The 124,576-nt window shown below is 31.1% G+C and overlaps 5 protein-coding genes, 1 long non-coding RNA gene and 7 other non-coding genes across 23 annotated transcripts; 8 read left to right on the plus strand and 5 right to left on the minus strand.

Annotated features, from left to right (window-relative positions):
* Positions 1-204: 204 nt before the first annotated feature.
* On the minus strand, positions 205-2,717 carry LOC126835834 (GTP-binding protein Rheb homolog). The gene is made up of 5 exons (XM_050568675.1): positions 2,402-2,717; positions 2,209-2,280; positions 1,874-2,081; positions 1,125-1,254; positions 205-579 (listed from the first exon to the last, which is right to left on the minus strand). Exons 1-5 carry the CDS (start codon positions 2,448-2,450, stop codon positions 490-492), a joined length of 549 nt encoding a protein of 182 aa, XP_050424632.1. The 5' UTR covers positions 2,451-2,717; the 3' UTR covers positions 205-489.
* A 1,553-nt stretch (positions 2,718-4,270) lies between these two features.
* LOC126835833 (GTP-binding protein Rheb homolog) lies at positions 4,271-6,447 on the minus strand. Its single transcript, XM_050568674.1, has 5 exons — positions 6,189-6,447; positions 6,009-6,080; positions 5,727-5,934; positions 5,488-5,632; positions 4,271-4,755 (listed from the first exon to the last, which is right to left on the minus strand). Exons 1-5 carry the CDS (start codon positions 6,235-6,237, stop codon positions 4,666-4,668), a joined length of 564 nt encoding a protein of 187 aa, XP_050424631.1. The 5' UTR covers positions 6,238-6,447; the 3' UTR covers positions 4,271-4,665.
* Positions 6,448-14,412: 7,965 nt separating this feature from the next.
* On the plus strand, positions 14,413-42,022 carry LOC126835825 (protein lozenge-like). 3 transcript variants are annotated; one of them, XM_050568654.1, is made up of 5 exons: positions 14,413-14,986; positions 20,871-20,984; positions 23,336-23,497; positions 37,096-37,281; positions 40,925-42,022. In XM_050568654.1, the coding sequence occupies exons 1-5, from the start codon at positions 14,587-14,589 to the stop codon at positions 41,467-41,469; spliced, it is 1,407 nt and encodes a 468-aa protein (XP_050424611.1). In that variant the 5' UTR covers positions 14,413-14,586; the 3' UTR covers positions 41,470-42,022. The 3 variants fall into 3 exon arrangements, with proteins under 3 accessions (XP_050424611.1, XP_050424613.1, XP_050424612.1); XM_050568656.1 differs by lacking the exon at positions 37,096-37,281; XM_050568655.1 differs by lacking the exon at positions 20,871-20,984.
* Positions 42,023-47,470: 5,448 nt separating this feature from the next.
* Positions 47,471-61,272, plus strand: LOC126835829 (uncharacterized). Its single transcript, XM_050568671.1, has 3 exons — positions 47,471-47,726; positions 57,011-57,240; positions 60,534-61,272. Exons 1-3 carry the CDS (start codon positions 47,642-47,644, stop codon positions 61,092-61,094), a joined length of 876 nt encoding a protein of 291 aa, XP_050424628.1. The 5' UTR covers positions 47,471-47,641; the 3' UTR covers positions 61,095-61,272.
* Positions 49,582-49,652, plus strand: Trnag-gcc (transfer RNA glycine (anticodon GCC)). Its single transcript has one exon. It is a non-coding gene; the product is annotated as a tRNA-Gly (tRNA).
* Trnag-gcc (transfer RNA glycine (anticodon GCC)) lies at positions 50,002-50,072 on the minus strand. The gene has a single exon. It is a non-coding gene; the product is annotated as a tRNA-Gly (tRNA).
* Positions 56,927-57,422, minus strand: LOC126835838 (uncharacterized). The gene is made up of 2 exons (XR_007685252.1): positions 57,319-57,422; positions 56,927-57,261 (listed from the first exon to the last, which is right to left on the minus strand). It is a non-coding gene; the product is annotated as an uncharacterized LOC126835838 (long non-coding RNA).
* Positions 57,776-57,846, plus strand: Trnag-gcc (transfer RNA glycine (anticodon GCC)). The gene has a single exon. It is a non-coding gene; the product is annotated as a tRNA-Gly (tRNA).
* Positions 58,369-58,440, plus strand: Trnae-uuc (transfer RNA glutamic acid (anticodon UUC)). Its single transcript has one exon. It is a non-coding gene; the product is annotated as a tRNA-Glu (tRNA).
* A 5-nt stretch (positions 61,273-61,277) lies between the features above and the next one.
* On the minus strand, positions 61,278-98,628 carry LOC126835826 (NAD kinase-like). 9 transcript variants are annotated; one of them, XM_050568660.1, is made up of 9 exons: positions 98,403-98,628; positions 65,537-65,620; positions 65,340-65,469; positions 65,079-65,273; positions 64,721-65,012; positions 63,910-64,067; positions 63,337-63,419; positions 62,846-63,076; positions 61,278-61,877 (listed from the first exon to the last, which is right to left on the minus strand). In XM_050568660.1, exons 1-8 carry the CDS (start codon positions 98,531-98,533, stop codon positions 62,878-62,880), a joined length of 1,272 nt encoding a protein of 423 aa, XP_050424617.1. In that variant the 5' UTR covers positions 98,534-98,628; the 3' UTR covers positions 61,278-61,877; positions 62,846-62,877. The 9 variants fall into 9 exon arrangements, with proteins under 9 accessions (XP_050424617.1, XP_050424618.1, XP_050424620.1 ...); XM_050568661.1 differs by lacking the exon at positions 98,403-98,628 and adding an exon at positions 85,786-86,020; XM_050568663.1 differs by lacking the exon at positions 98,403-98,628 and adding an exon at positions 83,701-83,855.
* On the plus strand, positions 82,769-82,839 carry Trnag-ccc (transfer RNA glycine (anticodon CCC)). The gene has a single exon. It is a non-coding gene; the product is annotated as a tRNA-Gly (tRNA).
* On the plus strand, positions 88,154-88,225 carry Trnad-guc (transfer RNA aspartic acid (anticodon GUC)). The gene has a single exon. It is a non-coding gene; the product is annotated as a tRNA-Asp (tRNA).
* Trnay-gua (transfer RNA tyrosine (anticodon GUA)) lies at positions 88,729-88,816 on the plus strand. The gene is given in 2 exon segments: positions 88,729-88,765; positions 88,781-88,816. It is a non-coding gene; the product is annotated as a tRNA-Tyr (tRNA).
* Positions 98,629-124,576: the final 25,948 nt, after the last annotated feature.

Genomic DNA, 124,576 nt, shown 5'->3' on the forward strand with positions numbered 1-124,576 from the left:
ATACTGCTATTGTACCGAAACAAAGACAACATATAATATTCAATACACAACATAACATAAAAATATTATATTATATTATAAATTTAATGGTGTATTTTAGTATATACGTTTTTACTAAAATAATTGTTTTCATTATAATGTACCATAGTAATACTATAAATTAATTATAATCTATATTTATACATAATTATTTAAGCACGAAAAATGGAATTATTTATAAGAAAAAAAAGTATGTATAAAAAAATTCAAATTAGAAATGATAACATAATGTCATTTATAAAACAGATAGTAGAAAAAAGTAAAAAATTTAAATAAACTATAGACGATTATTTACATTATTTATAAAACGTATTGTCAAAAATTCAACATTTGACAATTTTGTATACATATAATAATTAATAAATGAATATATTACACTCATTTTTTGCACAAACAAGGTACATTTAAAAATTCAAAGTAACAGCCCAAATGATATGTACTTTAATAATCTTATGATACACAGCAACTAGATTTCTCTTGCACATTTCCATTAGCTTTTTCAATTTCCATTAACATAGTATGGAATATATCTGCTACACACTGTTAAAAGTAAATATCACACAAGTTTTATATTAAATAGTAATGATAATAATGTTATCATGTTCTTAAGAGGATGCGACTCCTCCCATTTATAAGGAGTAAAATATCGGCAATTTTTTGCAAAATTATAATTTTGAGCTTGGACTATAGATTATACTTATTAACACAAAATAAGGTCTGATTATTAATTGTAATGACTATCACAGTCATTCTTATATAATAAATTCCAATTTATGTTTCTATCAAAACTGCTTTGCAAGGGACAAAGTTTTTCACAGTAAAATTACCAAATTTTCACAATACAAAAAAGAGAACATCATTTGTGGTCTTTTTTTTTTTAATAATAACATTGACTTTTAATAAACAAAAAACAATTTTTTTTTTTTAGAAACGTGTATTGTAAGAACTTTGTAATTTTACTACGAGTACAATCCCAAAACCCTTGTCCCCTACACAACGAGTTTTGTAGCCAAAATAAAGGTAACGTGGCATCCTCTTAAAGTATGATTATTAATTCTAAAAGAACTTGTTTTTTTTTTAATTGCCTCATTCTGTTTAGCTGAAGCTTCAAGAAATACTGCTTTCCATGATTCTGCTAATCTACGACCTTCTTCTTGACTAATTACACGGTCCATATGCAAATCTTTTTTGTTTCCAACCAAAACTACAGGAACACTGTAAGCAAAAACAAAGGAAAATTACATAAGTCTATATTGAAAAATAAATGATGTGTGACGATAAGCTATACTTCAATGTTATATCATATAATAGTCTATGTTACAATGTATATTTTACGTACAGAAAACTGTATGTAACTAAATGTTTTTCTATAGTACCTTATGTATTCACAAATTAATATACTAACAGTTTTTGACAAATAGCTTATATTACTAACCCTAGCTGTTATGATCTGTTCAACACATTAAACATATAACCACACCATACATTTCTAAATCACATATAACAAAAATTAAAATGGATAACTATATTTTACTCTAAAATTAATACATTCAAGGTAAGGTTTGAGAGTAACATAACACTTGGAGGAGGTATATATATATATATAAATAAAAAAAAATAGAGACAAATTTGATGTATTACTGGCCGACAACACAGACTTTAAGTTATCTTTTAAGAACACTGTTTGATTATACCTTTTGTTATTTTCTTATTTAATAAACTTCCGCCTATTTAGGAAATTCATTATTCAATTTAATTACTTTTTGATATAGAAAAAAGAGTGAGGTTCCCATTAATACACAAGTACCTTTAGTTCTCTTAATTCAAAACTTACTGTACTTTACCAGTCATATCCAATAACTTATCATATATTATTTGAATAATTTCAAACGATTTTGCAGATGTTATGTTGTAAACCAACACATAGCCGTGAATGTCCATTGAATATTGTGTCGGAAGTATGGAATATTCATCTTGTCCAGCTGTGTCTACTAATTTCAGATCATATTCTTGGTTGTTTACTTTGGTAGTTTTAACAAATGCTATGAAAGAAAGACAGATTGTAATTTATATTATAACATAACTTATTACCATTATTGTTAAAATATTCATATGTTGTGAACTCATATATTTCTTATTTAGGTAAAATATTTAAGAGTTAATACTTACTGTTTTCAATTGTAGGATCGTAGGAATCAACAAATTGACCTTCAACAAACTGAATACTCAAAGACGACTTACCTACAAAACAAATGAATAAAATCACTTAACCCAAAAGAAAAATTAATATCTCGTTAGTCATTTCACATAAAACATGAATACACAAGTATGCGGATGACTTTAATATGTTTAGATTACATACCGACAGACCGGTAGCCCATGATGGCAATTTTTCTCTGTTTTGGTGGCATTTGAAAAAAATATAATAAATAAATAAAACAGTTCACTTTATCTTGTCATTCATTTGTGTTTATCAATGTTATCATTGTCAAGAAGGAATACGGAAGCAGGTAGTACAGAATAACCAGAAGAGAGAAATCGGTAAAATTGTTGCATACAGCATACTCAATACTGCATAGACTTATAGAGCAATGGACTGATAGTAGAGAGAGAGATCCGAGGGTCGATCACAGGTATGCCATAGAAGAAATAATATCATGAAAAAAATAGTAATATGATAATACTTGATAACGAAATTGTATTAAAACTGTTAATTGTTAAATGTTTAATTAATTTTTATTTAAATATTAAAATTCGATATTTAAATAGTTTTTTACATAAGGGTGTAACAATGCATAATTCGTTCTTGCAAAATACAAATATGCAAACATATAGGGTATAAAAACCTGGTTGCGACTCTGAAAAGGCCTAATTGTTATGAACTGTTGTGGTTCAGGGTTAGAGCTTATTTAATAAATCCACCTTGGATACAATGGCAGCTGCTTGGATAAATTGTATACCTATTGAAGGTAGGTATAAATTGTATTTCTACTACGTAGGTTTTACTCCTACAGTTTTTAGAGCAGCTGTTTTACAAAAGAGTAAAGAAGTACGACGATAGTCAACAGTGTATACCATCGAAAAGATATTATTTTTGTCAACGAAATTTCATGGAACAAAAAGTTTTGTTTTGAACACAGACGCAGCTGACAATTAGTAATAATTGTATAACTTATAGTTTATACTGCAATGTAAATTATAAACACTATAATCTGTAATTTGATTTAACCAAATTTTTCTAACAATTATTTTTTATAATATACTACTTGATTGAAAATAGCACGAATGAATGAACATTTAAAAATTAGTTTACCTATATACAGGGTGCGATTCATTAACGATAAAGCCCTATATTTTTTCTTAAAATAATTGCTAATTCTTAATTTTATTTTTTGTTGCGTATGTTATTTTACAATATTATAAAACTACTAAATATTTACCTTTTTAGTATTTCTCTCTGAGCTCAACTTTTGAAACTTCATTGGGGATGTATATTATATTTAATTCACTTTTAAAATTAGAAATTATTTGTTGAAAATGTCGACTGGTTGATAACCAGTTTTTGATTATTACTTTTAAGAGATTAAAATCGAGAGGGGTAGTGTAGTTAAGAAATACAGATAGATCAAAATAATACTTTTCACTACCCTTTCTCCCATCCTAAACTTTAAACTCTAATAACTTAAAAAATAATAATCTAAAACTAGTTATCGACCAGTCGACATGTTCTGTAAATTGAGTTTATACGTTTCCACTTAAATTTCAAAAGTTCATAAAACAAGTTCTAATAAAGGTGAATATCTTGTAATTTCATAATATTGTACAATAACATAAATACAAATGTTTTCCACAAATAAAAACTATAAAATTAATTATTTTCTGAAAAAATAGTGTTTTACATTAAATTGATGATGACCCTGTATATATTTTGGGGAATAAAATATTAACCACATTTATATTACTTAGTACTTAGTAGTATGATAAAATTTCTTCCGTTGATGCGTACAGTACAAGTTACAAACTCAACTACAAAACTAAAATTGTATCCTTTAACATTTGCAACATTTGAAAAAATCATTCTTAATTTATTTAATACATATGGCAAAATTAGCACCATTTTTAGTTTTAAACTAAAATTTTAGGTTATCTTCATTTTTTAATTTGTCAGTAATTATTACAAAATAACAATTAATGCTAATGACATCATAACAATAATAATATTAAAATTATATCAAAACATATTAATAAATTGTTTATTTTTTAAATTATTCTTCATTTTATATAAATTTGTCTTATAGACTAAAGTTACAAACTTATTGTATTTTATTTTATAATTAACGGAATTATACACCATTTTGTTCATTAGAAAAAAGAACAAATACATATACTTAGTTATATAGAAAAATGAAGTCCTATGGAGAAATTATAAGTAGAACATTTAAATTTTTTTAATTAAGTAAATAGAAATAGTATTCACAACAGTAGTATACTGTATAACTAATAACAATAACAATAGTTTCAATGATAGTTCCTATGTTCATTAAGAAAATACAAACATGTACACAATATTAAGACAAAAATAATTCAAGATAACAGTCATCAATACATCTTATTATAATAATTCTTTCATGAAACTCTACAGCTTGATTTTTCTTGAACGTTCCCATTAGCCTTTTCGATTTCCATCAACATAGTATGAAATATATCAGCCACACACTATAAAAATAAAAATAATAATAATAAACGAGTTACACAAATACTTATTTAAATAAATTAATAAATAAAACCACAGTATATTACGGAACAAATATAATTTTTATAGAATATTATTCAATTTTAAAATTAAATTGAATCTTCACATTTTAGTTGACAACATCCTACTGAAAATAATACATTTTCACCAGTTACAGAGATAAGACTGGGCAAGCCTTAACTTAGCAAACAAGTTTATAAGCAGCTAATAAAATTAAAGAAAACATTAACTTACGTTTTTTTATTGGACAACAAATGTAATAGACCCGAGTATTAGTAAAGGAAACTGATTAACAGTAAGAGAGAATCAGGGCAATCTTTTACATGTTTTTTGAAAACAAGTCTCATTATAAATGTTACCAGCACACCTACTTAGTTATTTTATTTGGTAATAGTATAACTATTACTCATCGCGGAGAGCAAATTCGTTAAGAAACTATCTCATGATATTAGTGTTAGGCCTTCATGCCCTGTTAAACTACATGATGATAATACCTTTATATTAGCCTAATAACCTAAAACACCACAGGCATAAAAAGATATAAACAAATATTAGCAGATAGTTACTTACATTGTATTATTGTAAAGGTAAGTGATATTATACTTATTGTAATAGAGAAAAATATTATATACATATTTACACAATGGTATTAGAAACTAAATAATAAAATAAATAAACAAAATTGCTGTACTAACTTTTTTGGAAGTTACCTCGTTCTGCTTAGCCGAAGCTTCTAAAAATACAGCCTTCCACGATTCTGCTAGTCTTTGTCCTTCTTCCTGAGTAACTACACGGTCCATTTGTAAGTCTTTTTTATTTCCAACCAGAACTACCGGAATACTGAAAATAATACAACAATATTATAAACACAAATATATGATACATTGAATCAGATCTATCTACAGACAACACACAAGAACTGATTAATACTTACTGAACTTTTCCTGTCATGTCTAACAATTTGTCATAAATAACTTGAATAATTTCAAACGATTTAGGTGACGTTATGCTGTACACTAAAACATATCCATGAATGTCCATTGAATATTGTGTTGGGAGTATGGAATACTCGTCTTGACCAGCAGTATCTACTAATTTAAGATCATACTCCTGGTTGTTAACTTTTGTCGTTTTAACAAAAGCTAGAAAGAAAAACATTACATTTTTACACATGAACTATTTAACTAAATATAATTGATGTAAAGGAAATATTTACTGTTTTCAATTGTTGGATCATACGAGTCGACAAACTGTCCTTCAACAAATTGAATACTCAGTGAAGACTTTCCTAAAACAAGTCATTGCAAAAAAAAGAAAGTAAAGAAGTGAATCAATTCAATATTGTGCTACTTTACTAAACAATAAAAATGAAAATTTAAATAATTTCTATACATACCGACAGAACGGTAGCCCATAATTGCGATTTTCCTTTGTTTCGGTGGCATATTTGAAAATGGATTGAGATCACTTCATTTAAATTCTAAAATTGGAAAGATCACTAGTACACATAGAGTTCAAAAAGGAATTTCCTATACTCAAATAGAAAGATTACACCAACAAAATTAGTCAGTTATAATACTGGAATTTGAAACACAATAATTACCTACTACGTTTCATTTATAAATACTACGACTTTTTGCTATTCGTTTTTATCACTATCAAGACCGTTTGACATCAGCCGTTGAGGACGGTTTGAGGTTATGTTTGTATTTGTGTATATTATTCAACCTTGAGTGCAGTGCAGTGCACTATAATATAATTATTACAAACGGCATACTTGTGTAATTTGTCAACTATAATATTTTAATTGGTACCAATACACAAATGGCAACATCGAGAATAAAATAATTTAATTTGTATATCATGCGTTTTGTTGCCGTATAAAACTTTTAACCATTGGGCATTGTCATTTGTTCATTGAGTATACATTGGATATAATATACATTATACAATATAATATAATAATATATACTCAATTTTATAACATTTTTGGTATATAATATATAACATATAAGCGGGTACCAACAGTTGTTATTTAAATAATTGTAATGAACGTCGTCTTATTACCAGACTTTTTTTTATCTAATTGTACTTGTACTCACTACATACACGAAATATTATAAAATTATATATTTTATTACAATTATAAATTCATAAGTCCGTGCTTAAGCCATTTAAGGGGATACCGATAATTGTAGCATTGAAGAATCGCGAATAATGTTTATCCATTTGACGTATTTTTATATGGCCATCAACAACTACGGTTGTGGAAGAAATAAGAATAAATATTTAATTTTTTTTTTTGTTTAATTGAAAATCCAATGAAACCAATTAAACTGTTTTTAAATTACTTCTCCTTTAAATTGAAATATGCAACTCCACAGCTATTGTATACTTTATATTTTTAAGCTACCTATAATACTTTTTAGCCGTCTGGAATGGTTAAGATAATTAAATATATCTATGTTTAAAGTTAATGAGTAATGAAGCTGTATTTAATAGTTAACCGATGTCAGATCGATTATATGGCATTACCGGCGACTGAGAGTAGCTGTTCGTCTATGTTAATTGCTTACTTAACAATTAATTATTATATTGGCATATAAATATTATAATAATATTGGGTATAATGTATCCAAATTGTCATAAATAACCAATGCTTTGAAATTTAAACCTAATATATAAATAATTGTTCAATAATTTATTTCCGCTCTTATGATGGGATATTATTATAATAGCATTTAGCAATAACATTAATCAAACCCTTATCCATCTTCCTGTGTGGGCCTTGATCAGTTGAAAATGTCTATCAGGTTTTATTTATATGACAAGTAAAATAAGATCTTGTTTTAATTGGTAGTGATAAAAAACAATTAAATTAATTAAAATTGTTTTATTTTGTTTATTCAAAGGGTCGAATGAAACAGTTAATACAATTAATAAAAGTAAAAGATTAACTTTGACTTGTTTCGATAAAAGTTATTTCAAACATTTTATTTACTAACTGGATTTATATAAGTTTTTATTTAACAGTTATTATAAACCATTTTCATGAATAAATTTAATGAAAAAAGTATTATGCTTTTACGTTTTTATTAATAGGAAATGTAACATACAACTTAATAATCATTTTACTATACTATATGCATTTAACATAAAAATAATTTAAAATATTTTGAAAATTTAAATTTCAAATGATGATACTATATCAATTTAATATATGTATAATCAAATATTCATAGTATAAATGACAGTTTATTTTTTTTAAAAAGCAGCCAAATATTTAACAACAAAATCATATCAATAACCATAATGAAAAAACATTTTTTTAAACAATTTTTTATTAATAAAAAAATGTAATTTAAACTTAACGTTTTAAATGCTGCCATCATGATAAGATGGGGTCTGGACGAATTCGCTATCCTTTACAAAACTTACTAACAAAACATTTAAATTTAATCTTACTAACAAAAAAAAAAATTTAATTTAACTTACAAAATATTTTCAAGAGTTTCATTGCCAAGGTTGTATCTATGATCATTTAAAACATATTTTAAAGATGAAAATCCCCTTTCTACAGCTACTTGAAATGCAGAGGAATTATGTACAACCAAAGCCAATTTAATTTTTTTATTTTCCCATTAAGTTAGTAAGATAGTTGAATAGTTTTTTTCGTACTGAGCAGTCAAATAATAACGATCTTGCATTATAATTGAATTTTTTGTACATATAACTTTTATTTTAGAAGGAAAAAGTAAAAGTTTAACTTAAACTTTTTTAGCTAGAACTTTTATTTAACAGTTTTAAAAAAAACTTTTTTAAGCTAGAACTTTTATTTAAAGTTTTAAAATAACTGTTTCGATTAAACTTTTATAAATAAAAGTTTTTTTCAAACAGTTATATTCGAACTCATTTTTTTAAAAAAAATATGAAAAATTTATTATAATAAAAAATACCTAACCACACTCGCCAATGTTCGACAATATGAAGTACCAGATAGATTATTTTTTTCAACAAATGATTTCGTTGGTTGAATAATGATATTGCTTATTCTCTTTCTGGTTCGAATCAGCTTACACTCTTGATTTGTAGAGGTTTTTTTCAAAATAGTACTCATTTTTATTATTTGAATTTTGTCATAAATGTTTGCCGCCGATATAGTGTTAAATCCTATAATTCGTTATACTATATACGACCAATTGTTCATGGAAGCTAAAGACAATATAGTAGTAGTATTCCCCCCCCCCCCCCCCGAGATTACCCCTTTGAGACCGTGTCCAGTTTCAAAACAAAAAATCTAAAAATATTCGTTTTCCTACTTATTGCCAACACAAATAATATTCGTTGGTAGGTAATATACGTTAGGAGAAAATTGAATATCTTTTTTAGGACTTTAAATTATTTATTCATATTTGATAAATTATTATTTATTTGTTAAATGATTATTATTTTATTTACTGTATTTTAGTTATTCAATAAGTGTGTGTGTACAGTGACACACATACATGTTGTTCCTTGAATTGTGACTATGTTATACTACCAGAAAATATGTTGATCTTTGAATATTATGTGCAATTTTGATAATGGATAATAATATGCTGATAGCCATGCTGTGTGCTCTTTTAGTCTATGGCCACGTAATTTCAGTTAATTAAAATAAAACTGCTCTTTCCATCCGTTCTGCAAAAAACTCATTAACCCCTATTCTGCCGCAATCGGGTGAAAATAAAAAGAGAATGCAATTACTAAAAAAAATGTAATACAAAGGCATTGAATACAAATTGCCATCGAAGCTTTAAAACTAATATTCAATGATTAAATAAATAATATATTTTATTTAAATGTTTAATGTTTTATTAACACGCTTATATTAGCTTCACTTGTATGTATGTTTGTATGTTTGTTTGTATGTAACTATGTAACTAAAAGAGATAGGCAACCGAACGTACATGCGTGTATTCATTGTTGTTTACCTGAAGTTTTCAAGTAATAGAGACACGTATGTACTAGAATTAAAAAAACACGATTTTAAAGCACATCGAACTAAAAAGTGGAAAATAAATATAGTTTAAAAAAACTAAAAAACACGCTTAAATAGTAAAATAAACTAAAGAGTAGAAAATAATTTTCAATATAGAAATCAATTAATAAAAAATAAATAGTATTATTGTGAAAAAAGTGTGGGGCGCTTTTCAAGAACTGATATATGTAGCACCCCACACTTTTTTGCACAATAATACTATTTATTTTTTATTAATTGATTTCTATATTGAAAATTATTTTCTACCCTTTAGTTTATTTTACTATTTAAGCGTGTTTTTTAGTTTTTTTATTGTCAAATACTCCAATTCAGTGTGATTGGTTAACTATGACTCAACCACAGTTATTTTAACTTTAATATGTGGTAACATGTTTGACACTAACAATAATTAGTAAGCGAGATCATTGTTAAAAGTACATAGATAACCGATAGAATATACATTTATGGCAACCCATTAAGTTAATAGAATGAACCCCAAAATTGTTTATATTAAAAGCGCTACCAAAAACCATATTACAACGAGGTCTATCTATCTTAACGTTTTAATGGTTTTTAAATTTTAGGCGCGTCGTATAGGCAATTTCTCAAACATTTAAGCAAATTCATACAATCAAATAAACTTGGGCGTAACTACTAATATTACACGAACCTATCATAAAATACTAACACAATTAATTTCTTATTTCTATACTTGTACATGGCCTATGGGGTGCAGACTGCGGAGGCCTCCTCAAACACACAAATTAAATTATAGTAATAAATATTAAAAAAAAAAATTATAATATATTGTTTTAGTATATACTTATTAAAAACAATAACATTGTACATTGTATACTTCAAAACAAACCTCTCGAACCATCATTTGAGCAAATTCATTTTAGGAACTCGCAGGGTTGTTTTTGGCGTCTAGTGATGCAGGTTGAACATAGATATATTATTAGTTATTACACAAAAATCACTTCAATTGTGAGCAACTCGACTTTTTAAAATATGGGATTATAAAATTTTTTTGGGGGACAGTTTTCGGACTTAAGGTCTGATATTAAACTAATAGAAAATGTAGCCCTGTCCTACTTTTCTATGTTAACTTTTTTCTATTTATTTTAATTTAAATTCAAAGCTGTGTTTTTGTTTTATTATGTTTGAAATGAAAAATTCATTTCTAACATATCAAATGAATGGCGTTATGCAAAAAGCAATCAACCCACAACAAAAAACCTCGATTTTTTTTTGTGGGTTGGTTGCTTTCTGCATAACGCCATTCAAATAACCACTAAAGTATCGCCAAAAAAAGTTTGTAACCATTACATCTATAACTTAAAATATAGACAATTTTATATACGTTGAATTCGTTAACATAATTATATGGATTAAGAATATATAATAAAACTAACTATGAACAGAAAATCTCAAGTATTTGACAGCACTGGCTCTTACAAATGTTCTGGAATAATAATTGTCTACTGTATAAAAACAAATCACTAACTATATAGCAATAGCAATAGCTATCTAGAAATACTAATAGCAATACCTTATCACTATTAAATTGGAGTCAAATCGAAGCATAGTTTTATTTGATCTGAAGGGGTCATTCCTCGTGAAATCACCTAATGTGTGTGCGACTATAGCTTAAAAATGTTTGAAATTTGTATCATACATTCTTTTAGGTTATAATTATTCTTAATGACAAAAAAATAAAAACACATTTTTTTTAACCCTCAGAATTTTTTTTGAATTTTTCAAAAAATCTTATGGTCAAAATTAAAAAATAAAATTTAAGTTCTTATGACCCATATCATCTTTGAACCAATGAAGTTTTTTTTTATTACTTATTTACGGTTTCAAACATGGGTGGTTTGCTGAAAACTACTTACTTTAATGACCTGGTTTCATTTTTTTTTTTTTAATTTTTTAATTTTTAATAAATTTTGATACCGTTATACTAAGGAATAAATCGAATAGTTGCGTAAAATGTGTATATTTCCAATAAGTTTAATCGGAAAATATGAACCCTTAGAACTGATGTTAGAATAATTTGTTTCTCCATCATCAGACTTTTATCAGATGTTCTACTCACTTATAAGTAAGTATTGTATGAATTTGGAAAATTTTCGTTTAGTCACATAAGTGATGCAGGTCATTAAAGGAAGCAGTTTTAGCTTACCACTTATGTTTGAAACCGTAAATTAATAGGAAAAAAATACTTAATTGGTTCAAACTTCAAAGATCATATGGGTCTTCAGAACATAGCTTGAGTTTTATAAAAGAAAAATACTTTTTTTGAACTGTTTATTTTTTAACCCCAAAAAAAGTTTTTGAAAAATTCAAAAAATACAAATCTCTCAGGGTTAAAAAAAAAATATGATATATTAACTAGAATTTTAACTGTGCAGTTTTCATGTCTATACCGCTATGAGCGGTTAAACTATACGAGTAGACTCGGGAACATGAGGTGTTTTTGGATAATTTTTTTTAAAACTACATAGGTCCAAGAAAAATGGTTAAAAATTGTTTTCGTCATTAATAATAATTATAACCTATAATATAAACCTATATATATAATGTATGATAAAAATGTCAAACCTTTTTGAAATAAAGTCGCACACTATTAGGTGATTTCACGTGAATAAATTACTCAAACTTTGGTACAAGTTTCGGCGTAGTGCAATTCTGTCCATTATGTATAAATTATTATTATAAGAAAAAAAGGTCTTAACTGTTTTTTTCCCTGATTGGTATTGCTTTACATTACATATTAAATTTTAGCTTAATTGCAAAACTAAAAATGTATTGGTTGTATAATTATGTATATTTTATCTGTGTTTGTATCCCAGGCTACAATTAAGTTGGAACTGCTAAACCGGTTTCTTCTAGAGTCAAGTGTCAAGTCAATCGAATAAAAATTGCATTCAGAAGGTATCTCGGGAGAGTTTTTTTACTAAGAGTTAATAGGTAAAAATTACAATGAACTTTGGTACATTTAGGGTACAGGAAATTGAATGTAGCCGTTTCGACAATACAATTGCTTGGTTTCGTTACTGGATAGCTGTAGAGACTGACGTTAGTGAGGGTAAGTCGCATCCCTGATCCCTCTACCAAATAAATGAAGATGAAAATATTTGTATATTATGTTATAATGAATCACAAATCACAATATATATAATTGATTGTTATATAGATTTCATAAAAAATAAAGTAATTTTTGTACGAGCCATAACGTAGTTTAATTTCATGTACAAAAGAATAATTCCTCATTGAGAAAAATCAGAAATATTGGTAAAAATCTCTAAAACTTTATTGACAATATATGTTGAATAAAGAATTTAAATATATTACAGAAATAAATATAAATTGCACGTTGTCTACAAAGTATGACATATGATTAATAGAGTACAGTATTAGGTTATAGTTTAAAACTAAAACAGTAAAAGACTATCACAGTACTGGAAAAAGTTAGCTTAGAGTTTATCACGAATGCAGTAAAAAGTGGGTCGAGGTAATTATTATAATTTTAAAACAGTAGTAGTATAAAAGATAGTATGTATTAATAGGTTATCCTTTATAATATAAGTAAACTATTTATATATAAGATATCTAAGTGATTATAGTCAATAGTGTAACAGTAACACCATTGATTAATAATAATACTAATATTATTAGCTGTTTGCAAAATTTCAAAAGTAATCATTTTTTCAATCCAAACCCGGAACATTGAACACAGATGTATTATACCTATGATTTTTTCTTCCTACATTTCTAATATTTTATCTAAAATAATTTCTGATTTACAACTCATTATTAATTATTTAAGTCTTAGTTATTGTTAATAACAATTAAGGTTGAATGATTTAATTTATTCTGTAGTGGTATATATGTATATATATAGTATATGCTTACATTTAATTGTATAATGTAATTTTTTATTAGATACCATACTTACCTAGTTCAGTAGTCTGTAATTGTTGAGCTGTAATGCAATTTTAAACAAAAGCCAATAAAATAAAATCGTTTCTGATTACAAGCGGTCATTATGGGCCAGGCTATATGTAAGGCAGTATAAAGTATAACCTATTAAGTATTAAATATGCCGTTTATGTAATACGCTACGTCGAGACTATAATATATGATGCGTTTGAATCCAGATCACTTGGTCATTGATGAACGACAGTAGCCGGTTGAGTGTAAAATCCGCGTAGATCCGGATCGCGTCATAATCGTCAATTTTATGGCTATTGTCTCTCGATCGATTCTTGTGGGGCAGAATAGGACGCGGAAGACGATTGAATCGTGAATTCTTGACGGCAATTTGTCGGCAAATAACCCCATCTATAACGGCTATGTGTAGCTATTTCTGTACAGAGGATGTGCGCGTCGTATCTATTAGTTTTTTCCCGTCTTTCGATGATCGCATTTTTACGCTGTAAGTGTCGACAAGTACTTTACCTGCGCGAGGCTGGAGGGCTGAGTGGGAGTGACCGATGGGAGTGTCCGCCGGCGTCCGTTGGTGGGGAGCGAAACGTGCGCTTCTCCGCGCTGACTCGCCGGTCTCAGCGCGGCGCCCGCAGTCGGCAAACTCTGCGGTTCGGGCGCGTATTCGTACCGAGTAGCCCCTTAGGTACCACCCGGCGACCAGAACGGCGTGACGGCAAAACGTTTTTGGTGGCGAAGGATCTTTCCGTGTCCGCGAGTCCAGTTTAGGGGTCCAGTTTTTTTTTTATCAATATTACTGTTACCGCGTGTCTGCCGTCCGGTAATGCGCCTGGTGCGATCAATGACGTCGGACCACAGCAAGAAGAGACGCCGGGGAGCGTCTGAACAGCAGTCGGCGTCGGCGTCTTCGTCTTCGTCCGAAGAACTGTGGTGGACCGAGGCAGCCGTCAACGAAGTGACCGCCGAACACCCCGGCGAGCTGGTCCGCACCGGTTGCCCGTACATGTTGTGCAGTGCGTTGCCCACGCACTGGCGGTCCAACAAGACGTTGCCGGGCGCGTTCAAGGTGGTCATCCTCTCCGAGGTGCCGGACGGTACGGCCGTAACGCTCAAAGCCGGCAACGATGAAAACTGTTCGGCCGAACTGCGCAATTCGTCGGCACTAATCAAGAATCAAATAGCCAAATTCAACGACCTGAGATTCGTAGGTCGCAGTGGACGGGGTAAGTGTATTTTGGCTATATTATTCCACTGCCATACTTTCACCGTTATTTATAGTTAAAATTAATCGTAAAATAATTTAAGTGTATTCGGGGTTGTTTGCGCCAACAAACCTTAAGTTTAGTTTAAAAACACTTTGCCCGTAGGTTAAACACTACTTAAAATGGAATTTTAGTTAGTACATGTAAACGGGCATGTGCATTTAAGTTATGGATATTCGATATTTAAAATATTGCGTTTTACGCTCTTCTTCAATAAAGAATTAGTGTCGTCACAGCACACAAGATAGGGGTTTTTCGAGTGTTTGGAAAAACAATTTACTTTTATTTTTAACAAACGTTAAATCGGAATTCATTCAACTTATGTGCAATTTGAAAGCACATTAAAAAAATGAATGTAATTCCGAAGTTCCTTCTTTAAATATAAATATAGAAAGTTTAGATGTTTTCTTTATTGTCATTTTAATTTAATACACGTGGGCATTTTCAAAAAGAGGAAACAAAAAAAGGAGAAGTTGCAAAAATATGTTTCATAATTTCGTATGTAAAAAGCTGACATTTTTAGTTCTCAAATCTCAACCTCAAAGTCACTCCTGAGCTGAGCTAGTAATTTTAAAACCCATAAATCTAAAACCTGATAAACCACAAACCTATTAATATTTTATTTTTTATCGCTATTAAAAATAACGTAAATAAATTATATTTTAGAATAACAAATAGTGGTTGTGAAATTAAATTAAATTTTTTTTTCACGCGATGAATAAAAATAAAAATTTATCTGAGCGCACGGCAGTGCGCCAGGCCAAGTTCTAGCTTTGCCAGTGCATCTTTGCACGAACCAATTCACCCAGTTTTTCTAACCCACATATCTCCGTTTCCTTTAAAGATAAGCTTTTGAAATTTAAAATATAGATTAAGCTCGAGTAGCTTAGGATACTGTAACAAATTGGGCCCTTAATAGTAAACTTTTTTAAAAGGGGAGAATTTTAAAGTTTTTATTTTTGTTACTGACTCACTCACTCATCGTCAAAATTATAAAACACTTTCCGTATAAATAGAAACGGGAAATTTGGCACTAAGGTAGGTCTTATAGTGAAACTAAAGGGAAAAACCTGAAAGTCGCAATGTTCTCAAAATGAATGCCGCTTTAGGGAGTGTAATTCGAAATGCATGATGTGACGCGCATGAATATTGCTTGATTAGACTAGCACGGGTTTTTATTAATTAATCACAGATTCCCACGTCGTCGAAACAAATTTTCTCTTTTAAACAGTGTTACAATATGGCAATAAGCAATTGTATGCAATTGACAGTCAATACTTATCAAACATATGTTTTCGTAATATTATTGTATTTTATTTCATTTATCGGTCATCAAATACAGAATATTTTAATAATCGTAATAATATCATTATTAAAATAAATATATATATCTAAAAATAAATAAATACTATTTAATTCAGTCTATATACATACTCTATACTTGTGTAATTCTTCATCGGAGAATTCGTTCATTCGTTCTATGTAATAGCAAGTGCCGCTTTTCTAATAAAAATTGTATTAGAGCAAAATCTTCGAGGCGGCCGCGTGAATCAAACGCGTAGCTGTCTGTTCCCAATGTTCGATATGCTCCCACCAATGCCTCGTAAAAAATAACACATCACCCACGATGCTGAAGCCAGCAAACAGGAATGATATCCCCAACAAAAACCTAACAGTGAAAAAAGGCCAAGTTCCAGACCCCTCCCAAAAAAGTCAGCCTATCAAAGTAGTGATAATAATTATATTTGTGGCCAAGTCTGCTATTTCTTTAGTTCATATCCTCACTTCATTTCTACTTTCATGAGCAACACTGCTCTTTCATTTGTATTGCTTAACACTTGCCCAGTTTCCGAATGAAGCATAAAACATTATTATCAAATGTACTCACTTAGGAGTTACGTGGATGATAGGAAGGAGATAGCCCAGAAGAAAAAATAAGGTTCAGATCCTCTCCCAAAAAAGTCAGCACAATCAAAGTAGTGGTATCTACATTGCGGCCAAGTCTGTTTTATGCCTGATGTAGATGATTGATGTTGACATCACTACTTTGATAGGCTGACTTTTTTGGGAGAGGGTCTGGAACTTGGCCCTTTTTCACTATTAGGTTTTTGTTGGAGATGTAATATCATGAAGAGATGTCAAATTACATTTTACGATAAAAAATATAAAAACTACTATTAATGTAAATAGTCGATACTAAAGTTAACGTTAAAAACGTCTGAACAGAATGGTTTTTAATCGGTAATTTAGGGAGGACGTAAATAAAACATGTATTATTTGTAGTTAACAAAGAATATATGTTTGCTTGGTACGTAAATCAATAAATTCAGAGACAAAATCAATAAGATAATAAACAGTAGTCATTGTCACAATAATATTTCTTAATATTAATTCAATTGGATTAGCGATAATTAATTAACAGCTAATGTTTTTTCGCTTAGACACAGTATACAGTTAGTTTCAAGCTGTAGTTTAAAACATATACATAAAAAGTTAACTGTTTTTAATTTAAATCTAAGTAATATTAACATAATTTCTAAAATAGTGTACTTTTAAAAATGTCAACCATTTTGTAACTTAAACATTTTTTTTTTTTTTTTTACTAACCTTAGTTAAGTTAGACCTATATTTAAATTAATAATATATTGATACGTAATTGTATTATCTACTTTGATACGTACTTTAATACAAATTGATAACATTCTTGAATATAGGTATAAAATAAATTGTATGGAAATAAAAATACGTTAAGTATAAGTGGTGCGTTTTGAATAATTGAAATCTAGCGCAAACTAATCGTTCCATTCTTAGGTTCATCCCACATCTCCTTACCCACAACTCACGACTTATTTTATAAAATCGCTGCCCTTAATAACTTGTCACACGGAGCCACTCCGTTCCACCTTAAATATGCCACTAAAAGTGATATGTTATGGGATTTTGAGACATAACACAAAATATTTTAGTTGTGCAATATGTATATGCAATATGTATATTAGATGATTTATTATTTATGTAGACTATTTTTTGATCCTTCAAACCATTTTGGCTTATGCGACCAATTGTATAGGTGTATGAAAACGAAGCAAAATCTTGTAGTATGCTATTTATAAGATACCTACTTATAACTAATAAATTTGGCAAAAATTCAAGATTTGATTTTAATATATTAAAAAAAAAACAAAAATGGGATATTTCTCAAATTTACCTACTCACAGTTTTTAAATTAATACTGAAGTATTAGTCATTTTACTGATTATTTTTTAATATGAATTTATGTAAATTAATTTATTTACAATAGTTGATTATATTATACCTAATGTCTACTATTATTAGAGTTAAAAAATGCCTACATTATTATGTTAAAAAAATTATATAATACATTTTATGTTTCTTGCTACTTAAAATGTCTTAAATTTGATTTCGACATTAGTTGTTCTAAAATGAATATTATAGAGTGTAGGTAGCCTAAATTCTCAAATATTAAATAGTAAAGGTACAAATTATTGTCATTAATGCTGTCGGGTAAAAAAAAATGTTTAATGTCTACAAAACATAGATAAGGTTCAAGGTGGCTATAGAATCACGTTTACATCATTTTATACTACCGTTTATTTTCCACCTCCATACTCATAAGTCATAACACTATACTCATCCAACAGTTATTTAAACGAAATAATATCAATCGTCAGATGGCAAACATTGTGAATCTTTTAGTAATAGAAACTAATAACCATGGCGGCTAACTGGGCTAATTATATATGTTACAGCACAGGTTATAAATGTATCATGCCTCATCCCTCCAACTTCACTTCCTATTCGTCAATATAGTTGACAATGATAATTGTCTTTATAACACATTATTGCACTATAATACACAACAATGTTTTTGAGTGTTCAATTAACAATCGTTTGACGTGTTTAATTATTATACCATTAAGACAGAAATGATGCAATTTATATATTAAATCTGTGTTTCTACTTGGATGACGTTGTTGAATTTGACGTACAAACGTAGTATAAATCATACTAAAATAACCGTATTTTTGATATGAAAGTAATAAGTGCATAGGTGTTAGGTATAATATTATGTAGTGTAAGTTATGCAGAATACATATTTTGCCCTTCTTATAATGACGGCACAGAGCACAGGCTGCTGCCGCGCCGGTGCGGTTTTCAGGATAATATTATAATCATTTCGGGTGTCTCGTATATTACATAGGTAATTAAATTGTACCCAACTCTGTCCTGACAATGTCGTCGTATCCTTTGGCCGTTGTAGAGGCCCGAACAAAGAGTCTTTGTTGTCTTGCGCTTTTCCGCCGGTACGAACATTGGACGATTTCAGTCTTTGGAGAAACACGACGGTTTTATTGTTTTTTATTTCCCGCGTAAGCGGCCTATTATCCGGACAAATGCAAAAAAAAAAAAAAGGAAAAAAATCAATTTGCAATAACTGTCGCCCTAAATCTCTTTTACTATCATTTATACAATTACTCGGTCACATTTCGACACTAATATTATTAATATACCGGCCTCTCGGTTGTGCGGTGGTACTTCAATGTAGTTTTACGCCGTGGAAGCAATTACACCGACGACAGGATAACGGCGGCGGCGGGGAAAAAAATACTCGCCCATTGATGTATTGCACGTTTGACAGGATTTTGTGGTCACCGCATTCATAGTACTTCGTACACCACGTGTACCACCTGTAGTACACAATAAACCAACCCGTGCAATGTTTTATATTGTCATTGTCGTATTCATAAAACACATAACAGAAACAACAGAAATATGCATATTAAATAAAAAAATTATTAAACAAAAAAAATTACACGTTTTAATGACTTTTACTAATATGGGACGGGCCGGCGGTACATCAACCGTATTGTCCGCGGTATTACCAATAGCATTGAGTATAGATATAGTATACACCAACGGCATAATGTTGTGCGTGTAGCACGTTCTAAAACTTTCATTGTCGTTATAATGTTTCACCGACTTGTCCGCGTTAGAAATTTGAAAATAAATGTACACTCCGGATCAAAACTGCTATCGATTTGGTCGCATGTAACTATAAGACACAAATTCGGCCGACGTAACGTGATTCATGCTCACGATTTCAGCTGTAGGTCAAGTGTAATATGACGTGTCGACTAATCTACCACCGCCTTTGGGCTCACAAAATGATGCTGCATTATGCGGATTTCTTTCCAACGGTTTTTACCGTTTCCGCGGATGATCTGTCTCAGTAGTTTTGTAAATATTGCCGAAATATTATTATATGACGCATCTATGTTGCCGTTAATAATTTATGATTATATAAGGCGAAGAGTTTGCGTTTCTTCGCAGCACAGGAACTTTCCATAACTAAAAAAAACTTCTTGTAAAATTATTGATATATTATACAATTAAAAATAATTGAATCAACCTCAAAAACTCCAAGTATCTCGATATAGCCCTTGGGGCCAACCCGTAGCATAATAAAACAATCGTCCAATGTTATTCAACAACCAATTCATTAAACAAAATTTAAAACATGAATACTATTATGTATATTTATGTATGAAATGTAAAAATGCTTTTGTAATTAATGGACATGCAGCCGAAGTTATTACAAGATTAAAAAAAACCCGTTTGCAATATTGTAATTGTATTTCCGCAAACTTTATATGAAAAAAATATACATACTAAGAAATAAAATTAAAAAATATTTGCTGAACAACTTTAAGAACCATTGCACTTATGTCGCTATAAAGTATAAGATTTTGGTTTATTAGATGATTAATAATAGTTGGTTTTGCGGATTATAATATTAATAGTTTTTACATTTTTGTTTTTCCAGGTAAAAGTTTTACAATCACCATTACAGTAGGAACTTGTCCACCTCAAGTGGCGACGTACAATAAAGCAATCAAAGTTACCGTGGATGGACCCCGGGAACCAAGATCAAAATCTCGTAAGCTTTTTGAAGTATACAAATAATAAACAGTTGAATTACATTTTTAGACAGACCCATTAAAAAAAGAATACCTCCCTAACTTCCAATGATAAACAGTTAAAAAAACACAAAAATATAAGATGTTACAATGTATAAACAAATTTTAGAATCTTAAAAAACTATTGAGATTAACGTAATTCGTTTTAATCAACCATTTTAAAACAAAAAAACCGACGTCAACGACAGTTTCTATAAAGTACCTATAGTAATCATTGATCAAATTGGGGGAAAACTTTATTAAATTGGGGTAAATATTAATTCATGTATTATTGTACAGACACAGTACACTCTACTCTACATACGAGTATTATGTTTTGTGTACATACATAAATATTTTAAATGCGTGTAGTTTGTTTGTTTTTTAAATAATTTACTTATAAAATGCTTAACTTATATTAGTATTATATGCATGTATACTTCAATAGCCCTGCGGAAATAGTATACGTATGGAAATACAACTGACGTGTTCGATTAAATAACACAATACGCATACGGTCTATTCAATTTCGAAATGTTTACTTTTCAATTTTAATCCTCTCAATTACGTTCGGTTTAATTCCGCCAAACGCAATTTTAAATATAAAATAATTTTATTAATATTGATATTTATAACAATATAATATCAAAAAGCGTGACTTTGAAATGAATAGGTTCCCCGGAAGCCCATGTGGCAGACCTCCGGGTAGTTTTGTGAATAGACATAATTATTTTTCGAAACACGCAGACCAATTTCGGTTGGCCATTTGGACGTGTTTGGCTAGCTCGTACGAAGTAATGGACGGTGGATGTCAAGTATAAAATATAACCCAACTGATCAAAACACATGTGAATATTTTTGTTTTGCCTCATGAGAACTGTTTTCTTATCTATTCTGTTGATAACGCATTTTAGGAAAATAGCAAAACGAAATGTGTTTTAATCACGTTTTATTTTAACCACTAACTTCCGTGAGAACTAGTCACAATTCGTATGCACGCTATCATTTCGAACAAATTCTATAAGATTCGTTTTGTTGATAGTATTTGTATTCGTTTACAAGTATCATCACAAGTATCATCACAATATTACACACAATTAAATACAAAATACGATCGCATAGTAATACCGTTTTCAACAGTTAACATACAAATTAAAAACTAAAATTAATTTTTTATTAAGGTTATCATATTGTTTATTTTTTTAATATTACACATAACTTATTTCATATAATTATACATAAATATTATATATTTTATCACTGTCTAAGTTCGATAATTACCGTCGGAAGCTAACAATTGCTGACAACTGATTTTTTGTTTAACTACATTTATTAACTTATTTCCCAAAAAAATATTATGAGTATACTCATAATAATTAGATAAATATAATGAAGTGAAATGTGAAACTATTTTCAAATTAAACTTACAACTATAGATAAGCATAATAAAGTTAAAATTAAAATAAATTACATGTACAATTTCTGTTTTATGATTTTTTTTTTTTCAATATAAATATATGCACTCAGAATTTACTAATATGTATAAATTTCATATTATTTAAAAAATATTTATACAACTAATTATAACAAATACAAGTGGTAAATTATAATATTATTTAATTATTTAAAAACCGTTTGATTAGTTACCTTAAGTGATACTTATTGGAACTAGCTAAGTAGGTACTATATATAAACATGTGGGTTTAGTAAAAGTATTTACCTACACCGTTAAAGAGTCCACTAAATACTATACGCAAAATATAGTATTTAGTGGACGGTATAAGACATTTTTTACAAAACCTTAATATTGAGTTTAACGTTTAAGGTACTAGGGCAGTACTAAGGACTGTATATTGGTAGTTTTTTTTTGTCTGATTATTACTGAATACTCGACAATGATTTTAAATATCTTAACATAATATTTTTTTAATTGAATGTAACCAAAAGGCAAAAATTAAGATTACGATTTACGAATATAAATATACATCAATTAATTAGAAAATACTTTTATAACCGTACATATGACATTAATACATAAAATATAAACAATTAATGTTAAATATTAATGTACTACTGCAGTAACAACTATTTGTTGACATAATTAAAGTATTTCATATTTAAAATCTTTATAAAAATAGTTTGTGTAGCCCCTTTTTAGTTATTTTAAATTTAAAAAAGGAATCGTTTAAATTGAATATTTCTTTATTTAACCCATTGTACACATATAATGTTTAACATAGTGACAGCAATTCTGAGACATATGGTATGAGATCAAATATTAAATGTGTTCAAATAAATACTTGGCATTTTGTTTTGTTTGTTGTGCACCTAGGTCAACCTCATCAGTTCAGGGCGCTAGGCCTCGGACAGAGGCCATTCATGGAAAACACCTCATTTTCCAACCATCTTCGGGAATTAGACACATACCGGCGAGTCAAGTCAGAGGACTCATCTGCCCTGGACCAGCCGTACAGATCTACCAACAATAACCAAGGTTAGATATTATGTGAATTAATGTTAGTTTCATTAGATAAAAGGGTCCCGATAAAGGTTAGTCGATATACGTACAAAGCTATCAGAATTTTCACATTACACCTATATTTTTGTGATATACTTAAGTTTAAAAAAAAAAAGACCTGGGTACGTAAAACATTTTTTATTTTTATCAAACAATAATAATTTAAAGTTTTTTTTTTTAGTCATCAACTTTTTTGAAATAGTAAATAATAATCTTTTTACTAACATAAATGTTATTGTCCATCCAACTTAATTTTTTTTAACGTTTTCATCTTCATTTTTACTAGAAATTAACGTAAAACACTAATTTTCTCTTAAAACAATTGCCATTTTGTAGTTTTTCTTTTTGGAGCTACGTTAGTTTGTGCTATTACAAAATATTAGACAATATTCAAATGTTTATCTTTTTTCTTCTCCAGAGCTCTATAAACTTTTAAAACTTTAATTTCAATACCATTTAGCAAGAATAATTTGCTGAAAATGTTGACTAGTCGATAACCAGTTTTGTATAATTACTTTTAAAGTTAATAAAGTTTAAAATTTAGGACATGGGAGGTAGGGAGGAATGTAATTCAAAATCTGCGCGCATTACTCAACCGCAATCTACCTCCCGTACTAAATTTTAAATTCTAATAACTTTAAAAGTATTGATTCAAAACTGGCTATTGCCCAGTCAAAACTTTCAGCAAATTATTCTTAATTTAAAAAACGAATTAAATATATACCTTACCATTTAAATTTCAAACGTTACCTTCCCTAATTTTGGCTTCTTGTTGGAAAAAAACGAAATCTTTAAATTATTATTGTTTGATAAAAATCAAAAATGTTTTACATAGGTAATTTTTTCCAAATTGAATTACAACATCAAAATATGAGGTGTATCGTGTAAGATAGAATTCTGATAACCCTGTATATACATACAATTCGACAATATCATAATACACATAGAATTCCTATTTGACCGCAGTTCTGAGGTATACCACATAATTTAAGGAGCTCTACACAGGAAGCTTTTTTTAGAACCCAATTACCTATGAAACTTACCGGTTTTCCGAATTCCATTTTGAACACCTCGCCGAGTTTTACTTTTGAATGAATTCCGCCTTCCGGGCCGTATCCCACGTAACTACGATATAGGCTAACTTAAATGAAATTCTCTGTCAAAACTTAGCACAAGTATGTATACAAATAAGTAAAACTTATACGTAGGCTATACGTATTACATATTACACCCAGTATTCACCGCAAATGTGGTTAAATATTGCAGAAATAACGAACTAAAAAACACGCAATCGGGGTAGTTCCCGGATTTAAGTATTTAACATTTGATTTCAATTGCCTATAATTAGTATTTTTATACACCACATAAACTATACGACAACTGATTTCGCCAATAAGATAAGTTATTATATATTATGTACCTATATTAAATTGTGTACATTCGTACAACTTCCAATAATATTATATTCTCACGCTAGAACATAATGTACATTTTGATAATTTGACACTGAAATCTCAAGTCCCCAGAGTCCAGACACCTTATAATAACTATTATTATTTGACACCGGAAAATGTGGTTTGATTGGATGGACCTCATATTATATGGATGGACCGTGTGTGCGTGTGGGTTTATTATTGATGAAAAAAGTCACAACACGAAACATTACACCGTCTGTGACCGGGTTAACGTGTCCACTGTTGTGTATATGCTTTTATAGGGTGTATACACAGTGTAAAACGATATCACATGCTCATTTATAAGATCATAGATCTGTATACAGTTAACAAGGGATAATCGAGATTAAATATGGCCTTAGACGCGTCGCAAAACATATGTTATGTGGTGATCTAACATTTCAAACGGAGGGTTAAAAAGTACCTACCATCACAATACGTGCTGTACACTAGAGAACGTAGTTCGGCAGCAATGATTCGTTTTTCTTCTTTTTTTTTTTAAGTAATGCTTATTACTTATTAGATACCCCGCTGTAATACATATGAGAAAGTACAAAAAAACAATCGTGATGACAATGTTTATTGCTACTTACCAGACCTTTTGGATATATCATAAAGTATAATATAATATATTATATATATAAAATGATTAGTATCTTAATGCAATACCAGTCGTTGAAAACCGATTGTTCGTATAAATGTATAGCAGCCGCATGTGGTCGTTAAAGTCTCTACGACGGGTAATTTGATTTTTTTTCTACTTCCTCGGTATAAAAACAAATACTTATAACGCGTCGGAGATTTGGAGAAATTCAATATAGTACCACCTATCTAATATATCCCCTGCCCCTGTAATCATATGGTAAGCCAGTAAATCTTGTGTTGAAAACGGCTATATAATCGTGGCTGACTACCGATACATGATATAATGTACGTTCTCGGATTCAAATATAATATTTTTTTAAATCCAATTTACACTTGTGATTATTTATAAAATATATTTGTTCAGCGTTTTGATTTTCAAGGAGGTTCTTGGCTAAATGAGTGCGCATTAAAATAATGCATAAACTATAAAACATACGATGTCGCGTCACCTAATAAAGCCCGTTAATAAAATACATAAAAAGCACCTATCGCTAAATATTATACATTATGTTGAAGCAATACTATACTGACAATGAAGAAGGAAATGAAATCTACAATTATTAAGTATTTCTTTTTTTTCAATCCAATCATCGATGTACTTAATATTTCCATATTGTTCTACTACAGAATGAAATAAACCGTGAAAAGTGGTTACACTACGTGTTACCGTTCTACCTGGTTAATTGTTTGTAAATTGCAGTTGTGCAACACTTAAGAACATTTTACGTTGACAATATAATATAACAATATAAACAAATACCAACATTCTAGGGAGTTTTATCTAAGGGATAAGACTCGTATACTATATTTATCTCTTTGTATAGGCATGTGTTATTATTCTAATTTTTTTCGATTACTACAATTATTAATTTGTTTGTAATTTGCTATCTGATTTATTTCAATAAATAAATAGTAAAGTTATTATTTTGATAAGTAGTATGCATTTTTTTTAAATTGCCTACTATCGGTACAACATCATTTAATAGTTGTAACTCGTCAAATAAACGTTCAAGATTCATCAAAAGAAATATTGACTTAATATCTATTGAAAATATATTCATATTCAATTAATACTACCTATTTCGCAGAGTTTGAAAATAAATATGGTTATCTTATACGTTTGATTTGCTAGCACTTTTTATTGTAAAAATGATTAAGACCCACTAGATTTTTTATGAAACTATTCGTATTTTTTCGGATTACAAATATGCACACATAACCTTTGGTTATTGCAATATATTTATATATATATATCGCAATAATTTGCGGTTACTTTTGAGTATTGAACATTCTTTATTATAATGTATATGAAACATATACATACGCAATATTTAATGTTAATAATATTATTACGGTAGCAAAAAACTGTGATTGTTCTTTTTACCTACGTGCTCGATTGTTTTATGTATAGGATACCGTAGTCCCGTTTAATGTTTTTGCCAAATTGTACAGCGGTGTATAAACCACAAGGTCACCCTTTTTTTTATATTTTGTAAAGCAAATGACAAAATAATTATTATAATATTATACGTGGACATACTATTAAATATGCATGTGCATATTAACATAGTATGTTAAGTGTAATATATATATATATATATATATAGGAGAGAGACTTATAAAAACTAATATATCCAGTATACACTCAATCAATGAACCTTCACGATTGTAGTACAGCTCATTGGTATTACCCATTGGCTTTACACAATTTCTCTCTTAGAACCAGTTGCGTAAAAATTAAATAATTCCGTTTGTTTATATTTATAGAATTTGTTTCTCATTTCACAAATAGTTACAAAGTTAATGTGTGTAGGAGTTTGAATTAACGTTACCTAACGAAGTGATTAATCACTTCTAAAGTACACTTCTCGGGTCCACTGCAAACCAGCTTGTTTTACATTATACGTATGTTAACCTATACCGGCCTGCACTATACTGTGTAGGTATGCTGTGTGTTTTATGAAATCCTAAATTGTTTTCACGTACCGTATAATTTTTCTGTAAATGTGATCGGTGCACTGTCTGTGAAGTCGTGAAGTAATCAAACGCGCGCGCGAGCGAGCCAGCGATCGAATAGACAGACAGAGAAAGAACGAGTGAGATAAAGAGAGATAGAGGAGTCATTGAGCCTTATTCTTTTTCATGCGTTGGTTGGGTGGAATAGCAATCCGCCGTATGTATTGAAATAACAGACGTGATTATGTGTAGCGATAATTTGTGATCTTGTACAAATGATTTCGGACGGGCTAAGAAATCTGTTGTGTGTGATTGCCGGTTTGGATGGTAGTCTAATAGGCGGGCACGTCTACTACTCGCATATACCTTTTTCCTCTGTCTCTCTTTGATTTTTTGTTTAATGCTCTAGGTATATTATTATACGATGATTTTTTTTTTTTCTTAACTTCCAATTTTGCTCCGTGATTTCTGGTGTCTTGCTTCTATGGATCTCGTCAGACCGTGAACGCTATGGATGTATAATATTCTTCTATACATCATTCGTTTACGGATCAACAGTTATCAAAAAACAAAACCGTTTTCCCAATCGTCAGTAGAGTTAATGTTCATCGAATCGTCATCTAAATGGCGTGTTGAAACGTAGACGTTTCCGGCCGCGTTTATACACTTCACATTATTATACACAGTAATAGGAATAATAATATGTAACTCGTAAATAACAAATAATATCGTGTTTTGACTGGAATGACGCCAGTAAATTTACCAACAAAAATACTTAATTATGCTACTTAATTATAGTCGCAGTGATAAACTTTTTTCCTACACCTACTGTATAATATCATAGCATTTCCTTTTTAGCTTTTTTAATTTTTTAGCATATTAATAATTGTTTGCACATAAAAATTAAGTACTTTTATATTGTTTTCTAAACAGATTTTTTTAGGTTACATTCAACTATTCAAGGCAGAGATAATAGGATGAATACATTGAACTGTCACTTACGTACAAACTATTAACAGTTGGGTCATATACAAACTGTCGCGGGGAAATCCTAAAAAGTAGGTAAAGACGCACGTAATCAAATGAGCCATTATAATATGGTTTATAATAATTACTCCAAGGTTAAAGACTTGACAAATATTATATTTCCATTAGTCATTGATTACGACCATAACGGGTAAGGGGGTAATATAGAAGTTAGATAACATACATGAATCGGATTATGTACTCGCCTTATACAATCCCCATTTTCTTCTAGGTACAAATATAATAATTAGTTTAATGTGTTAGAATAAATTATTTAGTTAAGCACAAAATAAAGAAATTAAATTATAGTTTATACAAGTACAATACTCTTCCATATTATAATAAGAAATATTATGTACACCCACTGATAGGTGTATACAAATCTGTGGCTTGCGTCTAAAAGGGCCAATCTCACTTTTTGCAACTTTCGGAAAATTAGTTTTGAAGTTTTTATTTTCCATAAAGCTCTATGTTCATTTTTTTACCAAACTCCTCATTAGTAATTCATTTTTTGGCCTCGGAGTGTGATTTTTACACAGTATATAAAGGATGTTTCAATTTTTGCATTTAGTAGACTGACTTGCTTATGCCCAAAATTGACATTGGCCCTTTTAGACCCAAGCCACAGAAATATACAATTAATATGACAATTTATTCATTCAAATTATAACGTGTAATCACCAAATGTTTCTAACAATTTCACTATAATACTTTGAGATACAATAAAGCAAAAGATTTGTATACATTTTTAAATGGTGTGTTGTTCATTGATATTAAAAGAATTAATTTATACATAAAACATGTACAATATTCCACATTATTCATTTTTGACAAATAAATTTGATAAAACGGTGCGGAAATCGAGAGGAAGGATGACTCCCCACTCGAGTTCCACACCTGCATCAGCCGGGGATCGAACCCGGGTCGTTTGCGTTGAGGACAAAGATTCTACCATTGAACCACTGATGCTCGCGTTTATCAAAAATACTATTTGTTCTATTTAAAGGACGTTCTAATCTCTATTTATGAATGGTTTGGTGTAGGCAATTGTTCACACAATCTTAGTTGAAAACTTAAGTTACTGTTTGTATTAATTTGTTTATTAATGGATCATTTTTTTACCAGACGACAGACTATCGTAGCGTCATTGACAGCGTTTGTAATTTGTTTAACCTAAGTATACATAGTATAGTCGGTACGTACTAGGTAACATGATGGACTTAGAACAAAAACATCTACTATATTTACAATAAACCAGTACAGTGGTGTCGGGGCATAGTGGGGGCGGCCGCGGAGCATATTGGGAAGGGGGAGATCACAGGTCTATATGATTTATCTCAACTGAAAGTGATACAATCACTTTGAAAATAAAAGCTTCGATGCGTATCTGCAATTGCATAAATAAAAATATCGATAAAAGCATTGTACCTAATAATAACGTGCTTAAAAATATATTTTGAACCCGCATGTTGTGAGAATCGTTTAAATCTTGTGTAATTTCGAGTGTATATTTAATTGTTTTGTACAATATTAAACAATAAACAATTATTTTATTTCATTAAATTCCACATTCCTGTCCACTGTCATGTATTAAAAACTGTCGTATACAAATTATAATATAAAAATATAATATAATTTGTTCTACTAAATACTACCGAAGGCCGAATAATTTTTCTGTCTTGTTATTTTCCCAATTTAATGGTACCTACCAACTACCAAGAGTTATAGGTACTGTTTACTCGACCGTGCAGCGTTTTAAAATTAATTTGATAAATATTTTATAGTTCGTAATTTATATCACTTAATAACACTTTACACTCAAATTGATCTTATTTTCTGGATGACAGAAGAAGCAACTATTAAAATTTAAACGGTATACCATTGACAAGTGCCATAGAAATGACGACATTAAAATTTACATCGATTCGTTCTATTCTCACAAACTTGCAGTGCATAATGCAATATCGTCTAATAGACGATACAGGTTGTAGATAAAAAAATATATAGTTATAGTGACATTTAGAGGTATAGGTAACGGGTATCACACCGATAATTTAAATCAGTTGACGCGAAACATGTTTACCGTTTCATACACTTAGTAATTCTTGCATTTATAATACCAGACGGCTGCGACATGTGTCAAACACCGAAAATCATGTGTAATAAAACAAATAATACATAATTTGTTGTTCATAATACAAAGGGGACAAGTTTTAGTGAAGTGTATGATACTTCTATAATATAATATTGAAAATCCTGCAGTTGTAGTTGTTCATTAAGTTTGTGTCTCCGTCGTAACTACGTGCATTCCGAGAGGTATTATATTATTTTATCCCGCAAATGTTTGGAGGGGAGACTATCTTTTTGAAAGGCAAACGCTCCCCTCGATTATTCCAGATTTCCAAACTTTTTGTCAAAGACTGTATACGTTTAGCAAGTGCGTCGAGAACTATCTGTTTACGCTTATTAGTTTAATTTATTACAATATCAAATTACTACTCGTACATGACCAAATACATCATACGTATCGTAAAATTACCAATATTGTTTCAAAACCTTTTATTAACTTCTTCATCGAAGGTAAATTTTAATAATTTGATCTGCATATACGAATTATGTGATAGGTACCTGAATACTTAGTTAGGTGAGACGATGGTAAATTAATGAAACTATTGTAAATGCGTTTTTCTATTGCAAAGAAAAATTACTCATTTTGTTTAATTGGATAATACGTTAACATTTTAAAATTGTATTATTTTATTTAAATGATCGCATTTATAATGAATAGTAGAATATACTTATTTACACTATCGGATCTACAATACTTGGTGCCTGGAGAAAATTACTCCTAATTTATCCGCCCACCCTACCATTTCGTTATAAAATCAAACAAGAAAGATTTAGAAAACTACTTTAAAATACTTTTCTTACAATGTCTCTTTAGACTCCAATAAGTGGTACGTGCAGGTAATGAATTCAATTCGATCACACACTATATACTAGAGATAACACGATAAATATCACTTGTTTGTTATTTTCTTTATGCTTTTGAGTAGTTTTTTCGCGCGAAACAACGTTTGCCGTACCTCTCACCTTACTACAAACAGTCAGTCGTCACCTCGACCGCTAATGATCGTTTTTAAGTATATTATTCCCATCACTCATAGTAGTATCGTTCGATATCAGCAAAGTATCAAGAAATCGAAGGGCTAGTTTTTTTCAATAACAGTCGATGGGGATATGAGGGGGACAAGGGGTCGGCAATAGCGGCGGGGATTTGCGATAAGGGATGTCGACGTGGGTGCGGGTGGCGGCGGTACAGCAGGAGTCGGCCGGATTAATTAATAACGTTGTCAGAGACACACATTTTCCTTTCGGACAGCCCGTACAACGTTACGAGGTGCTGGCTGGCATGATGCTGGGCGGGTAATGAGAATGATTATATACGTATGTGAATCAGAATTAGCTAGAGTGAGAATGAGCGAGAGAGTGTAGTGGCGGTGGAGGTGGTATCGGTACACCGTATCATATGGTGGCGCAACCTGTGACAATCGTCGCCCTGCGCGGCTCCTGACGTTTTGACGGCGCCCCGTAAATTAATACTGTCAACAGCCGAAACTTATTAATAACTTTTCAATTTAACTCTCCGCGTCCCGTGTCACTCGGTCCCCGTGCAACTTTGGCCAAGCTACCGTCGAGCTCGCCCTCGCTGTACAATGCAGGCGCAACACGTATAATATACACCGCGGAAAGTTATTAAAAATTGGACAGACATGATATTTTTAGTGGGTGAATCTGCTATTTTTACAGCATTCCGTCATTGTTCGAATGGGCGATGCGATAAATATGCCTACGTGTCACTTCTTCGAGATCTGATTTTCTGCACTAACGTGCGAATAATTGTATTTTGTGGCAAAACTATAACTCATTTTTCAGCATTTTTTTTTTTCAATTTTCATTTTAAAAAGTTAATATTGAAATATTTGTATCATATTTTGACTTTTAAGGAACTCGAATATGTTAATGTTTTAGAATTTGATTAGCCTACCTACATAATATGAGGTCAGTAGAGGTCAGTATATAATTGTTAAAAACCTAAATTTCTATTAAGTCGTTGTTGGTAATAATAATAAACCAGTTAATTATCCACATAAAAAAAGAGTGCGTTAGAGCTGAAAGAGATATTGTTCTTATAACTATTGATGAAATCGATAGAATTCGTTCACATGCGATAAATTGATCAATATATTAAGTACCATACCGTTGTCAGATAACGGTCAATAGTAGACGATTAAGTCATGAGCCCTACTTTCTTAGTTCATACATCATTGATAAACATAAAAACATATTATGTTTAATCGATAAATACACTTTTAAGGTAGTAATAACAAACGTTTTTCTCGTGGATATCTTTAATACTCGGCTTGGTAAAGATAATAACTGTTTGATGAAATAGTTGTTAAAACGAATGAATAACAATCATCGCAAGAAAAACTGTAAAGTTGCGGTCTATACTTTCGTTATTTTTTTTATCGGCTTTAGAAAGTTACACGGTACGTGAATTTGAATTTTACCACTTTTTTTTTGGCCTTAAAAAATATTCTCACATATTATTATATTTTGTGTGCTACCGTTTCATTAGTACACGTAAATCGTAATATTTGTATGTACGTTTGCGGTAAAAAAAAAACTATTACACTACAATACGAGTATGATATGATATTGCGCGCGATGGAAAGGGTGGGACTAAATCGCGCAGCCAACTCATGTACATACGTATAATATATAAAATATAATATATGTATCGATATATGCCTAATGTGTGTACACTCATATAAAAACAGATGGATTATTACAATTCAAATGTACTGGTGGCGTCCTGGCCGAGTATTTTTCTCGCGTGTTCACCGGCAGAACGATCACGTTCCTTCTTTATATTATTATTATTATTATTATTATATATATATACACACTAGAAAGTGACCCTTTATTTTGCGGTTGGGCGCCTATCAACCGTAACAGGCCAATCGTCTGTTTCCAATATTATTATCATACTCCACTACGACAACGGAAAAATAATAATAATAATTTTTCATAATGTTATAATATTGTTTTTTCTTTATCCCATTTTCCCCCTTCCTCTCCTCCTTCCCCTTCCCCACACCAGCCAATGCGTCATGATAACGCCAACAAATTGCCGACTGCGTACCAAAAACGATCACACGTATCACATACAGTACACTGTATACGCCTAAATATTATGTTGGACTACTTTTAAAAAAAATGATACTATTCTATGTTACAGGTGTATACGCATTACACGCAGTTATTTCGCGTAAATACTGATAAGGTGATAGTTTGATTTGGTTCCCGAAAATCAGGTCGTGATAATATTACATCAGTATCGCAGCTATCGTTCTATACATTTTGGACAGACCAAAAGAAATCGCATTCGAAACGATGAATGAGTTTGGCTACAACTGGTCTCTCTTAAATTACTGCTAACTAACCAGTTGTATGGTTTTTTTAAGTCATTCGTAAAGTTTACTAACTGGTTGCATAAGTACTTACTACCTCGTCAGATTCTAGCTCCCGGCTAATTTATGCACTCTCCTTATTTTATTATGATTTACGGATAAGCTTACCAATCATACTGCACAATATATGTCATACGGTGCATTTTTATAACTACACAAATAACATCACCCGGGGAAAACGTTGACGTATATGAACGTCAACGTTTGCCGCTGACTATAAGTGTATTTAAAATTCGATTTCTTACTACGTACTATATCGATTAACGCACAAGGGCAATTATGGGAGGAGGCGGGGAAAGGTAATATATTTAATTAATTTTATTTTCAACGCAGTCATAAATTATCTTATTCCACGCTACGCCAAATCGCTATGTAAACACTAGGGTATGTACCCCATTGTTTATATCCTCAGATGCATCAATTAACAATTTTGCGTACACTTTGCGGTATCGTGAATTAGGTTTCATAAATCGTAGACGTCGTGGATGTATGGCTACCGCCGATGTTTAAACTTAAACCACAGTCCACACGACCACTAATAGATGACTGAACGTAATCAGTAATCACTTATAAAATATAGTGGCTGTATACATACTACATACCTGTATAAAGAACAACTTACACCTATTAACTTAATAAATACACAATTTTAAAAGAAATATAAACAGTTGTGAATATTTTTTTTATCTACGAACTCGCGAGTTGATTAATTAATTTTTTTTAAAATTTTTTTTTTTTTAAACATTTACAATCTGTACATAAAATATACAATAAGAAAAAATATGTTAACAATGTAAATATGTGACTTGGAGACTTTGGGTAGGGAACCTATCCAGTGATAGGACCCTATGACATGTAATTAATTAATTAGCGTAATAAAGTAAATTATTGGTAGTTTTTCCGGTTCACTTTTTTATTTTATTATGAAATGTATTTAGTAGAGAATACCTAATGATTCATAGTAGTAGATTGACAGCTGGATTAATTAATTTTTTTAACGTATAATTAATGATTGATGCTTGTTAATAAAAAAAGACGCCGTTCAACGTTTTTTTATTACTTTTCTGTAGATTACATGAAGAATTATAAAAAAAAAATGTTCGTCTATTTATCTCATACTATTCAATCACTTGAACAATAAAGCTAATTGATCCCCATTTAAACCTGCAGTAACAAAAAGTTACATATAAATCCATGATATTTCTCTGTGATTATGTCATTATCGCAAATTTACAAAATAAAATATTTAATAATGTGTCAGTATCGGCGTTTCCATTGTTTCTATAAATATATTCTTGAATATATATGTATATTTAAATCACTATTTAACTATAATTTGCGGTCTTAAAGTGACACGTTAAACCAACTAAAGACGCTGCAATTAGTATATTATTCTGCGAGAACGGATAATTATTATACTAAGAATGTTTTTACGCTTTGTACACCTAACCTATAAGTACCTGTCTGAAAGTATATAGTTCATGTTGTCATTTATTGACCTATTCTATTTTAATATTTCTTCCTACGTGATTATTTGACATTGCGACTACACGTACAATTAACTAAGACCACCATTCAGTATTCAACATTATTTAAAAACTCTTCTTAAAGAAAATGTTATACCACATGCTATTAATACATGTTAAATTTTACATAGTAATTAAAAATAGACACTTTTTTGAAAAATCCAGAGTATTTACTCTATATTATTATCTTCTTTGAACTATTATTATTAAATGCACGCATTCTGTGTTTGCTGTGGTAATCAACAAACTAATGTAATACCAAAATAGAGTTCTTATTACTGTGCTAATAAACACGCATTACAATTAAGATTTCGCAAAAATATTGCCTAAACCAATCGCCCTCTAAAACATACAATATGGGTAAACTATCGTAGAAATCGAATGTACCTACTATCTATACAATATATTATCGTAAATCCACTGTTCACGCGGTCCGTATACTTTATGTTCATGTACTCAAAACACGGGCTGATGTCAAATATCGACGAGTTTTAAACGAAATGCTCAATGCGATTAACACTCGTTAACCATCGCTCATCCGTAAGCCGATTATCGTCCGTAGGACAGGATACGTACACATTAGAATTTGTGTGTTTTTTTCTTTATTTATATTTACGTTCTTCTACTTATCCATCAAACAACAAATTCATATTTTCGTCCTACAAAATAGTATTCACACGGGCGATCGCGCGCGGGCGTTTATTTTTATTTTCGCCCCGAGGCATTGTCTCCTTGCCGTGCATGTATATTGTACACATACAATATTACATATGACGGTGTATTCGAAACGTGAATAATCGCCGTGTCCTTAGCACAGTCAGCTATTAATTTACCGCCTAAAAAATATCCTCGACAATTGGGCTCACGTGCACACATATACATACATACTTACAGCGTTGTCGTCGCGCGCGCGCGCGCGCTCGTTGCATTATCATTACTTCGGTTGTGATTATTAATTTTTATAAAATATTTTCTTTTCTTCGCCTTCGAGTGTTATACAAGTCGTTCCGCGTGTACGCCCTGCGCGAGCATCATTCTAATTGACGACAAGGACTAATGAGCTATTATAATATTATATTGTAATGCTCGCACCTCGACGGGTACGCGTCGCCACCGCCAAACAATGCACACTCCGACAACACGGCGGCGGCCGAACAACTTTATTTATTATTATTATTATATATATAACCTAACCTATCTTTTTTTACAACAATAAGGCATTTGTGTTCACCATTTTCTTTTTATCCGCGTCTCGACTCCGTTCAAACCGCTTGAATCTCCCGCGGATCACGGGTCAAATACGGGACACAACAAAATGTCGCTCGAGCTATTTTAACATTGTAAAACACTTGCACAAGATACATCCGTTAGCGGTAGTGTACGGTCAGGTTTTTTAATCGTGTCGGTGGGCTTTTTTTGTTTGTTTACAGAAGACCATGCAAACTTGACGGTAGCCGGATCAGAATCGAACAACTGGTGCGGGTATTCGACGTCGTCGTATTCGCCAAATTCGGTCCCGTTGGTCGGTGGATATCCAGCATATCCAGACGCCGTTACCGCAACCGCAGCCGTTCCATCGGGACCTACCGCAACCCACATAGGAACGTCAGCAACAAGTAAGCGGTTATTTTGTATACGTTAACGGAAATAAAACGACCAGCAAATGCCTGTACAACTTTAAAAGTACCATCGGTTTTGGTGCAATGAATATACATTTTTAATTATTCGTTCTTCGCGGATGGGCGCAAGCACAAGCCCAACATATATCCGACATACCTAAAGATTTGACCATGTTTGAACGAATGTATTTTTTTTTTTCTGATCGCTAGTTAATGATGGTTTTTTGGTTGATTGTGTATGTATTTATAATATTGTACGTATACAGTATGCTTTTTATAGGAGAACACAAAGGTTTGATCGTTTGTGAATTCAATTGTGCGCTACAAAATTTGCTCAATGTAACGCATTTGTGTGGTCAACTCATTACGAATTAACCCTAGTTTAGTGCTCCGAAGATTTATTTTTCCAGTTTGTGACAAATAACAAACATTTTTTGACGAACCCTGTAGATAGATTCTCCCGACATTTAGACGACTACAGTACGTAGTGATTTTACTATATATCATATAACATGATCTTGACGATATACTACACACAGCCCACAGCGTTTACACTATCTAGAAATTACAATATCCAACGAATACCGAGAAACAAGTAAGTACTAAGGTACCCTTCAACTTCATTCGTAAACGGCGGCGGAGTCAAAGCTAGCATCTTTCGGAGAATTAGTAAGGTAACGTTATTAGGTACATTGTGTAAATTGAGCAAGTTTAGTAGCAACGTAACGATTAATTTTGCAACCTAGTAAGTATAGCTTGTCATTTCTCACAGTCAACCGCTCTATTCCTAGCTAATGAAAACACAGAGTAGATGAAAGCAGAAGGGTCCCTTCAATATAAACAAAAAAGTGACCGCCATTTTGTGACAGATTAATTAATTTATTTTTAGTATTTTGTTATACCTGTACACAACAAATAATAGTAATGTATACATATACCATTATAGTGCTGAACCCTTAAAAAGATGGCCGCCGCGTTTTTGTGTCTTTCCCGTGTTCATTTTTATCTTACCTTTACAACTTTACATGCGCCGTCTTTAATTTGTACTATTTAATGTGCTTTAGCATTTGGGTTTCTATGTAATTTTTATACCAGAGTAAATAATTAATGAACACCAACAGAGCTAATACCCACTAAAAACCGGGTTATCTTGTACTCGATTAACTTAATACGAATTAATTCGTGTATAAAGGAATATGGATCAATTCATAGTTAACAGAGTATTGCACAAGTCACAAATTCAGTTTTGCCAGCGCATGTTAATACCTATAGTGCTGAGACGTCGGAAGAAGCTACGTAGTTCAAACAAAAATTATTTGTATGTCCCTTTAATTACTTCACTTGCAATTAAAAATGTATATTATAAAGCTGCAGCCCTCTCAGCCCCTTTCCTAAAACGCCACTGGAAATTGTTAATCTAGAAAACTGTGGTTCAGAGAATGGACTGCATGATGACAAAAATGTGGCTTATTCTATTTTTCACTTAAAAAGTTAAAAAGGCTCTATGCCGACATAACTTGAAAATAAACGGGATGCACCTAATATGACCAGGAAACAAGAGTCAACATCCGCAATAAAAAAACACAAGTAAACTACAACGTCACTAAGTATCTCAGTGTGGTTAATTCTCGAATTAGTGTTATTCGCATTCGTATAACCGAGAAGACTAAGTAGGTGCTAGCTTCTAATAGCGTACGACAGACTTATTTCTTACCTCAGGTGGTCGACCGAGTTAATTGTGTATATAAAAAAATGTACATAATTATTTTGTGTGCTCTCATTAACGGTTGAGTCGAGGGATGTAGATTTTATGAGATTTATTCAAAATGCATAAAATCCAATTGTTTAACCTTGAAATATGCAGTGTACGTAGATCCGTATCTGTGTAATTGGTTGTTTGTATGACATAGTCATGTTTATGAATGTGTGTACTACCTATATAAAATCTAATATATGTTACGAAACCGTACATATTAGGCAAATCCACTTGCTACAGTCGTCCCAGAGCTAGACGGTATATATATATTTATATTCAACAGAAATATCATATTATATTTTACACGTAGTAGAGTAAATCATAGGTATGGGCCATTGCGATAATCGGTTGTTTCCGGGACACAGAAATTGAAATCAGATGTATACAGTGCGTAATCACCGGGAACACAATCAGCGGTAAATGGATGTACAGCCCTAATGATAATGCTCGTGTGCATACAGTGTGTGTACACAAAACGCCCCTCCGGGAGAGCGTCTTGTCGTCTACAACAACGGACGAACAACCCTTACATACTTGGATTCATTGAAGTATTATTATCTACACGGGGGACGGATTTACCATTTGCTTCGTTGTTTTATAGAAGAAGCGTATATGATATATATATATAAACCCGTACAATATCATTATTACAAGCGTATAATATAATAAAACATATCGTGGTTTCGTGAATGGGTTATTGGAGAGAACCTTAACGAGAATTGTTATTCTATATAGCACCATAGAAAAATAATATAATATGACGTGTACAAGCCGTCTGATACGGTGGTATAATGTAACAACATTTGGATTAATATTCTTAGTTTGTTATGGAAGGTAATCCTTCAATAACCGCGATGGGGTATATCATCTCTCCGCCATTGATGTTATTATTGTTTAATAAAAAAAAAAAACCTATTATTATTTATTATAAATATTATAGCTGGTATAAGTGCACACATAAAACAGAACCTACTACTGGCATTTGCGGCCTCAATGATTAAAGTACGATATTGTATTTCGTTCGAACAGTCTTTATAGACTATATACTTAGAATGTATCCACTGATTTATGTTGAATGTAACAGTAATCCAAACTGTTATACATGTCGTTGATGTATTTTTTGAAACAACTTTATTTACTATACACTTTCAAATAGTACAAAGTAAATGTTTTTTCTCTATCTAGCGCACGTAATGTATACCACAAACAGTAAACACTCTTTAAGAGAGTTATTTGATGAGCTTACGGTAAATGTTACAGCAATATGTTACACTCAAATTAAAATATTTCGACTGGAAAAATGATAGTTGCAATGACAGAAATTTTAAATTTTAGTGTGACATTTTTTTTAGAAAATTATCATTAAAAAAATCGCGCATGTAACTTAATAGCAATAGCAAGTAATGTTACAAAGTGTTGTAAAGTGTATCATTAACTCACAATAGTAACGCTCCCGAAGTATATTAACCTTTCTACTTTTCACGCACTTAAATAATTGAGACAAAACATTTACTATAAGGCCTTTTAAACGGTAATTTATTTTCTAACAATAAACTAATTTCATTGAAGTGATCAAATCAAACCTTTATCTCTACTCCTTTACGCTTCTTTAACGATAACATTTAAAAAAGTGAGAATGATGTCTTTAAGTTTACACCACAAAACCATAGTAAACAATTATTGATAAATTACACAAATGCTACAGTAATGAGTTTTTTCTTTGGGGCTTGGGCATCAATCATCATTATTAATTATTTCCAATACTAATTCTTGATCTTGCGTTAAGTCGATGCTCATTAAAACATATATCGTATAATAAAACCATTGACTACAGTCTACAAGGTCTATTAATAACACCAGCCAAATGTATTTTTCTGTTTTCAGTGTACGGTCCGGAAACACAACAAAGCCAAGTGCCGAACGAATATTGTCCGACACATCCTCATCAGCACCAAGACCTCAAGGTAATCGGCGGAAATCATCAGGACGCGGACGGCGGTTACTATACGTCGTGGCCAGCTCCGTCCGAACACCATCACCCGTCGTATCACCATCATCACTATCCACCGTACCAGTACAACGCAGCGGTGTCGTCAGAACCGGCACCGGTACCGCCACCGCCACCGACCATGGTACTGTATCCACACCTGTACTCGACCGTTAACCAAAATCAAATACACCTGCACCTGCACGCTCCGTCCGAACAGAAAGACCCGTTGACCGTCGGCGCGGGCGCAGAACAGTACGCCGACGACGTCACTGTGCTGGGTAATGCGCCGCAGCTGACGATAAGCACCAACAGACCACCGGGCATCGAGATCGGGCTGCTCCAGCCGCCCGCAGTACCGCTCGACGAACAGGGTGACGTCATATCCATTGGCAGGTACGACAGGCAACAGACTGATCTTACGGTGTGGAGACCCTATTGATCGAACCCACGTCGTTTTCAATATTTTGGAGTACACGTTTCTGTCTTATCTTTACCTCTCCTCAAATGCACACAGGATACAAACAATAGGACGGTGTATGTATTCTCAAAAAATCTACGTATGTAACGTAGTACGTAATTTAGTAGATACATCAATCAAAATTACAAACGATCTAAATTAACTGTACTCCGTTCAGTGGGTAAAAAATATATTCCTCGAATCTCAGTGATCTAAAAATAAAAACAAATAGTAAAAACGGCTGTATGACGTCAAAAATCACATATTTTTAAAAAATTTTATTGTACAGATGTACAGTTAAAGTTATTTGGTCTCATATGTCCGGGTACACGGTATACCGGAGCATTTTCGTGGTATTTTGATTTCCATTTACTATTATACTCGAGTAGTTTAATATTTATCATTTGTACATAAAGACTTGTACGCGTAACGAGAACTTATCGAATCAAAATTAAATATTAGTGTTATCTTTAAACGTACCGACGTTGTTGAACATTATTTTCTATTATTAACAAAATTGTGATATGTTTTTTGTAAGTCGACATTTTGAACGGTGTATACATTTTTTTGTAAATAAATAAAATGTTTATGTAATTTGATATTTTATGTAAACTTGGACCTTTTATCTTTTTTCCCCCATTTCTCGCTCAACGCTCAACGTTAATAGAAACGATAAATGTAATAATGTTTTGGTTAAGTATTATTTTGTCATAATAACTAGTGAAAGAAATGATCAAAAATGTAAGTTCATACTTGTCCAAACTTACTCCGTCTTAGCTTTTCGTTAAACCCAGACATTAATAATGATTCCCCAGTCTAAGGATTGAAAATATTTATAACTAGGCGACTTACCCTCACAAATCAGTCGTAACAAAAAATAAAAATAATAATAATGTTATATTATGCTTTAGTCGTAAACAATATGTGTCGTATACCATGGTATAAGAAGTGGACAGTGGACACATTTAGTAGGTATTTTCTTATTAACTGACAATAACCGCGGGTTTTATATTTTTTAATAAAAAATAAAAACCGTCGAGTTTTGTAACTGTCCACTCGGGTACAATGTAAAAGAGCGTTGCAATAAAATATTACATCCAATCATTCAAACCCATCGTAAAGCTTGTGAAACTCGCTTTATTAACTATTATTTATTTTTTATGATTTTCACTGAGGCTTGCCCGGAGTTAATCTTTTCCGTATGCCGCCGACACATGTTCAACGTGTATCCTGCGTAAAGTAATGTGCACACAAACAACATAGGTATAGTACCTAGTAACTACTACCTATGGTGGTTGTATTTTAATAATATGCGTTTGGTCTTTGTGACGTTTGGCTAAGTAAACTGGGGTAGACAACGGTTTATAAGAACTTATTAATTATTTTAATGAGTCGAATTAAAACAAACTAGAAATAGACAACATCATGATCAATTATCAATATTCATTGACAAAATCCAAATGTTTAAAAGTAAAGTCATGAAGTGGATGAGTAGGTACATAATACATATGTGAGTATGACATTTTACATGTTGTTAAAAATCTGTAATTTATATACATAGACGAGTTATATTAACTTGTTTTGCACTTTAAATAAATGCACCCGTTTAAAGAGTGACATCGAAGCGGCAATATTTTGATAACTATATAGAGTTACTACACTATATAGTTACTACTCTAGTACCTATATAGAAACACTGAAAATATCTTCGGTGTAATTCTACAGGCATTTAATTTTGTTCATGAAAAATAATTACAATTTTAGAACAAATATTACAAAAATAAAAACAATAAACTATACTAATACATTATAAAATTAGTTGCACAGACAGACATACCTTTATTTATATCGACTATATGCTATTGCAAAGCCAATGCAGAATTTGAACATGACTTCGAATATTTTATTAAGAATTACAAAACGCCATTTTATCTTCTGTTCTTTTGTAATCGGTTCTCTTTGATTCGTTCTTACACTTTGCGCATAAACAACAACCAGACGTTAAGCTTTAAAATACCTTAAGATTCTCGGCCTGGTTCTCCGTTCTGCTCGTACTTGTTATCTTAAAAACAAGGCGTAATACGTTTTCAAGTAATTGAGAGTTTACAAAACGAAGAAGGGGTCGATCATCAATATTACTACGGCAAGGTTTCGACAGAAGAATGGACTATAACATTTTACTTTTTGCCACTGTTCGACTCAATATTTGCATTGGCCATAAGTTGTAAGATATTCGTACACGCACACACACACACACACCGATACCGGTCCGACAGATACACACTATAGGCCCTCCTAAACAAGTAGTAGGTACTACACAGCCGCTTACAGGATACACTGGGTGGGACTGTCGGTCCGCATTATCTTCATGGTCGGTTTTCTGCCGACATCCGATACGCGACCAACGTGCACCTACCTTGTACATCATCACCGGTTAAAATATATTATGACTTATGAGAGTATCGGATGTACCTGAATCGTCGATCGCTCGACGAGGACCCGTATCAAAGTTTTGACCCCAGTCGTCGTGGGTTATACTGATACCTAGGTGCATAGTGTTAATATTTTACACACCTGTTGGCTGTTACCTAGACATATACGATAATGTTATGTGTGTGTGCGGCCTAATGCTCCAATGTGTTTTAATTACGATTTGTTAGTATTTCAAGAAAAAAAAACGGTAGGGATTCCATGAATCTAATCGCCCAGACGGCAAAGTATAAAGTAGACAATGGTATTCAATATGTATGTATGAATTATACACAACGTACGCATTTGAATGATGGTACATTTTGAACTTAAACAGGACAATCAATAATCCCTCCTTTTATTTTTAGTCCGCACGTGCCATGTAGCGGGTAATGAACATGACTGGAAACTACAACAACAATCGTCAAAAGGAACAAATCCTTTATAGCGGATCAGATAAGAACTTTTAATTACCACTTCTTCGGTTTTCTTTTTGTACATTAATGTTGCAGGTACTTTGAATCGGTGTTACAAAATGTTGTAATGACCTCTTATACATATAAGTTTATTAAAAACTTTTGTACAAGACGTTTAAGTCAGAGTTTAATCTGCCCAAGTCTAATACTCTATTTTTTTATTTACAAAATAATTGGCAAGAAGATCGGTGTATAAAAAAAAATAACTCATTTCTTTTCGCTATCGTTATTCCCTTTATCTTAAAGAGTTTTAAATAAATCATTAAAGGGAAACGAAAAAGCCAATTCTATAAAAACAAAAGACTAAAACGTGAAGTCACTGTCAAAGGTGCCTACAGAATCGATTTAAATTAATTTTTTTGTTATAATGTTTATCATCTTCTCTATGGTGCAGCGGCTGAAAGGTCGATTTCTTTGTAGTTGTATAAACATGTTTATTATAATTTATAAGCATTTATATTTATACTTTTTTATAGATCATCTAATGACCAATTTTCTAATATCTAAATTCTAAATTAAAATTCGGATTTTAGCCCCCGGAGAGAAAGTAGTAACTCAACTCCACATACAAAAATTGAAATCTGTCCACTAGACACGCCAAAAAGTGACTTCTACTAAAGTCATTAGTCAATCTTATCAAACTTTCGCGAAAAATAATGTAACTATATATATATATTACACTGTTACATTATTTTAAACTAATATGTATATATAATAGAACAACTATTTATTTACCTTAAAATTAGTTGGTATTATGTTTTAAATGGCTGTAAGATAAATTTTTGTCAAATATTGGCTTCCCGTCCCTCTTAAATCTTAATTCATTTAGGTATATTATAATACCTCTTAAAAACATCATTGTCATTTGTCCATCTTAATTCGTCTGATCTAGATAAATAATAGTAGTAAGTAGTAATTCGTAAGTCAATTTAATTAAATAAGAAACCAGTACAGTGAGGTCGAGTAGGTCACATTTCTATAGGAATTTTTATAACGCTTCAATGTGAATCGTCTGCCTTATTTAATAATTCCTTTGCCTTTGTTACCAATAGGCAACCAAATAAACAACATATTGAAAAATTTCTTTGAATACCGGTTGATTCACTCTCACACAGTAACTTAAAAATTTACTTTAGTCGTAGTGTAATTTTCCACTTTTTTTGCTTCGATAGAAATCCGGGTAGGTTTATTTAATGATGTTTTTATTTATTTACTTTTTTTTTTAGTCAGGAGATCTATGATTTCATCTAAGCCGCTGAACCGATTTCTTTATGTAGCAAGTCTATAGATCAGAAATCGTACCTAAATAAACGATGTTATAACTTTGTTGTGACTTGTGTGCGCTCGATGAATATATTTCTTTCAAGTGTTATTTTGACATAACTCACCTGTTATAATTTGTTCTGAAATATTGCCTATATAAAACGCCTTAAAAACCATTCGTTTTCAATCCGATTCGAAAGAGCTATTTATTAAGGAGCAAAGGATAGGCAGTATTTAACAAAAATTGGTCTAGTAGCGATTACAAGTATGCCAACCAACTTTAGGGTAAAAAATATTTATTTTTTTTAGTTGTAAGACTTTTGAAGTTATTTTTATTTGAGTTATGGCGAATTTTGGATAAAAAAAATGTCAATTTTCATTCCACCGTAGCGATCAATCCGATGATGCAATTTTGATAATGAAAACTGTTTTTAATATCTTTATGTGTTTATTTTGGATCCTACGAACAACTTTTTCCATATCTAAAGAAGCGTAATAATCTATGTTGAATATTTGTAAATTTATTTTATTTATACGTCAAATGTAAGTCCAAATTTCTTAAAAGTTGTTTGTAGGAAATAAAAGAGACAAGATTAGGAATCCAAACAGGTTTTAAAAATTCTTATCACTTAATTAGATCAATCAGTATGTTGGAATTAAAATTGGTCTTTTTAGCATTAAAAAACTTTCAGTTTCGAAGCATTACAACTACACCGACTAATTCGAAATACAGAAAAACATTCCCCCCTTCTGGAGAAAGGACTTTTGATATTTTCTTGTGTTGTCTATGTATATCAATAATACTATGTCTAAATAATATTCCATACAAATTTGGAACAAATTGGACTATTCTTGAAAAAGATATAGCCCGCCATAATTTTAATTTGAAAGATATTAGCTAAGTTAAAGTTCGCTAGGTATTTCTAGGTATAACTTTTGAAAGTTAGAGGTGAAGTTTTTTCATTTTTGGCTCAATAAATCTCAGGTACGATTTCTGATCTATAGACTTGCTTCACGAAGCAACCGGTTCTGGGGCTCACCCAAATATATCCTGGGTCAAAACACATAATTGTAAAAACTTCAAATTTAGAAGTATATGTTCAATGAATAATGACTATATTATTATAGAATTGTTTTTGTTAATTTTAATATTTTGGTAATTCCTGTCAATTGGTGCAATTCAAATTCTCAATACCGATCGAGTGACTTATCTAAGGATAGGTACAATCAACGATTCCGATTCTTGATCGATTCACGTTCCTTAGATTATTACACTTATTGTTTGGAATTTATATTTTTCGATCACATACAATATACATAATTCAATTAACCGCGATGCAGTATATTGTTATTAGTTAATTATTTATTACACATTTATCTCGATGATTCAATAACGATTACTCGGGCATTGGCCGTTGTTACTAAAATTTTAACACAATCTTTGTTTTTGTTAACATGTAACTTGTTAGAGTGTATTAGAGCTGACACACAAGTCGGCGATTGTCGGTCATCATGTCAACGACCAAGTTGCCGGCACAAGTCAAACGCCTGAATATTGTAGTTCCGCAACCAAACTTGTACTCGTACCTTCAAGCACACAAACACGCATTCGCTCTCCAACTGTCTGGAGGCCGGACATTGCAAAGACTACAGTGGCCGATGTCGGCGGGCGGGAAAGAGGGGAGAGCTGTCGGATTAAGGACGTTTGCTGGTTAGTGGAAGAAAAATAATAGGAAAACCCGGCGGTTTTAATTATTCGCCACAACACTGCTATTACGGCACAACACTAAACGGCACGCGCGGTTTTTTGCCGGCAACAGTTGGACGTCGGTGATCAGTCGGTGCACGGCCATGCGTGTGCTATCTACAGGCGACCGTGGTTAAGTAGTAGTCAGTCTCGAGATTTTTCTTTTACTCCGAATGTCCAGCGAAAATTATCGTCAGTCATGACAGATAAACCTCGGGTGGTGTCGGCTTGCATGAAACGAATCATCCGGGCCAGCGGAAAGACACAGAAACCTTTGATATCAGGTAAATGAGATTTCAAACAATTACTGTTCAGCACTCGACTATTTGTATGCGCAGGGCTTCATTTTAAAGTGCACTCCACATTTTAATTTATACGCCAAAAATGATAAAAATTCATCTTAAAGGGTCAGTTCTCCCTTACGGCTCGGTTAGGTCCAAACTAAGCACAGTTTATACGTTATAAGTTACCATGCTAAAAAATTCCAAAATTTTTTTTAAATTTGTTTAAAGTAAATCTCCAATAAAAACCTAACAGTGAAAAAGGGCCAAGTTCCAGACCCCTTCTGAAAAAAGTCAGCCTATCGAAGAAGTGATATCTACGTTGTGGCCAAGTCTGTTATATTTTCTTTGGTTCATAACCTCACTTCACTCCTACTTTCATGAGCAACACTGCTCTTTTATTTGTATTGCTTTACACTTAGCCAGTTACTGAATGAAACATGTCCTTATTGAATAAGGCATAAATCAGACTTGGCCGCACTGTAGTTTTATCACTACTTTGATAGGCTGACTTTTTTGGGAGGGGATCTGAACCTTTTCTCTTTTCTTCTGAGTTATCTCCTTGTGGCCTGGCGCACATCATTTTGAGAAAATTGCAACTTGCAGATTGTTTCCTTTATTTAAACTATAAGACCTACCTTTGTGCCAAATTTCACGTTTCTACCTATACGGGTAGTGTTTTATAATTTTAATGACGAGTGAGTGAGTCGGTCAGTAACAAAAATAAAAACTTTAAAATTCTCCCCTTTTAAAAAAGTTTACTATTAAAGGGCTCAATTTGTTACAGTATTCTAAGCTACTACAGCTTAATCTATGTTTAAATTTTCAAAAGCTTATCTTAAGAGGAAACAGAGATATGTGGGTTAGCAAAACACGGCCTTGACCTCTCTTTGCACTATTTGGCCGGCGCATCGAGAAATTTCCCGGTCTTCCGATCTAGCGGTCCGTCCCTGGTTACCATTTAAGTTTCAAGAGTTACTCCCTCCTCTCTAAATCTAGCTTTTGACTTAAAAAATTACAAAAAATTTAATTATTATTGTTTGATAAAAATTAAAAATGTTTTTCATAGGAATTTTTTTTTATAATTTTAGTATATCACCAAAAATTCAGGTGGGCCATGCAATTCTGAAGACTATATTATATATATACAGATATAAATACAGGAACGTATTTAGGGGGCTCGGGGGGGGGGGGGGGTTATTAAGACCCTGTAAAATTGTCTGTCTTGAAACATCTATGGTGGCAACATCTTGGGGCGATTTACTCGAACGATTCAAGACGACTACGAGTGGTAAAAAACTTCGGTCAGTTAAAATCTATTTGGAAAAGGTTGTTGGTTTATACGAATCATTAATGCAATATTTATTAGATTTAAGAAGTATGTTCGATGTCTATGAAAAGAAAGAAATTAAAAAATCACAACTCTAAATCATAAAAAAAACCCATAAAACAAAAGAAAATTAATGGTAGATGAAAAAAGAGAGGAAGATACACATGAAATCTTAGGCAGTTAGGCTCGTTTAGGATTAATAGGTACTATACTATAATTTGAATTTTTTTAAAGTACCTATTAAAACGTTCTAATCTACTACATGTTAATTTACTATATTCATTATATTTAAAGTTAAATATATACCTTTTTAATAAAAATATAACCTTTTTTTTTAAAAAACTACTTCACTTTATATATAACATGTGTATAATATAATATCATAAATGTACATATATTTATTAAGAGATTAGGTTGAACTTGGATCTATAATATTATATAGAGACAAAAACTCGGGGTTTTTCGGGTAGGTAAAAGAATTTCTACCTTTGATTTAAAAATGCTTGAAACTACGGTGCTACAACATCAGCATCAGTGGTTCAGTGGTAGAATGCTCGCCTGCCACGCGGGCGGCCCGGGTTCGATTCCCGGCTGATGCATACCATTTTTTTTTTATTGGTTTTGAAATCCGTAAAAATGTATTAGGGAGATGTTTAACTTATAATTTTTTAATTTTAAAGCTTACTCAACAAAACGTTTTTTTTTTTATTTTTAAAAATTATGACATTTTTTTGGATATATCAACAAAAAAAAAAAATTCATAAATAAATGAAATGTGTTCCACACCACATTCAGTTACATAAAAATGAAATAAAAGCACGTACTAAATAATTAAAATTTAAAACTAATCATACGAACAAAAAAATAATAATTCACCTATCCTCTATTATATTTTTTAATAGAAAAGACATGATTTAAATTGTATTTTAATAAATTTTATTAAAAACATGCATCAGCCGGGAATCGAACCCGGGCCGCCCGCGTGGCAGGCGAGCATTCTACCACTGAACCACTGATGCTCGTGCAGATTTCTGCTGAAATTCATCACATTTTGATGGCTAGTTGGACAATAACTACAAAAAATTAATGTATAATGATGATGATTATATAATGATTTATGTATGTATATGGCGTGCCGCGTGAACCGAAGAAGATACGAGTTGTATCTTACACTTGGCATAATTGTTGATATTTTAAAAAGTTATAAGTTAATATAACTCTAATAAAAAATATCAATAATATGAATTAAAAAATGCAAATTATGTTTGAAAAATGAAAATCATACTTGTAAAAAATAATATTTTCATTTTTCAGTCGTTGTGACCAGATTTAGATTAGCTATTTGTAACAATTTCATTCAGGTCTTATGGAATTAAAAATACCTGGTATTTTAAGTTTTTAATGCATTCAGGTTAAACAATATCAATAATTATAATGTATTGACGTTATTTCAATTTAATAATAACAGGTAACCAATACCCCTCACGTTTATTTTAGCTACGTTCGAGTGACGACCTTTTTTTTTGGTACTTTCCGTGCGCACTTATTGTAGTTATTATTAATTTGTAAGTACATACAAATTTCCTAACAATTTTTACTAATACGAAGTGTGTGAAGAAAAACTTGTAATTTTTAGCTAAAATAATTATTAATATACTAATAATACAACTTTTTTTTAATAATATTAAAAGAATTGTACATTTTTAATAGGTATTAAGTTCTCATATAAATAATTATAGAATTATAGGAGTCACTTTATTTTTTAAGTTCTAAGTCGAAAGGGGCTGAAAATGACGTGACCCCTCTACTAAGGTGGGATTTTGTACAGGTTACGAAAATATACTTTATAAGTTTTAAAATGTATTATCTTCGGAAAATCAAAAATGGAGGGGCTATGTTTATACCACACTGATGTCCACACTTCACCCATATACTAGTACGGTTCGGTACCGGAACAGTGAACACCCTGTATAATGAGTTGTATTACATACTGCATAACTGTGTATATAAGTCATACACGACCGTTAACTTAATAATCAATGTATAATGGTATTACAACAAATAAGGTTAATTAAAATTTAATGTGTTTTCACTTTTCTAAATCGCAATCGATTCTTTAAAAATGTTATTTCTAACCATTTGCAACAGATAGGTTACTTCACGTATATTATTATTTTAAAATGTCTCCGGATGCCTTTTAACGGATAAACGTAAACTTTTGAATCCGACAAGCAACAACAGATATCAAAGATGTACGCAACACTCTATTTCACACACTGTACACGGTATCTCGTTCTCGGATCACTTTAAAATAATTTATAGACACACCACAACGCCTACACACACAAACTGCACTATATGTAGTTTGATAATTGCCGTTAGCGTCTGATGTGTAGGTCACCACATATTGTTAAGGCCCGTGACGGCATTAGAACAATTAATATAAATAGAACCGTATGGTACTACCGGCGCACCACACTACATTAGATCCTACAATGACAAGCGTGGCCGGGTAAAGTATAGGTATGATCATCAATTAAGTACGCGAACCAAGTACAATGATATAGCTGTTACAAACCCTTTACGTTGATCGCATATTATTATTAATGTGTACAAAAAAAAAAAAATTGATTCACATTCTACATGTCATATGTACGTTGTACACCTATATTATAACATATCATGTATTATACTGTAAAAACCTTCTATATATATATATATATATTCATAAAGACTCTCGAGACCAAGGATAATTATTGCAGTCGACATGGTACGTTCACAGGTAGGTCGGTATACTTAGTTTATATGTTGTTTCTGTAAAGATCGGTTCACGCGACGAGCGACTGTAATGTATTCTTTTTTGTGAATAGGTCTCGCCTAAGGACTTAAACGAACGACACAACAGCTGCTGGCGGTTTGTTTGGAAATAAATGTGCTGGGGTACTTAGGCCCGCGTTCATGACAATTGCCCGTGTACAGCCAGCATGAAATTGCGTGTCGTCAAAACGCAAGGCCAGCTATAACCTTTGGTAACGCCTCGTGCGATATACTGCCCGAAGGACCCGACCGACAAACTATAAATTTCACAAAAATAAAACAGAACGAATAATAATAATAATAATAATAATAGTAACAACACATTTTATAGACTTTTTATACTTGAAGCTTTCGCAGATCGTTAAACTTGTAGTATTTTGAATTTGCGTTGGTGTTGGGTTTATAACTGTTCAGGATTTCCTTGACCGCGCACACACATCACACAAGCACCACGCGGTCTCCTAGAAAAAAAATAAGTGAAAAAAAACTGATTCGACTTGAGGGTCGTAGGTAAGTATTATTCTATTTATCAGTTTGATCTACCGAATGTCATTAATAATTGATTTCCGAGCTAATCATTGTAATATGTACCTAATTTGCACGAGGTCGTTGAAACAGCGACTGCAGCGCGGATGCAAGAATTGAGTAATACTACGGATTCGTGTATACAAGTTATGTATATACATGACTATTACAGGTGGCAGTAAACATTGATAATAATTATCATGTCGTGGAAATTGACTATCTCGTCGATGCCCGTAATTGAAATTACAGTGTTTATTTAATTAGACATAGGTTTCACAAATTACAGCGTACAACGAAAATCCGAGAAAAGTTTTCAACGTGACACTTATGGAAACTATATTATTATTTGAACGACTTTTAAGTTGTATATAAACTATAGTGCATTAACTTCTAGGCATAATATATATATAATGTGCCAACGCGTTTGTAACTGATTCTTTATGTTGAAAACGTAATATGTAACTACTTGGAAAGTCAGCAGCTTCGCTTCAACATACATTTTATGTATTTATAATAAGTTTGAAAATTATTAGATTATTTTTCTAACCTAACCTTTATAAAACCACTTGGGCTGTACAGCCCAAATTTTGAGATCTCTCTTGATAATACTTTAAAAAAAAATCTACTATAGAGTATAGTTTGGCAACACATTATTGTACAAATATTTCTGAATTTCGTGGTAATGACTGTTTATTTTACTAGTCTATAAATTGTCTTAAAAATAATTTGTATCCTTGTTATTCCCACCACTTCAATTATTGGCTTCCGAAGGATACAACGTCGGACGTGCAAAAACATTATATCTAACTCTAAAATTGTTGTATTACAATGCTATACAGTATACGACCTGATTTTTTTCCAAACACTTCCTCTTGAGTTATCAATAGATTTCCGATATAAAGTTGTTTTTAAAACAGTCAACTAAACGACATTTTTCAAGCAAGTTTTTGTTTCAACCTTAAATGGCACATGTGTAATTTTATCAAAGGCAATATGTTTGTACAGGTACTAAGTGGCCTTTAGGCAATCCATTTGCGTTAAAAAGAAATAAGACATACTTTAAAGTACATTTCACCAGCCTTCCCTACCCCCCATACCGGTAATGCTCTTTATTTTCATACTAATATTTAGTCCACAATTTGTTTGATCATATTGAACATTTGTCCTTCCACGAGAAAAAAAATAATAATCTGATTTTGAAATGTACCTCATATTTTAGTGAATTCTGACATCACCAATTAAAAAATAGTCAACAAAAATCGGCTTTCTCTTATTTACACGGTTTTATTATCATCAAATGTATAATTTCGAAGCAACGAGAATTTTAATTATCGTTCTCATTCGTGTATACTTAGATAATTGACAAGTTATGAAGTGTAATCAAGACTAAGTTGATCACCGAACTGTAACGGACCGTAGGTAGTAGGGGTACTGTGTATTTACATCACATTCGCGGATTCGCCTATAAGCACATAATATTGTGATATCTGAAAATGCACACGCTATGGACTTTTAGAGTGTTATTTGTAAATACTCAACAGTTCCCGTGTTTCAATTAGTTCAGGACACAATATTAAATATAATATGATAGCTATATCCTGTAAATCGTGCATTTGTCCTGTCGATTCTTCATGCTTGACGTACTACGTGCAGCACAGACATGCCCGAACTATTCCAATAAATAGGTATACAGTATATATTCGGTTGTAAAACCGAAAGTCAAACTTCAAATAATGTAAATATTGGTAGTAATACACACATTTCTGTACGTTTGTCAATTACAATTACTTACAAGCATAAAAGAAAAGGGAAATAAACAATATATGTTTTGACATGTTGATGACCGTGAAAAGTAAACAGATTGTAAATGTACTTCGGCGCTTATTGTACTCATAAATGGATACATCGTACTTCACTCATGTTATGAGCTATCCATATTTGGACAATCGACAATATTAGATTACTAACAGTATACTCTAAAATTATAATAACTTGGTAGTTAAAGTGCAAACGCTCAATTCCATTTATGTTACAGGAAGAATATAGAGTAAATGACTGATGATTTGCAATGTAGGTATAACATAAATAGTATGGTTCAGATCTATTTGTCCTTCGAAATTCACTTTTATTTGCACTTATTTAAAACATGGAGTTGGGTTTTCTGATTGTCAATGTTTATTTATTGTTATTTAAGTAAAATGTCATTTATATCTATTAAAATAAATGATAAATATGATTTTATGTACGGTTAGATAAGCAATTTTAAAAGTCACTGACCATTGTTACATCTTATATAGTAATTAAAACTAAGTTACCGGAACTCTCGAATTGTTGATAATCAATATTTTCTTAGTACAATACCTACATAATTTATTTTTATACATATAAAACAAAATAATACCTAAATACTGCGATATTACAAAAAAGAAGTAAAACTTGATAAGAAATATTCACTACTTCTTTAAGTTGTGGTTTTATTATCTGTATATAAATTGAAGTAACCAATATTTTATTTCTTTATTTTTGGAAGTTGTATCATTATTATGGCAATACACCTAAACTTATCTCACCATCATCCCAACTTATCACTCCTTATCCCGCACTATATTGCCTTTTCATACTTTTTTTAATTACTAAAATATACTTTCTTATTCCTAGAAAAAAAATAAATGCACATTTTCAAGCAAAACTTTTAAATATTTATTCAATCCACATTGCAGACACTTACTCCTCCAATTGGCAAATGATATGCATGGTCAATGTGTTTGTTCTATAAGCAACTTAACAGTTATGAAGATTCAAATTTAAAGTTTAGGATTATTTTTAGATATACCAAAAAGATACAAGTATTAAAGCTATGGCCTATGTTAATTATATAATAAATAATAATTAAAAACCTTAAACTTTAATTTGTTATGTAACCGGTGATATTGTGATAAAAATTGTACCGTTTTAGATTAATTCCAAGGCGCGGCCTTAGAACCGTCTAAATCGAACGATATTTAATTCAAATGTAATTAGATTCGATTATGGTGCTCAGTCATCGAAACCTTTTTACAAGTAACGCTCGTTAATGATATTCACGGATGTCAAATGAAAACAAACTGATATATATATTATATATTTATATATACATCCATAGTATAGCATAATTACTATCCAAGGACTTAAAGGATTTCTAAGAATTCAATGGAAAAAACCGAAGGAAAAGGAGAGTTCAAACAATTCTTGCGTTGAAGAACGCATTCTATGTTGTCCCTCCTGTCGCAAAAATATAAATACATAGTTTTAGCTTCGATGTGAATCTGAAAAGGTATTAATTTTACAATTCCTGTTATTAAAAAAACAACAATCTGTACAAACGATATATATATATATATATATATATGTTCACAAATGATACGAGTATATCAATAGATCAATGCATATCAATTTATTTCTGATCATTTTTTGTTCATTTTAGACCTGTGTTTGCTTGGTACGGCAGATGAAAGTGATGATTCAAATAATAATGTAAATACCAAACAATGAATTGTATGACTTTGTTTAAAAACAATGTAGATTGTATCACTTAATAATAAATTGATTTAATTTCTCGAGTACTATATTCTAAAATCTATAATAATAGCTATAATCAATGACAATAAAGTTGATTTTGGTATAATTGATCTTTGGAAATGGTTCACAAAACATCCTTAGCCAATATCTTTCTAAATTTTCTATACTTAAGTCTCCCAACAGTAACAGTCGTTCCACAGAAAGCCTATTCGAAATTATCTCGCATAAAAAACAAATATAGAACAACTGTTAACCAGCAGAACTTAAATTGCTTAATGATATTATCAAACATTCGCGAGTAATAAAGTAAGAAAAAAGAGTTCCTAATGTAGTACGTATGTAAATTGTAATTATTTTTAATAAAGGTAATATATTGTTTTTTTTTCTTTTAAAGTGATTAGCCAAAAATTGATAAACATTTCATAAATAATAATTAAAGTTGGTTTTTATTAAAAAAAATTGGTGAATTTTTTTTTTTTTTCAAATTTATGTAGGTGCCCTCAAGAAAATACCTGAGCCCGGGTCTCAAATTTTGTTAATCCGGTTCTGTTTGCTAAATATATAATATTTAAACTTTTTTAATAGAAATATATGATATACTATACATAGAAGTAAATTAATAAATGTCAACTATTTGACATTAGTTTTAGGCTATGAAAACCTAATGAACTTAAGATGACTTTTACGACATGAAATTTAAGTTAATAAATTATAAATATTTGGCAGTTATTTTAGGTGAATTATTGCGAAAGCTGGGGACTATAGGTAGAGACTAGGGTGATCCCTAATCATTAGGACTAAGGAGTAATGATGGGGATAAGAAGTGTATTTAGGTAATATATATACTACCTAAATAGTAAATACTATATTTATATAATTTTATACATACATCTTGGACTATTATTTTATTTACTTAAATTAATACCTACTTTCATCAAATGACTAATTTATTTTTTAATTACATTTATCCCCGTTAAGTTAAAAGTATTTGGACCTGCCTCTAATGTATTTTTTTTTTTTTTAATAATTATTAATATTATTTATGTTTTAATTCAAGGATCGGTGACAGCCACGTTAGGAGACGAGTTGACGTTCGGCAGTGGTGCATTTACGGGCCGTTGTGTGGCTGAAGTTCGCGACGGACACCTGTTGATTCGATGGGACAGTCCAGCCGGATATTGTTGGAAGCTCTTATTGAAACACCTAAATCTTATGTCTTGCGAACACTCTACTTACGGATTTCGTCTCACACGGCTCGCCTCCACAACGCCAATCATATCCATAACAGTAAGTATCATAACAATGTACCTATCAACAGAAAAACATAAATTATAATTTATTACTTAAACTACTTGGTGTACCTACCTCTTTAGTTTAGCACATACATCCTTGTGGGGTCGGTCGGTCAGTCGAATCCCCTTTCTCTCTCCGTCCAGACCCTGCAAAGTCCAAATCCAATGTCAAATCCCTATATCTATTTATTTGCCCCATTTGTTTACAATTACCACACAGCTCACCCAACATAACAGCACAACCTAACCTGGTACAGAGTAGTGAGTTCTGACACAAAAATAACAAAAACGCACATTATTGTAAGTAAATTAATATATTTGCTTAGTTTCGTATTACGTATCAATAAGTTAAATAAACTTTTTTTACTGTGTATTTATGGTTCATTTTTAAAGTAATTTCGGCCGAAGTCTAATGTAACAACTTTTTAGAATGGTATTCTAATTAGTAATTATAGTACACAGCATTAAAAAGTAATTTACGTATGGTTGCTTAATGCTTATATACATGTAATTTTATCACTTGTGCATGAGCATCAGTGGTTCAGTGGTAGAATGCTCGCCTGCCACGCGGGCGGCCCGGGTTCGATTCCCGGCTGATGCATAAAATTTTGGTAGTATTTGTTTTATTTTTAATTAAACAGAACATTATTACTTATTGTTACCAAAAATAAAATTCTTTACTGTTGGGTTTTAAGTGCAACGTGTGCTTGACAATATTTTAATAAATACTTCCAACTGTATTGGTATACTGTCTAAACTAAAATTAGGAACCAGATGTTTTTGACGTAGTTGCAAATTGAATTTTCAGAATATTATACGTTTCAATTTTAAATATAATAAATAAATAATAATTAATATAATATCACTAATTAGTAATAATGTAACTATAGATAGATAATAGTATGATACCTAAAACGAGAGATAAACATTGATTATGAATGATATTGTATTTATTTTTTATAATAAATGCTATTCATAGTAATGTACTAATATTATTTGCATTACATATTTACATGTCATGTAAATAACATCTCAATAAAAATTTAAATATACTGTATACTATGTTAAGTTTGTGTAGAGTGTAGACTTTAAATAGTATACACTCTATACATGTTCTCGTTGATCCGGTATGGTCTAGTGGCTAGGATACCTGGCTTTCACCCAGGAGGCTCGGGTTCGATTCCCGGTACCGGAATAATTTTTTCGCTTTTTTAACAAAACCATTTTTTTACAGTTTTATTATACTTCTTATTTAGTAAGAAATATAATATTTAAATTAAATAAATAATTAATTAAATATAGTAAATGATAAAACATCAATCGTTTGGGTTTCCTTGCTTACATAAACTTAATTAATTAATTTTTTTTTAATATCTTACATCACCCTAATATGTAATTATTTATTATTCATTCTAATTTTTATGTTATACACATTTTAAATCCATCTGAACTTTCAACAGATCAACTTGTAGTTTACATAATTGAAACCATGCCAATGTCGAAACGTAGATAATAAAGTTATATTATGAAACATTGATTATCAACATATTATAATCACACATTCCACTTTTTAAGAGGACGCCACACCGGCCATTTCTAAGGAGTAGAGTATAGGCAATTTTTCGAAAAATCTTAATTTAGAGTTTGAACTATAATGCATACTTATTAATACAGTAATGAGGATACTTCGTCGATTGCCATTTTTTTTTTGACAGACTATTACAGTCATTTCTATAAGATAAATTGAAATTTTTCCCCTTCAAAACTGCTTTGAGCGAATTTTTTTTCTCAGGCTTCATAAATAGTTAAGAAAAGAAATTCATACATATTATTTATGACGAAATTATCTGTGTTCTATCATCCGTATTTTTTCGATATACCTAATACACCAACGCTATACCAGTATGATGCCTGAAACGAGAAAACAAAAATAGTATGATAATAAGTTGGACAAAAAATTATGGTCCTTACAAATATAATCAATTTTTGTTATTATTACTAGTAAGTAGTATTCAATGGATCACCTTGTTTTCCCAAATATCGTAACTTTTTTATATCGACATTTAAGGTGATGGACATCATTGGCTGTATTACAAAATGTAGATATATGTTTTTATTTCAATTGTAAAATTGATGAATGGAGTCTACTATAAAGTACCCAAGATTAAGTATATATTTACAAAATAATATCAAATTTACATCTTTCTTGTATTGGCACATTGTTTTTAGCTTCGATGCGTACCTAGCTGAAAAAGTATTGCTTTTACAATAATGTGTTTATGTTTTATCTAATTTTTTTGGTTTGGATCCATATCTTCTAAACTGCTGAACCGATTTCTTCGTGTAGCGAGTCAAAAATGTGTACTTCTACTATTTACAGATTCGCATCGAGGCGTTTATTTGAAAGTGATAAAACTAGGTACTTTCAATTATAATAATTCTTGTAGGTCTATGACCTTCTCCGCGCCAATATGCTCCATATCCACTATCATAGGCGGAGATTGGGGGTGCTTGAGGTGGCTTAGCACCCCCAAAATAATCAATAGCCCCCCAATTATTTGATCACTCGTTAAAGTAATAAATCCCTTAATTAATGGAGTAAAAACTAAAATTATTAATAAGAATAATTTATGAAAATTATTTCAGTTCCAAAACGGCAAAACATTATAACAATGTTTTTGATAATGTTATCATTTAATTTTAATTCAAGTGCTAAATAAAGTTGTACATTTTTCAAAAAACGCAATAAATATTGATAAAATTCAAAAGGCTCTAACCCTAAATGTATTTCCCAGCTCATTCAAATTATTTCAAGTCGCCTTGTCTTTGCCAATTAGTTTAGCTACATGCGAACGAAGCTTTTCAGCTATGCGCAAAATTAAGACATGGTTACCTGACATGGTTGCAAGACAGGTTTAACAATTCATCCATATTATACATTGAAAACTATTTAAATATTGATGTAGAAAAAAATTATTGATATATTTTGATCTAAGAATAGGTACATTGCCTTAAAATAATATGTATTTACTTAAATAACATACAAATATTATATTTTAATTTTTATGATTTTTATTTATACATTTGTAATGTTATATAGTATTATATATTAATAATTTAGAAGTGTAAATCCCTTGCTGGTCATTTTAGGTAGAAAAATGCTAGCCCCCCCCCCCAAAAAAAATTAATGAAATCTCCGCCTACGTCCACTATACTGGCATTTTTTTGTTATAAAATAATTCAATTTTATATTTATTGGTAAGTAACGGACATATTTTATTTTTTTAGGCCGATAATGAAACCGATTATCATCACTGGACGACGACAATCGCGGGTCAACTTTTAAGTCAAACTCCCCTAGAAGACGTTAAGTTCCTGGACATACTCGGCATAGTCTCGAGTGGACTACCCTGTAGAAGACACTCGGCCATAGAAACAGCTTCGCCAGTATCCCCGTTGAAGCATAAAAAAAATAGTCTAGATATGCAGGAAGTGAACAACAACAACACATTGTCGTTGTTTGGTTCACGCATGTATAAGAAAAATGTATCATGTCTACCCGATTTAATAAGAGAATGTGAAAGATCCCGCAGCCCCCACATCGATGAATTCTATGACTATGTCCCTGTAAAGCAAAAGCGAATGATGTTTGAAGGATCGTTGTTCTGTTCATCGAAAAGTGTAAATGACTTACACGATCTATCCGCTCGTCTGCCGAATAACACCAAGTCTAGATCGATGCAGAACTTGGACCTGAATACAGTGCCCGTTAAAGACATATGTAGGTACTTCGAGAATAGATTTAACGCCAACGAAAAAACTACTGCACAGTTCAGATCACTTTATTAGATGGCGCCTACACAACGCAAGATGATCTGGTGACCGACGTTGTGGCAGATAATTTTAGTCAACAAAGAAACAATGTTCCAAAGATTTTAGAAACTATTACGATAATATATTATTTAATGTATATTAATGTATACTCTTTAGTCATAACAAATAGCTTTGTTTCCAAATAAATAAAAACAAATGTTAACTAAAAACATCTTTACAAATGTTTTACTAAAAATAATAAAATATAATACAAGTTTTGCTAACACTATCTTAACAATATTATAACATACTATATAATATTACATTGAAATGTAGAATGGGAAACAAGACAGATATTAAATTTGAGTTCAATATTTCTGTTAGAAAAACAGTGGTATAAAATATATATTGGTAAAAAAAAAAAGTTAAGCCCAAATAAATTAATAACTGTTCCCCAAATTAAAGGCTTATTAAAAAAAAAAAAAAAAAATTACGAGCGTACAATTAGTTTTTTTACGAAAACTATCACTCTCATTACCTTTAAATAACCAATACAATAAAATTAACAAGTATATTAATTAGTTAAAACTAAAGTCAGTACTGCAAAAATTATAACTGAGTAGGTAATGCTAATTCTCTGAGGTAGCTTAGAGACATGTACCTTTAACAGTTAATTACAAGACAATATTAATAAAATGTATTTTGCACGAATTTGTCCATTGTGAGAACCAATGATTGTGTAGATACGACTTCTAGAGGAGTAAACGAGTTTGGCAAAAACTTTTGAACTTCATTAAATGCACGGTGCACCCTGGTAATCTGAAATTTTTTTGTACACAATAATAAAGTTAGTTTAATAAATATAATATTATTTGTAATTAGTTTAGAAAACATGAAATAATATTTTTTTTTAATACAAAAACTATATATGATATATTTACATATTGAATAAAACATTTCTTTTATTTTTAAGTCCGTAGTTACTGGAATTTAGCAAAAGGTGAACTTTTAGCTCGATAAGTAGCTTTCAGATACAGTTTCTGATATATAGACTTACTGCATGAAGAAATCGGTTCAACGGTTTAGAAGAAATTGTGTTCACACAAAAATAAATCTAATAATATAAAAACCTATTATTTAAAAAATAATACTTTTTCAGCATCAAAACTAAAAAAATAAGGTGTAAGAAACAAACAATACCTAATATTCAAATGTTTTATGGAACTCAAAATTAGAATTGTGAAAATCGGAGATTGATACAAGACTGTAAAGATTTTTTTAGAAAAAAAAAAAATTATTATCAACATCAGATAATTTAAAGAGACATAAGAGATTATCCATAGAGTACGTTTTTATACAAAAAAAACCAGGTCACACTTAACCTTATAAGGGACGTTAAACATTATATTTTATACAAATATAATATTCCATAAAGTTTTTTTAACAGTTATTATTAAAATTAATAATAGTTATTAAAAATAATTATGGCATGTGCAAGATAAAAATATATACATCATGACCGCCATAACAAAAAATTTGTATTTATATGCTAAATATACCCTACATAGTATATACTAGGATATTATGTTTTCTTAATACCATTAAAACATATTTTTTGTGTAAACGAAAACTAAAAATCGAAAGATAATATAAAGTAGTAACTAGTATCCTTTACGAGACAAAACAGAATCGTAAAAAATAAATCATTGAATGAAGGTCATGATGCAAAATCCATTTTATTAAGTGCTGATGGGCTTTAATACATGTAAAACAAATGAAGTACTAACAATTCTTGATGATGAAAATGATTTACCCAAGACTAATAAATAATGCCTTTTGATGGCGGATCTAGTGAATCGTCATAACTAGAATGTGCCAGATCAGACAATTCTTCAAAGTGTTTTTGCCGTTTGCGTACGTTCCAATGCAAGCATTCAGCAAGCGAATCAAACCAGTCGGATATTTGATCTTGAGCGCATATTGATGGTACAGGATATATTGATGTCGTTACTCGTAAACTATTAATAAAAATCATAATAGATAAATATATATATAGACTAAAAGATAATGCATATAAAATGTGAGAAAAAAATAAAAAATTAGTACACATGGTTATTAAAAGTCCTACAAGTGACCATTTTTAAAATTAGTTTATACAGTTGAAGGCAATATTAATTGTGCATTAAATATATGTTAAAATGATTGGTTCAATTTAAATCTACTGTTAATATTCCATCACCAGCTACCAAATATTATTCAACAAATTTTGGTGACCGACCTATCATCCGCACATAACTCCTGTTGGTTTCTACCATCGAATGAAACCCAAGCAGTTGAACGGGCGTCGGGGCTCAACATAATCTGTAACAAGCATTCAGTCTTACCATTTCAATTGCAACTAAACTCAATTAAAAATAGTCATAATTTATATTATTCATCACAATCTTTTTTAATCAGCAGAGGCGTCAAGTTGACACAAGAAATTGTTTAGAAAATAAGACTTCGAGTAACCATGTGTACTATTCACAACTCAGGCGTTAATTAAGTATTTAAAAATATATATATATTCTTTTTTAAATCTTCAATTACTAGAGTACAATAATTATAGTTTAATGACAATCACTTCTGTAACATTCCTATTACCTATCACCGTGGAAAATTTCTTGCCGATTACGACCATCAAATGACACCCAGGCCGTATTGCGGCTATCTGGAGATACCATTATCTATATGAATAAGAAAAAAATTACCTAACTCTGCTGATTTACAATAGCACACATTTCTTTTTTTTAATCCTATTATTGTCATGTAAAAGATAAACTGATAAAAATGTTTATTCATTCAAATTTACTTTTAATTCAACACCGGCTGGCACTACAATAGGCCTGAATGATAGTGAGTGAGGACATATGGGAGTCACCATGATAGCTGGAACACTGGGATGGATCATTGACGCTCCAGCCGCTACAGCATAGGCAGTGCTTCCAGTTGGTGTTGACACGATAAGACCTAATAATTAAGACACTATTATCAACACGTATGAGGTAACAAGTAAAATCGTTAAAAATTAGTACACTCTGTTCTTAAGAAAGACTAAGACAATTTTTTACGCAGGTTAAAAATGGGAAGGCGGTAATCTGAATTGATCACTGCTCTCTCTTATTCACTTAATCTAGAGTGCACGTAATATTTACTTTTTTAGCCATGGTAATCATCAGTAAATCCTTAATTAGTGAATATTACGTTATAAATACTCTCGAAAATGCAATATTTACATATACATATATATTTAACACTATTTAAAAAAACTCGATTCTTAGTTAAAGTATGAAAATAAAGTAATAAAATAAGTATTTATAAAAAAAAAATGTAAGACCTTAAATTTGATTTATATGATTTAAATAATAATCTACTGATGACTGTTAGAGCTACACACAGTTTCAAAAAAATTAATTAAATTTAGTTATGATATATATTGCATAATAATATATATTTTAATACTATTTATGAAGAAAATCATTGCCATTGAAGCTTTAATAAAATTAATAATAGAAAAAATTCCATTAATTTAACAACACTTTTTTACTCAACAACACAGTAATAGGATGATATTAGTTTCTGATAATAAATCATTTAAAATAAGAACGACAAAAAACATTTACCATCTCCTTGCACAGACGTTATATATTTTCCATCCAAAAACAAATCTATATTAGAAAGGTACGGCGATGGTCCTCGATCAATAACAACTTCATTTAGCACCAATAAATTTGGAGGAGGTTTCTCAGTATCCTCATTCTTCCGAACTATTATACATCTAAGTCTACTGCGAAGAGTTAAAGCTGCATGTCCTTCAAGGACGTTAGTTACTTGTTGTTGGAAATTGTCAAACTTGAATGGCGTCAAAAAACCTAGGGAACCCAAGTGGAACGCCATAACAGGAGGTACAGATTGCTAAGATGAAAATAACAAAATAAATAGTATCACCGCGACAAATTATTGGAAATAGTCAGTACATACTTGGAATAGAAGACTAGCATAAAGTAATGTACCGTCTCCACCTAAACAAATTATAAAATCTATTTTATCTGTAAGATCGTCTTTGCCATCCTGGAATGACTTTAGTTTCTCTCGGACTTCCATGAAACCCGAGTTACTGGTAAGCATAGTGTCTTCCATCACAGATTGTTCGACAAATACAATCATACTCTTTTCCTGCAATTTATTTGACGTGTTATAGTTAGAAGACAAGGTTAAGTAAATATTTTAGTTTTGTTTTACATGAATCAACCATCTAACGAGTTGTATAAATGGAGGTAAAACTGACATGTCTCTGACTTTTTTTATCACTAAAACGGTCAACGGATTCCTGTACCACGTTAATCTTTGGCTAGCCGGGTCTTGAATTGTCCTGGGAGAAGAAAAAATAATTTTTAATTACCGTTCCGGAGATGTTACTGTTTAATGATACGACTCACATGACCATTGCTGAGTTTTTCATGATGCGCCCACATGGTCCGAACTGCTGTACGGGACTAGGAGCGTTAAGTGACCGAGTCCTCCTGAAACAATATAAAACTAGCTAGTAAAAAACTTACTGTCAATTGTTTATCGAATGTAATAATATTGTAAGACTTTACGAGAGTTTTAGAAAGTGTACACAGAAATATTGTTGAACACATAATGTGTATTAGGTAGGTTGGTATGCTGTAATGAATAATCGCGAATCTTACAACTCGATGTCGTCCAATTCATCGTTTTCGTTCATGTTTTTTAATGATCGGCGGTTTCGTACATTATTGGCGATCGACTAAAGACAAGTGACAACAGCTAACGAGCCAATGGCGTACGCCAACGGATTAAGTACGTCCGTCCGGTCGATCGCCCCGGGTGATAGGAATTTTTCTGTCTATCAGTCTACACCGACCGCAGCGATAGCAGTAGGCAGTTTTTCCTATTGATAAGAATGTTATCGTCGTTGGTCGTTGAATGGGCGACCCTCGACGACAAACGATTGCTTTACCGCGTGCCGTGTGGTGGTGGCAGGTCGATGGCTATATACTATATATGTAGACGTATGCGCTGGTTAAACCAATCTAGACCTTTCCCCCCCACCACCAACATAGACACGCACACGTCAACACCTCCTAATGAGAATGCCAAATTTTTTTTCCACATTATTTATTTTTGTATTCGCACCTATGCACGCAATTCGAATTAGTTGTTATAACCTTAGTTAGTTTTATTTTTTATGTAATTTCAACATTATTTTATTTTGACAACGAGGTATGTATTATGTATACAGGACACGGAGGCTCATAGTTAAGTGACCTGTAGGCTGTAGCTATAGGTTGACCTAATTATTGATTAGGCTTGATAGTTGATAGCTACGTGTCTCGTATATTATGGACCTATGGCAATGGGAAAAAACCGAAAACTATGGTTGAAAATAACGAGGAACAGATTGGATGAGCCATTTATCTTACTATCTGACTATATCTTATTCAAAGAATTCGTAGAAAAATCAGTTAACAATTATTTATTTTTCTAAGCACCGTTCGCTCCTACTTCGTACATGGCAAACCATGCCAAAAAAATATATATTTATTTTATTTATATGTAAAAAGTGGATGGTTTAAAAATTAAACTATAACAGTTTATAAAATAAAATTAAAACACATTAAAAACTTTTTGTACACAAGTTAGATAATGACTAATAAGATAGATTACATAAAAGACTATCGACTATTGATAAAGACTATCAAAATGTTTACCTCCCGTCCCCTTAATTTCGAACCTGACTGCTATTCAGAGTTTAACAAAACAATTCGAATAACGCATTAGCTAAAGTACAAATATATTTTATTCTATTAATAGTTTCTAAACAACATAATTCGGAAAATATGTTTATTTCAATAATAGATTATAACCTAGAGACTAGAGTAATAATCTACCTTACATTATTCGCGTAATAATAATTAGTGGTTTATTCCAATAATCAATTATTGTAACTACTTGTAATATTCCTATAAATGTCCCAAACTATTTATGAACAAATTTAAACTATTTTGTCAAAAATGCTAATAAATGATAGGTATTATGCGTTAACGATATCAGTTCAAACGATAAAACGGTCATAATAATAGGAAGGTCGCGTAAGCACCATCTAAACAAAGTATTTGGGTTAAAAGGGTCGAGAATGTCAATAAAATACACTAGAGCTAACATCAAGATTAAAGATATTCCATGGTACCCATTGATGTTAAGCCATTCTATTATATACTAGTAATTAATCTATTTACACCAGTTCTAAAGGCATTTTATAAAACTAATTCAGTAAATAACAATATTTTAGATAGTATTATACATAGTAATTAATAGTTATTAATAATTCATATTATCATGTTATTTAACTAAATAAAAAAAAATGATTAATAAAACTACATGCAATGTGTATAGAATATGCAAAGATATTTGATTACTAGATTTTACTATTCTGTTAAGCTAATAAATCCAAATAAATATTTTCATATATATATGTATATATACTGTTCAGTTATATATACATACTTGTTTTTACTCCTAAAACAAAAGCCGATTGTCGTTAATTTTTTAAAATAAATAGTTTATTCAAATGTGTTATGCACTTCCTCCTGTATAGCGGTGCATCATTAGATTGGTAATAACTGATAAATAATAACATTTAATCGACCGATATTATAGGTATTTTATAAATTAATTAATAATTTTATCCTTATGGATGTAGATAATAAAAGTCAAAGGTCATGTTTTGGATAATAATTCATATACATATCATATAGATCATGTATGATGTACATATAATAACAAAACAAAAATCATGATTAATATGTTTAATAATGTGTGTGTTATGAGCCAATTTCTTGAAACCCGTGCATATTTTTTTGCTCTTTGTATGAGTAGGTATGTACTATAGTAATTATTTTTATCATAATTATAATATAATACGCATTTGATAATTTATTATAGCTATAATCGTATGCCTAATCCTAAATTTTAAATTTAATTTTAAAATCTGTTTGGTTATGTGATGTAAAAACATATTTCAATTAAATTATACTTTATTTGCCTAATGATAAAGATGCGTTTGCCAAAGTTCCATCAAACTTAAATTGTTGCCAATAATTGAGCCGTCGAGAGCAAAAGTGGAGTAAGTCACGTTTATACAATTTAAAGTAACATAACCAGGCGATAATTATACCTTCCATCTATTGCCTGCGAAAGTGATGATGAGTCCAACTTTGCTTGTTTTTCGTTAGATATCAGGAGAACTTTTACGTTCTAGTAAAAAAGTATACTTGCCCCATGTTTGCTCTCGACGGCTCAATTAACCAATTACAATACATAAAGAGTTTTTCCATTATTTTATTTGAGACGTTATTCCCCCTACTAGTGATTATGAAATCGGATGAAATCATGTTATTGAATTTATTATTGTTAGGTTCTATATGCAATGTAACATTAAGCAATTCAACAGAATGTATGAATGTGTGGTTAAAATTTGACGGAAATTATTAATAAACTAATAATCTATGGAGGAATTTTTGATTTTATAACAAAATGGAATTTAATATTTTACAATTATTAATCTTATTTCAATTGTGTTAGTATTTGATGCGCGGATTAGCGTAGTGTGGTTACAAAGTACACGCATATTTCAAGAGAGAGAAAATAGAAATCCATCAGCTAACAAATGACATGATAGTTTTTTTTAATTAATGGCACGATATTAACAATGTCAATCGTAAAAAAATGTATAAACGCTTGCTTTCGCGGCCGTCTTCGGTCATGACCATGCCAGTTGCCCTCCCTCCTTGTCCAAGATTTATAATCATAGGTGGGACACTATCTGTTACACGTCATAATATTCAAATGATCACGCAATATGTGATCCAAGGTCGGTAACTCGACGGCTGCTGCAACCGCACAATGTCAAGGTAGCAAGACATTTTCCTTAGTTTTTAAAAAGTCTGTAGATCGAATTTTACATAATATTATTTTTTAATTTGGAAGTAAAAAAAAAAAACGCAATTGCCAGATGTAGTGGTGTAGACCTCATTAAAAATTACCTCGGTGGGTACTTTTAGTGGTATACTTCCCCTGACAGTAGCACAACCAGCTTCGTTAGTACCTGTATGTAGGTACCAAAATAATAATATATATTGATGAATTTTTATGCACACAAACGGCAGTCATACAAGTTGTTCTATCAGTAGTAAACGTAATCTATGACGCAATATACCTTGGCCTGGCACGAGGTAACAATAATAGTGGACAATTTTTCATTTTAAAATTACTGAATTCATGTAAATCCAAACAATAATAATGATATGTATATAATATAAAACAGGTATGTTAAAATGATCAATTTAAAAATGCTTGCCCTTAAATTTTTTTTTAAAACTTAAAATGACCAATTATTTCGCTTTGGCTAATATCTTATCATTAGCAGGCAGTGCATTTTCAGCAGCTTAATTTAATATTTGATAACAGACAGACGTGCGATTACCAAACGCGAACCACAAGACTGAGGATCACACGCGCAATTAAATGAATCTCTATTTTTACGCTTCCACAGTACGGATGTTCTAAGTATTGGCATATCAAGTGTATAAATAAAGCGATCTAAACAGCTGGTTTGTTTGGGACACATGGCGTTCTCGAATCAGATGTACTTGTATTGCGTGTGCATGTAGGTGGTAATGGTATACGCTGAGTAGCTACTATATTACAATTCACGTACGTTATAGGCACGACGGGTTTTAACGACCTCGCGTGTCACCCAAGCGAATCCTCATGAATGACGCAATCGGGTTATTATAATGCTTGTACACACGAGCTATTGACTCCAGAGTCCAGACGATCGAGATTAGTCCAGTGTGGTTTTGTGCACGTATTCTATACACTGAGGTGCTAGGTATGGGGTACAGGATTATTGAAACAATGTGATTCATTCGATTTCAACTGAATAGGATAACCTAAACAAATGGTGTATGTCTTGTGATCAGGGTAAAAAATAAACCGAAAAACCATTTGAGGCTAATGGCATTAGTCATTTATACTGGTTTTTGCTTATTGTCGAGCTGGAATGTCGAATCATTAGCATTTTAGGCCGGTCCGAATTATAGTTTGAAAATTAAAAAAAGGTAATGTTGCGGGTGATGAGTTGACAATGCTTTGCGCGTTCAAGTCTTTTCGTTTTGAATAGTAAATAGATTCGCGTAATATTCCGTTGTCGAGAAATTAATAACTGATCACTTCATAACATTAATTTACGAAACACTTTTCTTGCAAACTCAGTACTTATTCACACAAACGATGATTGCGAGTATTTCCGAAATGAAATACCAGCGAGTCACTTTCATAGGTACTCTCGAGATCTCATCGTATAAAATGACATGGTGAATTTAGCTTACGGGGCTTTTGGCGCTGGACCGTTTGGCTGGGGATGTATCCGAAATTCGTAAGACCCTTTTTGTGTAACATTTGATAAAGTCATCTATAGCTATGTCTGTTGTAATTGATACCTCATAATAAACAAATTATAAGAGATTAATGATAGGAGAATTAGCTGATCATAAGGCATGTTCATAATCCAATGCGTTTCCTTCAAGGGAAAGATAGAATTTTGTATAATCTACAATTGACCATTTTGCATGACCGCTGTATTGCGTTCCTGGTTTATATACTAACGCATTGCTACGTCGCGTTTGAATAATCATTAATGTATAACTACAATAACTTGCGGTTTTCCACTATGACAATTTTCCAGTTACACAACCACGTAATAGAATAAATTACACAACATTTGTTCTATTTAAGGCCGCAGAAATGAACTATATCCTGATAGAATACAATAAACATAATGTAAATGTACGCGATGAAAAATCTGAATTCTATCGTTTTGATATTGTTGAGTATTTTATATATTATGTATATTAAGTGGGCGCCACACACCCGTTATTTTCTTCAAAAAACCCGCCTTGCGCGGATTAATTTTACAAAGGCTGTAATCAAAACTAAGAAACCAAATTTTCACATAATATAGACAACAACATTGTCTGTGTTCTACCATCGCCCTTTTTTTTTAATATTTCAACCAGTTAATGAATAATTAATTAATTAAGAAAGGACTTTTTTGACATTTAAAAAATGATATAGCGTTGGTTGTATTAGGCATATCGAAAAAATACGGATGATGGAACACAGATAATTTTGTCATAAATAATATGTATGAATTTCTTTCCTTAACTATGTATGAAGCCTGAGAAAAATTAATCCGCGTAAAACTCAACTCAACAGAATAGTCCGTAAAATAATTTAACTACTACAAAAGAGTCCCAACTACTGAACTCATAGTTACACATCACAGTTTTACCTTTAAGATTTTGTAAAAAATTACCTATATATTTACTCCTTAAAAATGGGCGGTGTGGCGTCCTCTTAATGTTACCAAAAAATCTAATAAAGGCTATTAAAAAAATAAAAAAACAGCTAAAATTGTTTTAGCCTTGACATCCGCCGAGTTTTATTGGTTTTTTGGTTATTAAATATTAAATTAATTTTATATAGACACAATATTAGGAACACGAAGCTATAACCTCAGATCGATAAAAAAAAAAACAGATAAGTATTTACCCCTAAACATTAAATATGATATTTACCGGATATTTTGACCTCGTCGATGCGATACTATATAATATGTTTCCCATTATATTATCATCATAATTCGTACTCATTATAATATATTAAGTAGTAAGTACTACTACAGCTGTCGATCAAATAATATTATTCATTTCCGTTCCAATTCTAAATAACTTTGAAATTTGCATTATAAATTCCATAAGGTAATATTTGTATAAATTATATTTTGTGCTCAAAATGTTGAACAGTTTTTGCAGGATCTTTCTGGTCCGAAATGTTTTAATAAAAAATTAAAACAAAATATATTTGGCGTTACCTAATGCATCGAATGGCTTTTATGATAACATGTTTGACCTTGCCATTGAACGGTTAAATGTATAATATTATAAAAAAGAAGAGGAGTAAATTAATTTTAAAAAACACGCTAGTTTTACGACTGGTCAGTATTTTTAAATATACATTACTATAAATACTGTATATTATTATTTGTTTAGTATAAAAATAATCTAATATCCAAATTAAGATTATATTAAATTAATTTCCGACGTTTTCCATTCATATTAACCCACCATCGCCAACTGCTAACATTGTTTAAGTCTTTAAGATAAACAAAAACAATGAAATAATAATATTTGTTAAAAATTATAATATAAGACGAGGTCGAAAGATATTGATTTAAACAAACTCAAACATTATATGACAATAATATTTCCGGTATTAGTGCAATAGATTTAAGCTACATTGTTTATCGCGATTAATTCAATAGATATCGATCAGTATCGATGGTAATTTTTTAAGTCAGTTTCACAAGGTTACCAATTGTCAAGCATACAGCTACTAGTTTAATAGTTAATGTATTTTCTTTTTAGTCATCGCGCATAAGTGTGTGCGTAATTTCTGAGTTAAATACGCTTTAACGATAAAATTATGTATAGATTTCCTGTTTTAGATAATATTATCTGTTAATGATCATATACAATATCTGTCTCTTGCTTATATTTATTTATAAATACTTATTTCGGTAAACCGATTTTGATGAATATATCATTTTATTCATATTTAGAAATTAGTTTGAAAAATAAACGAAAAAGTGAGTTTTTAGCTTTAACTAACTAGCGAACTTGATAATTTAGCCTCGCGGATAAATGGATTTTATTATTTACAAATCGAAATTGAAATATCAGTTGTATCTCAACTAGCAAATCAAATAAAGCCACCGGGACAAAAATAATTTACGTATTGTATAAAGAGTATATTGATTATAGACAAGATATACCGAATTTGTACAGGTAAAATTATTACAGGGAGAGCACATCCCACGGGTACCACCCGGTGCAAACTATATAGGCCATTGACTCACAATCACTTATTTAATATTTCATATTTTTTAAAGGAAAACAATTGGTATGTGTAATACGCGTGTGTACACTACCCTGATTATTTGTCATCCTTTTGGAATAACTACAAACTAGGTACTGGGTACAACCGATTATTTACAAACAGACACACGGCAGGTATTGTAATGAAAGCAAATTGGTCGATTTTATTGTAATGTACAAATGTAAAATGAACATGCGTTTATGCAACGTGACGAACTGAGTTGTCTGCAATGCGCGCGCAGTGCATTAGCCGTCGGGGTCTTGGGAAATGAAATAACAATAATTAAACTAATATTATACACATAACCTCGGGAAGCTGTTACAGGACTTACACGAGAGTCGTCCGGGCGAAAAAGCAAATGCCACCGCAAAAACTCGATTCTTTATTATTATTATTAGTATTATTATCATTACTATTAATGACCTCGAATTACAGTGGCTGAAGTACACGTTGTAGAAAGTGTTATTGCGTTACCACTTAAGCGCAAGAAATTGAAATATATTTGCACACGCACACAAGCAGATCAAGGAGAATTCAGAAAAAACTGTTCAGCGATGAACGAAAAATTGATAATATATTAGGTATGTTGTGAGTTGTGACGTATTATGTATTTATTTGTCGTTGGTATGATGTGCACGTCATAATTAATAATTCATTACCATTATAATTCATTAATAAAACATTACCAGATCACATCTGGTTTCTCGTCGAGGGTAAAAAATGTAGACATTTTGTCAAATATCAAGCCGCAGAAAACTAAAACCATTATTGTAAAATCATAATCGAAGATCTAAATTTGTTAATACTAATCATATTATAGTTTTTCGTCTAATACAGTTAATGTCACTGAGCTGATTAATGTTAAAACACATACAGATGTTCTGTTATAGTTGCTTGAAAAATAAACAATATCTATGTCTATGTTTAGTCCAAGTGAGTTACCAATTTTATTAAACGGGCAGACAACATACTATAGAGCCTCAAAGTCGGAGAACATTTTTTTCGTAACGGTTACCGATGGCAGAATTTTCAATCTGTTACAATAACACAACGGGTTTAACAGTATTACGCAATCATTAACAAGTTGGTATGTAGGTAATTATTATTTTTTATTTTTTATGTCGTATATAGTGACCCCTATATGCTTTTATAATATGGTATACACATAATATATATATTATATATAGTATAATAATTATTGTATTATATAATTAAATACTACAGTCTAAAGCACAGAAGGTATTCAATTGTTAGCATACAACCAAACGTTTTTTTAAACATATACCTTAACACTAAACTATAACAGTATAATATCAGTTTTGATGCTCTATCATATTGACTATATACAGTATACACGAATCAAAACATTTGAATTGTAAATCAAACGATCAGCAAGTGCACACGTTTTTAATTTACATAAAAAACGTAGACATATTTTAGTTGATACACTTTATTTTAAAGGACAAACAGTATTAATTCATAACTACTAACTTGACAGTAGACACTAGGTTTATTTTAACATGATAAATGACCGGGTAACAAGGTATAAGCAACTATCTGGTAGTCTAGTAGTTATTAGAAAACAAAAATTGTGTGAATGTACCAAGTAAAATATAATATTTATAACACTGATTGTATCACTCGATAATGATATTAACGTCAAAATCATTCTGTTGACCGGTAAAAAACATATAATTGATTATCGTTAACAGTCTAAGCAAACCTAAGTGACTCAAATAATACACCTACTGATAAAAGTACAGTGTATTATTATATTATTTGGTCATTTGCAATTTTATTCAGTTCATTGATCTAGTTTGTAGTATAAGTTAACCGACCATTGTTAACGAGTAGAGGGTACTCGGTATAAATATACCAAAAATCATAATACACTTTACAAGTTGGGTTATCTCATAATTTTCTTTCGGTACAGTAGGTGTTTAATGGCGGGCGGACCTGACAGCCGGGAAAATATAAATATAAAGAAAACGGAAAAATACATTAGCCGGCTGGTAGGCAGTAGGCACGACTATTACTTGACGGATATATACGTCGGCTGACCTGAAAGGGTTAATCCAACTACCAAGAATAATTATGCATGGGGTGATTCATTAACCCTGAGCCAATTTACACGAAAATAATAAAGGTTCATAATTGATGAGTCATTCTACATATTGACCTATATTTCACATAGATATCATGGACATAGATGTTGTTGAATCAAAGGATAGGAATGCAATAGTTATTTCTCATTTCCAAGATATTTTTGTGTGTCTGTGCCCTGTGTCCTCCAATTTAATATTCTGATTTCGGGCCACGGTTCAGGTTAGGTCAGAAGCCCCACATTTTGCATCTTGTCTTAGGGCAAAATCATTGTTAAAATTATGGTAAATTTTTTAATATTAACGAAGAGTCACATGCTAATCTTACTAAATGTATACAATTCCTATTGATGCAAATTAAAACGTAGTCGAGTCCTACATATGTTGGAGGAGACCGCATATTTGAGGCTTGAGCTATAAAACACCCTATTTTATACATATTATGCCGAAAAAGTCTGGACAAATTATAAGCGTGTTTAGAGCAGCGTGGTTGGAGCTTAGAGAAGCAGAAAGCAAGTTACAACTACATGAACAAAATATTCATTATCAAATTGGCCCAAGTGACAAGTACTAAATACGACAGAGAAGACATAAATTACGATTATAATTACAATTTGGTAGAGTAATATAATGTGCTAACCAATAACTATACTATTTATGACTCGAATATTTTCATTAGCTAAATTTAATTAGAGATAGTCAGTCATAAACGTTAACTGAGCATACATTTCAGCAAATTTAACCTCCCTGTCCCAAAAAAATGGATTTCCAAGTCTTTAATTAAAAAATAAATAATTTTTTAAAAATACCTCTTTGGGACCTACAGTGTATTCTATAAATATTCTCTTACTTTTACATTGCATGATAAGTGTTTAAAGGTTCCAATTACCCCCCTTGCAACGAGCTTATGCTACTGAATTGTCTTAGTAAACTTAAAACATATGACATGTCACATTTCTGCGGGTCCTGAGGTCACTAGGACTCTAGAAGAAACTTGATAGGATTCTCCGAGGAGAAACTGTCCATAGTGTCACCCCCGTGAAAGCCGCGTATGCAATTAAGTGTTATTTGCCCAATGCCTTTACGGAAACCGGTGACGCGTTCAACCGAAGAGTTATACGAAAAACGTTTGATAATTTTTTGATTTTTATAACTTACGGCCACGATCCAGACCTGTGCCGAGGTTTACGCCTTGAACGGGGTTGTACTATGGGGTCGACCGTGGGGCTGCTACTGCAAATGCATGATTTGGCGGTCAGCTGCGCGAGGTCTGCGTCGTCGTGGACGCAATTGCAGTTCTCTTGGGGGTTCGCGGACGCGCTGCAGATGGCACCGTAGCGGCCGGGCGCCAACAGACTGATCGAGTGATGCACTCGCATTGTTTGTGTGACGTTTGGTATCGCGCAGTATCGACAAATCCGTAAAATTGACAGAAAAAGCACAGAAACAGGATGTAGAAATAAAGAGACGCGGTCGATTACTGCGATCAACGGCGCGGCGCACTGGACACGTCGGTCGCGCTGCCAGCGGTTCGCTACTGCCGGTGGACGGCGTGCGGAGCCGGTGTTGGTGTAACGTGTACGACCTTTTGATAAGCGCGACAAACGTGTTGTGATAACGGCCTCACGCGTAAGGCAGAGACGCGCACTGACAACTAAATTCGCACTACTCACACAGTGTGTATTTTTGTTATTGGCTTCTCTTTTACCGCTCTCGTCCCCGCCACATTCCGCGGCGGCAGTGAAATCGAGTCGTCTCCCGCCGTATCTGCGATGTACTACGGGCGCCGATTGCCGATTTAATAAAATATAAAGATATATTTTTTTTATTATTATTTATTAGCGTGTACGCTCGTAAAATTACACACATAGAAATGTGATTATTATAATGGTAACATGGAATAACAACAAATAATGAAGTGCAAAAAATTCGACCGGTTTCGCCGTCAAAAACGCTACGACGTAACATAAATTGCGAATCGAGTCCATTACGTAAATCAGGTATCGCGGCGGCCGTACAGTAGTCGTATAAATAAAACACAGGAGCGTAACATAACAACGCAGTACACATATCTACAAAATTCTTTAATTTCCGGAGGGTATTCAAAAACCTTACATATAATACCATATGACCTATGTAGGGCGTATTATATTTAGGCCTAAGACAAGACGAAAATAGAGGCTCCACTTTGTCCCATTACACCACCACCCGAGCCCTACTGGCTCCTATAGTGCTACCCCATGTCACGTTGCATCCAATGGAAAATTTACCACTAGTCTCCGACTCAAATCGATAATTTAAATAATAGCACCGACCTTCTGTTCATCGGATTCCAACCGGCACCACAACTGCCAGCCGGACGTGGCTTCGTCGCCCCGGTTATTTCTGCTGAAGAACACACCATAGATAACTGACCGCGGCGGCGACAACGGCGGACACGCGTATCTCTTATGATGGACGTCGGCGGTCGGACACTGTCCGGCACTACGCTTCGTGTGATTTCTACCTTGACGCCTACTTACCGCACCAAAGCCGGGTGTCCTTGTCAGAAAAAACTAAATACCGATAAAACCTTTCACGTTTTACCCCTCCAAAAAAAAAAAAAATGTGAAGTTTTAAGTACGACCTAGTCGGCATGATATGTAAAATTCTCCCAGACAGGTCTTTTTTACCGCCCTCTCAAAAAAAAAAAAAAATTACTTTTTCAACCGATCAAATGCTTTGAAGTAGTAGCCCGTAAAGTTTTCTCTCTCTCGTTAGCATAGCTTTTGATAGAACAGAAAATTGACAGGCTGACGGAATAGTAGATCTGTCTATTTAACTTTGAAAAATGTACTACGAATTGGTTTTATTCATATTTTATCTCTAATTCTTATTTATAATAATTATGTTCAAATTTAAATATTATTTAATATCATGTAAATTGTGTAGTTAGGCATAAGACAACTAAATTTAACGAGCAGTCCACTATACTTTTATTAATAATAAAGTTGCTTATACATATTTCTATAATTTAAAAAAATTCTTCAACATTTCGCCCATCTGTCTTTTGTTCGGAATTGAACGAACCCCCTCCCCATAGCCACCCGTAGGAAGAAATTAATCTGATAAGCGTTATTTAACACATTTACCATTGGAATTTGGATTGTTTTATAAAATAAAAGAAACGTGAAACGCCAAGTATAAACAATGGTATACTGCGTTTTGATATAAATTATTTTTATTTATTTATTTATTTATTGTAAAACAGACGCCCAAAATATACACAGTATACTGTGTAACACACAATTTAGGGGAAAACGATAATTGATTTATTGTAAACTAGCAAAACATTACTTAATTAATTGGTAGTGTACAAATAAAATAACATAAAAAATAAAATATACAAAATTAGATTCGATTATTGTTTAGATAAACTTAAAAATTAAAGCCAAAGAAGGCTTTCACGGATAATATATTCCGTTTTATGAAAAAATCTATATTATTGAGGTTATTGCAAGCTACTAATGCCCTGTTTAAAGGACAGAAATAATCATATAGAGTTCTGTGATTAGCGAGGCGGAAGATTGACCGATTATTAGAGTAATAGCTGGGAACAGTGAAAATAACATATAAATAGATGCCTAGAATTTAGAGAGTAAATATTCGTTAATAGATTGATAAGTTCATAATAATTATGATCAGTTACAACAGGAAAGTGAGGTGACTTAGAGCTCAGATATTGCAAAAATTAATTTTGAATACTCTCAGTTTTAACTATTCAGACAGCCTAATACGGACTAAGGTGTAGACTTAAGTATAATTATTTTAGTGACTTAAATACATTTTCGAGTTAGGTATAAGGTACTTAATACATTTTCTATGAATTAAACAAAACATAAATGTTCTTAGTCTATATTGCTATGAAAATATATTCAAAAATTAGTCCACAATATATCAATATCTGTCCAATAGTTAAATAGTAAAACATATTCATGCTATAGCAATATCGGATTAAAGGATCAATATTTCAGTATAGTATTTTATTTTATTTTTATTTATTTATTTAAAAAAAAAAAGATATGTGGCATCTATTCCTAAGTGATCTTAAAATTATATAACAATAAAAGTTTCATATCTTATAGGTGTAAATGTGTATATGAACATGAATAATATGTTGATTTACTGACTAATAGTTATTTGACGTCAGTGGTAGATAGGACTGTTATTAATTAGGTACATTTTGACCTGTTAATGATGATTTGTTAAAAACAAAGAAATAATAATAATTATGTTACTTTTTAAAAGTAGACGCAATTTAATTTTTTGTGTAACTTTTTATATAAATCAGAATTAATTGGGCTAATCCTAATTATTGGTTATACGACATAGAACTTTGAAGGCTGTGTCGTTTTAAAAAAAAATATATTTTGAAATATACCTACCTAGTATATTCAACAAATTGGTTTGATTACATATTTTATGGCCCTGAACTAGTAAACTCTTTTTCGAAATTTACTGAATAAAATTGAGTGTAGGAATTTTTAGGTAGGAATCCTAAAAAGTGTAACATTAAAAGTGTTCACCACACGCTGTAGTTTTGAGGCTTTTACGTTTTACGTAGCTTAATTATTTCTCACTACAACAGTTATAGTTAAAAAAAGGTTTACACGCTCGCAACGCTTATGTCCTCGTAAGTTACCCATTTTACTCGTACGTCCGGTTTTTAGTTAAACGAAAACACAACAACTCTGCTGTACTAAAAGGGCGATAAACTTACATTGTCGTTAAAACAAGTTCACCCCCATGCCATGGTATGTGCAGTCTCCAAAGTGGTTTTAGAGTAAAAACAAGGAAATTCAAAGAAAACAATTTCGTCAAGGAAATCCAGTTGGTGGTTTTCGAATTTTTTAATGCGTCACATCGAAAATACCCGGTTTCACTGCCGTCGACTAGTGCGGCTTTAGCAAAATATATGCTAGTTGCATGACGACCAAAATCCGATAAAAATTGATAACAAGATGCTATGGCCTATTAATCGATACTTTCTATAGTTAAAATTGATTGAACTCATTGAAAAGGGCAATTTGCTTGTTTGTTAAATTAATATTTAACAAACAATACATTAATTGCGTTTGATTATATAACGTAGTCTTATTTTGGCTCAATACTACTCAACACTTTACTAGATATTAGAATAACACACTTAATATTGTTCGTAGAATTATTATCATAAGTGTCACACGAGGCTAGCCGGTCTAACCAGAGTTGCACTGACTAAAATTTTTTTGTGAGTCTACGTAGATTCTAGAATTTTGTTACAATACCGTGCTGCGTTTAAAAATGAATTAAATCATATTATGCAAAACTATTCTGTTGTTGTTTTTAACAGCACATCGTCGAACTACTATTACAATAACTCGCTATAGTATAATATAATTGCTATTACAATAATATCCCATCATAGTAGCGGAAATAAATTATCGATAAGAACCATTATTTTTATATTAGGTTCAAGTTTCAAGTTTCTAAGCGTTTATTGTTTATGACAACTTGGATATTATATTATCTGTCCATAAAATTTGCAGTTTATTTATTTTTTAATTTTTATCATTACAATCAGAAATAATAGTATAAATTCGTATTGACGATGTTCTCTTTAACTGTTAAACCGTACAGTAAAAGTTAAAACGAACTTAATACGTCTAATCCATGGCGATGACCTACGTCGAAAAATCAAATGTAAATTACAATTTGTATTATTATGTTTTTGTATACTACCGCGCCGTCTAACAACAACGAACGTTGCCTACCGCACGGCGCGCCGTACAGCGCGGTGGCCGTTGGGTTACACAAAGCACACTCGACAACGGTGCCCGAAATGCCAATAGATGGTGCTGATGCGATTCCGTCCAAACACAGGCTATCAGTTTCACGGATCCATTTGATTTTCTTAAATACTTGCTTTACCAAGGCCGTGAACTTGCCGCTCAATCCATAATTAAGGTATAAGCCGAATTTATGAAAATGGGTCGATTAACGATGGGTCCACTGTGAGTCGACAGAACAACGTATCGCTCCTGACATTCTCTCGTGTCGGTTAACGGATCGAAATCAACACAAATACAGGCCGATATCAGTGGTACAATTGCATCAGTAGTGGTTATAACTTTAACCATTACAAATCATATGATGAGGCAACCGTTATGATCCTTGTTGATTAAATAGAACGTTGCGCCAATGGGAACTTCTCCAGAGGGTCCCATTGGAATTCTGATGCCCCTACTGATGCCAAAACTCGAGTAATAATAATAAATGAACTATCATTGTTATATATACTCCTAATATCACAGAAACATTTAATTCAAAAGAAGCAATGAACTCATAATCTACAATACAATATCTGGATTCTGGTACAAAATACATATTTTTTATTTGAAAAATGCAATGGATATCCTAATTTAATAGTATACTGTATATGCTCGACTTAAATTTTGATTTTATCTGTCTGAAGTTCTAATTTAAATAAAAGTTCAAGTTATCTACCGATGCATTCTGCGATAACTAATGATGTCAATGATTATAACTATTAGTATTATCATTATAGATAAGTATTTATAATATAATGTTGGGATATATAAGTGAATAGGTCGCATTAGTTGTCAGTACCTAAATAAGAATTAAGAAATAATAATAACAATGATGTAAATATCATATATAATATATTAATATATGGAAATTCGATAATATTCTACACATTTAGATTAGAAGTTTGAACGAAGAATGTGTTCAAGGACAACACTACGTAGTACGTTAACATAGTTTTTGTGTACTATTATAATCGTAATGTACTAGTTAATCTGTGTATTATGAAGGCAACTAAAACAAAACAAATGTAGGTATTCATTTTAAGCGCTTAGGAAATATTTTGTACATTAAACAAATCGTCTAATAATCTATTAGCAGACAGCAGTCTATTAAATTAACCACTTCAAGAACAGCATACGTCACAATTAATAATACTTACAATATTTTAATGGATATTTTAACGTTACGGTGTTTTATTTTATAATGATTTTCTATAAAAATAGCGAAATATTATTATTTGTGTTTTAATGCGTGGATAATCTAACCTCCATGAAGAAAAATAGAATCAATACTTAAATATGCACCAATTTTAATGTTATGTAAACCAAATTCAGTATTATACTACATATCAGTAAACAATTAGTATTAGTCAATGCATTTGCAAATATTTACATTTTGATAAAAATGAAATGGGGCTTTTAACATAATATAATATATTTGTATACGCTATAGGTAAAGACTGTATTGTATTTAGTATGTAATGTAAAGTACTAAAATGTAATACCGCAGCAGTCAGTATATTTATATTATTTTCTAATAAATGATCTATAATGTGGAGCCCTGGATATAATAGATTAGAAGCACAAAGTAGAAGATCAACATAGGTACTATAGTCTATTTTATAAAAATAGATACATAGGTATAAAAACAAATCCAACTAGATTTAAGAGGTACTATTTGGTAAGTCGCATCTCGGGCGCACCGCTGGTGTAATGGTATCATGCAAGATTCCCATTCTTGCGATCCGGGTTCGATTCCCGGGCGGTGCATACTTTTTGTTTGATTTTTCCATAACATTTGTTCAGTTTTACGTTAGAAATAATTAATAAAATATTGTAGTGACTAATATATTATAATATTATAATAAATTCGAGTAGGTACACATTTTATAATTAATGTTATTAAACGTAATATGTTTTAACAGCCATAGTTCATTGAAAAATTTATATTTTAACATTGAGTTGTTTAGTTAAATAAAGTTAATCTAGTTTGTTTTAGAATTTTACTAATCGACGGGATTGGATCGGGAAACTTTTTAATGTTACTCGGTAATAGCATAAATAAGTTAAATTAAAACTAGTTTAATAATAATAATATAATGGTTAATAGTTATTACTAAAAATATAACAAAATCAAATTAAAAAAAATAAATTACTGAAAATGGATTAAGTATGAAAATAATTCATAGTTAAAGCTGAAATATTCAACAATTTTAAATAGCTTGAAATATTTTTTAAAAATATTTTATGAGTTAAGGTAATCAATCATAATTATAGCAAAATAAAATGATTTCATGCAATGTGCATAGCGATGGATAAAAACTTGACTAAAACTATGAAATACCAAACATTTTACATCGTGATAGAATAAAGTAAGTTATTTAGCCAGCAGTTGCTAATCAGTGATTAGTAATTATTATTATTAGTTTTATAATTTTAAAATATTAACTAAAATTATAGTTTGAACTTAATAACTCAATTATTTATTATTAGTTGTATTTAATTAATACTATTAAAATACAACTGTGATTTGATAGAAAAAAGCGTTAATAGCTTTCACAGAACGACACATTAAAAGTAGACCGTCAAATGTTTGATTACAACTATTAATTACATTACATTATCATTTACCTATTGGCTGAGAGTGGCTTTATCGCGATCCCCTTCCGCCTCCACGTGAATCCGGCAAATCGTGTCCATGTTACTATAGTCGGACGCATAGTTTTTTGTAGTTTGTACGGCAAAAAGTACTTGCTCTAAACTATAATGTATTTGACCGCTACCGATAAAAGGCTATAATATTAACAACGGATTTGCTCATAACGGAATACTCTCGATAGTTAACCGTATGTTACGCATCTGATGATCACGAATTATGATGAACAATCCTAACAGTAATAATGATGATATCGAATATAAAAATTAAAAAAAAAACACATGTACGAATTAAAAAGAGTAACCATCGATATCGATTGTGTTACAAATCGTTTGCCAATAGTTATCGAAAGTTTACTTTAAAATAATACATATTTCTCGAGTGTTTTTCTACACACGTCGTGTAGACCAAGGAACGTTAACAAAATATCATCAGATAAAAGAAATAATTCGAGGGTCTAGTGTACAAATATTTTTCGCAAATTGTGTTATAATATCTTACATATTATATCAGTAGATATCGAATAGCCTCTTACATACTATTTAGTCAATAGTGTGTACAATCTTTAGAAGTAGAGATCCATAGTTCGATATGGAGAACATAGAAGTATGATAAATTAATGTTCATAATAATAAAACTGATTTTTTATATACCTAGGCACTGTGCAGAGTGCATTTCATACATTCATCTTGTGAGTTTTCGAAAAGGTTAACCTAACTGAGCACTTTCATTTAAATTGCGTGTATGGGAACTTAGTATACCTATTATAAGAACAAAAGTCAGAAATATAATTTAAGTCAGAAACTAATTTAAGCTATTACATTTTTAAATGTATTCCAAACAACTAATCGCTTATTAACTAAATTATACATAAAATTGTACATAAACTACTTATATGTTTAAACGCGCGAATCAAACATAAATGTTAATAAACCCATAGCTAATCTTGATAAAACATTTATTTTATGATAACTATTATTCATTAATTCTACCAATATTAAAATAGATTCTAATATGAAATTAAAAAATATTATATGGGAACAGTAAAACATAAATAATTCGATTTTAATTAGGTCATATAAAAAAATGAACATGTATAATTATATTTTTCGTTTAAATTTGAGTTTCTCTTATCATTTATTTTAACACGATTTTTTAGTAACATTAAAAGAACTGTTGCAATGTGATCTTAATTATATTGCATGTTATTACATAAAATGTGTTCAACAATCAAACGTATATTGTAATAAATAATATTATTGTTATTACTTATTCTTTTACAAAATTGACCTTACTACATCTTTGTAAGTATAATAATTATTATTACGACGGATTACATAACATTTGGGCGGTGTGTTGTGACAAAACAAATAATATTGTAAATCTCCGAGTTATACATAATTAATTACATAATTAAGAATAATAAAATTTTAATTGCATAATTCTAAATCGCATAAACCCATACCTATACACATACATAAAACCGTATGGCGTAACATTTCTCTACACGCGAAATCATGTAAATACTAAGTCGTGTGTTTCTATGAATACTCATTACTCGATTGCGTGTATTTCAAATTGTATGTTCAATAATGTTACTTGTATGAAAGTAACCTAGTCGTCTCAATTTTTGTTTTAATATTTTTGGACGCGGTTATCATTAAGTCCACGCACGTATGTAGGTATAATGCACGATTACTATACCTAGGTAAGAAATAGGTAGCTGCTAACACGATAACCTATACTTACAACATTTTGCGTTTTGTCAGAGATACATATGTGTGCAGTACACCAGCAGTCATGCTGACACAACACGCTTGTTGTTTTAAAGTTTTTAATCATTTAATAATACGTCCGCACCGTCTCGTCTAATAACATTGTTATATATTATATATGTATATTGTATTTACGAATAGATACGCTTTGTGTTGAGCATACAGGGTCCTTCTTATGAAATAGTCTCGCGACGATAAATTATTTTTTTATTATAAAATCGTCAGGTTTTTTAATGGTGGGTACATTGAGCAATATGTATAGTTCGGGTAACACGATGGGCTTACCACATGGAAACGAGAGTTTTGAGTTCGTCGAGATTTAGGTTTTCCAGGGAGAACTTGTCGTCGGCCATTTGCGAATCTTCGATATCCACACCACTTTCGGGCGATGAACTCATATTTAACATTTAGCGTTCGAAAAATCGCACGCGCGGTAAGTACGCTAGCTGGTGCACTATGCGGACTTTGCGTACTTTAACATTAATACCGCGCGACACACAAGCGACGATTGCGGCAACTATAGTAATAGTAATCACAATAATGACAGGCACATGGAGAGTGAAAGCTCACCTTTAGCACCGCCAATTGGTGGCGCCGTATAAATCACGGTCTGCAGTTGGGGACAAGTGACCAGTTTCTAGGTGAATCGTCTATCACAACTCCCGTCCCCCCCCCTCCCCCGTCTCCGTTGGGTTAGTAGAACTTTGTGGCGTACCGTGGGCACGTACAAGTTTTGCGTGCACGTATAAAGAAAGCAAAGCCGTTGGCTGCACTGTACGGAGAGAAAGGTCCTTTACCGCGTTATAATAATAATTAATGCGCGTACTAATATTATACGGATGCACAGTTACTATAAGGTAGGCGTGTTACGAAAAAAAAATAACAAATTCTCTCTGGAATACAGAAAACCAGTAGCAAATTATCGCATTCCAGAGAGGCGCGACCTAGAAGATCCGATTTCTCGAAGTAGTCTTGGAGCCGAACCCGAGGTAGACGTGTCAAAAATCCGACCTTCGAATTGTTTTTCATACGTCATCGCCAAGGATAATAAAAAAAAAAACTCTCATAATCGGTGTGTAAAATGCGTGTAGTATGCACGGGGAAATAATTCTATTATTATGATAATTAAGAATAACATTTAAATTGCTACAACTTTCAAACGATTAACAAACTATACGTAAGATTGCAGTTGTAATAAACTGCGCAACTGCTGATTAACAGCAGACAAAGGAGGAATAGAGTAACTTGTCCCTCCCGTTACAAATAAACACACAAACGGAACACAAATAAATTGAAAAATGAGATTTTTTTTTTTTTTAATTTAAATGTAAGTAGATAATCTTAATACTTAATATTTATTAAATTAATATCCCTGAGACGGTTGTATTATTAGGAGAATGTATTATTGTTGATTTAAACATTTTTTTTATCGTTTACACTATTGTCAGAAATCAGAATTATAGTTCAACCGTTACAATTTACCATTAAAATGTATTATACGTGTAAAAATAACTATTGGGATTTCAGCGAAGAAAGATGTTTTCTTTTGAAAAAACCTATCAGGTAAATTGTTGGAAGAATTATGGGGTTTTAAATAAATGAAACTTATACTGTTAACTGTATAAGTTTACGCAGTCGGCAGTACGCATTTTGTCGGTGGAATTTTTCAGATTTTAGAGCAAGCAAAGGTGACTTCAGTAATTGCTCCAGAGTCCAGCCTCCAGGGCGTATACATTTTATAGTGCTTTGTAGTCTGTACTGGCTACAGCAAGTTGTATTAATACATGCGTACGTATCAAACATCAGTGTATATTATTGTATTACAATTAGGGCGGCAATACACTTGAGAATTTACGGATTCATATAACAGGCATCTATGTTCGTGTTCTTAAAAAATACCGACAACCCGTGATGCACCCCTGAATGATACAGTTATACGACATACACATGTGAGCATGACAGATACATTACATCGAAATGCTCTAGTGACTAGTCAGTAGTGTTTACCTATCTTTATAAAGCGCGGAAAATATTTTCCAACCATTAGCTGAATTATGTAAATCGGTAAGTTAGGTTAACGACAACTTTCGGTTCGTTAGGCTAACAAAAGGTGTGTTATTGAAAATTAAAAAAAAAAAGGAACTCTGTAATTAGGGTTTCGTTTAGTTATCGATCTTTGACGTTAATAAAATCAATAACGGTCCTTGTTGAAAGTTGCACTTTGAAACCTCTTCGTGTATCTTACCGAATTAGAATTGCTTAGGTTAATTGAAAAATATTTAGAAGAATCCTTAATCAATAGGTAGGTATAATCAAATTGATCTATCTAATTCGGAATTCCTATTTATTTTTTACAATAATGACTTATACAATAACTTTATAATTTCTAATATGATATGTAAGCACAATGTGCGATACACCTACATTCCAAATTAATGTACTGTGTAGACGTGCTCGGCTTTTATAATATAATGATTATAAAATTAAAAGATGAGTTATTACTTTTATACCTTTAAAATTATAAAATATATTCTATAGTTTCTTGCATTTATTAAATATGTGAATTAATAAGTAATATTATATAAATTTCTTATAAGCGATTGCTTTATACACTCATGTTAAATAACGTTAAAAAATACATACTTATCATCATTCCTCGGTAGTATAGTGGTAAGTATCCCCGCCTGTCACGCGGGAGACCGGGGTTCGATTCCCCGCCGGGGAGGAAATTTTTTGCATTTTTTTATACGTGATTATTAATGTTATATTAGGGGACATTTTGAGACTTATGTAGTAGTACATCAATTAGGTTAAAATGTATTATTATTAATTGAAAATTGATTATTTAGTATTATTTATTAATAATCAATTGTAACAAACATTATAAATCGATACATTCTTACTTCTTTTCCTTTATTTTCTCATTACGAACAAGCTAAAATAATGAGATCTTTCAACTTAATTAATTATTTATTGGAGCATTGGACAACTCCCAGTTGGAAAATGTCGTGTTCTTAACCTGCTACGCTACGGATAATGTTATTTATTTTTTCTATTTTACCTAAATCAAATTATATGCAGCACAACCTATTAGGATAATATGGCGGCGAATAAAAAAAAGAATAAATTACACTCCGTTAGATAGCGCTAAATAATTCTGTATTTCATTATGTTCAACCTGCGGACGAGCTTGTTTATAAGCAATTGTTTTCTCTATATAACGCATGGCCTTCGGTAGCTCAGTTGGTAGAGCGGTGGACTGTAGTTGGTTTAAACAGATATCCATAGGTCGCTGGTTCAAATCCGGCCCGAAGGAAAAAATTTTGCACTTTTTACAAAACTTTTTTAAAACGTTTTACCTTAATTTAACCTAAGCAATTAGGTTTTTTTTAAGAAGTAATAACTGTATTTCGGTTCAACAAATTTAGACTTTTTTTTTCCAATAATCGATGTACATTTTTTTTATTTAAGAATTTAAATATTGTTTTACGAGTTTAAGTTAAAACTTGATTATAATGTCGGTATTTCATTTAAATGTGTACTGCGTTAGTTAATAAAATGCAGTAACTTTACAATGTTGTGCACTCTTGTTCGAATAATCGAGGTACTAACAATAAAAACTATATTTTTGTCAGAAATGTACAAAAAAAAAAAAAGAGAAATTTATAACTTGTTCCTATTATAGTTTGGCTTTATAAGTATGTGTTGACAGTCCAACTTACTCTAAACCTTTGACTCCGGATAATAGATGGTCATAAATATTCCACATTAAAATAATTAAATATTCTACATTACTATCCTCCAGTTTTGAGGAAATTGAAATTTGAGGACGTTGAAACCAATGATTTGGCAGCGTTCTTATTAAATATTTTGTTTTTAAAGTACATGGTGTATTGAATAACATTGTGAGTGTATTACAGTACACCAATCATCATTATGTCCACCACCTGTACACAACTTACAATCTCTATTTATTTCAATAATGTAGAAGAGAAGGAAGCGATATCGATTTAAACAGCCATAGAAATATTCAAATATTCAACCACATATGAGTATTTTCTTCAACTGTTTATTAAATAAAATTGTTATGCAAAAAAAATCCTCAAACATAATGGTCATCCCTTATACTTGTATTTTATTATTGGAATGTCTATCGTCTATAGTTAAATAATGCACCACGCAGATGTTTAAAGTTTAAAAAATCGTTTATGAGGAAAGATTATATAAAGTGTGCTGTGTGTCTGATTCATTATGTGTTTTTATTAAATCATCCAGTCAAAAATATTGTCTATTTACTTGACTAACGAAAATTATTATAAAAATATAGCACGACGTAGAATCTATTAATAAATGTTTATTTTAATAAATACTTGAATTTTAAATTAAAGTAATAGTTCAAACTTCTTAATTATTAAATAAAAAATATTATCAAGGTATTTAATATGAAAAAGTAAAACATATGTTAACACTAAAATAGATAACCGTGTGCAAAAATTTGAAATTTTAATAAATTACTTTTAGTTGTATAATGAGAAACCGAGTTTTCCAAATTTTATAAAAAAAAAACTTTAAAATATTTTTGTTTTAATTTATTATATCGCAAAAGGGTATATTTATAACATATTGTTGAGTTTCGACTCTTGAACCAAGAGACAAACGCGTCATTTAAAACGAATTGTTGTCTCGTTTATAATTACAACAATGTACTACTATGAGTTCTTTGAAGTTAGTAATCATTCGCGATCGGTCAATCTCAATGTAAAAATCAATGATTTACATAATTTATACATGCAATGCTTCAAAGACGGTTTTAATTATTATTTAGGAGTTACTCAGGTTAGTTATCTTCCTAGATTACAATAGGAGAAGATGAAATGATGATCATGATGAAAAATATAGTTGTTTATTTCTATATGAAAGTTTATTTTGTTAAACATAATTAATAATTTTATATTTTGGAATAGTATAAAAATATTATATGAATTTAAGTAAAATATGAGGAACTAATGTGTTGAAGTAATTAAGCGTTCGCAAGATAATATTATGGCAAGGCGATCCTTAAATCATTGTGTTTAGAATAGTTTTGGCGAATTCGACACATATTATAGTTATTACAAAAGCGCCTTCGTTCTTGAGGTATGGATCGTGCGTCTATTCATTGGTGGCTAACAGGACACGATCTTTGGTTTAAAAACAACCGTCATTCACATAGAACAGTTTTAATAATAACTTACATGACTTACCTATATTAGAATTGTATAATAATACATTACAAGTACACCACATGGGTGTTGTAATAGGTAAATTATAATATAGAGCGAATAGGACACTGGTGAATTAATAACCTTGTCCGATACCCGTAAAAATTCATTTTTGAAGGTAGGCGAAATCATTGAAAGAAGTATTGTCCTTTTTTTAAAGCCCGTATATTTTCAATGCTGTTGTTTGTTGGGATTGCCGTTCACTGGGCAGAGTTTATAAAAAATCAATTTATGTTTGCATGAAGCTAAAGTCAAAGTAATAATAGCTACACAGTGTTTTTAAGGAAGTGTAGGGGAGAATGGGGGAATACCAGTCAGTGGGTAATACCGGTCAATGGAATATCACTTAAAATACGATAGCTAAAATTTAGATGAGCACATAATTTGATAACTGTTGACTGTTGTTACCAGAACCTAACACCAGATGTTTCAAAATGATAAACAACTTTTTTCCCACCAAAAAATAATTATCAATTTTTTTATCACTTTTGTTGTAATATTTTTTCAAAATAAAACTCATCACAAATTATGAATTTCTAATTTTTTACTATGTTGACTGTTTCTAATATATCACAAACTGGCATGGATTGCATTTATTTTCTCATACCTAAATATTACAGCTTTTAAGTAAATACACGCATTTAAAAAAAAGTCTGATAGGGGTAATACCAGTAAAAACTGATGGGGTAAAAACGGTCTAACATAACTTATGTAATAACCTTACCTAACTAATATTTCCATTTAACATACAATGTCTTTGAACAATATCATTGTACACTAGGTCTGTACAGACTGTACTGATAACATAATATTTTGATCATAACTTGTATGTTTTTTAGGAACTTAAATTTCTCCCTATCATTTTACATGGGTTTTTGGTGACTGGTACTACTGATGATGACTTTGGTATTACTCAGCTATATGGGTAATGACGGTCATCTGCAATTTTTAAAAAAAATTATTTAACTTAATTATAAAAATCTGAAACTTATATACATAACACCTAATAAGTTTATAGTTTGATTTCGAGAAAGAACGGAATTTCTGGACTTTTAGTTCCAAAGATATTTCAATTCCCGCTTAAGTGGCTGCAATTCCTCCACCTTCCCCTATTGTATGCTTGTATGCAAGTGAGGTGGCGGCATTAGGAATGGGCAAAACTTAGGATCCTTTTCTTCAGACACAAATATTAAACACAGATTTAACAAATAATTTGTATATAACTGAGAAAAAGTGCGCTTTTAGGCTACGTAACTAGGTAGTTAAAATAATAAAAGAAATATTTTTATAAGAAATGTCCCTATCCATTAAAAGCTTTATTTTAAATTTTTTTCAAACATTTTCCAATCTCCACTCATCTCGAGATCATCAACCACAAATACTTAACTTAACATCAAGTACTGAATGACAACAGCGAGGTGACCCATTGAGCCACACCATGGCCCTTTTTCACATATTCTAACTCGTGGATGCATCGTATCACACTGTGTTAGCTTTTTACTGTGCTTTCAAATAATATATTATAAAACTAAATTTATTTGGTCTCTTATATTGCATGACATATAAATCTTTAACGTTATAGAAATGTAGAAATAAAACCTAGAAAACCAAAACAACGTTGAATTAAAAACATATGAATGATTTTTCACTTGTTTACAGTTACTAAGCATAACTTCAAGTTACAAGTATGAACAGATGTTAATGACTTGACATTATTTTATCAACGTATTTGGCACAAACTCTTTATTAAGTTAGCATTTATGAAGTAAAATAAATTACTCCGTTCTATATATACCTACTAGTAATTAGTGCGTGTACGTATTTTATTTATTAAGGATAAGCTAGAATTTGGAAAAGAACTAATGAGCGACTAATTGTAACTTACTAAAAATTGAATTTGTGAATAACTTTTTTTGAAAAGTATTACTTTTTAAAATTTAAATAATTTAAAATATGTTACTTACAAGATATCTTTATAAAGTGTTTTTAAACAAAAAATAACTAAAATTTAGATGTTTCAATGGTTATGAATATTAATGTTAGCATTATTGTCTGTAAACAAAAAGTAAGTCCTTCACGTCTAAAAAATTATCCGGTTAGGTAAGGTTTGATTTATTCATTTGTACATAGTTTTGTTGGCTCTAATTTTCATGGGTAATTATGTACTATTTAGGCATTTGCCAAACAACATTGTTAAAACTTATAATTCAAATAAGTGAAATTTTCCAGCGTTAACTAACTATTGTCATTTTTAGAATTGTTTTCATTTAGTGCGTTATGTAGTTGAATAATTTTATAAAATATTGCTGTATAACATATGTATTTATAGTTGACCGCCTTATCACTATAGTAAAGCCGTATAGTTAAAAAAATATTAAACTACGTGTCATATAACTAAGCATAATAATTTATAAAAATGAATATTTTTTGATAAAATAAATTTTATAATACTTCTTTTTTGAAATGACTTAATAACTACATTAAAACCAAACATAGATGGTTGGGATTTATGGCTTTATTAGTTTGGTTTTTTATGAGGTTTCTAGTCGCCAACACATTAGTGTAAAGGTAAAAACTGCCTTGTATTTAATTTTTTTTTACGAATTCTTTACACAAGGAATATATTGTAAACAGTTGATGTGAACAATCAATTTGAACTTGAATTTGTTTTAATGCAATTATGTGTGCCTTGTATAATTCGTTAATATATATATATATATATAATATATATATATATAAAAATGAGTGTATGTCTGTGTGTCCTTTATGCATTACTACACCATATATCCGATCGCCATGAAACTTTGGGAAGTTGTTGAGTGCACTTCCGCGAAGATAACTGGCATAGTACTTTTCGAAAATTCCACCCCTATGGGTGGCCTCAAACACGAACTTTCTACTTTAAATACGAAATATTTTTCGTTGCTAACCTAAAATAAACACTTTGTTTGTAACCATAGTAACCACGGTACTCGAGCGAATGGTAGGTGATGAATAAAGGAACAGGCCGATTCTGGGGACGCTATTAAACATTGGAATTGGATCTGGAACTAGGACCGGGACTGGGACCTTTGAGTAAGAGGAGGACATAATCAATATAATGTAATGTACAAAAAAAACCTAGTCGGGGTATGCTAAGTGATGATTTGATGACATATAATTATTTTACTCAGCCCTGGCAAACTAAATCCCGAGCAACGCCGGCTCCGGACAGCTTGTATAATATATTATAACGGCAAGTACTGAATTTTGACAGTTAAGTGTTAATGGATTATTTAAATGCTATAGATGGATATAAATTTAAAAAAAAGGAGAAATAGTATAGTATTTTTTTTATACTTTTACGTTGTGTTTAGGCTGGATTATAGGGGTCTTATAGTGGCTGTAAACACTAAACAGCAACAGTAACTTCACCGAATCTTAGTAAAATTAAATTAGTTGTTGTCCAGACATGACTGGTATTTCTTCAAAATATGCCACTAGTTATGTGTATGCATAACACGTCTTATTGCATTAACAGATTTATGATATTATTATACATCAAATATGACGATCGAGGTAAGAACCAAATTTTTCAAGTTTTATGAATATCTTATTCGTGAAACACTATTGTTCTCGGTGACCTGGAGGACAGACCGTGAATTATGTTAAAAGGATGATGCCAATCACTCTGCCGGTGTAAAATACCTCCTGAAAATGATTATTTATTATCGATTTATAGTGTGCGGGTGACTAAACATTTAACCGCATGAGTGACCGGTAGGATATTGTATACTGCTGGCTGGTTTTTATATAATCACGTTTTAAGACAAAAAAGGCAATCAATTTTATATTAAATAAAACATATCATGTAAATTTACTGTAGTATTGCGGATTGTATAATTCAAGAAAAAATACAAACAAATGATTTTATTTGACGTTTAACAATGTATTCCTTATGTTATTGAGTCCGACCGAAAGCGAACAATTTACCCGCACATACATCATACATATTAGTGTAACGAAAATCGTGACTGCGGTGTGCCAATATGAAATAAGAGTGTTAAGCCCTTTGCAATATCAATAATTTGCCCTCCGGATAGCCGTCGATAACTAGATAAATATACACAGTATATATTGGTACGTTTTTTGCTGTGTACAAGCAAGTATGGTAACACTTGGCGATTTTGATCAGGTTGTGTTTAACTGACACGACCGTATTGTATTTATAATAATAAAAATAATAACGTAAGTAATTATATAGTTTTCGGTAAATCGCGTAAAGGCAGTGGGGGGGGGGGGGAAACAAAACTGTAACCAACCCAAGGCTGTCTGGTCTGAGACTCTACCTATAATATATTATACGTACAGACTACAGTATATTGTTAAAACATGACAACTACGTGTGCTCGACTCCGATACCTTAGTGGTTGCTGTGTTGTCTTAATTACTATAAACTCCACGACCACTATGAGTGAGGTATAATATAGAACATAAAAGAGACGTTGAACGCGCGAGTAACGTAAACGGTAAACTTGACCCTTGTCCCCGGTTAGAACGCTCTATATGGTACATAGTGTGTCGGCTTATACTTGCAGGTAATCGTCACGAATTATATATTTTCCCAACTGACTGGTCTTGTGATTTTTTTACAACGAAACATAAAAATGCTGTAGCTGCGGAGAAATTGCAAAATTAGTTGACGTCCATGAACCACCCAAATATTATGTTTTCTTATTATACCGTAAACGATTTTACGATCAAACGTTAATTAAAAAAACAAATGATAATGATAAATAATATAAAAATAACAATACATTTACTTCCCAAGTTTCTGTTCGGGCGATAGTCGATACATTGGAAGTATAACTGGTGTTCAAGGTGCTCTGAGTACGTTTTAATTGGTACTTGGAAATTAATTATTTGCGATATTCAATATATTATGTTATAGTGAAATAAAAAAACGAACACCCTAATTATGTTATAATATAAGTTACAGTCACGAATATCGTGATAAAGACAAGATTACTTCTTTTTGGTTAATGGTTATAGCCTGTTTTAAAAATTATTAGTCCTTAGTTAAGTATTAAGGAGGGAAGGAAAATCGAAAATGTGTCATCTACACAACATTAACAGATTACTGATACATCATATAAATCATCAATTCTATCCAGCCGTTGGCTTACAAATTTGGGACCGAAATAAAGATATACGTGTTTAATAGGATTGCGATTTTTTTTGTATAATAACTAATATTATACCTATACGATGGTGAACGCTATGCTATATTTATTTACTTAGTTCCTCGCCACTGGATATAGTCAATAATTGCTTAATAAGTGAAAGCCTAAGATTTTTTGGGATATTTTAAAATAAGTCATAAAACATTTATGTAAAAAAAGGAAGTTGATGTCTCATTTCCCTAAATTAATCAAAGTAATAAACTTTTATTGACGGAAAAAAAATAAAAACATAATTATGATTAATAAAATCCATGTTTTTAAAGCAGTTGGGCGACTGTTAATTAAAAACGGTTTATGTCGTTACAGAATTCAGTGAAAGGGTATGTCAAACTCGTCGAATTAATTTTACTTATACTTTTCAAATTATTAATTAAAAACGGTATTAAAGTAGAAATGTATAAAACCTAAAAAAAATTACACGGGGGTGACACCTTTTGAATCCCCTTCCCCCTCCAATAATGCATAACACGAGAAATAATAATATTCAAATTTAAAATTAATATACCTAAAGGTCATAGACTCGTTATGTCTAGTTGTTATTGAAAATTAAGTAGTTTTTTAAAAATAAATTCATTGTACCAGCGAACCCAAATGTATAAAATAATATCCTTCCCTGCTAAGTACATAATATTTATAGTTTTAAAACGATCTTCAGACCAATATGAAACTCTGAAGGTTTTACTTGCTGTGGTTTTTATGTCACATCAATTAAATGAAATTAAAACTGTTTCAGAATTTCCATCCGCTAAAACGTTATTTACTGATAAAAATTAAATAAATTTAGATTCTTTAGCATCCTGTCTTAAAGATTATCCTGAAGCTATCTCCGAAACTTAAAACAATTATTTCTTTAGTAAAAACATTGCCGATATCAACTGCCTCAAAAAAAAACTAAAATGACGCCTCTATTGGTGTGTCCTAATTCTAAATATACATGAAAAAAATTGGTTTCACCTACAAAAGTTGGTTGTATCAATGATAATTAAATACTTTTACATGTCATTAAGTTGTGCTAGCTAAAATCAAGTTGACTAAACTAAATTTTCAGTCAACAATACTAATATCTCAGCAAATTCAAGTACTAAGATTTAATTTTCACTTTTTTCATCGTATGTTAAATGTTTAACTGCCTAAACAATTTTTTCAAAATAAATAGATCGGACATTTTTTATCAAAGATCTAGTTTATAAAGCTTTTTTTTTGTATTTCAATTGAAATAAAGCAAAAAGAAGATTTTCCAAAGTTTTAAATTTTGCTGGCTGTACCAGTAAGAAATATAATTTCTAGTATTTTTTCGATATTTTTTTAATAGGTTTTTACCAAAAAAGTACGAAAATACATTTAATTTATTCATCAAGCACAGATGCAAATTTTTTCTTAGTTTCATTTTCAATTGATGGGTTAATACTTGAACATAGAATGTAGATCTTATAAAACTAGTAGTATGCACCTGCTATAATGCTCTTAAAAATCAAATTGATTTTTTAGTTATAAATTGTAAATAAAACTGTCACCTTTCAATATAAAAATACATTAATTATTACGAAATTCGTTATCGATTATAGTGCAATATTACCGGCTTTCACAACTAGTAAAAAGAAGTGGACAAGTTTGTTATTGTTGAGGATTTATTATAGAAATTTACGTCAAACCCTTGCACGTTTTGGTCATTAAATAATCTTACACGGTTTTTATAAGCTTCGAACTACAATTTACAAATTGCAACAACCAAGTTGAATTTATGGTTGTCCGATTTTGAATTTGTACGCACTTTATTGTTGTCATTTAAAATCGCCTACCGTGAAAATTGCTCTTTGTGTAGTTTGAAAGAATGCTTTTTGCCTCAACTATTACCTAGTATTAACTACAAGAAGCCCTTAAAAAACCATCCAAAAGTTCAGTGGCGCTGTGAACTTTAAAGTCGTACGTCGTTGCTGTATAATATACTGTTGTAACTTATAATATATAAATTTCCAGTCTCGCTCGTGATACGTCACACGTTTGACCCTGAATGGTAAGTTCATCTCCTGTTGGTCGATATTATAATCGCATTGTGACTGAAAAGAGTTCTGTTCTAATTACCATTACAATTGGTCGTGATATGATGCGTGCGGTTGCGTTATAGCAGTGACTAGGAATATTAAAGTAATAAGTAGTGACAAAATGTCGTGTGTCACGAATAGGTATAATAAATAATATTACGCTCCTAATAAAATCAAGACTGACCAACGACCGGTTCCCAATCGACATCTTGACGCAAATGGGTCAAGGTGAGTCTTTTTGATTGTCAATTTCTTTCATGCTCATAACCGCCGACATGTCATACTTGTCATCGCGATAAACGTTATCACCGCGTCTGTGCCGCCAGACGCGTGTCGGGTCAGGAGGCATACTACCAAAAAGCTGTAACCGTACTCACCTGAAACCCTGGACCTTCTCCTGCATTTTGCTGACCACCGTCTTTTTGGGCATTCCGGGACTCATGTCGTCCTGTTGCTGAATGCTCATGTTCACCATGGCTTTGGCCATGTGCAACGTGCCCTCGTCCATATTTTGTCTGGATTGCAAACCGGGATCGTGTGTACAACCACTTGTTAGGCGAATACCGTGTATTTACCCTGCAAAGGACAGTTTTGCGTTGGAAATCCGTTACTGTCAATAACCAGGTTGCAACTGACCGTAGAACACTAAGCCGGTACAGAATCCGCCGTTTGTTTTTATGAAAGAGCGTTCAAGGTGTCTGCTGCCGCAACCGCCTCCACCGACGGTCTATTGTAGTTTTTGTCCGGATAGAAGTCGTTGTCTGCCAGCACCGTGCTCTGATTACCCAGCAGATAGCGGCACATTATTCCTTTGTCCCCGAAAAAACAAAATAGGTTTTGAATTTTTATTTTACAAATTTGACTTTACTAACAAACAATTGACAGCGTTAATTTGTTCTAGTATCTGGATCATAGATTTAAGGGTCCTGGCTGTGGCTTTTTCTAAATATATTTCTGTTTCTGAGAGAGGAAAACATTTTAAAATAATATTTATAAACATATTTTTAAAAATAAAATTGTAACATATTATTTTCATCATCAAATTCGACACGATTTAACTTTTAAAAAATCAATTTAATGATTTCTAAATTTGAATGGAGTATTCCTTAGATATTATAGCACTACAGATATTTTTAGTCGAACACTAAAAAAAAAATCATCAACTCAACCTAACCAACAACGGTTATAACTATTTTATTTCGCTTTTATATGGTAGTTTTAAGACTGGTGATACGTGAATTGCGTGTAACTACCTATAAAATAAAAATGTGTAGTCACGAGTCACATTTTTTTTAACGAGGAGACCCCAAAAAAATCAACTAACATGATCATAAAAAAAGTATTGCCTATATGTAATGGTGTATATTTTATATTTAATCGTCTTTACCATGTTCAGTTTCACATCGAAGCGTCTTCTGAAATCACTTTCAGCTATAACAATTTCTAAAAGGCCGTGACCTTTAGGACTCTTCTATGTTCCTTCAACGCTATGCCCATTATATACGTATAGTATATATAGACGTTGTATAGTACATAACTTACAAGCCTATGCCAAGGCCCAACGCGACTGTGCTGACATTTTAAAGATGTATTTAGATCTATTTATCTACGACCTTTAATAATAATAACAAAAGATTATTTAGTTAATATCAGCATTGATTTACATTTGAAATTGTTTAACACAGTATGTAATACGTTGTATGCAAGGAGACCTTTCTATAAAACAATTCAACAATGCAGTAAATGAAAAATATACCCTCTGTATTTTTGGTATCTTTTAGTTTACCATTATTTTCCATATTGTATTTAAAGAGATACGTTTTAATAATTACCTGACTGTCGTTGTAAAAATGAAATTTATTTATGTATAATAAACCTATAATAAATTTTTATTTTATGACAATATAGTCCCCGTTTGCGCATGTTTTCTTTAGTCCTTCCTACTTCCAATCGTATTTTGTTAATATTATTCCATGTACACCAAGGTAAGTCATATCCCGGAGGAAGGGATTCTATCGGTTGCCCCCTTATTGTACTTTTGTCGCTATCGGTAACTCGTTCCTGCCACTTTTTTAATCTTGTCACCGTTGGCCGTTCTGTGATGGGTTCAATAGTTTTAATAAATGTTTTTCTAGATTTTAGTCGGCTACTAATTTGATCTTCACCAAACATGGGGTGTCTGTGGTCACATATCTGTTTTTTCCTTTCCACCATTGCTGCTATTTCTCTTCTTATATATGGAGGAGCAATCCCACTCAAAATCTGTATTTTTTCTACTGGTGAGGGTTTCAGACATCCAGTAATTATTCCATTTGTGTTATGCAGGGCTACATCTACTCTTTTGGCGTGTGTTGAATGACGCCATACTGAACTGGCTTATTCTCCCGTTGAGTAACAAAGGGCTAGACCAGACATTCCAAGTACCTTTGGACAAGCTCCCTATTTTGTCCCTGCTAATTTTTGGAGAATATTATTACTTGTTGCAACTTTTTTCCCAGTATCCTAGCAATGTACTTTATATGTTAGAGCACGATCTAGTATCACTCCTAAGTATTTAGGCTTCCTCTATTTCTTTGAAATTACCTCCTTGTGTGGCTACTGCAAGGTCGTCAGCGTACAAAAAAATGTCTCGTTGTAAGGTCCCTCAGCTGATCGTTTGTGTAAATATTAAAATGTAGCGGCGCCAAAACGCTTCCTTGGGGTAGGCCGTTGTATTGTTTTTTCCACTTGCTATTTTTCCCCTGTAGCGTAACATAAAATATACGGTCCTTTAGTAATGCTCCAAATATTTTTTTAAACTTATAATCTCTCATAAATCCATAAATCTTTTTTATGAGAAATCGGTGATTGACGGTGTTATACGCTGTACTAAGGTGTATGTATGCAGCACCAGTTTACCAGATTCAAAACTTGACCCGTGCAGCTTTTCCCTGATCGGAAACCAGCCAGTTTCTTTATTAGTTTATAATCTATCGATAGTGCAACAACACTATTTAGAATTTTTGTTTTGAATAATTTATACATATGGCACAACAAGGTGTGTAGGATAACAGAACGGACCCGGAAAACGCTTGAAAGATTTGAAGATTGAGACGTTTTAAACCTTTTTTGACTAGGCGAGAAATTGAATAGGAGCAATTAATAAGTAAAAAATAGTAGCGTTTCGGGTAGTAAGATGGACTGATAAATTCATCAAAGAGCAAAGGCTGAAATAGTTAGGGCATTTACGTCGTATAATATTCGTTATGCATATATTATACATGCTATGCACAGAAAAAAGGAAGAAGAAATTGAGAAATAGAATGAAGCTATAGAATAGAGACCATCAGGAAAAAAATCAAGTCGTGATGGCAGCAAAAGCTCTTCTTTAGCGTAACAGCTCTCGTCGTAAGATCGTTTTCATTCAACCAAAGAGTTTTACAAATAGTGAAATCTCAGGTATAAACTATGTGCCTATGAAGATCTGTGACAAATACTGTGCATTCTTAAATATCTATACTATTATATTGTTTATTTCACTGTATAATAAATAATAATAGAATTTTTTTGACACAACGGGTCGTAGATGCCACTCTAATATCCCTAGCCAACTCGTCTCTGCAACCAATTAAAATAACCTGACAAAGACAGTTTAATTACACAATGGTATTTTAGTATTTAATATATAGAAATAATGAATAATGATTATATATAAAGCATAATATTTGGTGTGATAGTTGAAAATTTGATCTTTGTTTATATATCATGCTTTTATGCCAACTAGAGAAAACGTAGATTAAATAGATTAACTCCACTTTTATAGCTGTAATTTTACACCGTTTATTTACGACTGTTGATTTCCAACCAATAATATTTTTCTATAATAATTGTTAACAAAATTATTTTTTTGTGTGATGTTAATAAATATTTGATTATACCTAAAGAAATTGTTATGAGTATATTGTACATGATATTTACATGTTCTATGTAAAGTAGTTAGAGTGGTTGATCTTTATTTTATATGAATACAGACTTGTGAATTGTAAAAGCTAGAATCAATAGAAATTCCCTTTTTTGTTGATTTTAGTCAGGTCATAAGTCCAAGTCTCAGAGTAGTTTCAGCCGTCGAAGTGAGAATATTGAATGAAGATTATTTGATGTTTCAGATACGAAATTGTGATGCGAATTATTTGTAGATACTTCGATCGATCTAAAAACAGCAACGAAAGATGTTCAATAATGTCTTTTTCTCGAATTAAATTAGGTTGAGCTCGACACTTTACAAGCGGAGCGATATTAATTACAAACGAGGCACGACTGCGATATGCGTTATGAGATTATAAGACTTAATGTTGTATACATGTATCCATAGTATCATAGTACAACAATAACTTCGAATAAAATGAATAGCAAGCATTTCTCTTTTGTCACGATTAATTTTCTATTTTCAAAGACTAATTATGTACATATGTAACATTTGTGGTTCATCCATCTTACTTACTAAACCGACAAAACGGAACGATACTTTAGGACCTATCGCCTAAAGTTTAGGTGATACGTATTACTCTTATCCTGTGTACTTGAACTAACCTTCCTTTTGATAGGATCCATCAGCGATTTTACAATTTTTCAAGTGTTTAATATAAACGCCACGCGTACACAACTATCTCCAGCTGGGCGCGACAAACGTTGGACACCACTGTCGTATCGCCTCCATGTCAACCAGACTATATTATATTGCTTTCACTTGTGCGTTCAAAAGCACCGTGACGCGTGGTCCATTTATCTACAGTCATCCTAAATAAACTCCATAGATCATCGCAGCAATACATACTTAGCCATTCGTGAGTAGGTATTAATTTATAACTGTTTTTCAGCTTCGCGTCCGAAGTCGAACCAAAAAATGATATATTTATTTCTTATGTTTTTGAATAGGCGTGGTAAACATTTTGTTTATTGTGGATTGATTAAAAGTAATGTATGGTCGTACATTTGTTTATTTTGTCTGTTTACCATGAACTTTCGAGATAATAGTCAATACATTATATTTCATAATACATAAATATTTACAACTTACTTTAGCGTGATTTAATTATTAGCTTATAAAATACTATATACGAGTAGTAATATAAATGCACGCAAAAGCAGTGAAATGAAAAACAAATTTGATAGTAATTTTTAACTTTTATAGCACTACTATGTTAGGAGTTATACTCGGGCAGGAACATATAAGACATTATAATCTATATTCTATTACTTTGCTTCATGTATGTGTCGTATGGATGAATTTGAGTTATCAACACTCAGGTTTGGTACTTTAAAAAAACACAGAGTATCTTTATGTTTTACTTTGACTTAAGAGGGTGTCGTACCGCCCATTTTTAAGGAGTAAATTATAGGCAATTTTTTACAAAATCTTAATTTAAAGGTTAAACTGTGATGTGTAATTATTAGTTCAATAACTAGGACTCTATTTTGGTAGTTATTTTATTTTTTAGACTATCACACCATCCTTGAAAGCGATTTAAAAATGTTTTTTCATCTCTACATGTTTAAGCAGACTGAAAATAACTCGCTTAATTTTGGTTTTAGAGTAAAAGCACCCATTATAAAATTAAAAGAGAACAATATTTCGGAGGGCAAGACGGTGCGTTTTTTCATTATTCTAAGTATAACGCTCAATACATAGTTTAGAAATAACGACTATTTTAACATTTTTAAATGACTGTAACTTTTCAAAAAATGAATTTTTTTTACTTCAGGTGTAATAGGACTCCAATAAAAGCAGAGCATGGAAGCTGAAATTAGCCTTTTTGTGGAAAGTTTGTACATATTGTACATTGTATTTATTTAAAAATATATCGATTTCTTATCGTCCGATATCAATTTTAAATTAAATAAATTATTATAGCACACAATTCTCATAGTAAAATACACCATTTATTTGTTACTATAAAGATATTTTTTGAAGAAGATGTATCTTATTTAATTTCCAGTGTTCAAATATCTCTTGCTTGCATTGTAGGGAAATTCATATTGAAATGTTAATAAATATGTATAGTGTACACTTTAAAACAAATAACAATTCTCTCGAACAGGAAAAATGAAGTAGGTACTAAAATACAAATTAAAAAAATTTGAGTATTTTTTTTCATGTTTCACCACATTAATGTATATTTAAAAACTGTCTAGATAACGTGTAGGTGTTTTTAAACTATTTTTAGGAAAACAAATTCGAGCTAACTGTTATTCTTTAATTATTTCTCTGTATACTAATACTGGAAAATGTAATAAAAAATATAGGTTTAGTGTATATATATATACAAATATTAATTATTGTGTACATTATATATGTTTCAATAAAAAATAGAAAAAAATTTCAAACTTTATCGTTGTATACAAAAATCGATAAGACGTTTTCATCATTAATTAACTCGGTATTCAGTGATGCAACCGGAACTCATCTGGTATAAACTTCAGCATAACTAATAAGTGTACCCGACAAGACGTTTAATAAATGTGACATTACCTATTCTACCTAATTGCATATTGCATTTTTCTTAGAACTAATACATTAGTGCAGTATCCGTACAAATGACTAGCGGGTTTATTTGATTCGATCTGAATGGTAATACATTAAGCTACGATAACATGACATATATATTATACATGGTAAAATTGGTGAAACGTTCACTGATTGTATTGAACGGACACGCGTGCGTTCGTTCAGTTACTTGGTTAGATTACTCTAAAATGTACACATTTGTGTATATTAGCTATACTCTGTGTATACATTATAATATTATATGTATGTAGAACCACCGCGGATAACACGGCACACACCATATATATAATATATATATCAATGTGCATACATAACATTAACGTGGCGGTGTATGCGTGTATGATGAAAATATTCAGGTATAAGTATAGGTATAGGTATGATTAGAGTAGTTACCTACATTAGAAGCGGTGAGAAAAGTAACAACATATACATACGTGAACGTCTCGGTAAAGTTGTTTACGATCTAGACAAGACACCTCATTAACTTCCGATACACGGATTCAGTTTTGACTTATTAAGGTGCAATTTGCAGATTAATGGGGCCTGGCGTCGAGTGGCCAGCCCAAAACGGATGTTTTATACAAAACATTGCACCTACGGGCTATTTATTATTATGTTAGAAATTAAGGTTATGTCGTGTCGGTATTATTAGAAAAATAAACAGTAAACTTGAAATATGTTCTAAACAAATTTATAGTAATACGATTGGATATTCGCGGTTGACGAATGTCGAGTAACAGTAGATCACGGGAAACAGAAGAGGTCCTTTTATTTCACTCGTCGAATAATATCAATAGGCAATATCAGTTTAGCTGCTTTAGCCATACAGTTTAACTTCTCTGATTTATATAAAAAAATGTATTTTATGCGACTGTTTAATGTTAAATTATTGATGGACTTTTTTTGACATCGACTTGGAACCAGTTTTACTATGTGTTCTGATATTTTAGTAATGCATAAATTAAAGAGTATTAAATAGTTAGTGGACTTCTGAATGAATCTCTCGAAAATGGTTTGAATATATTATTACGCGCGCATTGCGAAAACGAGTTATGTTTTACTACTTTCTAACAGTATTATAGCCACAAAATAATCGAGCTATAATATAATAAATAATAACATATAATTTACACGTGTATTAACTATTAAGTATTATAACAATTAAAAATGAAATTATAATCAAATCGAAAACATAATCTTGTAATAATGCATTAAAAACCAATTGACCGATATTTGATAAAACTAGTTTGAACATTAATTATTACTTTTTGTAGTAGTCATTACCATTTCAGTCACGACTTGCTTCCGTTCAAAATAGTCTCATTACAAACAATTATACACATCACGATTTCTGTTATCTAAATGTATATTCTGGCGTTTTTACATTTGAGTAATAGGCGATCTAAATTGAAACTAGTTTTTTATGAAACTAATTAAGATTTATTTAATATATTTGAATGTATAAAAATTCATTCTTTTATATTTCAACGCTTATTACAAAACGTAAAATTTTGACTAAAATAACATATAAGTGCAACACTTAGTTTTCATTCTTTTTTACCTTATACCTTACTTATTTTTTTTTTTTTTTAATCTTATAAATTGCAGGCTGGCACTGCTATGTCAAAGCAAAATTTAAATGAGTAAACATATTTTATAACTAAAAACCCCCGCACAGGTTTGCTTCCACATAATATTGTTCATTGGAGTAGATTGTTTTAACAGTATTATTTTCTACAATAAAATTATTTTTAAAACAAATCCTGTTGCTGTTTTTTAGATAATAAAATGTAGTTATGAGTACACATACGCAGAAGTCAAGGAGTCACAAGGAAGTCTGAAGTATAAGTACGGTAAATAGTAAATACCCCGTACATGAGATACCATTATCGATGCCATAGGTTTATGTGCATTTATAATATACAAAAATTGTGCATCAATATATAATAAATAATATTACTACTTGTAATAACTCCATACTAAAACTGTTAGTTTTGTAATCCACCAGACAACATAAAAATGAACACAATAAAATAATCATATCTGTTATATAAAATATAAGTATATATTTTACATCACGTTAATAGAGTAAATTACATGTATTTATTATTATCTTTTGTATTATATTTTGCTACTACATCTTACTACGTATCATATTGACGCATCTATTGGATACAACATATTTGGCGATTATGTTTCTTCGTATTGACAAAATAGAAAAAAAGTGAAACTTAAACAATGAGAGATATAGTAACAATACATAAATGGACATAAAGGTGTAATAGAAGTCTACTAAATCGTCCTCCAACGGACAATGGTAATCGTCTATCAACAACCTTGCGAACATTTTTTTTTTACTTTCTAACAAATCGATTTATAGAATAACATCAATTTGTATACATCTCTGCGGGTAGATGTAGGCTGAGTGAAAGCCGACATTTTTCAAAAAAATAAGTCCTAATCAATCAACGCGTTAAAAGAAGACGGCACAGAGTTATGAATTATGATCAAAAGTTAGAAACAGTACTTGACTAGTAACCCCAAATATTACACATTTATTTTATAACATCGATTATAAAATACAAGTAATAACAAACCCGGCCAACACTAGCAAGCTAATAGGTATAATATATCAATGTGTTTTAATAAGTATAAATGACAAGAGAATCTGGTCGTCTGCGAAATACACACACGGCTAATAGAGAGGGAGAGAGAGAGAGAGGAGTTATTTCTGTGCGTGATTTATCTAAGGCTCGGTCGTAAAAGTGTGGTCGTTGCGGATCCAATCTGCTCAAGTCGCTCATCGATTTGCATGTCATCCCAAAAGGATATTGGGGACACATGGCCAAATGAGTCAAACGAATGCCAATATGTGTGTGCAAACACACACAGTAATAGAAAGTTGCGAATATTTTACTGATGTCGAACACAGGTTATTAAATCGCCATTGGTATTAAGCTTTCGTTGGTAGGTACTAGATACCGACTACTACATTATGGATATAATATAACTATGTGGGACTATGTCGTCTGCAAATAAATAGGCTATACCTACTAACCACTATAAAAGCCATTATTATATTTTGTTTATTATTAATACAAAATTGTTGAAAACTGACCTAGTGGCGAGTACAAATAAAACAAACTATGATTGATAAATTCTGCTGTTTTTTTATAATTTAATAAAAAACCAATTTATAATAAGTCGTGTCTTGCGATTTTGGATAAGCGCATTTCGGCACGTTTGATTAGGCAACATTCCCCCCGGCTTTGTTCCTTCGCTTTACACTAAGTACACGAGGTCAATATAATATAATATGTATCAGTGGCGCAACCGAGGGGGGTCCCCGGGTCCAGACCCCCCTTGAGTATTTTTTAAATGTAAAATTGGCTAAGGTAATTTTGGTTATTGTCTAATTATATCGTGCGAAGCTGAAAGGTCATTTTCTACACTCAAACGCATCAAAACTTATTTAAGAAACTCTACATCTGAATCGAAATCGAATGGACTAGCTGCTCTCAATATCCACTATGATATTAATGTAGAATCCGAAGAAATAATAAATCGTTTAGTATAATTTTGTTAAAAAGTATTTCGTTTCGATGCAAAGTTGAGAAGGTATTTACTATTTATTACACATTGGTATATGGCTATTGTGGCTGTCCAATGTACCCATTTATTTTGTCTGTGTATTATTTTTTACATTATGGCCTATACAACACACAAGACGTATTTACATAATCGTTTAATTTATACTACCTAGCTACTACTACTATTCACTACCGAAAAAATGATAAACAAAAACAACAGAGCTTGATAATGCCTATATTACACATAGTACTATAATGATCATACCATGTCCATTGTGAACGTCACACCGCACACGTCGATTGAAAATGGTACCTATGATAATGTATGGATATAATAACGGTAACAGAAAACCGGCGTTCTCGAGTGAGTTATAATATGCATTTTATTATTATATTATACTTATTGTGTATATTATGTTTATAATATAATATGTATGGTTGTACTAGACAATCCGTAGCAATTTCTCCTCATTAAAAACAACGGCCGGCTATAATATACTTCAGTAGGTACCACTTCATTTACGTTACTATCTACACGACGGTGACGGTATCCGGTTGTTGCGTTTTTCCATTTGTATTATTATTATCATTGTATTGTTATTATTATATGTTTTAAAGCACAGAGCGAAAAAAATAAGACAGTCGGTTTAGCGCGCCCACCGCTGCATTGATGTTGTTCGCCCTCAGAAAAAACGAAAGTCGAACGCTATGCCATGCCACCGACTCGCTGTGACTCACAATAATACTTATAATACCACACACACGGATATATATATAATTTTATTAACAAGACGATGGCCGACACTATATGAAATTTACATTTTTTTTTTTTATACCTATTCAACCTTCTTTCATTTTTGTTGGTATCACATTTGCGAGGAAGTCTATACGTTAGTGACAATATTTAAATTCCTCTATGACTTGTGAAAAAAGTAAAAACTATTAGATGAGAGGAAAAAATACAATATTATTTCCAATGTATGTTGAATATGAATACATCAATCACATTATTGATATTGATATCGATATTTTCTAGAAGAAATCAACGAAGCCCGTAAAATAATTAAATGTAAAGAAATCTATCATTATTTAGTAATGAAAATCAAAATATCGTGAATACTCGGAAAAAAATGGACAAATACTATTCACGATAGCTGTTTCATTGTCACGCGTCAAAATTGTCCTAAACATTTTCTAAATTGGGTGACATGCTAGTGTAAATTGGTAATGAGACTACTGATCAATAGATAATTATTTTTATCTATAATAATTAGTATACTAATAATTTAATTAGTTTTTATATATTCTCATTTAAGCAATAGACATTTTTACGATACATTGGATTTAACGCGAAGGTTTAACATTACACTGACATTTTCAAAAGAAAAACATTGAGAAACTTACACATTACAGTAAAGTTAACGCAGTTAATCAGGTACTACAACGAAGTGTAAGCTTAATAGATCCTTTATACATAATAGATTTTTGAATATACGAGTATAATAATGACTATTTCATTGGTATGCAATGTGGTCCATTGCACATAACAAAAATGAGTTGAGTGTAGGTATTATACTTAGGTAGATTTTATTTGAGAAGGAGTTAAAGTACAAATAATTATTATAATGGAACCCAACTCTCAGATTTTGTTCAATAGCGTTAATTTAGTTATAAATCATAATAGTTACATTGTTATTTAGTGTTACGTGTGAAAAACGTATGTGAAGAACCAAAGAAAAATATTCTGGTCAGTGAAAGTCGTTATAGAGGTTAGAGTTTGTAATTGTAAGCTTTTCATTCTACAGCTATTTTTTTCATTTTTATGTTTACCAAGGACACACTACCTAATACGTCTCAACACTAATGTAAATATAATATAATATCACAATACAAGGAAATCTAATACTAATTCAATGATACATGCACCGTGCGACTGCGATGTATCAAAGAACTAAACACGGCTACAAAAATGAAATTAGTGTAGATACAAATTACGATTAAAAAATGGTAGGGGTTTACCCTTGTAAAAAAAAAATTAGGAGAATGAGTCTATGTTGTAGGTATGTAATTGGAAAGTATAGAACAGACGAAGGTAAATTCAAATGATTCGGGTAAATTGGAAGAAAGAAACATTATTACCTTCAATGGCGGAGAAAATAGTACGAGACAAGTAATAATAATTATAGCCGAGATTTTTTAGTCATAAATTTTTTACTTTTTGCACTACCGGAGGTGCAAAAATATGCAAATACTTTAAAGTTTAAAGCAGGTTGATTTATGTATTTTTTTTTAAACCAAATGTACGTCCGAATAAGTTATAATGTAAATTGTAGCTATGATTGTAAGTCTAACGATAATTGTTTTATCGTGCATAGTTCCAATAGCAGTTTTAAATAAAAAACGTACAGCAATTTTTAGCATCAATGCGTGGTATTGATTTCACAATGGTATACAATATGTTATATGTATATACTATACATATACTTTGTATATTCAAAAGTTATACAATTTCACGCATTTATTACTTTGTTTTTTACTGTCAAACCGGTAGTCGCACATCTCGATTATATTAATTAATAACCTTTATTCTTCGTATCCGACAACAAATAATTTGTTTGAGTGCGTTTAATGAATCCTACTGAACAGTTTGAAAATAAATCGATTGATAGTATCGAAAAAGTAAAAATGTCCCACATAAAAACCTATAAATCTAGTTAAACCTGAATCAAATAATAAAAACTATAACGGTGTGCAGTAAAATAATTTCAAATACTGAGTACTTGCACCTACGTTGGTAATGGAACCCGTTAACCGTTATTTTATAATTAGGTAAGTTTAACAAATTATTAATGTTTAATAAAATTAATTAAAGTATTAAAACCAATAATAAAAATAAAAAAAAGTATGAAACCATGAATTATGATATCTATTATTTTTTACTATCTATTGCATTTTGCGCACCTATACTGTAGTCAATTACAAAATAAGTAATAACTAGTCATACTAGGGTCCCCTGGTGTTTATATATATATATTTTTTATTTGTAAAACCCATTACTAAATTAACGTCAAAATTATAGTGAGAAATAATAATTTAGATATATCAAGAATGAGAGCACACGCTTTCAATTTTATCCACGAGCAGTGCGTTTTGTTTTTCGGTTGCAATTAAGACTCCTTCGTATTTCCTTTCCAACTGTATGGTATGAATTCCCCACCTAAATAATAAAATGATTACTAAAAATTGAACCATTTAATTTTTATTAAAGCACAATTCTCCTAAAACAAGTTTACTTTCCTCCACGACCTCGTAAAACTACCACTATAGTTCTCACGCAATGTTATGTATAATATTTACAGCGAGTATATCTTTACACTACATCGAGCTCTTAACACAACAACAAATATACAAATGAAGTATAGGTCAGATAAGAAATAGTTAAGGATTTAGTTGAATTTATCTTGTAACTATTGTTTACACAGAAAAATGTGTAAAGTTACTTTTATTACAAATAAAACAGTTTTTACATGTGTTCTACATTAGTTTTTGGAACATATTAACTAATAGGTTTATTTATACATCTAAAAAAAAGTTGTTAAACCGTTTTTAACTGCTTATTATCTCTGTTTTTTAAAATTTAAAAAGAATGTCTAACTAATAAACAGTAACCATAAACAGTGGTCTACATTAAACTGTAAATGATAGGTATTGTTCTAAAAATAAGTAAAATCGTTTTGTCTATAATTGACATAATTTCACTAACAAATGCTTTATATAATATTGAATATTTGTTTTAAGAATGTTTAAGTAATCACTTTGCTTAGATCTTTTAAGAAAACATTTAAAATTTGAACTTGCTATGTAGGTACGTTATTTTTCAGTTTTAGGAAAAATATTTATGAAACGCTACAAAAAAAACGGCGTAAACTGCTGCTAACTCCAAAGTGAAACTTAAGATATTTAATAATGACAATTATCCAACACATTAGGTACATTTAAGTGGCTCATTATTTTTATAACGTTTTTATTTATTTGAAATAAAAGTGACTACTGGCTGTTAATTTTATAATTAGAACAATTACAAACCATTGTATGATGTATTTTAGAACAACAGAAATTAAAAATGATTTGATTAAAAACTGTTTAATGAACTAACAACTAAGCATTTAAATTATGTTTAGCAAATGTCATATTTTAATTATTATAATTTGGTGTATTTGGTATTTGTAATATTTAATAATTAACCATCTGATTAATTTAAAGTATTAGAACATACAATTTAATCAGTAAAAAAAAAATTAATAAGAAAAAATTCTTTTATTTTATTTACTAGAGCTTCGCTCTAGCTGGGGGCTCCGCCCCCAGGCCCCCGAGTCGGGCGGGTAGGTCACAGATTCCCGGTACTGTACCCGGCTACGCCGGGCACGCTCACGTCCCCTCGCTGCAAAGTATTTTCGGGGAGGTCACAGATTCCGAGGGGGGTGCCCGGCTGCGCCGGCCACGGTATGTGGAAGTCAGTGCACAGCGGTTCCTAGGGGGGTGCCCGGCTACGCCGGCCACGGTATGTGGAAGTCAGTGCACAGCGGTTCCTAGGGGGGTGCCCGGCTGCGCCGGCCACGGTGTCGAGCCATCGCAATACGTCTTAAAGGAATGACGTTATAATTCATGGTACCTATAGGCTGTATCTAGTAATCAGAATTCATACCTAGTTATGGACAAATATTTTGCAAGCTAAGTACTGATTAAGTGTAGAGTAAGTCTAGCTATGTATCTGTAATTTTTTTAAATTTTAAATTAAAAAGAATAGCTAGAAGTTAGACGGTTAATAAATATCAAGTGTCCGGTGTTGCTTACTTGGGTTGCTACCACTTTTACCAATTTTTATGAACTACCAATGTCCAGCGAGCTTCCTTATCAGCGGGCGGAATTCGTGTTGAAAACTGATAAGGACGGCAGATCTCCGAGTGTTTTAGCATTCGCTCGCTCGGCGCCGTCGCTTCGCTCCGCCAACTAAAAATATCCTAGGTTTGTAGGCTACAGTCTATGAGGAGGTAACAGGTTTAAAATTAAGTTTAAATTAAAATTTTAAAAAGTTAAAGAGACTTGATAAGAAGCTGGCCATTGGGAAAAAGTGTATAATGGAAATTGTCTTTGGTAAAAGTTGTTATATTATAGACCACGTCATCAATATAGGCCGGTGTCATCCCGCTTAACTTTATGAGTTGAAAACAGATAAAAATGTCTAGAGGAGAGTCAGCTAAATGTCTGTTAAGGTTTGCCTTTGTGAAACAAAATTTGTTTAAACGTAGTATGTTATATGTCTGTACACAGCGGTTCCGAGGGGGGTGCCCGGCTACACCGGCCACGGTGTCGAGTCAGCTCACTACGTTTTAAAGTACACCGTTATAATTCATCGTACCTTTATCCAGTAATCATAGTTCATACTTAGTTTCGAAAAAGTGTTTTGCAAGCTAAGTACCGGTTAACTGTAGTGCAAGTCTAGCTATCTGTCAGATCAGAAATGTCCTACTACTAAAGCGAGTGTGCTACTTGCTTAAAGTACAATTTTTTTTTTTTTATTTGAATTGTTTGAGGTGTTGTTTACTTCACGGGCTTGGTAATAGCTATGGTTAAAAATAGATAGAAATGTTTAGAGGTCAGTCGGCTATATGTCTGATATGGTGTTCCCATGTGCAACAAAACTTTTTCAAACGTATACGTTATATGTCTAGATATTGGTTGAATTAAAATCCTTATTTGTTCAGAAATCACCGTCTATGCCATTATTCGGTAATGACGTACTGTATATTTAGAATGTAACCAACAGCATAATGCATTAAATATGTATATTAAAGGTCTGGTGGTTTAACAGAAGTTCATAAGTGTTTAAGAATTAAAGAGTAAATCACATGAATGAAATGTCTAGTTTAAATTAAAACTTAAAAGGGAAAGAAGTGAAGAGTGATAAATACATTATTATTGATCGACTATTTGGCAGAGCTTATAAAAATGTCCAAAGAGAGGTTAAATGAAATGTCTCGATGCAAATCTTTTAGTTTTTGGATCTGGACCTTTAATGCTAAAGGTACTTTGATACTTAAGGTCTGACGTTTGTTGGTTATTAGAAGTTTAAAAGTGTGGAAGAATGATATGTTTGTGTGACGGTTACTTGGGAACTCAAGAGTACAAAACATGAATGAAATGTCTGAAATAATTTGTAGCAAATATTTTTGATTATTCGAGTGTCCGGCGGTGATTATAAAAACGGTCAGAGTACAAAATGATAATAATAATAATAATATTCAGTGCATAAAATACCTAAATTATTTGATACTTATCCAGACATATTTTATACATAATAGATAAATTGATGTATACATTAATACTTTTTTAAGTAAACCATGAAAGGTATAAATCCATATGTTGATATATTTTTAGATGGCTAACCAACAATTCATCCTACTAAATGATAATAATAAAAAATTTTAAAATAATTTTATTTTTCATTATGTAGTATCAATTTAAAAAAATATAGCAAAATCTCTAGATTTACTATACTTTTTTAGGGTGGAGCGAATACTTATATTATACTTTTATAAATAATAAAATATTAAATTAAATGTTGATTGTCAATATAAATTTTAACCCTTTGAAGCACATCATTTTTTTCTCTGATTTTCTCTGAACATGATTATGAAGGTGGTAATAAATATATACCACTGTGCGAGAGTAGGCTAATTTTTAAAAAAGTGGTATATTACTTATATCACCATGCTTCAAAATGTTAAAATGCAATAAAATGATTTGAAAATAATATTTTATTTTTATGTTTTAATTATGCCCTATGTCTGAAATTACACCACAAAAAAACCAAAATAGTCAATATTAATAAGTATCTAATTTAGTTCAAGCTATATCAACAGCAGCTCAAAAAAATATATATATATATACATACATATAATATAAAAAATTAACATTAAATAGTTAGTAAAAATAAATGTTCAGACAATTTTTTTGATTTTTGATTACTTCTCATAAAAACGGTCTAAGAACACAAAATGTTGAACGCTAAAATAATCTAAAGACAACTGTTTTAAGAAAAAGATGATATAGGGACTTTTGCTGATGCTTTTAAAAAACATACCTATAATTTTTTATTATAAGACTGTGTAAAAACGCATTTATTCGTTGGTTAAATAAGTATTATAAAGCCAGGTAGTAAAAACTACAATAGCATAAGATGTTGCTATGTATAATGTGATTAAAATAAATTAGATCATATAATATCGTTATTTCTTATTAGAGCGGAATGAACACATAGATATTTTATGTCAATAATGTATATAAATTTTAAGCACACAAAAGTAGCCCCAAGTGTATAAAACTAAAAATCGATTGTTTTTAGATCTGAACAATTTTTATTCAGTGCATCGAATATACTATTATTATTATTTAAAAAAATATTTTTCATTATATATATATATTATTATTATTTTAACAACAATAAACTTTTTTTTAATTAATCCATGTATTATGTTATTTTTATATAGGTAAATAAATGTTTTTCTACTAAATAATTTACAATAATACTTCCTAAAAAAAAATTATCTGGAAAGTGAAATCAGATACATGATTTAAAAAAATAAAGTTATATGTTTGTCAATTTCAAAGAATACAAACTATATTTTCAACTTTAATGACAATTATTAGATTTTTCTTAGCTTGAATTGTTGATTTCCACATAGCTTACCTACAATGTCTGAATTTTCCAAAGTTAAAATATTAAAACCACAAATTAAGTCAAAAAACAATTTTAAAAACCCCAAACGGTTAGTGATAGTACTCGATAGTGATCATACATATTTATATAGGTAAATCATCCTACTAAGTGAAATAATTAAAATATATTCAAATAATGCCAATTTAACGTGAAATAATATATCATTAAAAAAAAATATATAAAAAAACTAAAATAATTTTTATTCTATGTAGTGATCATAATTGTACAGCTTTAACAAAAAAATTTGAAATAATTAATGTCTTAATTATTTGTACATCAGTATCGTATGTGTGTGCACGTTAAGAAACTAAAGCGTTAAGAGAAGTCGGTTAAGACACTGTATAATGAAAAAAAAACTGTCAATTTAAATTAGGGTTGAGTATAGAGATTAGATAGGCACTAATTATTAAAAAATACTTCATAAATAACAAAAAATGAACTTCTACGGTGTAAGTTTTCTGTTGGCCGCAGGCAAATTAATCGGTGACGGCATAGGATAACAGTCTGTAACCAATGGTAACAATAATAACTACTTATTGTATTAATTAAAGACAGAGTAGATAGAAGTAGCAATCAATCTTCTAAACGGACACGCGTCGGTTATGATTTCACTATAGTATTGGCCTAAAACAAATAATTTACATATATATAAAATAAGTCAGTAAGTTATTTAGTTGAAAATAAATAGTAGTCAACAAATTTTTCAACAAAAAATATGAAATGTATCGTTATCACCACACACAGCGGTTTGAAAAAGATAAGAATTTTGTACATCTAATTAATTTGATAATTTGGTTTAAGCGAAATGTAATATACTACTATACTATATATTATTATATATATTCTAAATCTAAAAAACGTACCGACATCCAACGACGCATATTAATAGGTAATGTTTGCACACCGGGAAACACGTCGATTTCTCTTGAACGAAAACCGTGAGCGAATTACGGACAAATATGTAATTAATAATAACTATTATACGTTTAATATATAATTGTATGTATATAATATAACAAACTACAAAGACAAAAATTCACCAAAAAAAAACAAAACACGCCGTTCGCCGTTTTTAGTTTTTATTATTATATATATGATAACGTTTGACACACCGGGAAACACTATTGAATAAAAAACCACGTATGACAATGAACAACAGTGTAATTAATAATAATAATAATAATTTTACATTTAATTTAAGGAAAGTACAAACTCGGCAATAAAAACAACACACGCCGTCACCGTTATTATTTGATACGATAACGTCGTGACATGATAAAAACGCGCGCCAACGCCACGCGCTGCCCAAGCCGCCTTTATGCTTGTCTATGAGCCAGATGTATTATACGAATCCCATGGAAGAGACGATTAGGCGACTGGCGGGACGTCGGCTATTTGAATTGACATTTTATTATTATTAGATAATTAGATAATTAGATAATTAGATAATTAGATAATTAGATAATAATAACGTCCAAAAGGCAGAGAGTACAGTAAATACATTAAATAATAACAAAATTACGATAGTAGGTATAAATTAAAGTTTAAGTAAAATGTAAATTTAGAATTTTGTAAATGGTTTACTTAAATAGAGTTTAGATTTATGCAATTTCAATGGCCAATTAAAAAATGTTTTAATTATATGATTTTTTTTTGTCGTACAATCAATTTAAAAATAGTTTTAATTATTGTTTTTTATCGTTATATATATATATTTTAACCGAACACATAAGTTCTATGTTATAATAAGTCGTACATTTACAGAGCAAAATAATATTAATTACTATAAATATTACTAATATTTATTTAAATATACTACATACTACATACTACATACTACTCCCATACTACATACTTAGTATTTTTCGAGTAGTACTGTAGATCATTGCATTAATTATAAATAATAATTAATGATTTGTGTATATAAAAAATCGACTATAGAATTTAATTAGCTAAAAATATGCATTTTTATTCACTCATAAATTATAAATTCACTTTTCCTTGATTAACACGCAACATATTGTATACGTTGTTTTTACTTTTTATTAATGCTTAAAATTAGAATATTTTACGAAATATTAATGTAATCAGATCTAGAAAACAAAATAGCTAGTCAGATTTTTAGAATAAAATTAAATAAAACAAATTTACTGACCAACAATTATAATTTCATAATATTCCGGTTCGTAAGTTTCTTGGTGACTCTTTTATACAATTATGAAAGTGATAAAAATTAGCAAATTAAATAATTTAAAAATAAAATACGTTATAGTTGTAAAATAGTATTCGGTTAGAACGTTTGGTCTTATATGTATACTATGAATGTCATAATTATAATGATAAGAAAAATATTAAAGTCTGTTCGGCGAGCCCAACCTAAAATAGTTTAGTGATGTAGCCTGTAGGTATAAACGTGGGGTTATCAGCAAACCTCCGTTTTTAAGGTGTGAGACACAGTTTTTAAAATGATATTATGCGTGGGTATGTTGATTGTTTGTGAGTGAATCAGGACGATTAATTTGGTTATCTTTGAAAATCCAGGCCAAATAATAAACATAGTGATTCATGTTGAATTTACATTTTACTTAATTATGTTCACTTTTCTAAAATTTTAATTGATTTGGAAAATGACTACCTTTTTGTCATACATACGAATACATATCCGAAATCCAACGACAATCAAAGATATATTATATACATAAGAAATTCAAATAATGTATATTAAACTATGAAGAAACAAATTATTTTTTTTTTTACAAATAAATAATTAATAATATACTGAACATTTCAAACAATTAAAACACGCATACAGATTGTCTATATTCATTGGAACATTGTTACCACGAGTCTACTTTATAATTTAATTTGTATTTTATTCATTACCGGAAACAATTTTGTAAATTTGTCAAGTAAAGAATAGTTATTTATAAAAAAAACAATCATATTTAAAACTCAAAAATATGTTAAAGTGTTTCCGGTAATGAATAAAATACAAATCAAGTTATAAAGTTCAATTTTTATACTTTGGCACTTGGAACGTTTGACACTTTCACTCTTCATTTTATTGTTAGAAAACACTATGAAAACTCAAACGTTGTTTCTATACAATTATTATGAAAACTTACTTATCAAATCGCTATGTTATTGATTATAATACAAAAAATACATTTTTTTCAGTATTTATTATTAGTTACCTAAAAGTTATAAAGTATGCACAATTAGCTGATGTTGATTCGGCACAAATTTAGTTAATTTAAAAAAATAATGTGGTTAAGTCGATGCCCCATTTCATAAATGCAACAACTCAATAAACCTAATTTTCTGGTATAATAATGATATAAAAAAACTACTATTTCATTTACAAATATGACATTGCGTTACTAAAGCGAAATAAATGCTCTCCAGTGGACAATAATATAACTATATTGTATTACATGCGAAAACTATATGAAGGGCACGCGGAAAAAACGGTAGTAGTCACATTATGAAAATTTTAGAGTATAGCAAAAACAAAGTTCGTGAACTCCTCTACCTCTTACATAAGAACAAAAAAAAATCACATTAAATGCTACTCTAATAATAAATGTATTTATTTAAACAATTTATTGACATAAATAAAAAAAAAATGTTCATAATGTGACTACTACCGTTTTTTCCCTGTGCCCTTCAACTGTGTTCATACGTTGTCTGAATGTAACAGCTATTCAATAATTATTATTGATACATATATGTTATAAAAAAATGCAGATTGTGTAGTATCTATTTTTCGTCTTTTTGTATGGATATTATTATAATTTTATTAAACTAGAGAGGCCTTTTTTCTCGAACAGTTAAAAAATCATGCTCAGGCTCAATATAGAACCAACAGTTTTTTAATCGAAACTCGGATCGAGTGCAAACATTTTTTAATGCTTCGTTTAATATTTATTTTTTGTCTCTTCTAAATTGGTTATTCGTATTTGAACGGCAACTGCAAAAAAAAAAAAATAATTAAAAGTAGAGTTTACAGTAGAAGATTAATACGAGGCAATTGGCCGCGACCTTTACCGAGTGAAACGTCAGAAAGTATGTACGTACATCCAGTTACGCTCGAACATTTTTTCATTAAAATTTTTAGGAATTTTATGTATAGAAAGTCATGATGTTTTATCAGACGTTGTTTTCCGTAGGTCGGGTCGAAATATAGCTAGCTGTATCAACGCCGGACTGTGGCTATGTTTGAGGAGATCGGAGAACACTTTTCTCTCCAACGTATTTATAATTTATTGTTCTACAGCCGAAAAAAATGCACAAAAAATCACTCGTTCAGGACACGCGTTAATCGGATAACAGACCGTGGTACTGGCTACTCGATGTGTTATCCATTGTATTTGTAAGCCGGTCGGTCTGTCCGAGGCACTTGACCCAGTGAAAGTGAAGCTCGATGAACCCGCGTGCCGGATGTAGGGGCTGCTCTGGTACCTACCGTGTGTGTATTGCGTCATCGTTTGATCCGGTGGTGAAAGTGTAAACGTGTTGCGGCTGACGTCATTGGAACCCAACGGGGTTGATTCATCCAAAAGTCATATAACAAGTAATAACACTTTTATAAGTTATAACACGCACTGTGTATGTATTACATGACTTGTTCCCGGAGTAGTGTAAATTCGGTTAGTCCGATCGAAGACGCAACTTATCCGTTTAGACAACTGACGTCATACCATATATTGTGTTGTATAACAATAATAAAAATAATATTATTATTATTATTCGATTACACACACACACATACATAAACCATGCCTGGTGGCTGGTGCCAAGTAAATCCGTGTGTGGAAACCGTCCGTTTCATATTATTATTTGTATATATAGTGTACACGCTATCACGCAATATAATAATATAATAATGTTAGCCATATAATATTATATTATTTTAATCCGCGCGCGGCGTTATTATTACAGTGTCACAAGACGCTTATTTGATGAAATATACTCAATTTTCCATTTAAAACAGACTTAATACGTGACGTATCGAGAACAGCTCGGACACCGCCGATTGCGGTTTTTTTAATGAGTTTGGAAACCGATGTAAGCCTATTGTTGGCACACACTTAGTAGCGCGGCGTTATCGTTTTTCAAGTAATAACACACATTATTATTATTATTTATACTGTAACAATGTTTTTTTCTCTAATTCCTACGGTAAATATTACATTGGAAAATTATACCGTATTATGTCATGATAAGGCGTTTTTCATTTTATACTTTTGCCGTCAACATGCGGTACGTGCGAGACGAACCGCAAAACGTTTCGCGGTTGGCGATTGTTAGCCATGATCGACGATCGAACAACTATTACTACTATGTGTCCCTATAATAGGATATTATAATAATTTGTATTTTCCGCGTCAGTGTAATTACGCCGCATAGGTACATGTTTGTTTTAGCCGTTTACCGACATACCAATGAGTATAGATTATAGAATTGCAAAAAAAAAAAACAATATTTCAAACCTAATATATTTGTTTAAAATGTATATTTTAGATACAAGTCCGGGGATATTTTTTAAGCCACTAGATACCAGCAACTATATTTTAAACGTACTTTTTAGAATCTTAAGACCTTCTCCTCGACTAAGACGAAAATAGCTATAAGGCGTTGATCGTGGCAGCAAGCGACTTAAATGTTACAATCGTTATTACCTTATTTGTAAAATACAAAATAAAAACAATAAATTCTATGGTAATAAGCCTGCACATAAAACATTATGGCCATAAAACACAGATTTATTTTGTCAATTCGATATTAATGATTTGATCTCCCATACCTTGAATTTTATATTAGGAGTTAGAATTATGTGTGTATTAAACTAAAACAAAAATTAGAGTCCACTAATTAATTTGTAAATTTAATTTAAACCCCATATTACATTGATTTTTAAAAAAAAGCCAATGTCAATTTCAATTTTATTTAAATAAGTTAACTTATTTTTATAAATATTTTATAAATCGTTCATCGTTAATTCTTATGTTGATAACACTGGCTAAGTATATTTTAGTTTAAAATGTTTTTTTAAATTTATTTTAAGTTTTAAGTAATAACCTACTGGATTAACACATCCGTGAAAGTGTTCAAGATACCAAGTATGTAAATTATAAGTAAGATAAGTAGAATAAATTAAGCTAAGAAATTTGTTTGGCAAGTTTGATGTTAATAATATATTATTTTCTGAACAACTTACTGACAAATAATATAAATTGAAGTTTAATAGATAAATTAATTGGATTTTTAGATAGTCTTATTATCTTAAATGTATATACTGTAGTTGTTATGATTTAAAAGCATTGCTATTTTTATGTACAAAAAAAGTCAAGCAATAATATAACACTAAATGATATGCTAAACTATATGGCTTGATTTACTGAAAACTATTAAACAAATTTATCAGTAAATACAGGGGGATTTTTTTATGATGGGCCACTCAATATCTCATAGGGTTTAATAAGAAATGTAATTTTTTTCTTTTTCTTTTTATACAATGTGATCTTAATTTTTCACAATTTTTTTTGTTTTCCCCCCTCCCAACTTAGTTTTTTTATAGCAACTTTCGAAACTTAAATTGTAACGCATATATTTCACTAACTTTTTAAATTTAGAATAATGTACTAAACATGTTGACTGGTTGATAACTAGTTTTGGACAACTATTTTTAAAGTTATAAGAGTTTAAAAGCTAGAATGGGAGGGGAAGTGTGGTTGGGAAATGCGCGCAGATAAAAATAATACTACACTCCACCTTTTCTCCTGCCCTAGATTTGAAACTTCAATAACTTCATAAATAGTTATCTGAAACTGTTTATCGACAGGTCAAAATTTTCAGTACATTATTCTCAATTTAAAAGTTAATAAAATATATACGTTAGCATTCAAAATTCAAAAGTTGCTATCAAAAAAACTAAGTTGAGAGGGCGGTAAAATAAAAAAAGCTGTGAAAATTGAGATCACATTGTATAAAAAAATAGTAATTTCCTAATAAACCCTATAAAAGACTGAGTGGCACATGATAAAAAAATCACCCTGTATGTAGTGCGAAAAATAAATAATATTTTTTTTTAATTTCCATTAGTCATCACTTTGCTATATACTTTGATAGTGTAAAACAATAGCGTATCCAAGACGAGTTACCGGTTAAAAGGTGTAACCTCTACCGTAAATTTTCACTGTGAAAAATTAAAATACTATTAGTAAGTGCCTACAATAAAGTTAAATAATTACAAATAATAACTGAATATGCTATCGAATAAAATAATTTTCAGGTACCTACCTAATACAAATAATTGTTCCTCGTAGGTACGTCTTAAATCACAATAACGATAAGTTGACGTACATCGACGAATCGAGTTTATTTGTATGTCTATGAAGTCGATTCATTTGATTACGTCGTATTATCAAATTATATCAAATCAATTAAATTTGTTCAAATATTTGGTTAACCCTGCCCGCCGGAAAAAATTCTGGATACGTCATTGATGTAAAACAAATATGCCAACGTTGGGTGCTTGATTTGACGCTCCCTAAATTATTCACCACGCCTCGGAGCACTCGCTTCGTTTTTAGTTGTGTTTTGCGAAACGAAAGTCTACGGTATGAAAAATTATGATATTTTTATGCGAAGTGGCCATCTGTACGGTTTGAAACGCAACCTAGAAATGATAAAATACGCGTATATAAGGTTGCCCCGGTTTTACAATTTTTGCAATACCTACCCAAGTGTCGGAAGGTTGGCAAATGGTACTTAGCATAAGGTACTTAGCCACTTTATAATTACGAGTTTATAGAGATTCGATTTCATTCCATACCAGCAAAAATCATCCGAACACAATGAATACATTTAAACAATACCAAAATGATGACCTATCGTCTCGTGAAAACATGTGACAACAATAATTTGAATAGCATACACACATGACGTCATTGTTAATAACAGCTTGCTGGAATCTCTTCTGTGGCGATGACGGGATTATTATAATAACATGACATGCCGCCCCGGTGATTTATTCGCCGATTCAACGTGAATAAATAATTACAAAACAAAAATACAAGGGAAAGTTAGCGAACAATTTTATAAGTCGTCGTTGTGACAATATTGTCTTAGTACAATAAACCATCCATTTCAGACATCACTCATCAGCCATCACACACAAGTATATTATACACCATTATAAACAAGAAAAATATAACAAGTTTTACGTTCAGATGGTATAAATATTCAGTTTACTTAATAGACGTATTTGAATTACAACATTGTATGAAACAAATTACAAAGTCTATTGTTGTATTGGAAAATATATGCTATATATAAATAATGTTTTTCCAAGCGTGGCGTTTATAACGTATAGAATAATAATTCTCATTTGCCGCCGACCAACTGACTAGCTTTTACTTTACCACGTCCGTGAATGAAACCATCTTCGGCCTTGACGTACGTTTTTTTCCTTTACCTTCGCCTGATTCAATATTATACCTGTTAAAGCACGAAATTGTCAAGTTTTCATACCAATACTAATAATGTCGTATTAATAAACACGTATAATGAATATGTGTAATGTGAAAATCATATCACACACGTTCATTTTGCTCAGTTTTGTCAACTGAGCAA

Source organism: Adelges cooleyi, unplaced genomic scaffold (assembly GCF_023614345.1).
Source record: "Adelges cooleyi isolate 19-005CV unplaced genomic scaffold, UGA_ACOO_1.1 ACOO_flye_CR_arks_rails_tigmint_CR_PRNA_23, whole genome shotgun sequence".
Classification (NCBI taxonomy): Eukaryota; Metazoa; Arthropoda; class Insecta; order Hemiptera; family Adelgidae; genus Adelges; species Adelges cooleyi.

Bases quoted from the DNA above. Each gene is read 5' to 3' on its own strand.
- LOC126835834 (XM_050568675.1), bottom strand. From the start codon at position 2,450: ATGCCACCAAAACAGAGAAAAATTGCCATCATGGGCTACCGGTCTGTC. The intron at 1,255-1,873 runs GTAAGTTTTGAA...TTTTGCTTACAG, and splicing joins GATATGACTGGTAAAGTACA to TGTTCCTGTAGTTTTGGTTG. The intron at 580-1,124 runs GCAATTAAAAAA...TACTTTTAACAG, and splicing joins CTTCAGCTAAACAGAATGAG to TGTGTAGCAGATATATTCCA.
- LOC126835833 (XM_050568674.1), bottom strand. From the start codon at position 6,237: ATGCCACCGAAACAAAGGAAAATCGCAATTATGGGCTACCGTTCTGTC. The intron at 6,081-6,188 runs GTATGTATAGAA...GACTTGTTTTAG, and splicing joins TATGGGCTACCGTTCTGTCG to GAAAGTCTTCACTGAGTATT. The intron at 5,633-5,726 runs GTAAGTATTAAT...TATTATTTTCAG, and splicing joins GACATGACAGGAAAAGTTCA to TATTCCGGTAGTTCTGGTTG.
- LOC126835825 (XM_050568654.1), top strand. From the start codon at position 14,587: ATGCGCCTGGTGCGATCAATGACGTCGGACCACAGCAAGAAGAGACGC. The intron at 20,985-23,335 runs GTAAGCTTTTTG...TTGTGCACCTAG, and splicing joins GGAACCAAGATCAAAATCTC to GTCAACCTCATCAGTTCAGG. The intron at 23,498-37,095 runs GTTAGATATTAT...GTTTGTTTACAG, and splicing joins ATCTACCAACAATAACCAAG to AAGACCATGCAAACTTGACG.
- LOC126835829 (XM_050568671.1), top strand. From the start codon at position 47,642: ATGACAGATAAACCTCGGGTGGTGTCGGCTTGCATGAAACGAATCATC. The intron at 47,727-57,010 runs GTAAATGAGATT...TTTTAATTCAAG, and splicing joins ACAGAAACCTTTGATATCAG to GATCGGTGACAGCCACGTTA. The intron at 57,241-60,533 runs GTAAGTATCATA...TTATTTTTTTAG, and splicing joins CGCCAATCATATCCATAACA to GCCGATAATGAAACCGATTA.
- LOC126835826 (XM_050568658.1), bottom strand. From the start codon at position 76,602: ATGCGAGTGCATCACTCGATCAGTCTGTTGGCGCCCGGCCGCTACGGT. The intron at 65,470-65,536 runs GTGAGTCGTATC...TTCTTCTCCCAG, and splicing joins AAAAACTCAGCAATGGTCAT to GACAATTCAAGACCCGGCTA. The intron at 63,077-63,701 runs GTAATAGGAATG...TTTTATTAATAG, and splicing joins GAAATTTTCCACGGTGATAG to TTTACGAGTAACGACATCAA.